The 134,420-nt window shown below is 35.0% G+C and overlaps 1 protein-coding gene and 2 pseudogenes across 2 annotated transcripts; all 3 read right to left on the reverse strand.

The window, feature by feature from the left end:
- Positions 1–34,842: 34,842 nt before the first annotated feature.
- Positions 34,843–44,753, reverse strand: LOC149563855 (meiotic recombination protein SPO11-1 pseudogene; annotated as a pseudogene).
- Positions 44,754–59,774: 15,021 nt separating this feature from the next.
- Positions 59,775–62,658, reverse strand: LOC149563856 (RING/U-box superfamily protein). Of its 2 annotated transcripts, XM_089826987.1 has the most exons (3): positions 62,620–62,658; positions 62,280–62,392; positions 59,775–60,898 (listed from the first exon to the last, which is right to left on the reverse strand). In XM_089826987.1, the coding sequence occupies exon 3, from the start codon at positions 60,820–60,822 to the stop codon at positions 60,130–60,132; it is 693 nt and encodes a 230-aa protein (XP_089683113.1). In that variant the 5' UTR covers positions 60,823–60,898; positions 62,280–62,392; positions 62,620–62,658; the 3' UTR covers positions 59,775–60,129. The 2 variants fall into 2 exon arrangements, with proteins under 2 accessions (XP_089683113.1, XP_089683112.1); XM_089826986.1 differs by lacking the exon at positions 62,280–62,392.
- On the reverse strand, positions 61,684–106,258 carry LOC149563857 (origin of replication complex subunit 6-like; annotated as a pseudogene).
- Between the last annotated feature and the right edge of the window lie 28,162 nt (positions 106,259–134,420).

A 134,420-nucleotide genomic window follows, 5' to 3' on the forward strand; every position in this document is an offset into this window, starting at 1 on the left:
TCCCTGCACTAGGCCTCATGCCACTCCCCTCTATTGTAACACCACGGCTACTCGACCTCATCTCCCTCACACTTTTCCCACTCTGACCTTGGCTTGTCACCTCCCTTTGCCTCTCCATGGACTACCCTCATCATCATCATCCTCTCCCCTACTCGATGGCCTATTAATACCTGGCATCGGCTCGACTGGATCTATGTATCTCGAGAAGGGATGATCTTGAAACCACTATGCATAATCCCCCTCCATCCCAGCATGTGCTACTCCATCTCGTAAGGCCCAAGGCTATGGTGTATCTATCATCTATAAAAAGGCCTCCAGACAAGCCTCATACTCTAGAGTTGGTCCCCACACTACTCTCTTTGATTGAACCCAAGCATAATGTGTAGTCCCCTATCGTATGCCTTGTTGCCGACCAAACTGCCTCACCACTCATGTGAAGCAAAACCACTCTAGTATAGAAGGAATATGACCAAGTAAAAACCTTGGACTAAATAAATACACCATCTCATCATTGTCCTCTGCCCATGGCTTTGTAAACCTGTAAGGTCTCCATATGACCTCATCAATATCATCTAGTATCCAGCAACAATACTTTGTCTTTCCCAAATGGGGCTGCATGATGGGACCCAAATAAGTATACATATATGGCATGCCCTGTGGCCACTGTCGTACACACATTGGATGTGTAATAGGTAGATGCTCCCATGTACATACCTGTAGCAAAATGACCCCTGTTGATAATGACGAGGCCCCCTAATATACAACCTCATGTAAATCATGATACAAACGAGCCAAACTATAGCCACCCCATGCAAATATCTGTGGCTCATCAATCATCTCCTGAATCAATCAACCCCATCCAAATGGACACCCTCGGCCTCGATGATTTGGCAACTGAAATCCACCTATCAGTCTTGCCAATATTGCTAGTAATGCATCATACTGCAACATCTGAAACTAGGACATGCTATCATCACCAATACTATCATCTTTGAAAAAGTCTCAGAATGTAGCCCCACTAGTAGTCTAATCATAGTACACCAAATCCCCTATAGTCGAGATCCAAAAAATCCTATACACATCCTCGGGAGTCATTGTCATCTCCCCCATCAACACTTGGAATGTGTTGTGGTCCAAGTACCACCACTCGACCACAACTATCAATCATCCCCTGTTCACTTGGAATTGGGGCATCTGCAATAAATACATGAAGCCACACCTATCAATCACCTACCTATTTGGATCAAAAAATCGACCCACTGACTCTAAGGGCCACAAATAGAGTTCTCGTACAATGAGCTTTCACCCACACACCTATCATTCATCAAGCAAACACAATGCATTAGTTTTTTTTTCACAAAGTGATCATCCAAAATCAATCTTATAATCACATCTAGCCATCTAGCTATTGGTCCTATCTTGGACCTATTACTCATCTTTCTCTATCCTAAGTTGGACTGGTTTGGTTTCCTTACTCTGTATCCTGAGTCGGGGCATTACCTATCTATTATCATATCAATCCTAAAAACATTACTTTATGAATACCTAACTACTAATGTTTATTTGTTATGCCCATCCCTGATTGACCAACCAAGACTCTAATCTTTGGCATTATCTTACACTTGACCAATCATCTATACCCCGTCAAATGAGTCACATAATTCAATTGCCCTCCTCTACCATGCAAAAGTGCCCTTATATAGATTATATGCACTATCCCATCTCACATGCACTATTACATCATGCAGATGTGCTATTCCATGTAAATGTGCTACACAATTCTCCAAATGTGCTAAAATATTTCTCTAATGCACTATTTCTTTGAATGTGCCACAATAATGCTCAAAAGCATTATTTTATGACAGAGATGTGCTATTATTTTAAATGCACTAGAAAATGTTTCATTTGAACTATTACATTATTTGAATGAGCTATTTTGACCAAATGCATTATTATCTACCAAATGAACTAATCTATTACAAACCTAGGGTTTCCAAATGTGCTAAAATGCTTTGCGCATGCGTTATAACACTATGTATAAGCACTAAAAAAAAAAAAATGTGCCACAAGAAACTTCAAATGTGCTAAATCTTTGAAATTAACACACCTACCCTACAAACCTATGCAAAAATCACAAAATATAGGTAAAAAAGTTAAATCTCAAACAAATTGGATCTTGATGACATACGAGGCATTTTAGTCCGTTGGATGCTCATATTGATGACCCTTCTTGAATCTATGCTTGCATAATGGCCCCACCATCTTTGCTGGATCAGAGCTCCAAATCACCAAATGCAAAAGCCAAAAGTGAAAATGACAAGGGTCAAAGGTCTTTTTGACCTATTTAACCCCCCAAGTGGCATTTATATCAACTTTTCAACTATTTATCCCCTTTGGCCATTTGTTGATCACCACAACCGACTTAGGTGTTGTATCAAACCATTATAAGTATCTTTCTTGCCAATCTCCCACCATGTTAGAAATAAAATTCGAACCTACTCAACTTTCATATTTTCATACTCTCTTTCAATTTTATTTTGGAGGGGGTAGTATATCTACATCAAACCAAGCCGGGGCATTAAATTTTTTTGAAACATCAAAATGATCTACCCCAGCCAAAAGTTCACAAACATCAAAACCAATGGTATCCAAACAAAACCATTGCAATCCCAAATCAACATTGCAATCCAACCATCAAATCATCAACAATCAAAACATCATTAGTGATCGAACATCAAATCATCGATGATCAAACATCAAGCCATCAACAGACAGAGACCATGATAATGATGAAATGACATAATATCATCGAGCAGGCATCCAGTATCAGAATTTGACCTAAAATCAAAAAATCAAGATAGTCTTTGAACTAATATGCTTCACATATTAGCTCAAAGAGGGACATTTGTAGACACCCAAAATTTGGCAAAGATTTAAATCATGCAATCCCGATCAATCAGGACCAAATTAAAGAGAAAACTAGAAGAAACACAACAAAGTTTTAAATCAAAAATCACATCAGGTCATTAATCACCTATCAAATCAACAAGACCTAATTCAACTTTAAAAGAGGAAGAAAATAATTCAAATTCACAAAATAAAATTCAAAAAGGGAGGAAGGAAAAAGACAAAATTTTGAAAATAAATCATTTAGTAAATCAATAAAATCATTTTATCCTCACAAGATGGAAATCTTCCTTTTACCATTTAAAATAATTTAAAAAATCTTCATATTATCCTCAAAACCAAGTCTGTTGGACTCTTCCTCCTAGTCTCTTATGAGATATTTTGAGTTTCACCTTCACCCCCAGTCAAAAGTGAAAATTCTTGGTTCTTACCCGAACCCCTTTCACAATCCTATAAATAGGAGGGAAATCTAAGAGACAAGGGACCCTAGTTTTTATGTATCTACACTATAGGCATATTTAGACTCACTGTTTTAGCATTTTTATTATAGTTTTTTCATAGAATTGTTAGTATCATTTTATGTCATTTAGCATCATTTGGTATCATTTAGCTTCACTTATTGCATATTTAGCTCATGGCATGATCATTTCAAGAGCATTTCTAGGAGTTGCATTTCACATATAATCCATATTATAGTCATAGATCTTGCATTTTTCATCATAGATCTGCATTTTTAGCAACATCCCATTCTAGAACTATCACTAAAAGGCTGGTCTGAGAACTATTTTAGCGGTTGTAGTTAGGGAGACATGAGATGCTTGTAGAGATTACTTGTTTCTGATGATATCTTGGGTCTAGTATAGTTTGTCATTAGTCCATTTTCTTTCTACGTTAAAGATTCATGAATACACGTTCTTACCATGTGCGCATGCATTTCTTTCACACCATGTTTGTGACTTCTCAATGCCACTCTTCTCACTTTGAGATTACACCTAGCTTATCTTTGTGTCTCTCTTTCTATTCACTCTACAATCCAACCTTTTTCCTTGAATAAAAATTATCTTTTATAGTCTTTGCATGATCTTCTTTGAAACCCTAATTTGTGAATTCAAAATTTTGATTCTCAAGCCTATACCGAGCTTGGTCTCTTATTACTATTATGCACTGTTCTTATCAATTGCAGTGTGTTTAAACAAAAGTCACAGATGTTCAGTAACCATGATGGCTTTCTTTGCTGGAAAGAATTCAAATTTGAATTATTTCACCTGTACTCAATGTGATATTACCATCACCATTAAATGAAATGATGAGTGCATTATACCTAATTCATGACATGGTAGTCACAAGTATCTTTCTATTAGCTTCTTCTTGTTGACTCAGCCAAACCATACTGTAGGACTACCAATCGCTCCATCTTCCCTATATACTTGACATAATTATTCATTTTATTTACTCACTTAACATGACTCTATCTAATTGGTTTTCATTTATCATCACCTCTACTGAGTTTATCCTTCTCATTCCCCTGGTCACCTTTGTGAGTTAGAGTCACACACATACACTCAATGTGGCTCACTAATCTTGGTTTCATACTGGTTGATGTTCCTTCTTCACCTTGAAATTAATAGAAACTTAATCATAACTAAGCATACCAATAACTCCATTGGTTAGTTCTTAGGCTTTGGAAAATCATGCCAAAAATCTCCCCTTTTGGCATTGATGATGACACCTTGATCACTTGATCATGGCCTCTATCACTACTTCATGCCTAGAAGGAAACGTCATGACTTTGTCTTCTCTTCACTCAAAATTTCCCCCTAAAGTGATGCATCTATATCCTTTGACCACTTTGAGTCATCTTTTTGGGTTTGCTTAGTTCTATTGGACTTCTCCCTTTTATGCTTCTTCTTTCTCTCTGCTTTCTATTGTTTCTTTTTGGCTTCTTGCTTGTTTGTTGTCTTCTCTCCTTTTGACCATCACTTATCTTCTTCCCTTTACCTTTTTAACTTCTCCCCCTTTGATAACTTCTCCCTCTATGGAGTAGTCACCATTTCTCATCAATCCATACTTGTGATTTGATCATTTCAAGTCATGGATTGGTGCTTTGTTTATCTACTCTAGGATTGAAAGGGGTAATACCCCTAACTTATCTCTTATAAACTTTAAGATATCATTTTAAAGAGGTTTTGTGAATATATCATCCAGTTGCTCTTTGGTTGGTCAGAAAATGACATTTTATTGATATGTGCTTGGTCTTTTAGTGTATAACTAGGTTCTTTGATATGTTGATTGCACTTGTGTTGTCATAGTTGATAACCACTGGTTCCTCCATCTTTTCTTGAATCCCTTCAAGAAGTTGTTTGATCCAAGAAACCTAAAAGAAATTCATTGCAATAGCTATGAACTCTTCTTCTGTTATTGACTACTATATGTAGTTTTTCTTCTTGTGGGCCCATACAACTTGTCTTCCTTCAAGAAAGAATGCACCATTGGTCATGCTCTTTTTGTCATCTATGTTCCCTACCCGATTAGTATTAGTAAAGACATTGAGCCCAAAAATTATTTTACAAGGATACCATAAGCCATATTCTTAAGTACTGAATGTTCACATGTGTGACTTCAAACTTTGTGCACTTACTGGCGTCATCATCAAGATGTCTTCTATCTCTATCTAATTTTTCTCAACCAAATTCTATCATTGTTAGAAGATATAATCTGAACATCATAAACTCCTTCTCAAAAACTCTGTTTGCAAACCATCTTCTGTAAATCTTGAATAAATGCTACCAGTCTTCAACTTTCTATATGTGCTGTTAGCCACATCATTAGGACACTCTGTAGAACATGTCCCCAATTGTACATGACCTCATCTTAAATCCTTGATCTATACTATCTCAAACACTATCTACTACTCTACCAATCTTCGTGGTATGTTGACATCAATGACAAACATGGCCATGAATGCAACACATAGTCATGTTGTCAATATTTCTAGTACTCCAAAAATGCTAGGATACTCCCCCATAGGAATATCATAAGAACTCATCCTAACAATCTCCCCCTTTGGCATTGGTGGGAACATAGATGAAAAATATCTAAGTTTCAAGAATACTAAATACAACTCTGCCACTATTGCTGCTCTCATCTTGTCAAACCCTCTTCATCAATCAAATATGAATCTCTTAGGAATAACTCTTCATTAGTACTGATGCTCACTTTATGATATACTTCCTTTATTGACATATCTCTCCCCCATTCTATATGCTCATCTTTCCCATGCATTCTCTCCTTTATTCCTAGGAGATGTTTTTCATGCAATCTCTCCCTCTCTCCAATTGACATCAAAGTTAAAGGCATCATTATGTCAATTTGCTTCTCAATATCTTCAATCAACTCAAGTGTCCAAAGACATTGTTCAATACAAACTATCAAGAGTCCTTCATGACTCCACTCAAACACATATACTCTTCCATAAAGAAAACATCAACATTCAGTCCAGATAAACAATAGTGCTTTGTACCACTGGGTTGATGCATTCTCTGCATCATCTACTCTAAAGTAAGCATGGATATAACCCCAAGCATACCATGTAAGTACTCAAATGTGTCCTTAGGAAAAGGCTTTGTAAATATATCCAAAATCTTTTCCTTTGTATTAACATATTCCAGTCTAATCTTTTTTTTTTTGAAACTTTCTCTCTCAAAACATGATACTTAATAGATATGTGCTTTGCCTTAGAATGTAATACATAATTCTTAGACATACTTACTATACTTTTTTTATCACAATGTATGATAACAGGTCGTGGGAACTCTATCCCAATATCCTTCAATATTTTTTTCATGCACATGATCTAGTTGCAATTGTTTGGTGTTGCTATATACTTTGCTTCTTTTGTACCTTGTGAAATAAAGTCTTATTTCTTGCTTTGCCAAGAAACTAAACTTCCTCCTAGGAAAAATGCTTCACCACTTGTGCTCTTTCTATCATCCATATTGCCTTCCCAATCTGCATCAATATATGCACATAAAGTAAAGTCATTTGATCTGTCACACCATAACCCAAAATTAGGTGTACCCTTCAAATATCTAAAAATCCTCTTTGCTGTTGCATAATGTACTTCCTTAGGATCAACTTTAAATCTCACAACAATGCCAACTGCATTAGCTATGTCTGGTCTTGTATGAGTCAAATATTGTAAATCTCCAATCATGGATTTGTACTTCTTCTATTTTATGAGTCAATTATTGCAAACCTCCAAATTTGTACTTCTTCTACTCAATAGTAGGTGTTTCGTCTTTGCTAGATAACATGTGACTAGTTACCATAAGTGTGCCAACTTTTGGAATACTTTAGAATAACTGGGGGGGGTGAATTAGTTATCCAAGGTCCAAATGTAAAAATAAACCTTTTCAAAACTTAGTGAACCCATAAAATATTCATACCCATGCATGCATCCATTAGGTAATTACCAAAACTTGTATGTTACTGTCAAATCAACTTGCAAAAATGTAAAGCATGAAACACAACATATTCATCATCATACTCGATACAAGGATTTACATGGAAACCCAATTTAGGAAAAACCACTAGTAACATGCTACTCCTTTTCACTTAAAGGCCAACCCTGTTAAAGGTTACAATACACACTATTAAATGTGACCCTATTAAGGGATTTCAATCACCTTGTTAGAAGTGAGCCTTTGTTAGAGGACTTTAGACCATTCACTTGGAATTCCACCCGATTAAAGGATTTTCAAATGACTGTTAGGTCAACCTTAATCCAAAGGATTTACCCTAGACTGATACAATTGTTAGAGAATGACAATAGAGCTTTGATCTGATACAACATACAACTTCTCTTGCATATTTTAGATCTCTGTTCAGTCTTAATTTCCCTTGGCCTTCATACTTTGCAACTTTTACAGCTTGTTCATCCTTGAAGCATTCATCTCCTTAAGCCTTCTTGCTTAACATGCCATTGTAGATTCTTCTCTTTAGTCACTTGATGAAGCAAAACCCTTAACTTCTTTTCCTCCTTAGGTTCTTGCACATGACAACAACCACTTTTGCTTCATGACCATATATTCCTATAAATAGGAAATTAAGATATTTTCCCACTATTTTTCCATCATCCAAATTGGGGTTTTTGGATGGATTAGGTAGGATATAATGTATCTACCCCATATCTTGTATTTTCTAAAAACTTCTCCTAGAATCCATTTGAATTCACCTAAAAATGGTTTACATCAAATTATGAGCCACTAGCTCATCAACCTTATCTTCCTCCTGGTATACAAGTTTCAAGAAAATAAATTTGTTGACTTAGATTCGAAAAATCTTTAATCTTTAACAGAATGGAATAACTTGACATTATCAATCTTCTGATCCTCGACACATACTACATTGCTTAGCATCAACTATAAAATCACTCAACATCAACTAAAGTTTACTGATGCTCAGCATCAACTAAAATTTACTCAACATCAACTATTTTTCTTGGCATCCACTAGAGTTTTCTTTCACTCAGCTCCAACTAAATTTTTGCTCATCTTACACTGACTTTTCTCGACACCTGTTATCCATTCAGTCAAGCTTGGTAGAAAAACTTTGTTTAAATTGTTCTTCTAAACTTTCTAAGTGTAGCTGGCATTTTGTAACCTTAAGTAGATTACCAATACATCATGTCATCATTGTCTTAACTGATCCTTGTACTTCATTACATAATCATAAGTCAACCTCTCCTTTTGGTTCTATTGTTACCTCTTATTGATCAAATCCTCTTAATCAATCAACTAAGTGATAGTACTTAAATCTTATAAGCAATTGTCTTACTAGCAAATAGTAGGTTTGACATTAGTGACAAAAAAATGATTGAAACAAATGGTCTTCTTCAATAATCTCCCTCTTAACAATGATCTTTTCAATCAAATTTTAACAATCTCCCTCCTTGGCATTGATGGCAAATCAAACTAATTAACCAAGTCAATCAAATGATGAACATCTTGTTCAACCAATTTGACTAGGTTAAAACAGTAGGGTAATACCAAAAAAATAAAATTGTATTGAATTTTCTCCCTCTATCAGCAGCTTCCATCTTCTGATTAGGTCACAAAACTCTTTATTATAACTCCCTCTAAGTTACTTCTTGTATCTCCCTCTTTTTAGGTAGATTAGGATTTCTCCCTCTAATCAACAATATAAACAATTATCTGATCTCTCTCTAAGATTAGTCTTGTTCAATTTCTTTGACAATAATCTCTTGCACTTTCTCCCTTAGCATTTATAAGGAATATCTCCCTCTGTGATTACACTTTCTTTCTTTGATGTACTTTCTCTCTTTCTGATCATAAAATCTCTCCTTTTGATAATGATCAATTTAATGTGCTTTCTCCCTCTTTTTTTGGCGGCTCTTGATAAGTAAATCTCTCCCTCTTTGATAACAATGCTAAAGACAGTACCAAAAACTTGTCATCTTAAAGTATATAGATATAAGTGTTTGCAATTTCTTCAGTTTCTCCCTCTGTCACCTTGCTTGTGACTGATTTGAAGTTTTAGCTCTGTGATTATTTTAGGCAACTCCTAAAGTAAGATCCACTCCATAAATTTGTATGGTATGAACATCATCTTGTTTGATGCAGGGCATTCCTTCTATTTCTTAAATAACCTTTAATAGGGGTATCACCCCTAGTTTACCTCTTAGATACTCATGAGCATCCTTAGGTAATGGTTTTGTGAAGATATCAACAATTTTCTCCTTTTAGTTAACATATTCCATCTTCACTTCTTTGTCTTGAACCAGCTCTCTCAATTAATGGTACTTGATTGCAATGTGCTTTGTCTTTGTGTGCATCACTAGATTCTTTGATATATTGATAGCACTTGTATTATCATAATAAAGTATCACTGGTTTGTGATTTCTTCCTTCATTCCTTTGAGTAGTTGTTTGATCCATACAATGTTTGTGTAGTTTATAGTAGCAACAACATATTTAGCTTCAACAGTGGATTGTGAAGTACAACTCTATTTCTTGCTAGTTCATGTAACTAGGCTCTTTCCTAAGAAAAATGCTCCTCCACTGATGCTCTTTCTATCATCAATGTTTCCATCCCAATCAACATCAATGTAGGCTCTTAATTCAAACTTTTCATTCTTCTTGTAGTATGGACCAAACTCTTATGTTCCTTTTAGATATCTCATTATTCACTTCACAACCTTTAAGTGATTCTCCCTGGGATTAGCAGATAATCTTCCAACTATCTCTATAGATAATGCACTATCAGGTCTGCTATGTACTACCTATTGCAATTTGCCAATCATAGACCTATATAATGTTTGATTCACCTCAGTAGAATCATCATTCTTTGACAACTTGTGTCCTATCACCATAGGTATACTTACAGGTTTAGAATCTTCTAATCCAAAAGTTCTCAATATTTATTTGACATACTTTGACTGAGTGATATATATATACCATATTTCATCTGGTTTACTTGCAATCCCACAAAAAAATTGATTTCTCCAAACATAGACATTTCAAATTCTTGTTCCATCTTATTTGCAAAGTCCTTTCATAGAGCATCTTGTCCTCCAAATATGATATCATCAAAAAATATTTCAGATAGTAAAATACCTTTGTCTTTTTCTATCTTTATGTACAGATTGTTGTTATCATTAGTCCTTTCAAATATAATCTTCACAAGATAAGTATGAAGTCTCTCATACCATGCTCTTGGTGCTTGTTTCAAACCATATAGGGCTTTGTGCAGTCTACATAACATATTCTTATTTTTTTCATAAAAAAAGCTTTTGGCTATTCTATGTAAACTTCTTCTTCTAGTATGTCATTCAGAGATGCAAATTTAACATCCATTTGATAAACTTTGAAACCTTTGTATGGAGCATAAGCAAGTAGAGTGCTTACTCCTTCCATTCTAGCAATAGGAGCAAATGTCTCCCCATAATCAATTCCTTCTTCTTGTGCATATCCCTTGCAAACTAATCTTGCTTTGTTTCTTGTGACTTCACCATTTTCATCTAGCTTGTTTCTGAATACCCACTTGGTGCCAATCACATTCTTGTCTTTTGATCTAGGAACCAGACTCCATATTTTGTTCTTCTCTATCTATTCAATTTCTTCTTCCATGGCTTTGTTCCAGTCTACATCTTCTAATCCATCTTTCATTGTTTTAGGTTCCTTAATGTTTAGCAAACATGATTCACTTATCAATCTTTTCCTTTTCATTGGCCTAGCATTTTTATCTCCAATGATTTGATCAGTAGGATGATGTCTTTTGACATATTTGGACAACCATGGCTTAGCTCTTGTTTCTTCATTTTGTCTTTCAGCTTCAGAATCACTATGTACATCTCTATTAGGTATCTTAGCATCTCTTTCATGTGTACTAATCTCAAAGTCAAAATGTGCTTCTTTGTCATTCTGTAACTCAGAATTTGAATGTAGCTCAATTCCTAAATGCAACTTGACATTCAAAGGATGTGACTCAATAGTTACTAATACTTGCTATTGATTTGTAACTTCATTTGCAACATCTTCTTCAACAGGCATTCCTTCATAAAAGTATACAAATGATTTGTATTCTTCTGGTTCTTTCATACGTTTAGCCTTATGTACCTCTGTAAATTCATCAAAATTCGCATTTGCACTTTCCAAAATTCTGTTAGTGTTAGTATTTAAACACTTATAAGCTTTACTTCTTGTGGAGTATCAAAGGAATATACCTTCTTCACTTTTTGCATCAAGCTTTCCATTCCTAACATCTTTTAGAATGTAACACTTACTTCCAAATACCTTAAAGCATTTTACATTGGGTAGATATCCATACCATAGCACACGGTTTAGGGTATGTAAAGTAGTACTTACAACTTCTCTCCAGTATTTCAAAGCAACATTCTTCTCTATCATAAGTGTTCTGGCATAGTCCATTATAGACCTATTTCTCCTTTCAACAATCCCATTTTGTGGAGGGGTCCTAGGGGTAGATGTCTCTCTTTTGATTCCTTTGTCATTACAGAACATCTCAAACTCATTTGATGTGAATTCTCCTCCTCTATCTGATCTCGAACATTTCAAACTTTTACCTATTTCTTTCTCAACTCTTGCCAAATACCACTTAAATATTTTAAAAGCATTAGATTTCTATTTCAAAAACATAACTATCATCATCCTAGAATAATCATCAACAAATAGCATTATGTATTTATCTCCTTTGTAGCTTTGCACTTCAATTGGTCCACACAAGTCAGCATGAACAATCTCTAGTATTTCTTTAGAGGTATAAGCTTTACTTTTAAAGATTGACTTTGTCATTTTGCCTAGCTAACATTGTTTGCACACTACATTATTAGACTTCTTCAACTTAGGAAAACCTCTAACTTTCTTCATGTTATTGATACTAACCAAGTTACTAAAATTAACACGACATAATCTCTTGTGCCAAACCCATACATCATCAAATTTTGCAACAAAACAAGTAGTATCCTCTATATCAAGATAGAATAGATCACTTCTAGTTTGATCACCTTTTCCAATCAATTTTCCATTTGTGTCATAAATCTTAGCAATCTTGTTTCCAAATTCAACCTTGCATCCCAGATTATTCAATTGTGACACACTTAGCAAGTTATAATTTAGTCCTTCAACATAGTAAGCATTTTCACATGAAATTTTGTCTGTGAGTTTGATAGAACCTTTTCCTTTTATAAGACATGGTGCATCATTACCAAATCTTACACTATTTCCATCATAACAAGTCAAGATAATGAACTTACTTCTATCTCCAGTCATGTGGTGTGAGCATCCACTATCAATGATCCATCTATCATTTTTATTCACACAAGTCACAAGTGCAGTTGCCTCATCTTCATCATATTCATCCTTCTTTGCAACATACACTACTTCATCATCATGTTTATCAGAATCATCCTTGTTTTTCTTGTCATCAATGTAGCATGACTTTTTGCCTTTGTCTTTGTAATCTCTGCTGTCATCTTCTCTTCTATTTTTGTACTTGTTTCCATCTCTGTAGTTCTTCTTCTGTGTACATCTTGCAACAATATGACCAACCTCATTGCAATTGAAACAAATGATGGGTAACTTACCTTTGAACTTGCCTTTACCTCTATGAAATCTTCTTGACAGTAATGCTTCTAATTGTTCAACATCTTCCTCATCCATATCATTGTCATTAGATACATATTTTATCTTTCTCTTCTTCTTCTTTTGCTTCACCTTATTAGAGTCCTTCAATAACAACTTGGCTTTGAATGTAGATTCAAGGCTCTCAAGTTTGTAATTATCAAAGTTAAATAGCTCAAAACAATGAGTCTACCTACCAAACCTTCAAGGGTTAGATCATTTCCTAGGATACATCTCAACTCTTGAATTGTAGAAACTCTAATAACATAAATAGGCATTAATGTTCTCAAGACTTTACTTAAAATAGTATCATCATCTATATGACCACTAGCTCCTCTTATTGCACTAATGACTTCTTTTATCCTAGCAACATATTGAGCAATATTTTCACCTTTTTCCATTCTCATATCATCAAACTTACCTCTGAGGCTTTCAGATTTGACTCTTTGAACATTTTTGTCTCCTCCATAGATGGTGTGCAGAGCATCCCACACTTTGTTTGTAGTGTCACAACCTTTCATATCATCAAATTTGGCATGGCTTAGGGCAGAGGCGATCTCCAACATCACCTAATTGTGTTCTTTCTTCTTCTTCATATCTTTAGCATTTAGGGTTCCAATTGGATCAACACGTTCCACTATAATGGTAGATTGTGTATGATCTCCAAGTCCTCCAAGGTGTAGCTTCATCAAACTTTTCCATGCAAAAAAGTTATCTTGATTGATCTTGGGTACTTCTCTTTTAGACATCTCAATCTTTGTGCTTCTGGTACCTTAAAACTAGTCCTCTTAAGCAGATGGCTTTGATACCAATTGTTGGAATACTTTAGAATAACTGAGAGGGCAAAGGGGTGGATTAGTTATCTAAGGTCTAGATGTAAAAATAAACCTTTTCACAACTTAGTGAACCCATAAAACATTCATACCCATGCATGCATCCATTAGTTAATTACTAAAACTTGTATGTGATTGTCAAATCAACTTGTAGAAATGTAAAGCATGAAACACAACACATTTATCATCACACTTAACACAAGGATTTACATAGAAACCCAATTTGGAAAAAACCACCAGTAACATGCTACTCTTCACTCTTCTAAAGTGATGCCCTGTTAAAAAGGCCAACCTTGTTAAAGGTTACAATACACACTGTTAAATGTGACCTTGTTAAGGGATTTCAATCACCCTATTAGAAGTGAGCCTTGTTAGAGGACTTTAGGCCATTCACTTGGAATGCCATCTGGTTAAAAGTTTTTTAAATGACTTGTAGGTCAACCTTAATCCAAAGGATTTAACCTAGACTGATACAATTGTTAGAGAGTAATAGTAGAGCTTTGATATGATACAACTTATAACTTCTCTTGAAGATTTTATATCTATTCAATCCTTAATTCTGCTTGACCTTCATACTTTACAACTCTGATAGCTTGTTCACCCTTCAAGCATTCATCTCCTTAAGTCTTCTTGCTTAACATTCCATTGCATATTATTCTCTTGGGTCACTTGCTGAAGTAAAACCCTTAACTTATTTTCCTCCTTAGGTTCTCGCACATGACAACAACCACTTTTGCTTCATGACTAGACATTCCTATAAATAGGAAATTAGGATATTTTACCACTCATTTTCCATTGTGCAAATTAGGGTTTTTGGATGGATTAGGTAGGATATAATGTATCTACCCCATATCTTGTATTTTCTAGAAACTTCTCCTAGAATACATTTGAATTTGCTTAAAACTGGTTTACATCAAATTATGTGCCACTAGCTCATCAACCTTGTCTTCCTCCTAGTTCACAAGTTTAAAGAAAACAAACTTGTTAGCTTAGATTCGGTGAATCTTCAATCTTTAACATAATTTAGTAGCTCGACATTATCAATCTTCTGATGCTCAACACATACTACATTTCTCGGTATCAACTAAAGTTTAATGATGCTCGACATCAACTAAACTTTACTCATAATCAACTGTTCTACTCGACATCCACTAGAGTTTACTTTCACTTGGCTCCAACTAACTTTTTGCTCATCTTGCACTGACTTTGCTCGGTACCTACTATCCACATGGTCAATCTTGGTAGAAAAACTTTTTTTAACTTGTTCTTCTAAACTTTTTAAGTGTAGCCAACATTTTGTAACCTTAAGTAGATTACCAATACATCATGTCATCACTGTCTTAACTGATCCTTGTACTTCATTACATAATCATAACTCAACCTTTCCTTTAGGTTCTATTGTTACCTCTTATTGATAAAATCCTCTTCATCAATCAACTAATTGATAGTACTTGAATCTTATAAGCAATTGTCTTACTAGCAAATAGCAGGTTTGACATCAGTGATAAAACAATGATTGAAACACACAGTCGTCTTCAATAGTCTCACTCTAACAATGATCTTTTCAATCAAATTTCAACACCAACATGCTTACAATATTCCAAGCCAAATATCTTCAATACGTCTTTCAAATACTTAGTCTGAGAAATAAAAATACCTTCATTGTTCTACATAATCTGCAAACCCAAAAAGTACTTCATCTCAACAATCATGCTCATCTCAAATTCCTTCTTCATTTCATCGATAGATATGTCACTTGCTTCATCGTCTCCAAAGATTATGTCATCCAAAAATATTGAAATAATCAACAAATCATTCTCAATTTATTTTAGATACAAGTTACTATTTGTAGTACCTTTAACAAATCCCAATTTTTCCAAATACTTGTCCAACCTTGCATACCAAGTTCTAGGTGCTTTCTTTAATCCATACAATGATTTATTCAACTTGCATACCATATTTCCTTTTTTTGTCAAAAGAAATCCTTTAGGTCACTCAATGTACACTTCTTCAAATTCTCCATTCATAAATGCTAACTTCACATCCATCTGATACACTTTGAACTTCTTGTTTGCTGCATAGTCCAAAAACATTCTCACTACTTCAATTTTGGCAATATGTGCAAATGTCTCTTCATAATCTATAACTTGTTCTTGTGAATATCCTTTGCATGCCAATATTTCTTTGTTTCTCACAACCTTTCCTTGTTTATTCATTTTATTTCTGAAAACCCATTTAGTTCCTATAATTTTTTTGTCTTTAGTTCTTATAATTCTTCTCAAGCTGATCTAGTTATTCCTTCATTGCTTTAATCCAATGATCATCCTTGTAATCTTCATCAACACATTTAGGTTTAACTTGAGAAATCAAACATAACTCTTCATGTACTCTATTTCTTGTCATAAATCCTCTATCTTTGCTTCCAATAATCTGATCAATAGGGCGATTCTTTGTCAAATTCTTGTTTGGTGTCACTGTCTCAACTCTTACTTCTTCTCTAGGTACATATCTTGGTTCTTCTCTTTGTTCCACAACTTGGATGTCATTCTATAAATAATTGTTAGTTTCATAAAAAATTCAAATATTTTCTTGGTTAGCCTTAGGATTAACTTCTTCATCAAAATTATAATAAACTATTTTCTCTTGAATTTCAAACTTCTCATCCACTTTCACTTTGTGCTCTCAAGAATAGTCTTAGTCCTCTGATTAAAGCATCTATAAGCTTTTCTTTTCAATGAATAACCAAGAAACATACATTCATCACTTCTTGAATCAAACTTACTAATGTCATCATCTCTCATGATATAACAATTGCTTCCAAAATTTTTAAAATACTTCACTAATGGTGCATGTCCAAACCATAATTCACAAGGAGTCTTGTTTGTACCCTTTTTGATCTACAACCTATTCATTGTATACATAGTTGTATTAACTACTTCTCTCCAAAATTTCTTTGATACATCATTTTCAAAAATCATAACTCTTGTTGCTTCTATTATAGACCTATTTCTTCTCCCAGGTATACCATTCTGCTTAGGCATTTAGGGGCTGAAGGCTGCCTCTTAATACCATTCACTTCAGAAAAGCTGTTAAACTCATTCGAGGTAAAATCTCCACCTCTATCAGATCATAGACATTTAATCCTCAGTCTAGATTCATTCTCAACTCAATTCTTGAACAATATAAACTTCTCAAATGCTTCAAAATTTTCTTTAAGAAATGCTACTCACATCATCTTAGTAAAGTCATAAAAAATCATAGAATACCTTTCCTAGTAGAATCCTTTTTTCCTTGTAGGACCACTCAAATCTATGTGAACAATCTCCAACTTTGTTGTTGTAGTGAACTTGTAATGCCTTGCCAAGGAACCCAAAAGAAATTAACCTAAAATTTCACTAAGTTTGCTTAACACTTTTATTTTTGAAAGATAATAACTTAATAACAATAGATATAATTTACTGGAAGCAATAATAACAAGAGATAAAGTAGGAAGCATTAACTCACATACATAAAAACCATCATAAATAGATTACATCTCCTAAGGGTTCCATGATGTAGAATGACATTTAAGTTTATTAATATTAAATCTAGAACATAATAAAAATCCACCTCATAGAATTATTACAAGTACAAATCTATTTAAATAATATACAATTACAGGATGCCACTTGGCAATAATCAAAATGCACAATCAAACCACTATACAATTCATAGGGTATAAAAGGCTGAAAAAATATACATCATAAAATAAATACAACATCTCATAAGATCTCTTATAATAAAGTACAGTACAATAGAGAATAGCCATCCATCAAAAATATGCAATCGAAAAGAAAGGATCAACTGCTTAGATACATCCATAAATGGCATCCTATGGTCGAATCTCAATGGTATAAGAAAAATGCACTACCACTTGACCTCATGGAACCTAAATGGTCCACTCCAACTGTGCTGAGGAGATAAACTCAAGTCCCAAATAGGATAACAAAACACAAGTCAAAACTGACATCTAGGTCAAGAAAATCCTGATAGAAAACTATCTCAAAGGGTACCAAAACACAAGTATCAACTAATCCTAGAGGCAAAAAAGACACATAGGAAATCTACTATGCAAGTGAGCAAGTGTCATCGCATGAGCCAACTCTAAGGTTACCTTGGTACCCTCATTGGACTCCGGCCCCCTAGTGTCTTTATGCAGCATTAATATCCTTTCATACAGACAAGGCATACCATTGAGTCAACTCTAAGGTTACCTTGGCAGCCTCACAGGACTCCGACCCGCTAGTGACTTTACGTGGTACCGATATCTTGTTAATTAATTTAAAACCCATTTAATGAAATGTTATCTCTTATTAAAATAACCTACAATGGGTTACCCAGGTAGCCTCTTTAGGGCTATGACCTCGATTGCAAGCCCCTTCCCAACATGACATACATATAACCTACCCTAAGCTCGAAAAAAATAGAAGATCTCATATGACCATATACCACACATTAGTTATTAAACAAGTAATTGGAAAGCACTGAAATATCACTGATCAAAATCATAGATTTCACCAATACAATCATCTTAACAAGACTGGTCTGAATTCAAGTACACATATACCAAACTATGACATCACATGACATCACCAAAGAAAAATCACATAATCACCTTAGTGCTATACAAGCAATTGGGAAGCAATCCAAAAGATAACTGATCAAGGACTCAAAGGTTATACCAGAAAAGTCACACCATTCACTTCAATTCTACAAAAGAGAAATTGGAGAGCAACAAAAAACAACGGATCAAGCTCATCATAGAATACACATGACACATCACCATGGTTAGGTATAGAAGATTGTAACCAAAAGAAGTTATAACATCATCATAGAAAAAAACCTCTCAGCCTTTGGTAAACATCCTAACTGGTCAAAGCTAAGTCAACCTCGAAACCCAACATCAGTAAATCACACATCACATATAGTACACACAATGTAACTTTCTCAATACATTAGGTTTTGAAAACACAAAGGTTTAATTTTCATTATGGTTTAAAGCTTTCATTTTTATTTCCAAATATTATAGTTTATAATGTTTTTGATCTCAATCAGGGATTCAGTTTCCATTTCTCTAGTTGCCAGATTCACTAAGGTTTCCAAGTTCACTAGAATCCCAGATGATTCAACAATTCATATAAAGTTGTTTAAACATTGTTTCATAGTTCAATTCATTATCAAAACATAAGAGTTTAGTAAACATACACATTATAGTTTTTGTCTTTTCAAAGTAGGATAACTATTAAGGTTTTCAAAAAATAAAATTTCCCTAGTAATATAAATTGTTTCAATTTATAGCTGACTTGTCTAAGAAAAATTTGAGTTTTATTAAAAGTCATCAATTTTCCAATTGAATTAAAATTATCAACATAACATATAGATAAATGCTAAAAGTAAATCCATATATGCAAATCTTCAATTATACATTTATTAAAATCTAATATTAATTATTAAATTTAACAAATATTATTAATATTAAATAATATATTATTAAATTATTAAAATGATAATTATTTTAAACATTAATAAAATAATATCAAAATTATTTATTAATGATAATAACTATACATTTAATAACATAACAAACATTACTAATAATTACTAATAATACTAACTAATTTATAAAATTAAAAAAAGAAAACATTTAAAAAAATAAATAAATTAAATATTCTAATTTTTTTTATAGCCCAAGGGGCTATTCACACAACACATGACTGCTGCGACAACAACACTCAATGCTGCCAAGGTAGCGTGAGTCACGCTCAACATTGCTAAGGCAGTGTGAGCCACTGCGACAATAAGCCACGTGCCAAACAGAGGAAAGGTAGGGGGGTGGGGGGGTGGTGGCCCCCACTCACCAAACAATTATTTTTTTGTTTTATCTTTAAGAAAAAAAAGAAACTAGAGCCGCTAACATAAACATAAGGAAGGGGGGAGGAGGTAAGGGGGGTGGGGTTGGGGTCTGGTCTCCCCAAAACAATATAATAATAATAATAATAATAATAATAATAATAAACAAAACCAGTTACAACCCCCCATACCATAGAAATATCGTAAATCAATAATTATATATGTATATATATATATATTAATGAATCTTCAATTACATTTGATATAGAAACCCAGGATAAACAACCGAAATAAAAATAACAAATCTGGTTTTTTCTATTCAAACCGCATAAACCAATTTTAATAATCCTTATACAAATCCTCAAATTAACAAACATGATTTTCAAAATTAATCTCATTCTCAAATGCCTTTCAAGAAATGAAGAATAATAAATTCATAAACAAGGGTTTAAGTCGTCAATTTGTTTACATAAGTTTTCAAAAACATAGAATGATAAAGATACAAACAAGGGTATCTAATTTTCAATTTGTATATAGATAATCTCAAAATGGAGACCAAATGAAATTTACGAAAAGGGTTTCAACCAAATTTAAAATTCCAAAAATAGATTCCTCCAGACATGAAGAAGACATAAATTCAAAGAATGGAAAACTACTATGCAAATAAACCCACAAGATTCTACCTGAATCTGATGCTAATACGACAACCACATGGAGCACACAAGTAATCCCCCTTCTTCTGAAACCCTTCTTAAACATTGCTCCTCCAAAAATTCAGTGATCAAGAAATGAACTCTAAATCTCTAATAAAGAGTTTTTCCCCAATTTAGGGCTTTGATTGTGCAATCACACGAAAAACTCTTTTCTTTTATTATTTTATTACATTTTAATTTTCAGGCACAAGCTTTTTTGCAATTAAATTAAAATAAACTTTATTAAATTTATGCATTCTCTCTCTTATTAAGTCATAAGGCATTTTGGTAATATATTTATTAATTTATCTAATAATATTATTTAGAGTTTATTATTAAAAAGAAACTGCTAAATAATAATAATTAAATTAAATAAATATATTTATGTCAAAATTAGAACCTTAAATGTATCTTTAAATTTAATTAATTTCTCAATTAATTAAATATAATTAAATATTGAATTTTCTTTATAATATTTTTATTAAATTAAATATTAAATTATCTTTTAATATGATTTAATTACAAATGAAAATCACACTAGCCACACAAAACCAAATACGACAACTCAACTGAAGACAAAGAACATAATCAAACTCTAGGGTCTAAATCATGAATTCGCGTCACTTGACGAATTTGGGTAAACAACTCAGATACTTGTCCTACTTTCTAGGACAATCGGCTTAGGTTAGGATTTGGACTCAAGAATTATTTCCCCTCTTATACCGTTGAGATACTGCGATAGGGTATGCTCATCCTAGCAATTTAGGGAAGTTGATACCCAATACTTGCAATCTGCATAAAATCCATGCATGTACATAATCATATATTCTAAACTAAATAGGCAATGGCAGGAAGTGCTATGTGTATATCCCGACTAGCAAGTGTCTACGACTACCTTGGTCAACCATATCAGGAACGTCAATCATAAAGTAAAACATACAAGTACACCATACACATGCAAGTATGGGGTAAGTAAACATAGAAACTACATATAAATCATTCCTCTAACTTGTATATGAGCAATGTTAGTATGCTAATAGAAACCAAATTTAAATAAAGCTTCTACAAACTAAACAAAATTCATAAACTTCAAGATAGACTAAGATGAACTCTCAATTGAGAATATGAGCCATTAATGGGCTCTCTCAATGAGAAGCTCTCTTGTTAAGTAGCTTTATCTAAATAGATAGGATGTATGCTCAAGCTTATGCTTCAAAAAGGGCTTCAAATTGAGTTGGAATTTGGGTGTGAGTGTATGGTTTTGATGTAAAATGGCTTCTCAAAATGGCATTATGACTTTACTTCATGGATTGTGTTATTTTGCAAAGGGGAAGGATCCAATTTATAGGCAAGAGGCTTGAGGGATTGAGAGCTAAGATGCAAGGATGGGAAAAAGCTCATGGAGGGCTTAGATTGCATGAGAGGAGAGCACATGGATTGTGCTTCCTTACAACCAATCAAGGAGTGACACATGTCACATGGTGAGAGGATGGAAGAAAGGGGAAGGATGAGTCAACAAAGGAGGCTCAAGGGATAAAATCTTCATAAAGACCCTTCATAAGTGCTTTGTAAGAACATTTATGACTTTGTGGGCTTTATAAAGTTTTGTGGTTGAAGATATTTGTGAGAGATACCATGCAATTCGAATTTGAGGGTTTAGGGAGGTTTTAAGCTTGCTTAGGGTTGTAAAAATGATTAGAGGAAGGGTTAGAGATGGCTTAGGACTAGGCAAGTGGATGGCAAGTGGATTGCAATTAATGAGGGTGGGTGAAGGAGGAGATATTTGTTAACTTTTCCTTGAGTTAGCAAGTCTTAACCCATGTTTAGGGAATGTGACAAGGTTAGGAGGGGATTAGGAATAGGGTTAAAGACATCTTCTAGAAGAGTCTAGGCTTTGGATGAGGATGAAGACTTTCTAGAAGAGTCTAGAACTTCCTAGGATAAGATTTTATGAAATAAATAAAGTTTTATTTATTTCAAGGGTTTGGGTTGAGGAGATATTTATTAAAATATTTTTAATAAACATGAGGATTAATATTTAATCTTGATTAAATATTTTGAGTTGGGATTAGGGGTAGGAAATGATGAGATTAGCCTTTAATCGAAATTAAAGAAGGATTAGAAGATTTTGGAAGAGGTTATTGGTCTTAAAGAAATTGGCCAACTTTTTGGGAAAAAAAAAAAAAAAAAAATTTATTTTGGGATTTTTGGTCAATTTATTAATTAAATAATTAATAAATAAGGAAATAATGTTTAAATAAGATTTAAACATTTTTGGGAGGGATTTCTTAATTAAATATTTTTAATTAAGATAAAGGGATTTAATGGCATAAAAATAAATAAATTAATTAAATAATTAATTAATTAATAAATGATGATGTCATCAGGGCTTTTTCAGAAAATAAAAATACTTTATTTTCTAAAGGATTTTTGGTCAATTTATTAATTAAATAATTAATAAATAAAGAAATAATGTTTAAATAAGATTTAAACATTTTTGGGAGGGATTCTTTAATTAAATATTTTTAATTAAGATAAAGGGATTTAATGGCATAAAAGTTAATTAATTAATTAATAATTAATTAATTAATAAATGATGATGTCATCAGGACTTTTTCAGAAAATAAAAGTACTTTATTTTCTAAAGGATTTTTAGGTGTCTACATAACTAACATCATGAAATAACTAAAAGTCACTAAATGAACATCTGTATCATCATTGAAATAGTCCTGAAATAATTGAAATAACTAAATAACTCGTCACATAAATCAATTGAGTATAAAGTGACATATAATCAAATCTAGTAACCAAGTACTGATAATCATAAAATATAATCATAAAGCTAGCCTAAAAGAATCCAACAATACAGTCAAAAAGTCAACCAAGGGTAGGCATTAAAGAACTTCTTGCTATGAAAGGAGATTTTCTTCTATTTAGCCATAGCACATTCATTCCATACAATGTTAGTAGGCTTTACAATTTTAGGAAAATCCCTTAAAACATATATTGTTTGCTTTCACAATATTATCAAAATTTATATGACAAAACCTTTTATGCCACAACCATCTTTAATAAACTTTAGCCATCAAACATGTCATCTCTGTAGGATTCAATTAAAAAACATTACCTTTGGATCTTGATGCAGGAGCATCTTACATGGAAAAATTATTGGGAAAAAAAAAAAAAAAAATCTGGAGGAGAGAGAAAGTGACGAAAATTAGAGGAGAAATAATTAAAAATAAAAAATAGGAAAAAAGGGAAAAGAGGAATTTCTATTTTCAAGGTGCATGGGTGGCATAAATAGGAAAATAGTTGTCATTCCATTAATCGAGGTGTGTAGGTGGAAATTCTAGAAGGTTTTGGATAAATCATGTATTTAGTATTTGTTGGGTGCTTAGTTGTATTTGGGTGGGAATTTAATATTTATTTAAAGATAGTTGTATTTAACTTTTATCCCACATTGGTTGTGTTTGTAATGTCTTGGGTTAGAAGTGCCTATTTAAGCAAGGCTTATTATCATTTATAATCAAGCTCGAGGAGTAGAAGCTTGAGAAGTAGAAGTTGTGGAAGGAGAAGCTCAAGGAGAAACTTGAGTAGTGGAAGCTGGAAGGTGTGAAGGCTTCAAGGTGTGATCTCTTCTTAGTAGAAGCTTGGAGAGAAGGAGGAAGCAAGGAGTGAGTTTTCCTGAGTTTGTGGATAGAGCACTAAATGTGAGGCAGTTTATAGCAGGATTGTGGTGGAGTTGTGAGTTTGTGAGAAGAGCTAGTAGCTGCAGTTTAGAAAACAAGGAGGTTACTTGGTGGCTTGCGAGCACAAGTTGAGATCTCAGAGGTTTCTACCAGAGTGTGGATCTGGGCTAGCTTGGGTTTGGATTAGATCTTGAGAGATCTTGGAGAAATGTTATTGTAATTGCTATTAGATTTTCAAGTTTAATAAAATTTCTTGGGAAGTATTTTGTTATCTCTTTGTCTTCATATTGTTGCATTCTTGGTTGTGAGTTGGTAGGGTGGTGTGGCCCTTTGTGAATGGTATTAGAGCTTACCTACGTCAATGGTATCAGAGCGTACTTCATCAAGTGGTATTAGAGCGTACCTCTATCAAGTGGTATTAGAGCAGGAGTTCCTGAGTGTACAAGTAGATCGCCGAAGTGTGAGGCAGTTTGTACCAGGACCTTGGTTGGGTGAAGTTTATTAGAGTGGGAGTTCCTGAGCGTGTAAACAGATCGTCGAAGTTGAGGTAGTTTGCACTAGGACCTTGGGAGGACATGCGGTTTGATCGATGGATGCAAAGATGAAAGTGTGATCTAGTTGAGGCATGATCGTATAGAGCTTGTGGATTGCAGATCTGTTGTCCTAGACTTGTGATGTGGTTCCTGATTGTTCGTGCGAGGTGGCAAGTTGTGATCTGACTTGCAAAAAATTCAAGGTTTTCACAAGGAGCGTGGGAAGGATTTGTTGCAGAGGGTTTATGAAGATCTTGGGAGATGGCTTCAAGAGGATTGGACCCTAAGATGATTGCTAAAATCCATGATATAGTGGAGAGGAATTTTTCTAAGATGATTTCTCGGTTGGATGCTAGATTGGCTGATCAAGCTAAGAAGGTCAAGGTGGAAAAGGATGGTTTTGCTGATCAGTTTGTGGAGCCTGATGCAAAACCTATAGAGAAAATAGAGGTTGTTGCTGAGGATATTCCTAACCTTGTTGATGTTGGGACAAATGTTGGTTTTCATGATCAGTTGGTTGAGTTTGACATGGACACTACAGAGCATTTGGTCGTGGATGATCTAGTTGATGTTGGTGATGACTTGTATGTTGCAGAGCACTTGGTCATGGATGATCCAGTTGTTGTTGGAGGTGAGTTATGTATTGCAGAGCATCTTGTTGTGAGCAATGAGGTTGCTGGTGTTGAGAGTTTGGCATGTATTGATGGATATCTACATGTTGGTGCTGATATGGAGTTTGTTGTGGCTGATGCGGAGTTTTTTGCTACTGGTGTGGATTCACTAGTTGCTGATGTGAATGAGGGTTTGTTGATGAAGAATTATGTTCAGTTTTTTCCTAAGAGTGAGCATGCTGATTGGATGGTTGAGATGCTGGTGTGGAGGATTTGCATGGTGGTTTTGTTGTCCCTGTTGAGGTGGAAACCTTTGGTGAAGATGAAGATGGTGGTAGATCTTTTTTTTTTTTTGGTGTCAAAGTGTGGGACACACTTTTCTATCTACCGGGGGAGTCTGATGCAGGAGCATCTTGCATGGAAAAATTATTGGAAAAAAAAAAAATTGAAAAAAAAAAAAAACTGGAGGAGAGAGAAAGTGACGAAAATTAGAGGAGAAATAATTAAAAATAGAAAATAGGAAAAAAGGGAAAAGAGGAATTTCTATTTTCAAGGTGCATGGGTAGCATAAATAGGAAAATAGTTGTCATTCCATTAATCGAGGTGTGTAGGTGGAAATTCTAGAAGGTTTTGGATAAATCATGTATTTAGTATTTGTTGGGTGCTTAGTTGTATTTGGGTGGGAATTTAATATTTATTTAAAGATAGTTGTATTTACCTTTTATCCCACATTGGTTGTGTTTGTAATGTCTTGGGTTAGAAGTGCCTATTTAAGCAAGGCTTTTTATCATTTGTAATCAAGCTCGAGGAGTAGAAGCTTGAGAAGTAGAAGTTGTAGAAGGAGAAGCTCAAGGAGAAACTTGAGTAGTGGAAGCTGGAAGGTGTGAAGGCTTCAAGGTGTGAAAGCTTCAAGGTGTGATCTCTTCTTAGTAGAAGCTTGGAGAGAAGGAGGAAGCAAGGAGTGAGTTTTCTCGAGTTTGTGGACAAAGCACCAAATGTGAGGTAGTTTATAGCAGGATTGTGGTGGAGTTGCGAGTTTGTGAGAAGAGCTAGTAGCTACAGTTTAGAAAATAAGGAGGTTACTTGGTGGCTTGCGAGCACAAGTTGAGATCTCAGAGGTTTCTACCAGAGTGTGGATCTGGGCTAGCTTGGGTTTGGATTGGATCTTGAGAGATCTTGGAGAAATGTTATTGTAATTGCTATTAGATTTTCAAGTTTAATAAAATTTCTTGGGAAGTATTTTGTTATCTCTTTGTCTTCATATTGTTGCATTCTTGGTTGTGAGTTGGTAGGGTGGTGTGGCCCTTTATGAATGGTATCAGAGCGTACCTACGTCAGTGGTATCAGAGCGTACTTCATCAAGTGGTATCAGAGCGTACCTCTATCAGATCTTGTGCCAGTGCCAATCATCTTAGCATTCTTATCCTTGATGATACATGTCTTCTTTGTGAATTGTGATTGATATACCTTGTCAACCAACTATCCAACACTTAAAAGATTATGTTTCAGTCCATCACCAAAATAAACATCATATGTGTTAGTTTTACCATCAAGAGTAATAGATTCTATTCCCTTAATATGACAAGCCACATTGTTACCAACTCTAATAATTCCTCCATCACAACTGTTGAACTCAACTAATTTATTCATATCATCAGTCATATGATGGGAACCACTGGCTATAATCCAATCAACTTTCTTCTCAACTTGTGATACTAGGGATTTTTCTTCTCTAACTTTTTTTTAAAATTTAGATTTTCTTCTTTTAAGAAACAAATTCTAACTCATCATCACTTTTAGTCATAACTCTTTCATCTGATTCATCATCTTTATTTGCATATAAACATTCTCTAGGCTTTCTAGACTTAAGATTCTTTTTGTACTACTTCACTCTTTTAGGATATTTAGAAGCATAATGATCAAAATTCATCACAAGTCCAACATTAAAATATTTTCTTACCATATGGTTCTCTTCTCACAAGAAAGACAAATTCTTCTTCAATCATTTTGTCTTCTTCAAATCTTGATCTACTACTACTAGCATAATCTTTGTTGGTACTCAAATTCCTTGATAGAGTAGGTCAAACACTTAGTGTGCTAAAGCAAGTCTCCACTCTAGGCAAATCTCCAGCTTGTTTCATTCTTATTTTTGTTGCCTCCAATCTTCCAAGAAGAGTATCTCTAGAGAACTTCTCTGTAAAAGGTATTACTTTCTCTATCATCTGTATTGTCTACTTGAATGGTGGTGTCCATTTTTTCAATATTTTCCATATGATATCATCTTATTCTTTAGTTCCTTCACAAGCCATGATTCCTGCAATAATTTTTGATATTTTTCCAATATAACTTCTTACAGATTCATCTTCCATTATTTTAGCTTATTGAAATAGACATATTCAATTTTTTAATCTAACCCTTTTAGCATGTTTATCACCTTCAAAATTAGATTCCAAAGCTTTCCAAATCTCACTAGATAACCCTAAAGATTTTACTTGATTGTACTCATTTTTGGCAGAGGTAACAAAAGTATTTCTCTAAAAAGCATGTTACATGTGAAAAAATCTCTTTTAGCTTTAGTACACTCTTCAACTTTGCTTTCTTCGACTATAGTATTCCCATTCTTTGTGATCAACCAATATCCTAGACCCATGCATAATAGATGTGTCTTCATCTTCTCTTTCCAGCAGTCATAGTTCACTCCATCGAACTTAGGACTTTCATTTTTGAAATGACCCGTCATTGATCTCCTTAAGTTGTTAAGCTTTTCCTTCAAGGACTTGATGGTCTGATACCAATTGTTAGAAAGTAAAGTCCACCAATATAACTGAAATGGGGAGGGGGGATGAATCAGTTATCAGATCAATACAAATTTTATTAACCTTATTAAACCTCAAACATGTGATCAAAATAAACAAAAACCATAAGAAGATACACATACACAATAACACTAGATATGTTAACTAGGGAAACCCTTGATCAGAGAGAAGACCTCGATGGGGATGGTACCCACAAAATGATGTACTAAATTATAAGTTTTTTTAAAGGAGGATAGACTCTGTTAGGAGCCAATAAAATACATTTAGTACATACCAGTCCCTATTAGGAGACTTTGAATCGCTATGAGGAGATTCCAACCTTGTTAGGAGTTGAGCCAACTCTGTTATCAGTTGTAGAAGGCAGAAGGACCCATTGTCCAAATAGCTTTAGGGGCAAGACTACCAAAGTCACTATCCAACTGACTTTTGTATTATTCCTTTTAGAATAATAGAATTTACAACTGATCTTAGTGACTCATACTCTTGATCTATCATCTTACAGTGCCTTTTTCACACCAAATGCTTCTCAGATCTCAATACCAGATCTCCAACCTTGCATCACAATAATCCCTTTGATCACTTACATATACCTCACACTTACAATTCACTTTCTAACTCAAAGGTATCTCTTTTTTCAATCACACTTCATCACAAGAAAAATAACTTTCCTTTATACCAAGTCCTCAAAATATTCATTGAGTTAGTCTTGAGGCTTTCCCAATTATAATTACAATAGGACCTTATTAAGATAACACACTACATTACATCTTTTCATGTTTATAAAACACTGTCAACTCACAATCTTTACAAATCTTCACACTTGCAATTTTAGACTTTGTGCACTTGTTGACATCATCATCAGGATGTCTTCTATCTTTCTCTAACTTCTCTCAACTAGATTCTTTTCTTGTTAGTAGATATAATCCAAACATCATAAACTGCTTCTCAAAAACTTTGTCTATAAACTTTCTTATATAAATCTCGAATAACTATTACTAGTCTTTGACTTTATGCACACACTCTTAGCCACGTCATCATGACACTCTATAGAACATGTCCCCAACTCAGCTTGACCTCATCTTTAATCCTTGATCCATATAGTCTCAAACATTGTCTACTACTCTGCCAATCTTCTCAGTATGTTGACATCAATGAAAAACATAGTCATGGATGCAACACATAGTCATGCTATCAATCTTTCCAGTGTTCCTACAATGCTAGGATACTCCAACATAGGAATATCATTGATGAGGCAAATCTAAGGCCTATTTAGTTCATATTTTCATATGCTTTATATGGTTAATACTTGAGAACTTTATGAGTTTTTGATGAACTTATTCAGACTATTTATAGTTATACTGTTATATGTGTGTACTTTGACATTTCTGAGATTGGATTAATATGCTATATATTATATTGTTACATAAAATGGAATGATGTATATTTCTATCTTGCATTAATTAGGTAGTCCTTCCTGTAGCCATGTGATAATAGAAAAGCTAATATGAGAGAACTTATTATGAATTTTATCTTGGGTATGTATTGCGATTTTTGCATGCTAATATTTTGTAGGAAAATGGTGAGTCAACAATCAAAGAATAAGTCAACATTAGAAGACAAAGTGTTGATAAGGAAATGGTTGATTGTTGTGAGTTCATAATGATCCCATGACCTTTCAATTATTAGTTATTGTTATGGGTTGAGTCAAAGTGGTTGTTAATCATTATGGAATGGATCTAGAAGCCATTAACTCCTAAATTCATGTGCAAATGAAGTGTAACTTATTCCTATATTAAATAATGTCACATGTTGTCAATCTTGTCATATCCTTGACATTGGAGGATCCTAGATCTTAGGAGTTCTATTTTATGTTGATGTTATAAATAAGCTGGAGTTTATATTCTTGAGTTTTATTATTCTATGGGAACTCTTTTGTAACCCAACAGTAGCGATATATACCTATTGTTTTAATATGTACTTATGAGTTTCTCATGAATAAAAGGATACTTACAGTTCTTATTCTCTTAGTTTTTATTTATTCATTCTTTTGTGGGGGCCCACACGGGATGTGAACATAGTTCATAACTAGGAAGGAATCAGTCTTTCATTTCCATAGAATAAAAGCATTTTAGAACTATGTTGCTCCTATAGCCATATAGTAACAAAACTATTGGTTGTATCCTCAAACATAAGTAAATAGCTCAGTTTCATGCTTGTAGCCTCATTTTTGAATACTAGGGTAGTTTGCTATTTCATTTCCTAGTCTAGTGTTTCTTTCAACATTTTTGTTGCAAGGTCTCAATGACATATCAGAAGAATTAAAACATATACTTTGTGGGCATCATTTCAAGTTTACATCCCTAGTCAATAATTTAATGAGTTTAGTGTGTTATTCTATTACATTGCTTAACACTGATAAGATGCATAGTCAATGTAAAGAGGATGTCCAATCCTTAGATACAAAGTCATTATACTGACCAACCAATCATCAACATTCATGCTAACATTTTTCTTTCAACAATAATTTGAGATTGAATAGATTTTTCACATGTTAGAACATTATTACAACTTTATTTTATAAAATACTAACATGTGCATGACACTTTTATTTAAACTATAGTATTCACTATATAAAGAACAAGATGGAAAATTCTCTAAAACAACACATGAGAATATTTGACTTATAAAATTATTTAATGAAGATTATTGTTGTGTAAAGATTGGTAAACTCCACACACCTAAGCTAATGCACATGGCTTGTGAGAAATTGCTTGCATATTAAGAGGATTAGTCTCACCCTAGCTTGCTTAATGAGTAAATCTAAGATAAGATAATTTGGGAGCCAAGCTCGGTTGTAAGAATATATCTAGTGCAACAAAAAAAGAAGAAGAATATTTATGGAATAAAAAATAACATGAGAATTTTAGGGCAATATTGAGTAACAAAATGTCAAAGTTGTGAGCCTCTTATCTGGAAGATCTTAGGTTTGAGTCTACTACAGTTTAACAAATAGTAATATTAAACCCATAAAAAAAAAACATGAAAATTTTGATAGATAAAATTATATATGGTTCAAAAAATATTTTGAAACCAAAATAAAAACTAACGCATCAAAGATGAAATAATAAACATAATAAATTAAAGGCGGCTTTTGTTAAGAAAAAGAAGAAGGAATGGTGAGTATAGTAGGCATGTTGAATTAATGTTAGGTTTATTTAAGGAGAGGTGAACAAAATGGAGTCTTTGGTTAGAGATCTTACAAAATTTTCTTAGCCAAGATTGTTCACTTGCTACTCCTAATAATTTTTATAGGCTATGTACTTTGTCTTTGTTCTATTCATGTTTAATTAATGATTAGGTTTATTTAAGGAGAGGTAAACAAAATGGAGTCAAAATATTTCTAGCCACAATTTTTCACTTGTTGTTTTTGATAATTTTATATTGACTAGGGGAGAGGAGGCAATGCATGAGTGGTGTTTATATAGTAAAATGTTAGATGAACATATTAGATCAACATATGAACAATATATACCTATAGAGTTGTAGTAAAAATATCCCATCAATGCATATCCTTAAAAAGATACCTCTAAATTTCAAAACAAAACCACATTCCACATCAACACATAATTATAGGTCTCAACAATTTTTGGTACCATTTTAAACACTTCACAAAAAACATGGTGATGTGAAAATCATATTTGACCATGTTGACTTGAAAATTTGTTGTCAAGTAGGGTACTTGACCAATTTGTTTCCACATAAGATTTTAAGATTATAAAGTTAGGATGAGCATGTAAGGTAGAAAAATCTAATCCTAATGAAAACCAAATCAAGCTAAATATAATAAAATAAATTGGGATGGGCATTGGACTCCTCCTTCCCATGGAGTTCTAAAAATTAACACTGATGGTTCTTCCTGAGGGAATCCAGGCCCTGCTGGTATTGGGGGAGTGGTCTGCTATAGTTCTGGTGATGTTAAATTATTTTTCTCAGTGCATAAGGGTGACTGCACTAACAATCTCATGGAGCTCAGGGAATTTTGTATGCTGTGGAACAATGCTGTTTGCAAGTATGGCACAAGATTATCTATGAGTCTAACTCCCAAGTGATGGTGAACTTTCCTTGTAGGAGCTTGAGGATGTTAGTTGGCTGTTGGCCATTGTTGTTGATCATACTCTTCTCTTTTGTACCTCTTTTGAGTTCATTAGGTTTACTTACATTCCTCATGAATGGAATAGAGCTGCTAATTGTTTGGCCAAATGGGCCTCTGGTCATGCTCTAGGCTAGAATATTATGGATAGGGGATAACTTCCCTTTGAGATGGTGCAAGAATTTGATGAACTTGTTGCTCAAGATAGAGCTCCTGATTGAGCTCTCCTTGTTGTAATCCTTACTATTCTATTAAGTTTTTAACCCTCTTTTTCCTAAAACAAATCAAAATAATTAAATATGAATTTATAGTTAGTAGCACAAATAAAATGTATATGAATAACTAGGTGAATGCAAAATAGTAACATATGGTTAAGCAATATATTAGTTAGAAGTTAGAAATCCATACAATAAATAAATTTTACATTCCTCACATAACAATTTTTTTAATGCTAGAGGCCAAAATATCTCAATACCCTTTGTTTTATTTCTCCATTTCTAATAAAACTAACTTTTAACCTGAAATGCATTAAAGAATTATAGATAGTATTATATTTGAAGCAATTCTTTTTCTAGATTCAATTGTATGTGTTTATTTAGCATTAAGGTTTGATCACACTCTGTGATCCATCATATCTTTCTATACTTTTCACTCATCCCCATGATGGATCACAGAGTGTGATCTGAAACTCCATCATATCTTTCTATCCTTCTCACCCATCATGATGATGGATCATAGAGTGTGATCCAAAATGTTGATGCTAAATAAACACTTACAGTCAAATCCAAAAAAGGAATTGCTTTAAATTATGAATTGTGGAGATATGATAATATTAATATTCTATTTTCATAGTACTCCTATAAATAAAGCTTGTGTTTGCTTCAAGTTATGGGCCACACAACTAGAAGTTTTTGAGTGTTACTAATCATATAATCACAAACATTTCTGAAAGATAATTTTGTGAAAGCATGTTTCTTTACCAATCATCGTGATGTAAATAATCTAATACTAGCATTTACAACTAAAAGAGGTGTAATAGTTATGCTGATAGAAAGACATTTCTTAATATATCAGGCATGGAATTAAAGAAAACTAAACATATTCTTTTACTCATCTTTTTCCTTTTCTCCTTCACCTCCTCCTCCTCCTTCCACTTCCTTGTTGCGAGCTCATTCTCCTTCTTTTTCTATTGCTTCTTTTACTTCTTCCCCTTCTCTTCCTTCCTTTTCTCTACCTTCCCCTTTTAAAATTTTTCTTCCTTCTTCTTTGCCTCCCTCTTTATAAAATTTTCTTAGATTCCACTTCTTCATTTACTCCTCATTCTTATTCTTTTTTTTCCCTCGTCCTTTTTGATTTCTCTTCTTCTTTTACTTTGTGTTCTCTTCTTTGATCTTCTCCATTTCGTATACCTCTTCTTCTCCATCTCCATCTCCACCTCCTTCCCCTTATGATTCTTATTCTATAAATTCTCTTCTCCTTCCCTTCTTCCTTTTCTTTCTTCTTCTCCTTTTTTCTCTTTTCCATCCTATTGGTAAACATATTTGTCACATGAAAATGGCCCAATGGAGTGTATATGGAAAATTGTTCACAATAGTTGGATAGGCCCTTGATATGCGACCTTCCTCTACATTTAGAGGGGTAGCTCCCTCGTATGATATAATTTTGAAGTTTTTCAAATAAAGATGAAATCAAACTTTAAAAGATAAATAGAAAGTCATTGATGATGAATGCACAATATGACTCCAAAGCTTTCTTAGACTAACTTGAAACCACTAATAACAACAATCAAGATATACACTTGAGAACTATTACTTGCACAATGCTAATCCAAAGATTCATAAAAATCTACACAACACCGTGAGAATGCTCACTGCAAAGAGAATCAACATTTCTAACAATTTAGATTTGGAAGAAGAGAACTCAAATTGTGCATTCCTTTATTTTCTTGCACTAATAACTTGAGAGGAATTTTTGATTACAAAGACAAAAATTTGTACACACTTTCCAAATATTATCTTCTGATCAACATTTAGCATAGTGTTCCCTTTTTCTAAAGTCCAAAAAGTCCCCTTTACAAAGCCAATATGATTCCCTTTATAGGCATCAAGGTTAAGAACTACTCCTCTGTGGTTAACAACTACTTCTCTGTGGTTAATAACTACTTCTAAAATACATGATTTTGGAGAGGTTAATTAATCTCAACAAAATTAACCAAGTATGATATGAAATTTAGACCTCACATCTTTCGAGAGAAAGATTGAATAATCAATTTTTATTGATCACCTTTTGCAAATACCTCAATCAAGTTCTTGTCCATAGTAAGCTTGTTGAGTGTTAATGTTCCAATTTTATCACTGCAAAGCACATCCATCCCAACCATTTCCTCAATAGCAGTCATCCTTTTTGTAATAGCACCTTGCTGAGAAAGGTGATGTGAACAAATGGCCATAGTTACGAAAAGAACAATGGACATTGCAATTGGAATCCCACCAATTAGAAGTACTAATAGATTATCGATTCTAGGTCTATATGGTTGACGCTGTATTGGATATTGAACTATAATTTAAATTATCATGCCCACAGTAGCTATAACCACAACTTTAATTTTGCCTTTCTTGCAAGTTGATCCAGAGTAAAGCCCATCACTGGGATTCTTAGTCACGGGTAATGATTCTCTAGTTAGTGCAGACAGGTCAATCTTTAAAGGGTCTCCTTCAAGCAGTTGAGCATCTATAGGAACAATATCTCCAAGTTTAATGCTAACTATGTCTCTAGGAACCAGACAGGCAACATCTTCTTCACTCCAACAACCATCTCTTAAAACCTTTGCTTTTAGAGCCAACCGACCACTAGTGATGTAGCTGCATTACCAACATTATTCTCTTCAATTAAACTTATAGTGGAGTTGATGATGAGAAATATTATGATACCATGAAATCTTGGCAATCAGGAGACTTCCCTCCTCTATTTGCCAAGGCAATGGCCATAATTGCTGCAACTTCCATAAAATCAAAGATGGGAATTCATCTCGTGCCTTAAGCAATGTCATTCCATTTTTAATCTTTGTTGGAATATATTCCTTTGATAGTAAAGAAAATGATGAGGCTGACATTGCCTCCATCTCAAACTTGACACCTTTGGCGCACATTATGACTAGTTGTGATCTCCATTTTGGTGCATGTTGTTTTAAATAGCATCTTCGAACCATGGTTTCGACTTTCTTCTTATCTGCCATTGTGAATGGTAGTAGGCATCTATTTGGAATCTGGTAGGTGTCATAATCTGATGGGAAATCTCCAAGCCAATGAATTTCTAGTGTTGATAATGCTTAAGCATCATAAGCCATTTGCATTGAACCAAATCAATATGTTGTCAAGATATCAAAACCATATGGATTGAAATCCATCAAGCCAAAAGCTGGGACATTTAACTCATTGATTAGAAGCCACAAAAACCTCCTTGTTGACACATTTGGATAGCCTCTTCCCGAGATAACAATACACTGATTTTGTTTACAAAAACCATCATTTTCCAAACTTTGAAATATTGTTTCTTTCTCTACAACTAAAATGTATTTGGCAAGACTCATAATATTTTGAACTTGTTTGACATGCATGGGAATGAGATAAGCAGTGCATATATTTCTTGTGCAATCAAAATTTCTCCCAAATTCTATGAATCACAACCAACCCATCACCAATCATATTTAAATCATGGTAGCTCCACTGAAAATAAATGCATACATCATTAATTCCACGATCTATCGTTGTCTGATCAATAAAAATTGTAGGATCTGTGTAATAGATACCCCTCTTAGAAGTGTGTTTATTTTCTTGCAACAACTCCTGAATAATTTGGAGTATCTGTAGCATTGCAACCAACCTACGAGTTGCTGCCTTTGTTTCCATGGTTATGACCTCCTTGTGTATTATTGTCGTTTCTGTATAAGAGCTTTGGTGAAATTGAAAAATGTTGGAGAAGAGAAGTCTTTCCTACTCTGCCCATTCCAGTGATGACTATAACACAGACTACAAGATTATCTAACAAGCTTGCCAAGTGCTCGATCTTGGCTTCTACACATCCCACTGGATGTGAATCAATCAACAAAATGCTTGATGTCTTCGAGTCTGCTCATTGGAATGTCATTGTGTTGTTACTTTTTAGTTTATCCATATCCTCATTACTCGTGAGGAATGCTAAGAGGAGGTCCTTCTCAAAATAATCTCTTTTCAATTGCAACAACTTATCACATAGAGGCCGACCAAATTTTATTTTGTTTCATTTTGTTGAAATATTAAAGGCATATAGTTGTTTGCCCCTGGAGCCAAACACTCACCTACCACCTCTAACGACATGCACAATAGATAGAAAATTAAATACGGGTAGGTGAGTTTTCAAAATTGGAAAAGAGGGGGAATTTTTTTTGTGGAAAAAGACAAAAAAAGGAATGTCTCACATTCATTTGATCAGTTAGTGGAAGAGCAGAAGAGTCACAGAGCAGAGCTGTGAAAGAAGTTGATTAACATATCAAGTCAAGTTTAGAAGACAGAAGGAATTGTTGTCGTTTCTATAGTTGCACATGTTTATTCTTGTTATTCTATAAGTTTTTTATTGTTGAATTCATCCTATTGAAGTAGTGATTGCTCCAAGCATTCATGTATGCAGCCATTAGAGCTACAAGTTTAAAGTTTAATGTTTGAAGTTTTAAGGTTATTTTAGGGTTTTCTGGTTGTAGCCAATTGCTCCCAGATTATGTAATGTTGTTAATAAAAGTTGAATAGAAAGCAAGTAGGCATACTTGAATCCATTGCTCTTCCTCTATTTATTGCATTTGAGAAGTTCTTTGTTGAAAGCTCCAAGCTTTGGCTCTCTAGTTATAATGGTGGTAACATTCATGTTATAAGATTGGCCACTCAGCTTGGTCTTTGTCTGAGTTGAAATTTTTGCAGTTTAAGCTGAGCTCACTCAACATCCACATTGTCAAACCAACTTGACATCCATTGGTGCTGAGTTGTCCTTCACTGCCTAGTTCACTCGGCTCCTTCATGTGCCAAGCTCACTCGAACTCCTGTCACTTGACTTCTATTGGTGTCGACCAAAATTTCACTCGGCACCTTCATGAGCCAAGCAAATTTTAAGGGTTGAGGTTTTGATTTATTTTTTATTTCTCTTACATGGTATCAGAGCTTTGAGGCCCCACATCCATAGTGAGTTAGGGAAATTTTTCTAGAATATTCAACATGGTAGGAGATGTAGGAAAGATATGGCAGCAGCTACCACCCTTCAATGAACAAAATTATGATACATGGGCAAAGAAAATGAAGATCATAATGGTTGCAAATGATTTATGAGAGTTTGTGATTAATGAGTTCAATGATGTGACAAACCCAACTTAGTATGCTGCTCTCACAAATGCACAGAAGACTCAGTTGAAAGAGTCAAGGAGAAAGGATGCTAAGGCCTTAAGTTTGATTGAGGCAACAATGACAGAGACAATTTTTTCCAAAATTGCAGTAGAAAATTATGCAAAGGAAGCATGGGATATCTTTGAGGCAAACTTCAAGGGGACTGATAGAGTCCGTACAGTAAAGTTACAAAATATAAGGAGGGAGTTTGAGAACCTTCAAATGAAGCAAAGTGAATCAGTTGCAGATTTCAGTTCAAGGACCTCCAATGTGATTAACCAATTGAAGTCAAATGGAGAAGACTATCAAGAGCAGAGGAAATGGAAAAGATATTGAGGAGTTTACCTCATAAATATGACAATTTGGTCATGACCATAAAAGAGACAAAAGACCTCACTATTTTGATAATGGATGAGTTGATGGGTATTCTTCAAACCCATGAGCATAGGATCAACAGATCTGCATCTTATTCTTCCCAAGAGAAAGCATTCAAGGCTCAGTCAAATCCAAGAGGAAGGGGGAGAGGAAGAAATGGCTTAGGCAGAAACTCTAGAGGCAGAGGCCAAGGTAATGGAGGACAAAAAAATATTGCAGTAAAAAATTCAGGAAGAACAGAGGGAACAAGCACTTCTCAAAACACTTCAAGAGGAGGTAAGAAAAACTACAAATCAAACAGGAGTAATGTAGAATGCTACTATTGTCATAAATATGGGTATTATCTAAGTGAATGCTGGAAGAAGCAAAATGATCAGTCAAGACAAACAAATGTGGTTGATGTGAGCATGGGAAGTGGAAACAATGCCACTACCTTCATCATATGTAATGTTGGTGAAGAAGGAAGCCCTGAAGTTTGGTACCTCGATAGTGGATGTAGCAACCACATGAGTGGTAATGAAACTTTGTTTTCATTTATTGACAAGAGTTTCAAATCTGAGATTAAAATGGGTAACAGTGGAACCCTACTAGTAGTGGGCAAAGGATCTATTATGGTTTGCACCAAGAAAAGTGAGAAGGAAATGCAAAATGTGTATTTTTCCCCTAATATGAAGCACAATTTGATGAGCATTGGTCAGCTTATTCAAAATGGATACAAAGTACTGATGGAGAATGATAGGTGTGTCATTCATGAAAAGGATGGGAGCAAGAACTTATTTGCAGCAGTTCAAATGACAAAGAACATAATGTTTCCCTTGAGGATAGAGACATGTTTCTCATCTCAAGTTAGTGCTACACCTCCCACACAATCAACTCTAAGGAGTGTGATTGAAGACCCTTCACGGCTATGACACCTCAGGTATGGTCATTTTGGCCGTGTTGGTTTAAATTTGTCGTCAAATAAAAGAATAGTAGAAAGTTTGCCACGAATAGGAAATTCATGTGACAAGTGTGAGGCTTGTATTTTGGGTAAGCAACATAGGTTTCCCTTTAATTATGAAAATTCTAGGAGGGCTAAATATCCATTAGAGTTAGTGCATGCTGACCTAGTTGGTCCTATGCAAGTTACTTCCATTGGGGGGAGTACTTATTTCATGACATTTATTGATGATTTCAGTTGTAGGACATGGGTTTATTTTTTGAAATCTAAATCTGAAGCATTTGATAAGTTTCTTGAGTTCAAAGCCCAGGCTAAAAGAGAATGTGGACACTATATCAAGGTCCTAAGATCAAATAGAGGAGGGGAGTATACCTCCAATTCTTTTGTAAATTTTTGCAGGAAACATGGTATAAAGAAAGAGCTCACAACTAGCTATACACCACAGCATAATGGAGTGGCTGAAAGAAAGAACAGGACCATTGTTGAAGTGGCAAGGAGCATGATAAAAGAGAAAGGTCTCCCAATTGAATTTTGGGGAGAGACTGTGGCAACAACAGTTTACCTAATTAATAGGTGTCCTACAAAGGCAGCCCGTGATAGAATTCCAATGGAAGCATGGTCATGAGGAAGATGGACAGTGGAACACCTAAGGGTGTTTGGATGTGTTGCATATGCACATGTGCCTAAAGAGAAAAGACAAAAATTGGATGGCAAAGGTGTGAAGTGCATCTTCACAGGGTACAACTCAGAATCAAAGGCATAAAGATTGTATGACCCATTGAACAACAAGATGATTCTCTCAAGAGATGTGTAATTTCTTGAAAATCAATCATGGTATGGACTGAATGATGAATCATCGAGCATCTCAAGTAAAGTGCCAATTATGAGTGAAGAGGATGCTGATGAATAGCAAGATGTAGTAGATAAAAGAAAAGGCAAGCAGCCTCAGTCATTGCCGTGTTCCTCTAGGCATGACCGAGTGTCAGTGCTAAGTAACAGTGAAGACCGAGGTGGTCGAAAAAACAACAACAGTGAAGATACTGATCCCACACTCTCCTCTCTATTACCAAGAAAGACCAAGAGTCTTAGGGAGATATACGAAGATGAAAGGTACGAAGATTATGATGAGAGTGTTAATTTTGCATTATTTTCTCATAGTGATCCAATATATTTTGAAGAAGCCATTAAGGAAAAGAAATGGTGTAAGGCCATGGATGAAGAGATAGATGCTATAGAAAGGAATGAGACATGGGAGCTAACTGAATTGCCTCCCAAAAAGCAAGTGATTGGAGTGAAATGGGTCTACAAGACCAAATGCAATGCTGAAGGCAAGATTGATAGGCATAAGGAAAGGCTGGTAGTCAAGGGCTACAAACAATAGTATGGTAAAGATTATGATGAGACATATGCCTCGGTTGCAAGAATGGAAACCGTGCATGCTGTCATAGCAATTGCAGCTCAACACAAATGGAAGGTATTTCAAATGGATGTGAAGTCCGCTTTTTTGAATGGTGTATTGAAAGAAGAAGTCTATGTGGAGCAGCCACATTGGTTATGAAGTTGCAAGTGAAGAACACAAAGTATATAGATTGAAGAGAGCTCTTTATGGGCTCAAGCAAGCTCCAAGGGCATGGTACAATAAGATTGACTCATATTTGATGAGCAATGGCTTTAGCAAAAGCAATGGTGAGCCTACTCTCTACATCAAGGCAACAAATGAAAATGTGTTAATTTTTGTTCTATATGTAGATGATTTGATTTTTACTAGTAATGACAAGGCTCTAATTGGTGAGTTCAAAGAGGCCATGAAAAATGAATTTGAGATGACAGAGCTTGGTCTCTTGAAGTATTTTCTAGGCATAGAAGTAAAACAAATGCATGATGACATCTTCATCTCTCAAGAAAAATATGCGGGGCAGATCTTGGAGAGATTCAAAATGCAGAATAGTAAGCCAGCCCCCACACAAACAGTAGTAGGCCTGAAGTTGAGCAAGGAAGATTGCAACAAAAGTGTGAATCCAACACTATACAAGAGTATGGTTGGAAGTTTAATGTATTTGACTACAACTCGACCAGACTTGATGCATGCAGTAAATTTGATTTTCAGATTTATGGAAACACCAAAGGATTCCTATTGTCAAGTGGGAAAGAGGATCCTAAGGTATGTAAAAGGTACCAAGGGATTTGGAATTTTGTATACTGTAGAAAATGAATTCAAGTTGGTAGGTTATACAGATAGTGATTGGGCTGGAAGTATAGATGATATGAAGAGCACTTCTGGATATGTATTTCATATGGGATTGGGTGCAATTTCATGGGCATCCAAGAAGCAACCTATTGTTGCTCAATCTACAGCAAAAGCTGAATACATAGCAGAAAATATAGCAGCATGTCAAGCTATTTGGTTAAGAAGGATCTTGACAGATTTGAATGAAAGGGAAGAGGATGGAACCACAATTTATTGTGACAACATCTCTTCAATTGCATTGTCCAAGAATCGAGTCTTCCATGGTAGAAGTGATTGCTCCAAGCATTCATGTATGCAACCATTACAGCTGCAAGCTTAAAGTTTAAAGTTTGAAGTTTTAGGGTTATTTTAGGGTTTTCTGGTTGTAGCCAAATGCTCCCAAATTTTGTAATGTTGTTAATCAAAGTTGAATAGAAAGCAAGCAGACATACTTGAATCCATTGCTCTTCCTCTATTTATTGCATTTAAGAAGTTCTTTGTTGAAAGCTCCAAGCTTGGCTCTCTAGTTTTAATGGTGGTAACATTCACGTTATAAGACTAGCCACTTGGCTTGGTCTTTGTCTGAGTTGAAATTTTTGTAGTTTAAGCCGAGCTCACTTGGCATCCACATTGTCAAGCGAACTCAGCATCTATTGTTGCCAAGTTGTCCTTCAAGTGCCGAGTTCACTCGGCTCCTTCATGTACCGAGCTCACTCGGCACCTTCTCCTATCACTCGACTTCTATTGGTGCTGAGCAAAATTTCACTCGACACCTTCATGAGCCAAGAAATTTTTTAGGGTTGAGGTTTTAATTTAATTTTTTATTTCTCTCACACATTTAACTTTCCATTGGCCATCAGAGAACCCGAGAAGACAATATTCTGTTCAAAACTTAGTAATTCCATTGGAACTGAAGGCTTTATCCAGTCATGAAGAGCACCCAGTACTAAAGCTATGCTTGACCCCTACTTCTGCACTTTTCTTAGCCTCAGAGAGCGAGGGAATGATGTTCAACATTTGCTCCATATATCCGATCATTTCCTATCCATCCATATGTGCTCAGGCTTTCTTCATGTTTTGGCGCTGTTGAAAAGCATGGTGTGGTTGCAAAGGAGTTGCATTCATAAAGGAATTATGTCAAATAATTGATGTGCTTGTCTTGGGACCTTTCTAATTGCCAAGTTAATTTGGAAAGTCGTGAGTTGAGAGTAGAGATCTTCCTCCAAACTATTCATGTGCTTTGTGATGGCCCGATGGGGGATGAAAAATTCGAATCACATGGCTCTCGTACCTTACCACTCACACACTCAAAGGCTGGGGAACTTTGTCAAATAGTTTGCTTGCTTTGTCCATGGTCACCACCAATGTAAATACGTTGCGAATCATGAAGTGCTTGTTTGGATGGCATCAGATTTTTCCTTTAAGGAATTTGATTCAGAGTTATCACATGCTGAGAATAGAAGTATTCTGCAATACAATCTTCATGCCTGAGGCTCCTTTCATGTCAAACAAATCACATACTTGGTTTGAGATAATCGTTATCACAACATAATGACTCCCTCCGTTGCTATGCAGGCAAAAAAGGAAATCACAGGTGGATATATTCGCATGTGGTATTTCACAAGATTACTATTGCATAAAGAGATCACATCTGCCTTTGATTTCCAATCCCGCTCTTATACAAATAGGTTAGAGATGTTAGTAACTATTTTCACAATCATCCTCATTGTGATTTGGTTCAATACTCTTCCCAACATCTCAAACATTTCTAATCAGACATCAGCTGCTCTCATTTGTATTTCACTTTGCATGTTCATGACTTTGGCATGAAGGATTTGAATGATTCTACAACCAAATCATTGTGCTTCTAAGAAGTGATTTACTCACAGGGTATTATGACAACCAGTTTGTAGTTGATGTTCTCATGTTTGCCATGTAATTTTCCCTCTTAAATTTGCCTATGAGATGATCTTCCTTCTAGTTTTTGACATTTATCATCTAAACAAAGAGGCTAATAACCACCTCTAAAATACGTGTTTTAAACCCCGAATCTTAACCTTTTTGGATGAAAGGTTAAGGTTAATGGTTCGGAATAAATGTTTTAAAAATTTATCTTAACCTCTTTTTGATGGACAGGTTAAGATTCCAAAGTGAAACACGTGTTTTGGACCCCAAACCTTAACCTTTTTAAAGGTTAAGAAGTTAAGGTTAATGGTTTGGAATACATGTTTTGGACCTCGAACCTTAACCTTTATAGGTTAATGGTTAATGATTTGGTGAAAAACACATATTTTGGTGCTCTTCATTAACTTGCCATAATTTGAGACTCGAATGGTAGAATTTGGAAATTCAAAGTGCAGGGCAGAGCTAGTGATTAGATGGAGGATTTGAAATCATGAGCTTACCCAGAATTGGATAAGTCTTCGAACATTTTAAAGATTGAATTTTATTGTCCTCTTACACATTTTGATTGAAACTTTTGAAATTTGGGTATGATAAATACCAGGGCAACACCTCCTCTTCCCTTTTCATTATTCTCCCCTTTCAATGCATTGAATGTTAGTGGGTTTGACTTCTTCTTCTTTCTTCTCCTTTTTGTTCTTTTCCCTCTTCTTCCTTTTTAATTATTCTCCCCCTTCAATGCATTGAATGTTGGTGGATTTGACTTTTTTGAGCTATTAGAACTAAGATATTATTTAATGCAAACAAAAATTATAATGAATATATTGATGTTTAGTAAAAGATAATATTTAAAACTGATTCCATACTTCCAATAATATTTTAAGAATCAAAATCAAACATTTTAAAATTAAAATTAAAATTGTATGGGTATGGCGATAAAATTAAAAATTTTATTCGGTGATCTGCTTTGAGAATCTGCTCTGCGAATCTGTTTTGGTCATGAAAAATTCTCTGTGATCTGCTCTACTGCGATCTGCACTGAGATCTGCAACCTTTGGTTTTGTGATTTTTTGATCTATGTTTTTCAGCGTGTACAGGAAGGAGCTTTTATTCGAACTGTATTTAAGGCATATCTATAGGGTTTGATTGGTGAAGTGGTAATCTGCGATCTATAATTTGCTTGTATTTTTGAGGTTTGAGATCCGTGGCGGCTCTGATCTGTGTTCTCTACATTCGAGTGCATCTGATCCGCGAGCCTCAAGAAAATATGTTCGATCTGCAAGTTAGATCTACTCTTTTTTCACTCTGGTCTTACTCACTGCTGGCAAGGTGGCGAAGGAAAAGTTTGGGGTCGACGGCGGTGGACATCTGGATGTCCCCGCACATTCGACTGTCAATGGTGACTGCTTTTCTTCCAACCCTCCAGGAGATGCTTTTACTTCCATGCAGCTTCCTGTATCTCCTCCTTCAGCTAATGCTTTTGCCAACATTAATGGTATTCCTTTGCCATCTGTTAGCAATTCCTTCAAGCCTAAATCCTTCTCAGAGACGATTTCCAATTTAGCAGGTGGTATCCATGAACAAGCGAAGTTTGTTGTAGCTAACCCTAACAACTCTGAGGTCATCAGGGACGGTAAGTGCTCTCCTCATTTTTATTTAATTCCTAATTCTGAGATGGTTGCCGAAATTACTAAAGAAAAATGTAGGCTTAAAGACACTGCTATTTTTTTTGCTGTCGTTGAAGTTGAAAAATGTCCTCCACGCAAGTTTATGGATGATTGGTTTCATAATTTCTGGAATACCAAACTTGGATTTTATATATCATTTTGTAGACAAATTCAAAAGGGGCTTTTTGTTATCTTTTTTGCTAATCATGAAGCCCAACAAGAGGTTCTGAAAAGACAATATTGGACGGTTGGGACGACGTCCTTCTGAGCATTGGCTTGGACCCCTGAGGCCGTTCATGAGGAAGTTTTGGCCCTCTCGGCACCTAGGTGGATTCTTGTAAAAAACTTACTGCCATTTTTTTGGCATTTTTTGGCACAACTGTTGGAAAATTTGGGCAAAATTATCAGGATGGATGAAACTGTTAGATTAGTCCCACATATGGATGCTAGGGTTCTTATATCACTCTTGCCTGGCAAAGAAATTCCCTTTGAAATTAATATTAATGTGCTTAATGAAGACTTTGTTTGCCTTATTGAAATTTTAGGGGGATTGAATGCTTGTTTTTTATGCAGGAAGGAGGGTCATCATCATAAGGATTGTCCCATCCTTAATAAGCCTTCTGTTAAGTCTTCCAATAGCAATAATCACCCTCCCAAGTCCACTTTGCCAGTTAACCCTCCTGTTTCTTCTAAATCTAATGGTCAACCTGCTATGAAGGCTGCTATGAAGACTCCTATTTCCTCAATTTTTAACCAGGTTGTTTCTACTCTTAACTTGAATTTATCTCCCCCTCCTGAGGCTATGTCGGGGCTTGAATTAGATGATGGATTTACTCCTGTTAGAAACAAGAAAAAGCGGAGAGGGATTACTTTGTTTAACCCTAATTCCAATTTTGTTAATTCTTATTCTCCTCCCATCTTAAATCCTCCGCTTAGTGTTGTCCCGTTTGAGCATCCTGCTTCTTCAATTGAAGTAGTCAAGCCCGCCTTGAATCCATCAAAGGCTCCACCAAAGGTGTTTAAGGAAATTGAGGATGGCTATATTTTTGAAGTCATTCCTGCTTCTGATTATGTTCTCTTTGATCTCAATATGGATAAGGAGCCTTTAGTCCTTGATGAGTCTCCTAAATTAGATACCATTTCCGCTAGTAGGCGTGGAAGGCCACCAAGGTCTAGAAACAACTCTGCTAATAAGAATCCCGGGGATGCTCCTAGTTGTCCCTTCATGACTATTGATGATGCATCTTATACCCCTTCTAATGTGTCTCAATGAATTGCCTATCTTGGAATGTTAGGGGGCTTGAGTCTCCGTATAGAAAATATGTTGTTAAGCATGTCTTAGATTCTTTTAACTCTGTTTATTTGTTTATGATGCAAGAAATTAAAGCTACTGGTTTCATGCTCGATATCAACCTTAATTTTATTTGGAGGGATGCCATTAAGTTTTCCTCTAACCATATCAGGGGTAAAGGTGGAATTGTTGTCCTTGTTAATCCCAAGTGGGGGAAGCTCATAACTAATAATGGTGTTTCCCCCTGTCAAAGGGTTGTCTGGTTTACTATGAATATTAGTAATAATCAAATTGGTTTTTGTACTATTTATGCTCCTAATGATACTATGGATAGAATCTCCCTCTAGAATTGGCTGTCCACTCGCCCTGATATTCCTTGGTTTTTTGGAGGAGACTTCAATATGATTGAGTTGTAATGTCCCCATTTTAGCAGTTGACCAAGTGTGTGTGCGTTAGCCTTGTTCTACATGGTCCCGAGGGCTAACGAAGGGTTTAATGGGATCTTGGAGTGTTTTGGCCTAGTCATTTCCAGTTTGGGCCAAAACGAAGTTGATTTACTCAGTTTCAGGCATACTTACTATTTTTAGTAAGTCGACAGGACACAGTGCAGGTCAATTTTGGTGATTGGATTCGATACTCCTTGGTGAGAGCTTTCCGATGAGCTATCACTCGCATTATTCGGAGTTCGATTGCTAATACATTTTAATGCCTGAAGTTTTATTAAAGTAACGTCTAATTTAATTGTAAAATATTAAAGTGTTACTTTAATATTTATTTTATGGTGATGTGTACCCAAGGGAGACATAAGGGGTATTTTAATATATGTTTTATATTACACATCTTTTATCCCACATTGCCCATATGAGTTGAGCGGACCCGTGGGAATAGAATAAAAGGAAGCATCTGTGGCTTCATTAGGCAGGTTGAATATGAGAAGAAATTGGTATGTGAGTTGCAGCTCAGTTCTTGGCATTTGAGGACGTCTATCCTCTCTTGTAACATTCTAGACGTCATTCCCTTGGGGTTTGGCCTTTGGAATTCTTTGTTTTTGGCTTCATTATCAGGCAGTTTAGTTGCATTTCCGGCTACAGGCAGATTTGGTATTTTGCTCATATCTTCTTCACTACTTGTCCGACACTTATGCCGCTTTGAGGGAATGGTATTACGAAGGTAGTGGACTGATTGAAGGACAAAGTATTGTAGCAGCAAGTTCATAAGCATGGGCTGGAGTATTATGACAATATTGCTGAAGTAATTAGTGAGTTGATAAATCTGCCATGTATTTGGTTTTATGAATTCTAAAAATAACATTTTATTAGCAACAGTTCATTTCCACTTTGCATATTATTGTAGTTCCTTTCTTGTTTATGTTGTATGATACCAATTCCATGCATGAAACACAACAAACAAATAAACGTTTGATTTCCGGAGTTATAAGGGGTTTTAAGAAGTTGAATGCAAACTGTTTGACATAATTCCTTTCAGCAATTTGGTTTAGTTTTTTGGGACATCCAGGGGTGCCCATTACAGTGGTATCAGAGCTATAAGTCCTGCCATCCTGTGGAGGTCTTATAGGGAATTTGGAACAGCCGGATAGAGGGAAAAAGTAAGTAAAAAACATAGGCTAAGCATTTATGTTTGAGCATGCGACAGGGGTCTTATAATTTCTGTGATACCAGAGCAAGACAAAATAGGATTTCAGACTTGCAAAGCAAACAGTCTAGTACATCCGTGCAGGGGGACATTGAATCCAACCATACAAACACAGAGGAGATATTTTGTGATCAGGACAATAATATGGGTGATCGAGATGACAGGAATACAGGATTAGGCGGAGGCAGAAATGCTGGTCCAGATCAAGGGGAGGTACTGTTCCGACAGTTACTAGATACATTAGAGCAAGGGCAACGTATGCAGCAGGAGCAGAATAGGCGAATGGACATGATGTTGCAGCTCATGGCTAGACAGATGGGTGTCAATATTAATCCAGGTGATGCCAACAACAGAAACAATAACAACGAGGGAAACAATAAAAACGGGGGAAACAATAACCATGAAGGCCAAGGCAACAACAATGGTCCTGAGAATAACATTAATGGTAATAATGGACACGGCAACAATGGGAATGAGGCTGATAACTTTAGACACGTTGCACGCCCAGCACGGACTGCGAGCTCAAGACCTCTTCTACCCACTTTCCCACCCAGAGATCCGGTTCAACCAGTAAACGAACCGCAGATTACCGAGTTACAGGATCAGTTTAGGAGGGACTGGGAGGCTAGTGGACCAGAGTTTCAAGCGGATATTTCTCTTAGAGATTATATGGACTTGAGGATGAGACACATGCCTAAAGCAGGAGGGAGGAATCAAAACTTTGAGCTGAGGAAGAAAGTTGGAAAACTTTCTTTACCTTATTATGATGCTTCAGGGAAGATGACTGCACGAGCTTGGGTGCAGAAGGTAGATACATACTTGCAGCTAAATCCTATGCCTGAGGAGGAGGCTATCAAGTATGCGGCTATGCACTTGGATGGCATTGCACATGAATGGTGGCATCATGGCATGGTGACTTTGGGGCATAATCAGATTACATCCTATGAGGAATTCACTGAAACATTGATTGGGAGATTTGACACTAAGGATCCCGAGTTACATTTCAAGGAGCTAGCACAGTTAAAACAGTCAGGTTCTGTGGATGCTTACATTGCCGAGTTTCAGCGCTTGTCTGTACTTGTTACTGATATCTCTCCTAGGAGATTGGTGGTGTTATTTTGTGATGGTCTTGCTGATCCATTACGAGGTTGGGTGAAGGGACATGATCCACTCACGTTAGCTGAAGCAACTAAAAAGGCACGAGATTTAGCCCCTTCGGTATACAAAGGAAAAAACCATTCAACAGATTCTTCCTACCGCAAGGACAAAGACAAAAAATCATTTCAGAAAGAGTATAGCAAACCCAAAGAAGGATCAAAAGGACTAGACAATGAAACCTTGAATGAACTTCGAAAGAAGAAGCTGTGCTTCCATTGTAGAGAGCCTTGGGAATTATCTCATAAATGCTCTCTCAAGGCTAAGGCAAATCAAATGGAGTATTTTTCAGCAGAAGAGTCAGAGTCAGAAGGGGAGGATCAGCACTCCGATTCAGATGAGGGTAACACTATAGAGGAGAGCAACATTCCTAAGGATGATAGATCGTTGGCACGCTTGACAGGGGCCCAAAAGGCAATCACATTTAAGGTCAGGGGTACTATCCAGGGGCAGAAAGTGATATCTCTTATTGACACTGGGGCTACACATAACTTCGTAGATGCACAGTTGGTAGCCAGGAGAGGGTTACAGACAAAGGAGCATGATGGGTTTAGAGTCATGGTGGCTAACGGTGATAAGTTATTATGCACTCGGAAGATATCTAATCTTCGCATCAGGTTTGGAGATGGCTACGAGTTGGAGGATGAGTTCTATGTTGTGGACATGGGAGATTATGATGTCATCCTCGGCATGACATGGATGGCTTCACTAGTTGAGTTCACACTCAATCTAGCGAAATTGGAGATGAGATTCCAGCATGAGGGGAGAACTGTGGTACTTAGAGGGCTTTCAGATGGAGGTTGCAGAATAGTGTCCTTGAGGAGAATGCAGAGACTTTTTCATCATGATGACATAGAGTGGGCGGCAGAGTGCCACATTATGCCAACTTCACCAGAGCCACAAGAAAAGAGTCATCCACTAGATGTCCAGAAGATACTCGATAGACACGCTAAAGTATTTAGCGATATTCCTCATGGGGTTCCTCCTGACAGAGGGATGGAACATGTTATTGAGCTCGAGGAGGGAGCCAAACCAGTTATGATTACTCCCTATCGTCATCCTAAGAAACACAAGGATGAGATAGAGAAGGCGATTAAGGATTTGTTGGAGATGGGGCATATCAGGCCCAGTAAGAGCCCTTTTGCTTCAGCAGTAGTATTGGTAAAGAAGAAGGATGGGACGATGCGCATGTGCATCGATTACAGGGCACTGAATAAGAAAACAATTAAAAACAAGAATCCCATTCCTAGGATTGATGAGCTGATTGATGAGTTGCATGGGGCATGCTTCTTCACCAAAATTGATTTGCGATCCGGATACCATCAGATCAGGATGAGAGCAAAGGACATTGAGAAAACAGCCTTCCGATGTCACTATGGCCACTTTGAGTTCATGGTTATGCCATTTGGTCTAACCAATGCACCTGCTACATTTCAAAGTTGTATGAACCAGGTATTCAGGAAGCAGCTGAGGAGATTTGTCTTGATCTTCTTTGATGACATCTTGGTCTTCAGTAAGACCTGGGAGGAGCACTTACATCATCTAGAGGAGGTGTTATCTATTCTGGAGAGAGATTCATTGTATGCCAAGGAATATAAATGTGAGTTTGGCATGACTGAGCTCCTTTACCTGGGGCATATCATTAGTGCAAATGGCGTTCGGGTTGATCCCGAAAAGATTAGAGCTATTGTAGAATGGCCTACTCCCACAAACCTTACACAGCTTAAGGGATTCTTTGGTTTATGTGGTTTTTATAGGAGGTTTGTTAAGGGATTCTCACAGATTGCTACACCCTTGACAGATCTTACCAGGAAAGGAGCCTTTGTGTGGACAGGGGCAGCACAGAGGTGTTTTGAGCATTTCAAGCAGGTAATGTCTTCATGTCCAGTTCTAGCTCTACCAGATTTCACGAAGCCTTTTGAGCTTCATTGTGATGCATCTGGTGATGGGATTGGAGCAGTATTGATGCAGGAGAAGCATCCCATTGCATTCGAGAGTAGGAAGCTCCGAGGAGTTGAGAAAAGTTATTCTGTCTATGACCGGGAGATGTTGGCCATAATGCATGCATTGGCCAAATTTTGATCATATTTGGTAGGTGGACGTTTTGTGATCAAGACTGATCACAACAGTATTAAATACTTCATGAGCCAGCGTGATCTTAATGACCGGCAACAAAAATGGGTGACTAAATTGCAGGCTTATGACTTTGACATAGAGTTTGTCAAAGGTAAGAAAAATGTGGTGGCTGATGCCTTATCTCGGAGACCTCACTTATGTGCTCTGGCAGAGATTTCAGGAGATTGGAGAGATCGGATTATAGCAGAGTATGTCGGAGATGCTTGGGCTTCTGGATTGATTTCAGGTACCATACATGATGATCGCTATGAGGTGATAGATGGATTGATCAGAGTTCAGGACAGGGTTTATTTGATTCCATCATCACATTTGAGAGAGGCGATACTGAAGGCATTTCATGATGCACCCACAGCTGGACATCCGGGGGTCTTCAAGACCTACAGGCAGATCCGAGAGCAGTTTTCATGGAAAGGGCTCAAGGATGATGTTCAAAGGTATGTCAGGGAGTGTGTGGTTTGTCAACAGAATAAGGGAGAACACACATTTCCTGCAGGTTTATTACAGCCCTTGCCCATTCCTGATAGGAAATGGGAAAGTATTTCGATGGACTTCATCACTGGTTTACCACGAGTACAGGGAAGGGATTGCATCTATGTGGTGGTGGACCGCTTGACGAAGTTTGCTCACTTCATTGCTATTCCGTCCACTTACACAGCAGCACAGGTGGCAGAGCTTTTCTTTAAAGAGATATTCAGGTTACATGGGTTGCCCAGATTCATTGTCAGCGACCGGGATAGTAAGTTTATGAGTGTTTTTTGGCAAGAGTTGTTTAGGTTGTGTGGTACAGATCTTACACCTAGCACTAGTTATCATCCGCAAACAGATGGGCAAACAGAGATTGTGAATAAATGGGCGGAAGGATATTTGAGGAACTATGTAACTACACAACAAAAGGCTTGGATCAGATGGTTGCATATGGGAGAGTATTGTTATAAAACCACTTATCATATGTCCATCAAGATGACTCCTTTCATGGCACTCTATGGTTATGAAGCACCTAGCTTCATGGATTTAGTTTTGGGGGACAGTAGAGTGCCCAAAGCCAAAAACTTATTGCAGGATAGTCAGGACATCCTGAAAGTGCTCAAAGAGAATATACAACAGGCCCAGAATCAACAGAAATTGTATGCTGATCAGCACCGAATAGAGCGCAGCTTCGAGGTAGGGGATATGGTTTACTTGAGGCTACAACCATATAGATAGTCATCACTCAAGAAGAGCGGAGCTGAAAAGTTGAAACCTAGATTTTATGGTCCATACAGGGTGATTCGCAAAGTGGGCAAAGTCGCCTATGAGCTTGAGCTTCCAGAAGGCAATCGAGTGCACAATGTGTTTCATGTGTCTAGGCTTAAGAAAGCCATTGGTCAGAGTGTAGTGCCTTCTGCAGATTTACCCCCTTTGGATGAGGAGGGGAAGCTTGTGTTAGTACCTGAGGCTATTCTGGATACCAGAGAGAGGAAGCTTAGAAGCAGGATAGTGAAGGAGTATTTGGTCAGATGGAAAGACCTGCCGGAGGAAGATTCTACATGGGAGAGTGAGCAGGTTATTCAACAGGCTGGACTGAGATTGCTTGAGGACAAGCAATTTCAAGGGGGGCGGACTGTAATGTCCCCATTTTAGCAGTTGACCAAGTGTGTGTGCGTTAGCCTTGTTCTACATGGTCCCGAGGGCTAACGAAGGGTTTAATGGGATCTTGGAGTGTTTTGGCCTAGTCATTTCCAGTTTGGGCCAAAACGAAGTTGATTTACTCAGTTTCAGGCATACTTACTATTTTTAGTAAGTCAGCAGGACACAGTGCAGGTCAATTTTGGTGATTGGATTCGATACTCCTCGGTGAGAGCTTTCCGATGAGCTATCACTTGCATTATTCAGAGTTCGATTGCTAATACATTTTAATGCCTGAAGTTTTATTAAAGTAACGTCTAATTTAATTGTAAAATATTAAAGTGTTACTTTAATATTTATTTTATGGTGATGTGTACCCAAGGGAGACATAAGGGGTATTTTAATATATGTTTTATATTACACATCTTTTATCCCACATTGCCCATATGAGTTGAGCGGACCCGTGGGAATAGAATAAAAGGAAGCATCTGTGGCTTCATTAGGCAGGTTGAATATGAGAAGAAATTGGTATGTGAGTTGCAGCTCAGTTCTTGGCATTTGAGGACGTCTATCCTCTCTTGTAACATTCTAGACGTCATTCCCTTGGGGTTTGGCCTTTGGAATTCTTTGTTTTTGGCTTCATTATCAGGCAGTTTAGTTGCATTTCCGGCTACAGGCAGATTTGGTATTTTGCTCATATCTTCTTCACTACTTGTCCGACACTTATGCCGCTTTGAGGGAATGGTATTACGAAGGTAGTGGACTGATTGAAGGACAAAGTATTGTAGCAGCAAGTTCGTAAGCATGGGCTAGAGTATTATGACAATATTGCTGAAGTAATTAGTGAGTTGATAAATCTGCCATGTATTTGGTTTTATGAATTCTGAAAATAACATTTTATTAGCAGCAGTTCATTTCCACTTTGCATATTATTGTAGTTCCTTTCTTGTTTATGTTGTATGATACCAATTCCATGCATGAAACACAACAAACAAATAAACGTTTGATTTCCGGAGTTATAAGGGGTTTTAAGAAGTTGAATGCAAACTGTTTGACATAATTCCTTTCAGCAATTTGGTTTAGTTTTTTGGGACATCCAGGGGTGCCCATTACATGAGTCCTAGAAGGATAAAATTGGTGGTAACCCATTCAGATGGAAGGATTATGAGTTTCTGCATTGGTCTAAGTTTATTAACTCAAAAAATTTGTTTGACCCCCTAGCTAAAATTACAGATTCTCATCCTGGAATCTGGCACACTTGGTGCAATTTCCAGCAAGGCCAATCCAGGATCTATTCCAGATTAGACCGCTTTTATGGCAATAAAGACTTTTTTTCCTTTCTTCCTGATAGTAATGGTAACATTGTTTTGGTTTCTACCACCACCCTGTTTGATCATCATCCTATTTTCACTCATATCAACATTAATTCTGATCCTGTTCGTCATAAACCTGCCTCTTCCAAATTCTTGTTGAATACCAAGCTGTTGCACGATGATGATGTTCTATGTGCCTTGCATCTTATCAGGAACATCAACTTCTCTAACATGAAGGACTCTCTCATGATTGACAAGTGGAAGTCAAATCTCTTGGCTTGGAAAGTTTTCTTGCAAACCATTGGCCAAAAGTGTGCCAAGGACTATAGATTCACTAAAAAGTTGCTCTGCTCTAACCTTCAAACTGCTGAGCTTAATGTTTAGGCTGACCCTTCTAATGCGAATCTTTTGAACCATGTTATTGCTGCTAAGGATGCCCTTAGTAAGCATCAACAAACTAAAATTCATGGAGCTAGGCTCCGTTCTAGGATTAATTGGATCTAGCATGGTGATCAAGGATCTAAATTTTTCTTTAATTTTCTTAAGTAGAAACAGATTAAAGAATCTATTGACAAGCTTGTTATTAATAATCAAGAAGTCTCTGATCCTGTTTGTATTTCTTTGGCTTTTGCTGATTACTATAGTAAGCTTTTCTCATCTGAAGATTCCTTGGAGGTTGAGGAAATTAGATCCAAATGCAGACCCCCTTATTCCTTCTAAATTAGATGCGGAAGATATTATGCTTCTTTCGACCCCTATATCTACTGAAGAGATCCAGGGGGCTATTAAAGCTCTCAAGGATGACAAGGCCCTTGGGCCGGATGGGCTTTATTTTGAATTTTATAAGGCTAATCTTAGTTGGATCAGCGAGGACTTGTTTGATCTTTATAATGAGGCCATTAGTGCGGGTTCTCTTAGCCCTGAGATCAATAGAGGTATCATTAAACTCCTTCCCAAGGAAGGGGACAAGTCTCTTCTCAAAAATTGGAGGCCTATTTCGCTCCTTAATGTTTCTTATAAAATTTTAGCCAAAGTTTTAGCCCTTAGATTGGTTCACGTTTTCCCTAAGTTTGTTACTAGTTCCAAAACTGGTTTCATTAAAGGTAGATATATCTTGGAAAATATTATTACTGCTTGGGAAGCTATGGATTGGGCTAAATGGTCTCATCAAAACTCTGCTTTGCTTCTTCTTGACTTTGAGAAAGCTTATGATAGAATAGAATGGAAGTTCATTATCATGATGTTGCAATCTTTTGGTTTTCCTCCGTTCTTCTGTATGGCTGTTCAAACTCTTCTCACTGATGCTTGTGCCCAAATTGAGATTAATGGTTCTATTTCTGACACTTTCCCTCTTAGTCGGTCTATCAGGCAAGGCTGCCCTCTAGCTCCTGCTCTTTTTGTTATTGTTGCTGAAGCTTTATACTATATCCTTAGAGATGATTCTCTGTCCCCGAAGGTTACAGGGCTTCACTTGCCTAATAATGAAGAGCTTATAAATAGTCACTTTGCTGATGACACTGCTATCTTCTTTGAGCTTTCTGACAACAACCTTAATAATCTTCAAATTAAGTTGGACCTATTTTGTGCCATCTCAGATGCTAAAATCTCCCAAGCTAAGTCTATTTGCTTGGGTTGGATTGATCAGCCTCCTGATTGGTTCTTCCAGCACAAGTTTCAACGGGGAGGCCCCAAAAATATAGTTAAGTATCTTGGTATCCCCTATTCTGTTGATCCTTGTCTCAAGGACATGTGGGCTTGGGTTAAGGCCAAGATTGAGAATAGACTTAATAAATGGTTTAACAGATCCGTATCTCTGGCCGGGAGATTTCAAGTTTGTCAAAAGCTTTTATCTTCTTATAGTATTTATTACTCCTCTGCTTGGATGTTCAATAGCTACCAAATTCTTGAGATTCAAAAGGCCATCAAGCAATTTCTCTGGTCCGATGGCAAGGGTAATAGAAAGTATCATGCTGTTAAATGGGATTGGTGTCATACTGATAAGTCCCTGGGGGGACTGGGGTTAAAAGATCTTAGGCTGCAAGGTATAGCCCTTTCTGCCAAATGGATTTTTCAATCTATGGAGGGTGATAGTCTTTGGAAAGTTCTTGTTAGACACAACATTGAGAGAGGTTTTCCCAAGCAGGCTAGATCTTGGAAAACTCTCCCTTTATGTGATCTTATTGTTGGTAAGTTCCCGGTTGTGGTCCAAGGATCACCGATTTTTAGATCCATCTAGTGTGCTTGGGAGCATGTTCGAGAATTTATCACCAATAGGGATTTTTATCATAATTGTCACCTTCACGGAGAGAGATCCATCTGGTGGAATCTGAGCCTGAATAACAAGCCCCTAGCCCTCTACCAGGGGTATTCTGCCAAGTCCTGGGCTAAAGTTGGTATTTCTCAATTCGCTGATATCTTTGAGCATGATTCTCTTATCCCTTGGGAAGATCTCAAGATTAGATTTAATTTACCTCAGTCTCAAAAGAAAACCTATAATTTAATTTCTTTAGCTTCCAAGGATGTTCCTTCTCTTTGCCATGTGGACTCTTATAGATATGTTAAATGCAAGTGGCCTGACGGTGTTGTTTTAGATAAGCTTAAAGCTAAGAATATCTATAAGGTTATTGCTCATAATGTGGATATTCTTGCCCATGTCAATAAACTCTGGTATTGTTCTTTTGATATTAAAGTTTGGAATAAATTGCTGAATTCTATTTGGAAAGGCCCTTGCGAGCCTAAAATTCAATGTTTTAAATGGTTGTTGTTAATTGATAAACTTCCTATTAGAAGAGATAATCAACATTCTAATATTTGTAATATTTGCATATTACCTGAATCAGGTAAACACATATTATTTGATTGCCTTTTTGCTAAAGAAATTTGAAATTTATTTGATATTTACTATCCTATTAATGTGAGCATCATTGAAATTGTTACTGGCCATATTAATGGGATTAGTAAAGATGCTAATTTCTTTTGGAATATGTTGTCCTCTAACATTCTTTGGCAGATTTGGAAATGCAGGAATGAGGAAAAATACCAAAGTAAGCCAAGGGTTCTTACTGAGTTTTTTCGAAAACTCACACATTTAAAAATATTCTTGCAGGTGCAAAACACCATGGTTATTGAAAATGACAAATTAAGCAAATTTCTTAAAGATGGGCAGACTTCTTTCTTTGTTCACAATCTTAAGTATCACTATCAGTGGCGAAGGACTATGGATACTCTGCGGATGTTTGAGCACATGTGTTGGAAGCTGATCCAAGCTATTAAGAGGAACCATAATGCCGGGAAGGAGGATATCTATATGTTGTCCTAGATTCAAGAACAAAAAACTATTGTTTGAATGGAAGGCCCTCTCGGTTGAACCGCTTGGGTTGATCTTTATTGTGATATCTTGTACTAGCCTTCTGTTGTTCAACTTTTGTTGTTCTTCGATGTTCTTTAGTTGATCTTTTGTTACCTTGGCTCTGGTTTGAGGCTTTGCCTCTTTTGTAGTGCTCGAAGTCCTGTGTAACTTTTTTTGATCTCTCTATATCTAATAGAAAAAAATTAAAATTGTATATCTTTTAATTTATTATTTCTTTTTAACTTAAGTAGAAGTTTGTGTCTACATAAACAAAGATAAATACATAGAGTTCAATTACAAAAAAAAATTAATTTTTTATAACTATATGAATAGTCTAAAATATTTATCTAGATAGAAGTTATAATTCATCAAAAGAATAATCACATTTATCTTATTGTAATTTAGTTATATATTTTGCATTTACTGTTCAATGGTAAAATATGAATGTTTAGGAACACATTTTCTTACATTTTTTCCTTCAAACCAATGATCCAATAACTATAGTTGGAATTTTTAAACCAATAATCCAATAACAACAGTTGAAATTTTTAAACCAATGATCCAATAACAACGGTTGGAATTTTTAAACCAATGATCCAATAACAACGGTTGGAATTTTTAAACCAATGATCCAATAACTCCAATTGAACTCACCAAAATCAAATCTAAGTACAATATTTAGCATTTGCCAATTTAAACCTCCATAAGAATAATACAATTGTATTCAATTTTTTATCTAATTAATAAATTAAGGAGATCATTCCCCACTACATTTTAAAAGGGACAGGCTCCATTCAAAATGCACTAAAGACAAAACAAAGTTCAATTTTTTTTTCCTAGAACGTAGTTGATTTTTTTTTTCAAATTTTTTGTTTTCGACTACAAACTATGCAGATCATGAAGATCAAATGCTGAAATTTTCAGAAAAATCCATGATGTTTTCAATCTTTTGAAAATTGATCAACTGTACAGTTTGAATGGAATATAGTGACGTCCCATTTTCAATTCTCAATAAAGATATTTCACATCTCATTCTATATTTGTTTTGAGTATATACTTCCGCGCCTTCTTGACTTGCAATTTTGATGGGGGCCATTGACTACAAGAAGTTGAAGGCAAATTCTTGGATTCTGAAGAAGGATTTATTATAGATATCTGGGTAACAAGCTTTGACGATTGAATAGTTTTTTCATTCTGTTCAAATTTCCAGAAATTTTGCCGTGGATAATCATTTTTTTCGCAAATGCCTCACTGTTGTCATCCAAATCCTTACCCTGTAGCTCCAGGAAAATCAGAGAAGGCTCAGGAAAATCAGAGAAGGTAAAGCCGAAGAAAGTCGTAACAATTCCAGTCAATTTCGTGGATTTTGCGACTGCCAAATCTAGAGTGGCGCCAGCGATGGAAAAATACCTCTATAAATTCAAGCCTTTTATGAGAGTTTTGTGTGACGAAAAGTAGGGCTTTGAACAAGTTGAGGATTATCATGAAGATGAGGGCACAGGCTGCAGAAATTAGGAAGCATGCGAATGAAGAACACGTTGTGGAGCTGATTAGACGAGATGATGAGGAGCAGCTGAAATTACTGAGTGGATAATGTCTTTTTTGCTCTGGACGGCTTAAATATTATACACTAAGGTTTAATTCTTAGACAAAAACTGTTATATAGTCAAAGTTGACTTATTTTTCCAAGCTTAATTTCTCCCTTAATGTGTGATGTTTAAGGAGCCCTCCTCCTCTGGCTCGACAAAACTCAGGGAGCCATTCCTTTTGAGCGTGAGTTAAAAAAATGCTCTCATTCTTCTCCTTTTGAGCGTGAAATAAAAAAAATGCTCTCATTCATCTCCAATTAAAAATTGTAAGAGCAATTTCTTTAGTAACACCTACTGTTACCATCCCAGAAACACCATGGAACATATAATTTCAGTTGTTTTTTTCCAGTAAATAAGCTCTCTATGAACTCTTCCACGTCTCTAAGCATTTTCATGATTGCAGCTACATTGACTTGCTTGCTAGGCCTCCCCTTCTCTAATGTGATTAACTATTGCTGTATATTTAAAGAATTAAGCTCGGTGTGTCCAGTAAGGTTCTTATACTTTCACTGATCTGATCTGCTTTTGTGACCTCACTGGTTCATAACTCCAGACCATACATGCTTCGCTTAGAGCTAGTAGGCAAACACTTTTCTTAAAATTAGAAATTTTTTTGTAAAAATTCTTTGAACTACTCTGAAAAGGCCACCACAACAATTGAAGGACAGACAAAATAAGAATGCAAATGACAGTGTAATCTTATACGGATATTACAAGTTCCATAAATAAGCAAACTTTGTCCAAAAACAAATTATTATTCCAATTTATTATTCTCTAGTTGGTCCTGCTTAAGATTATACTCGATAAGTAACATAGATTTTGCGAATGTACAAACGAGAGTATGAACTGTTAATAGCCAAGATGACAACAATCAGACATACAAAACAATGGTGGAACTAAGCTCAGATGAAATAAATAATAAGAAAACACATGCCACTAGTTATTAGTAACTAGATACTCTGATCAGACTTCATTTCCAGGCTCAGTGCCTTAAAATGAATCTCCAATCATAAATCACAAATGTGATATCAAGCGCATCAGGAAAGTCCAACAGGTATCAGAATGCAGCTAACTGGGTCACAGTAACAGTTAACACAGCTTTTATGAGCTCAAGAATTTGGTTGCATCTAAGCAATATTCACATGTTCCAGAAAGTATGTGACCTCTGTTTCAATTTTACAATCAGAAAACCAAGAATTAATGCGAGCAAAAAGTTCATTCAATGAGATATAGTATTGCGCATCTATGAGAAAAGTAAGAAGAAAACGACAAAAGCTCCGAGGAGTAGGATAAGTTTTGACAGGATGTCTTCTTGCTCTTGTTCTGGAGTCCTCTGATGCTGCTGAAATCCATGGGGGTGACCATGATGGAATACATTGGGAAAACCATACTGAAACCCTGGAGTCGCACCATACCCAGCACCGTCTGGAAAACCGTGCATTTGGAAGCCAAAGAGAGATGGAAATAACCCAAAGCCTGCAGAGAATGTAAAATTCCCAAACCTAGGTGCCGCCATTGGAGCAGGTGCACCCCCCATGAAGCCAAATGACTGATGTTGGTACTGATTAGGGCCTGGAGGCGGAGTTGTTTCGAGGCGGTGACCAGCAGGCCTATTGGGAATATTTACACCAGGCACAGTTTTGGATCTTGGATCGGGAGCGCCTACTTTTCCTCGTCCATACAAGGGAACAATCTTGCTCTCTTCCAGCAAAGCCTTACAAACAGGACATTCTTGGCATTTTGAATGTCCATAGAGCCACTTGTACAGGCAAGGCCAACAGAATAGGTGACCACACATCGTTACAATTGGATCCTGTGCCAAATCAAGACAAATATTGCACTCAAAGCTCCCCGTGTCACCATTGCCGCTACTGCTGCCTGAGGAAAAACTTGAATTGCGTTGTGATGATGATTGAAAAGAGGATCCTTCATCCATCTTTTATATTCAGGTAAATGCACTATAATTCACTACAACAATACAATAATTCACTCAAATAGCCAAATTGTGAAACCTGAAAAAGGAAACAAAAATAATTAAAGATTCGGAGCCATTGAAAACAACCTTTTACTTAAAGGAAATATGTAGCTACAAAAATCCAAACCCAGTTCAAAAAGTCACTATAGCACTAGAATAGTTCTCTTCAAAAGCCTTGATTTAACTCTTGAGCATTTATATTCGGAGAAGGCAACGAGACCAGTTCAATTAAGCAAAACAGAATATGTCAAATTGAAATCAAGCTGGACACAAAAATTGAAGTACCGCACTCTGAAAGCCTAAATTTTAACCATGACAAGTAAACTTGACAGAATAGTTCCACAAAATTCCCTGATGGGAAAGACACGGGGATTGGTTTTGGGGACCAAGGGCCTAAACTTGGGGACTGTGGCAGCAACGATGGAAGGGGCAGCACTGATAAAAATTGAAATGAATAAAAAAGCTCAATGTAAAAATCTGCAATATAACATCTCTGTGAGTTCCCCATGACCGGAAAACTAATTTTCACAAAGTTAAAGGTTGCAATCAGTACGTAATGGTATGTGCCATATACCAAGCAACCTGATGGCATCCCTGACAGAGGTGGTGGTGGTGTGGGAGGGCATTTCCCTCAAGTCCCCGAGCCTCAGAAACTTCTCCATACCAGAGTTGTGGGTTTTCTTTTGGGAGGAGCATCCCCTTGGAACAGGGTTAGCAGACAATCTTCACATTCTCTTTACTGCACGATCTTGATATGATGCAAAACGAAATACAGTTTTTAACGAAACTTTTTTCTTGCTCATTCATACAGCAGTATTAAAATCATTCCCAAATATGTAAATTTCGGACCAAAATGATTAGCCCTGGCAAGACGTGATTCAGAAGCAGCTGGAAAATAACTGAATTACTTAAATCCTGAAAAGAACAAGAATTCCAAACCCACTTTAAAATTTACCACTCCATTACAGCATTTCTACCTCAAAACAGAAACGATCCGCAAAGACACATTCGAGAATCATGAATAAAATACAGCCATTGTATTTCAAAGCCTACATTCAAAACAGAAACTAGGAAAACCGGCAAAGACACGTCCGAGAATCATGAGGGGCTACGCAGTCAAGGCAATCGAATAGAAAACTCCAACAGCTGGTGATATATATAACCCAAAACCAGTTTAGGGCAATGCAATTAAAGACGCAAAACACTGTGACAAATCTAAACAGAGAACGAATTCAATAAGTGGACTTAAGTACATAGAAAATGACGAGAAATGTTCCCGATCTAGAAAATAAAGAATCAAATCCGCTTTGAGCACAGGAAAACCAAAATAATTAAATTTGGACAAATTTTACATGCATCAAAATTACCCAAATTGAAGAAGTCGAAAAGTAATCCGAAAAGAGGAAGAAAAGAAATACCCAGCAGATTAATGCCACGGATGCAATGTAGACAGGTTAATTTAATCAAATCGATAGAAATAACGAATCCAAATTAGAAGACTCTGGAAATTGCTCCATCGAGCCCAATTAGTCTGAAATATCAACATAAGATTTCACCCTCAATAAGATGAGACCCTAATTCCCCGTTGTCAGAAACTAATAATCACTGATGCCCAAATTTATCAAACAAAAAGCAAGAAAACTCGAAAGTATTCGCAGAATTAAAACAAAACCTAACATCTGCGTGTTCTGAATTGAGCCATTCTTATTTTCAAATCACAAACAATTCATTGCAAGGTTTGAATTTTCGTTGGCGTACCTGCAGATGGCTGTGGAGTCGCGTAGTTTGTAACGTTCTAAGAAAAGCTAGACGGAGTAGCTTTTATATTTGTTTAGGAGGAGAGGAACGAAGATTCTGGAGATTAGGCATCTTCCACGCTGTTTCCGGATGGTGCTTAAATGTCAAAATAATAAATGTAAAATTAAATCAATTTAATTTTTTTGGGGATAGATAGCGGGGCAAAGTTTTAGATTAATTATTAATTTTTTTTTTGAAATTAATTATTATATATTAAGTTTTTGTAGATTCAAAAATCAAATTCTTTAACGAGAGGCTGTTGTGTTTTAATTCTTGTCTTAAACCAATTTAATTTAACAAATAATGTTAATAAATGTTTTGAGATTGAAAAAAAAATGTAAATGTAAATTAGTTTAAACAGAAAATTTAATTAGATTTTATAGGTCAAAACAATGCAAAAAATGTGATGAATGACTTTAGTTTTCATAAGAGATATTCTTATTTTCTATTAAGAGAGGTAAGCATAGGTTCAAAACTTATGCCACTATAAAAGGGTGTAGAAGAATTTAACATGCAAAATAAAAGAAAATCAATAATCCATAGACACGTCTTATATCATAACTCAACATAGGATTAACATATCATAATGTGGTGTATAATTGTTTATAAACCATATTATATATCCTTGATACAATCTTTTTACATAAATGTCATTTTTACTTATAGTGTTTTCTTCTTTGTTACTATTTCATCTCCATTATATCTTTTACTTTTTTTTTATGTATATAATTATGTAGTTAAACGTATCTTGTACTCTTGAAATGCCTTTGTAGATGCTACGAGTCACTCAAAAGTGTAGCACTTGACTTGAAATAGCTTTAACTTGCTCTATCTACAAGAGTTTTATTTATTTACGACCAACCTTTGGTACCCATGTGGCTTTTCACCATTGGCCTCCATTAGGCTACACTTTTAAGTGGTGAACCCAAAGAGATAGGTATGACTCCATCTTGTCAATAATAAATAGTCAGTAATGAAGGTTTTTTAGATAGGTCATAAATTCTCATAATCCATTGCATGTTGTTGGCAAGTTGAAAAATGTTCTCTATAATAGATATCTATTCAAAGAAAATACTAGGGGAATGTTTAGAGCCTCTTTCAATATCCCTATCACCAAATCAAGCTACAACTCGGGATATATGTAAGATCAAATGAAAATTGGCTTGTTATGATTGAATTTGGGGAAACAACTATAAGAGTGAGTTCTCTTATAGGTTCAATGTCATATCTTGGTGTTATCATTGAGCGAAACTATGTAAATAAAAAACACTGAGTGAGCAACAATGATCTATGAATTGTCACTTCTTTAACACCAAGGAGACGAATATGAATTTAACCACTAGAAATAAAAAAAGGAATTGGAGGATCCACACCTGAAAGGTCAAATTTGCTCACATCTCAAAGCTATAGAAAAAAATGTTTTTTGGTAAGGTTGCTTATGCCTGTTGTTTAAAGAAAAATTACAACTATTTTAGAGGGGGTTTTGAAGGATGTATCAACCCATGTGAATGTGATCTCTAAGCATTTTAATGAGTATAATTAATCTAGGAAGCTTTTTTGCAAGGTAGGTTTAAGGGAAGTAAATTTTCAAAAAAAATTCCAATATTGAAATTGATGAAAGAAGTAACTAAGGAAGCCAAACATTATGCAAATCATGAATTAATAAGTAGGTCGAATGATTTATAGCCTAGTCTATACATCTTTATGTAAAGCTTAGAAAAATAGTATATTCCTATTGAGGATACACGTGTTTTGAGAAACATTATGTTTCGTAAAGCCATTCTTCCCTAATTTTATTGTTTTGGCAAACAAATGCAATTTTACTATTTTGGGTAAGGTTACCCATTCTTCCTTCATATTTTTGTTTAACTTCTTATTTGTAGAGAATTGGGAACTCCCTAGGTAAGTTTCAATATCTTGTTAATCATGTTTTCAATGCCACTTTATCTTTACTTGTATTCTTGTAGATTTAGATTGATCAAAGGGTATTCTAGCAGATATATGGCTTAAAATGGATAACAATTTTTGGAAGTAACAACTATATTATGAATGGTTGGCTTTTAGATGTTAAAATGTCATTGACTTGAATATTTGTTGGACTTGTGTTTGAAAAAACATAAAAAATATTCTAGTGTAACAATTTGATGGTATAATAGGCAAGAGTCTACAACACAATAGTAAATTGTCAATCTCTCATCAGGAAGGTCTGTAATCGATCGAAGCCTAGATTATTTATTATTCTTGTTAAGATTAAATTATTATTGTGTTAGTCTCGAGTAGATTCGAACCCAAGACCTCCTCGATGAGAGGCTCACAATTTACTAATACATTGTAGGCTCTTTGCCTACATAATAATAATTAATCTTAACAATAATAAAAAATCATTTAGGCTTCGGTCGATTACATATCAATTTTTTTTTGGTGATATAATGTTCAAATTTATTTCATCAACTTGTTGAAAATTAAATAGAAGAAGCTCATTTAAGTAAAGATATAAAGTCCGTTAAGAAGTTCCAATTCATTCTACATAAAAAAAAGAACTAAAATGTTAGTGAATTGCTCTTCTCACACCCTTTATTATTGATATAAGGAACTTCTAAAGTCCTTAAATATATTGTGAGTTTAACACAAATGAAGCAATCATATTTTCAATTGACTTTATGTAAATAATTTTTATGATCTCTGAGTATCTTCCTTTAAGACTTTCTTTCATATATTTCACTAGAGAATTCCCTTGCTATTAAGGGCAATGAAGATTCAGGAATTTAGATTCAAATAATATATTTCCTAGAAAAGGATGAATGATCTCCAATAGTAAATATTTTTAATATAAGAAAGTCTTTCTTAAAATTCATATATTTTATAAGAAAACAAATGAGAAATTATTTGGATAACTTATTTGATTTTATTTTTTAATAGATTTAATTAAGTCTAAATGAGCAAAGAAAAATAAATAATTAGACAACTATATAAGATTAGTTAGATTATTATAAATAATTAATATAAATAAATATATAAATACCATAAATTAAACAATGCAAAAAATAGCTTGTTAGAAAGTAAAATCTATAAATTTAACATTTCTAAAAAAAATGGAAAAACATAAAAGAAAAGACTTATATCTCTTTAATTTTGTTAGAAGTTCTAAATTTATTCTAAAGATATTCCTATAATAGATCTTTTAGAAACACAAAAGAAATCCTTTAATCAAATTTAATTGATTCTTAAATGTAAGATCAAAGTTTCTTATAGAATCCATGCAACATTGTTTGGTTTTTTTTATCATAGTTAAATCTAATGACCCCTTGGAGCTTACCTTGATTTTGAGAGGGTTACTTAGAAAGACATTGTAAGGTGAATTTCTTAGGAACATTTAAAGTTTATCTTATTAGTGGTTTTATATTTGTTCCATAGAATTAATAAGGACATCCACATTATTAAAATATGATATTACTTAAAACATATAGAATCCTGCATACAATTGAACATACATTAAATTCTATTTATTTAAATATAAAAGAATACAAACATGGCATTAGATCTTGACTAAATGTCTAAGTATATAAGCCAAGTGACAGACATAACTTAAGAGAATTTCTTATTGTTAAAAAGACCATACAGTCAAATAACTAGAGTACATAAACCTATAGCTAATGATAATCTTGATAGGAGCTCTTGACATCTATCTTCCTCTAGCAAACCATGGGAGAGAATATTGTTGAGTTTCTTTTTTTCCCAACTACAAAGTACTTATGCTTCTTCAAAATCCTTCTTGACATAAAGGATACTTGACCTTGCACCATCTTAAACTAAAAATAAACCAGAGCTAGATATCAAAACTATAGATGCACAATATGCATGATGTAAAAATAAGAGCCACACTAGACTAAAATAAACTAAATTAGGCTCAACTAAGTGAAACTAAATTGGATGTGCATGTGCAAACATGTGGTCAAATAGCATGAGAATACCATTGGTGTCTTGTAACTAGGTATAGGGAGAGTTTCCACCATTTACCTTGAATTTTGAGCCTAGATTTTAGTCACAAGTTAGCTCGGTGTTTTGGTTTCTATTTCTATACATTTTTACTCCTTATCAATCTATATTAGTTTTTTATTTCTATTTTTTCAGAAACTTGACTAATTTATCATCTACACAACACCATTTAAACATTTCTATTTTTATTCATCACATTTGTAGTGAATGATCATTGTCCCACCTAGTACTTGAGTCTCCTCTAGAGCCTAGTGGGGCATATTCCTTCCAAATTTGTGATTACAAGAAGGAGAGGTGATTTTAATTATTTGTGTTGCTTCCCTTTTTCAACCATGCATTTTTTAAAACTTGATTATAATATTTCCATTTTAGTTTGTGATTTAGAATTTTTTTTATGCATTGCATTGATTTACATTAGATCTTTACATTTGATGCTTAGATTAGATCTTATATTGGCATTATATCTATATCTCTTTTAGTCTATTGTGCATGAGTGCTACTACCTTGGAGTATAGTTAAGGCATTTTGATTAGAAGAAATCGTACACTTATGTATTCATTTGATTTCGAGTCCTTTATCTTTTCTAAGATTCTTGATGAGATCAATATGCCTACTAATGATATTCCTCATATCATTGAGAACCACTCTTCATACTCTTCTCATAATAAAGATGAGACTTTAAGATTCCATCCTATGCAAGTTCAAATATTTGTTATCACTGTGAAAAATTAAGCAATGGTTAGAAAAAGAAAAAAATAATCCTACAATCATCTCCATTATAAAGGGTTTGAGGAGGATAATAAATAATGATGAACATGGTGTGAACATATTACATAATATCTGTCATCTCATTGATAATAATAACAAGCATATTAGAGATTATGCCCAAGTGATAAATTTCATTCTACCTAACATTAGTATTGAGACTTCCATGATATTTCTACCTCTATTCCTAGTGTGTCCACTTCTACTCCATTCATTATCACTAGTTTTATTCAAAATCTCAACATTGCACATGTTAAGATTCCTAATTATATTATTTCCATTATTTTTACCTTCATCAATCCCCTTTTAGAATAGAGTTCATTTTTCATAATCAACTATTACTTCCATTTATTATAATGGTCCAAAATTTTTACACCTATTTCCTACCACTATTTCTATTGATTCTTCTATCAATAGTTTGGCTCAAACCTTTCTTACTTGGAACAAAGAATTGCTTCCATCACTTCATCCAAGTTCAACATTCTTTCTTGTGAAATTGCTAGTCTTTTTTCTTTGGATATTATTTGTGTTGTTATTTCTAAATACATAAAGATTCATCACCTAGATACTTATAATGGTAAAGGTGATCCTTTGATCCATGCCAAACCCTTTCAAACAGTGTGCGGTGATTCCATTCTTTATAACTAAATTTTTCAAGATAATGTCTTACAATAGTATTGTTCTTTGTCTCATTATTTAATTGACTCCTTTCAAAAGCTCTTTTATGATTTCATTCATAATTTTTTAAAATAAAAGTGGTCTTAAGATTTTTTCGATTGATTTAATGTATTATAAACAAGGTATTAAAGAAAAAATATTTAATTTCTGAAGTATTTGAGAAAATATGCAAATTAAATTCATGAAGTCCTCAAATACTTGCATGTAGAAAACCTGTCACAGAGAAGAAAAAGACAAGAAGAGGCAAGGGTTTGCTTTGAAAACATGTAAATGAGATAAAGAAAAGATAAAGAATTACAAAGAGATCAATCCTTATAAAAGGAGATCAAAACTCAACAAGAGTAACCTAATAAGTTACAAAGGGTAACCTAAAAGGTAAAAGCTAAATTAATTATTAAATAGAGAAAGCAAAAGGCGCATAAAGTGAAATCTTAAGAAGGGAGAAAAGGTAATTTCATTAATGAAATTAAATTAACCTTTTTCTTTAACACCCCCCTTAAGATGAGCAATAATGCAGCTACAAACAATGCAGAAAGAGCAAAGAAACTACAATGCAATGTTGAAAGAAAACTTGGGTCTTAGAAAAAAGGCCTAATAAGGTACCCAATCACAACAAAATCTCTATGAAATGAAGAAATAGAGAAAACCTAGTGGAAAAAACTCTACTCCAAAAAGAAATAGCTGAAAACCTAGAGAAGGACTAAAGAAGCCTCCAACTAGAGGAATGTTTTAGAAAAAGGAACAAAGAGTGATCATGAAGAAAACTGCTAAAGCATGTAGAAGTTACAAACTTTGTCAAAAAGAAACTATTGATTTGTAGAACCTCCTCTAAAATATAACCTGACCAGGTAGAAAAGACTGTAATCTGCATCAAATCAGGAGGCAAACAAAGGCAAACAATTGAACTCGAAAATACAGATGGCACGAAACACCAAAGCTTGAAGAGCTAATCAATCAAACCAAGGAAGCATGAGAAACAATAGGAACCCTCCCCTAATGCAGACAAGGGTGAGGTGACAGGAAACTGAAAAAGTGGGCCAAAAAATTGCATGTCAAGGAACCACGATCAAGATACACAAAAGAGTACATATGTGTGTACTAAGGTGATCAATCTTAGACATGTCATGAGGCTAATGTCATAAAAGGGACACTCACTAGACAAAGGAAGATGACAAACAAAGGCAAACATCAACTCCCCATGACACTTTATCAAAGTAGTGCATGTACAATAGGGCACAAGACATAATGAATCCCAAGAATACAATAATCTGTACAAGTGTCTTCAGATGACACTACTCGAATCAGAAGGCAAACAACTAAAACAAAAATATAGATGCAATATAGCACTTTATTTTAGTGCATTTGGAAGAATGCATACAAATTATATCAACAATGATTAGAAAGGGCAAAGAGCTGAAACAATAGATTTTACAACCCAAAAGAAGAGATCCCATGCTACGAAAATGATCCTTAGACCTAAAACATCCAAGATATCCACCATAGAGAAATAAAGAAAAAAGCATGATAGAAAGAGCATGGAGCAAAATCTAGAAGAAAATATAGTATTTTTGAAAAGAGGATTGAACCAACTTTTCAAAAATATAATGTTTTCAAAAAACAGAGATGGAATGCTCAAGATATGCCCTCCAAAGTGAAAAATTGGACATTTGACTTTGACTTCCCAAAAAGCAAACCAAATTACATCAAAACCAAAAAAATCCTACACCACTATCTTTTTCTCGGAATCGGCTTTTTGGAACTTCTTTCAGATCGAAAAAAGACCTCTGTATGCTCAAGTTACGGCCAAAAAAATTAGTAGGTCAAAAAAGGACCTAAAGGGCATGTAGAGTGCTAATGCAGTGTTGACGTCAACATTTCATTGTCTTAAAAATGATGGCTTATCGACTATCACAAATATAAAAGATTGCCACGTGGCAATGGGCCCCCAAAAAAAGGTGACATGGCACTTAACACATGGCAGGTGCTGATGTGGCAGTAGTGCCATGTGGCAGGTGCCAACAGAGCCACGTGGGTGGAGGAGGCATAGTGGTTGTAGGAGCGATGCAAAGGTGGCGATAGTGCAGAGGTTGTAGATAGCAATGTTGGAGCTAAGTATCTGAGTGAGGTGGTGGGCAGAGTGGCAAGTGGGCTGGAGGTGGTAGGTTAGATGGCGGTGGCTAGTTGGTTGTGACACCAAAAAATAGCGATAGTAGCTAGAAAATGCACAAACAACCGAAAAAGAGTTGAGTGGTGCCAGATGTCACTTTTGCACTCATAAAACCCTGTTGGTAACCTGTGTTTGCCAGGAAACAATACCCATATGCCAGAAAATGACCCCATTTAAATTTTTTTATTAAAAAATAATCACCTTGGAGTGTGTGCAGGAGGTCATATGACCTTCTTAGTAATTTTTTTTCCTCCTTGATCAATGTTTTCCAAAATGGACAAACTTTATATGGAAACAGGGGTTTTGATGCCTTCTAGATCCATTTGTGAAGTCTGTTTGGCCTCAAACTACTCCAAAAATTAGTGACCCCCCTATTTTCTTAGGAAATACTCAAAAAACTCTAGATTTGATCCTCCAAATACTAAACAAGCTACAATAGATTTGGCTCTGATACGATGAAGGATTTAAGAAAATATGCAAATCAAATCCATGAAGCCCTCAAATACTTGCATGTAGAAAAGCTGTCATAGAGAAGAAAAAGACAAGAAGAGGTAAGGGTTTTCTCTGAAAACATGCAAATTGTATTCTCAGATAAAGAAAAGATAAAGAATTACGAAGAGATCAATCCTTATAAAAGGAGATTGAAACTCGAAAAAGGTAACCTAATAAGTTACAAAGGGTAACCTGAAAGGTAAAAGCTAATTAATTATTAAATAAAGAAAGGAAAAAGTGCATAAAGCAATATCTTAAGAAGGGAGAAAAGGTAATTTAATTGATTAAATTAAATTAACCTTTTTCTTTAACATTTTCATTAGTAGATTTAAGCATTTATATGGTTGATTTTTTTCCCTGTCTGATGTTTATGTGATTAGAGATAATACTCTTCTTTACTCAATTTGTGTTGTGCATCATAATTATCAGCCTCAAGTGAGCTAGTTTGAAAGAACTACTCTAATAAATCTAGTTGATAACAGTGATTTTACATACTAATCTAATAACAAGTTTTAGAAATGAAATAAATTTATTAAGATTAATAATTTAGAATGTTGATGAACAAGCAACAACAACATACAATGGTGACACATATAATGCCCCACTCAGAGATCCTTGGAACACGGATAAATAAAAGCCATTTTTTGTTGTTAAAGAGCATGGAATTAAGCAACATCAACATAGAACTGATCAAAAGATCACAAAAAAAGACTTAACCAATCATCCAAGCAACCAATGAATCGCCAAGTGACACTAAAACCAAAAGTGACAAAGCTATAGAGGCCACAAAACACATTCAAATCTGAAAGATCTTGAGTTCAAAAATTCAAACACTAGAGTTCAAGAACTCCATAATGGGTGGCCAAGTCACCTCTCAAAAAGTTCTAGTCAAGTAAAAAAGTGCCTGCTAGTCACTTGAGCAGGTTTTCTCACAAATCCATGTGACACTTTATTACAACTAGGTGACACTTTTTACCCACAAGATACTTTTCCCTATAGCCATATGATACTTTTACTATGGCTAGATGACATTTCTTACTATGGCCAGATGACACTTTTCTAGTGTTGTACGACATATCTCACTACTATGGTGCGATACTTTTCTTGTATCACCAATGCTGAACAAATGTCACCTAGGTTCAAAACCAAAAGGCAAGATGACAAGTTTAGAAGGAAAAAAGGTTAAGAAACTCCACACCAAAGAGTTCTAGAACCATAATAGTTGAGGACACGTCACTCGAAGGCAATAAATACAAGACACCAAGAAAAGGAAGAAGAAACCATTTAGTCATCTAAACGATAGTAGCATATGAAGGGACATGCAGAAAGCAACATCGTAGTGTACATACATGGTGCATAAACCAATATCATATGAAGAAACATAAACAACTAACATCATGCTTGATTCCTTGCAACCATAATAGCATCATGAGACCTCAAAGGCCCTAACCATCCTCCGAGCATAACATCCCAAACTGCCAACTAGATGGTCGAAGTTGTCTTATGAGAGCATTACTACTACAATGTTCTAAAAATATAAGAACATGAAGATCTGACATGCTAATCCAACAAAGAATCGATACTCCAACTAAAAGTTGAGCAGTGCTGGATGTCACTTTTGCGCCTAGGAAACCCTACCGGTAACCTGTGCTTGCCAGGAAACAATGCCTGTGTGTCAGAAAATGGCATGTGTTCTTATTTTCTTTTTAAAATTTTTTAAAAAAAAATTCACCTCAGAGTGCATGTAGGAGGCCACACGACCTTCTGGGCAATGTTTTTTCCTCCCAGATCAACGTTGTCCAAAATGGACAAACTTTATATGGAAACAAGGGTTTTGACACCTTCTGGATCCATCCGTGAAGTCTGTTTGGCCTCAAACTGCTCCAAAAATTAGTGACCCCCTATTTTATTAGGAAATAAATGAAAAAATCCAGATCTAATCCATCAAACCCTTTTTCTCCCTTTTTCTCCAAATACTGAATAAGCTACAATAGATCTAGCTCAAGTACCATGAAGGATTTAAACAAATATGAAAATCAAATCCATGAAGTCCTCAAATACCTGCATGTAGAAAACCTATTACAAAGAAGAAAAATACAAGAAGAGGCAAGGGTTTGCTCTAAAAATATGCAAATTGTATTCTTAGATAAAGAAAAGATAAATAATTACAAAGAGACCAATCCTTATTAAAAGAGATCAAAACCCGAAAAGGGTAGCCTAATAAGTTACAAAGGGTAACCTAAAAGGTAAAAGCTATTTAATAATTAGTAAGTAATTATTAAATAGAGAAAGAAAAAAGCACATAAAGTGAAATCTTAAGAAGGGAGAAAAGGTAATTTAATTAATGAAATTAAATTAACCTTTTTCTTTAACAATTTCATTGGTAGATTTAAGCAATTATATGGTTGTTTTTTTTCCCCTATGTCTAATGCTTATGTGATTAGAGATAATACTCTTCTTCACTCAGTTTGTGTTGTGCATCATAATTATCAGCCTTAAGTGAGCTAGTTTCAAAGAACTACTCTAATAGATCTGGTTGTTAAGAGTGATTTTGCATACTAATCCAATAACAAGTTTTAGAAATAAAATAAATTCATTAAGATTGATAATTTAGAATGTTGATGAACAAGCAACAACAACATACAATGGTGACACATATAATGCCCCGCTTAGAGATCCTTGGAACAAGGATATATAAAAACCATTTTTTTTTTGTTAAAGAGCATGGAATTAAACAACATCAACATACAACCAATTGAAATATCACAACAGAAGACTTAACCAACCATCTAAGAAACCAATGTATTGCCAAGCAACACTAAAACCAAAAGCGAAAAAGCTACAAAGACCAAAAAACACATTCAAATATGAAAGATCTCGAGTTTGAAAAGTCAAACACTAGAGTTCAAGAACTCTGTAATGGGTAGCCAAGTCACTTCTCAAAAAGTTTCGGTCAAGTCAAAAAGTGCTCGCTGGTTGTCTAAGTAGGTTTTCTCACAAATCCATGTAACACTTTATTACAACCAGGTGACACTTTTTACTATAGCTATGTGATACTTTTTACCCAAGGGATACTTTTCCCTATAGCCATCCAATACTTTCTACTATGACCAAGCGACATTTCTTATTATGGCTAGGTGACACTTTTCCAGTGTTGTATGACATTTCTCATTGCTATGGTGTAATACTTTTCTTGTATCACCTAATGTTGAACAAATGTCACCTAGGTTCAAAACCAAAAGGCAAGATGGCAAGTTTAGAAGGAAAAAAGGGTAAGAAACTCCACACTAGCTAGTGCTAGAACCATAGTAGTCGAGGACACATCATTCGAAGGAAAGAAATACAAGACACCAAGAAAAAGAAGGGACATGTAGAAAGCAACATCGTAGTGTACATACATGGTGCATAAACCAATATCATATGAAGAAACATAAACAACTAACATTGTGCTTGGTTCCTCCCAACCATAATAGCATCATGAGACCTCAAAGGCCCTAGCCATCCTCTGAGCGTAACATCCCAAACTGCCAACTAGATGGTCAGAGTTGTCTTATTAGGGCGTTACTACTACAACGTAATAACAACATAAGAACATGAAGATCTAACATGCTAATCCAACAAAGCATAAATACTCCAAATAAAAGTGAATTACATCATCTAACCATATGCTAAAACATCATAATAAAGGAATGCATCAATGAAACTAACATAATCTAAACATGTTATCCTAGCATTCCAATTAAAGCATAAATCACAAGGAAACATACTCTGAAAACTCAAATCTATCAAGTGAAACATCAAGCATCAGTCTCAACTGGAAATAGACTGTCTCTGTACATCGGTCCCTGCCGTGGTATAGGTAGCTAGGCCTCCCAACCACATGGAACCCATAGATCCATTCCCTCCATGTTGACGAAGATAATGATCTAACCATAAACACACACAAAATAATTGTCCATGGCTAACACCCATGCTAGACAGTACAAAGGACTGAAACCAAGATCATGAGACAATGCAAATACAATAGGTCCTAGTCAGGCATTCTATGGGTCAACTATGTAGGTAATTAGTGGAGAGTAAGTCACTTGGCATCAAGGAACCCAAGGTAAGTATTGTGTGACATCAACTTCTAGGGAGGCGCACACACTGTGTCCTTGGATCAACTCCAAGGGCTCGCATTTTTAAGTGTCCTTATATCAACTCCAGGTGCTCACTATTTTAATTATCTTAGATTTATTACCCAATAACTTATTTAGTTATCACTTATTTAGAAACTTCTTCACACCAACCTAGGAAATATTCACCAAGGTTGCAAAAGAAGCCCCTCCACAGTGCCACCCTACATACCCATGCTCATCATATGATGAGTGCTCACAGGTAATGCATATTCCCAACTCAACCCCAATGAACATAACTCCATCTATAACAATTGAGAGATTAGGCCTCATAAGCACCTAACAAATGCATATGCACTAGCTTGTGTGTGGGCACACCAACTATACAAAGATCATAAAAACAAGGGTTGGATGAGAACACAAGCAAAATAACACTCAACCAAATACAAGCTTGGGAGTATGGATGTGACACACATCTCAATGTAACATAAAAATGCCATAGTGGTCAGATTGACATCCTATGGATAATCTACATCCACAACCAATATCATGCCAAGAAAACTCGAGAAAATAGGGTGACACAAATTGAGGCAAAAACCTCAAAAACTTAGCGTTGACAAAAATTAACAAAAATAAAATCCATTCAACCCATGGGTGAATGAGCCATAGAAATACAATAAAATTAGATTTGAATACCGTATGCAAAAATGACCAGCATAATGGCCCGAAACCCCAAACCCCCATCCCAAAAATTAGGGAAATGCTCATACCTGACCAACCGGTAGAGCTAGCAATCACAAATGGAAGGGAACACTAGTTCTCAACCTTCTAACATACAACTACTAGAAACAAAAGCATAAATAGAGTTGAGATAGGAAATTAGGAGAGCCCTACCTGACAACCAAAAGGGAAAATATGAGAATCTGAACAATAAAATAAAAATATCGCAGAAGTTGCTGAAAATCATGGCAATCCAAGGTATCCTCGAGATGGATCCAATGAGACCAATCTTGGGACGATCCCATGCCTATAGCTCCTACAACAAACATAAACACAATCCTATAGAAGAGGATTTGGAAATTTTCTCTCAATTTTCTTATTTTAGAAAGTGAGAAGTGAGGAATAAAATTCCTCTTCAGATACTTATTCACTTTTCACGTGAATAATGGATTAGGGTATATAATCAAGTCACCTAGTTAAACCCAAACAAAAATAGGCTATTCCAAGTAATTGGAATTCAACTACGACAAAGTTGTTGAGAATTAAATAAAATAAGATAAAACCCAAAATTCCCTTAAACCAAAATCATGAAATTTCCTTAATAACTTTCACAATAAATGTGAACATCTAAATGCACAGACACACTCATGGGTCTAATCACATAATGCAAATGAGTCCAGATTTATTAAATCACCAGAGGGTTTAATTTAAACAATTAAATAGAATATGTTGACCATACAAGGATGACATTGGTTAAATATGAACAACCGAATCACTAACTCCATGTGCCACTACTAGGGACATAAATCCTGCACACTAAACCACACAATCAAGTGCAATTGCATATAATAACATAGCTAAAGAAATAAATGCATTAAATGACCTAATTAACCATTTATTTAATTATACAAAAATAATCCATTTACATCGCCCACTTTCGCATAAAGTATCATAAAGAAATATGAAGCAAATAACCATAGCATCAAATCCAACATATAAATGTAATCTAAGGATATGTCTAAATACCAGATAACCATATATCATCATAAAACATATTGTCATCTCAAAAAGGCATCAACATGCATATATGATCAATTGAACAATATAGTAATCTAACATCTATGATATTGGAAATCAAAGTATAACATTTGACCATCGGGTCATCTCAAATTAAAAAATAACATGAGTAACAAGTATCTCTTGGATCAAAATATAACAAGATACAAACTAAAAACATAAGAGGCACCACAACACATCTTTCTGAATGCTTTTATAATTTGATGCTTAAGTTGATTAATGCTAAAGTGTTAACTCTTCCTCTTGTTAAACCGATTGAGATATCCAAATCCTCTTATCACAAGTCTTTTTGTTAATATATCCATCAACCTAGTTGAAGGAGTTTTTTTGAAACATGTTATTCAATACCTCATTTATTCTAATATTATATCTATTAAGTGTGTTAATGATCAATGAAATAAATTTGTAGCACCTCACAATAAAAACCTTACAAATTGTAAGGAAACTTGTAAGAAAAATATTACCATTTCCACATTAACCATAAAATCTACATGCAATAGTATTAACAATATACCCACAAAAATGTGACACAAGATATACCCTAGGAAATCCACATTGAGGGAAAAAACCCAGCCTCCAAAAACACCCATCACCATGCATTATTCAACAAAACACCATTGTAATGAAACCACTGAAGCCTCCAAAACCATAGCCACAACCAATCAATCCATGTGAACAAGCATGAATCCACACATCCCATGTAATGCTTTCAACCTCCACAAATGCTACCTTGGCTAACCTATTTCTCATTTTCCTTACTGATCAACAACTACCCTTGTGGTTTCTTTTATAGTAACATGCTCCCACAAAACTACTGAGTGGTATTACATAAACTATCTGCTAAAACCATGTGCTACCAAACCCCCATTTACCCATATTTAATATTTGGGCATTTAGTAAATTTTCTCGAGTATTAAATAATTATATCAAATATCATCACAATATGCTGATACAACTCATCAAGAATAATCCATAGGAATCTCTACATGTTGCACATCCATGTAGGTGCTCCTAGGTGCAATATTGCATAATAAAATAATTAATAAAATATAAACAATATTATGCAATGTGTGCAACACACATAATCTCAACAATCTCCCACTTGTTGTATACATTACATAGGGTTAATATGTAGCCACATAAATGAAAAAGGGAACAATACCACCTTGTGCATCCACCAACATGAATAGAAGTAAACCATGTGCTCCATTTTGGTACCTGCAACAAAATCAAAGTATCTAACATCTCAAACATGAATGATCCCACCTTCTATTATTTCACTACCAGTTGACATACATAAAAGTCATCCAAAGAGAAAGCCACCCAAACTATCACATAAGAATCATAAAATCCTGTACCAAATAAAATGGGAAACATAAATACCTGATCCAAAGGTAACCACATGTATACATAGTTATGAAATAAAACTCACAACAAGTGCTAACCCATCCAACTATCTATAGCTCCAAAGATATACCAAGTGAATCTCACATCATCACCATATCTAGTCTATAACCTACAATCATAAGCATCAAGAGCAATACTTATGACATATACATCAAGAAGCTCCAACTGCAAAAGATAATGTCAAATCTGTAACCAATACACTCATAATATCTCATAGAAGTGAATCCATGTATTATCAAGAAAATGCACAACAATGTACAAAATATGAACCAATAATGTGCAAGAAAAAATCTCATAACAACTATCCAACAATCTTCCAAGTTCTCCACAACCAACAAAGGAAAGAGATAAAGAAAACCCATACTATCTCTTACATGACATACATGAACACAAACCAATGATCAAAATCTCTATCCAATCTCAAATCCAATGTAAGGGAAACCAAACATCTAGGAAGATAACCAAGACCAAAGAGAAACCATGCAAATCATTACATCTAACATGTCCTTCTATACACCTCTAGATGTAAATTGTGCCAAATAAGATCTCCTCCATAAAACCCCAATCAAGAAGCCATACCAATACCCAAACCATACCATATAACTAATCATGGACATAAGACTGTCATAAGAAGATAAAACTTATCAACCATTCCTAAATCAAGGAATATATGTTCCTAATCCAAGGAATATACCCAATATAAAACCATCTCCTAAACTCAACCAACATAGTAACATATGCACAAAGAGATAAAAAATGTTGGACCATCTCTCAAAAGAACTCTCTAGAAATAACTCATTAATCATATCTCAAGATCCATATCCATGAAAGAAAAACATAAACATAATGCACCTAAGAGAAACAATGAGCTATACCTCTCAAGTAGTAAACTATTGAGTAGATCAAGAGTGGAGAATGCAAATGCCCATCAAGATATCCAAGCATCCAACCAAGACTAAGCTAAGAACAATCTCCTCTCAAGTCCATATCAGATAAATTCCCCATCATAATTCCTGCTGAAACCATCAATTTCCCCAACATATACATCTCTAATCCAAGAGAAATCAAAATAACCACTATCTCGAAGTATCCATGAGAACCCATAACTGATTAATCCATGCCAAATCCAAATGCGGCATAACAATTTCAAGAAGTATCTAACAATTGATCAATATACTCAATACCAAGAAACTAAACCAAGATCAATGTTGAATTTCAAATCATGGCCTTAATAACATAAACATGACAACATGATCTAACCATCTCAACCAAAGAGATAAGATGCTTCATATGAATAGATCCTAACATGTCAAAACTTTAAATGTGTATCAAGAGTATATTATGATATAATAATGAAACCTTTCTAATACCAATGATAACATGTCAAATGAACGCATAAACCACACCTCTACCAAGAACCCCACGAGTCCTCAATACAAAACCATATCTACACACCAAGAAGATAACCACCACCAACAAGTGTACCATGCAAATGTCAAAGATGCTTATGCAACAACATGGTCTAAGAAATCCTCAACATCTAAAAACAATCAATAAGTATATCAATGCCAAAAAATCTTATTAAAGTGTGGTACCATGCCACCCATGAAATCATGAAATTGGTTTCCTACATGAAGATCCTCTAGGTCTGCACACACAACCAAAGTGTCAGTACCAAGTGAAACCAAGATCTCTAAACTAAGAAGATACAAATCAAACTAGGAACCATTCTTGCATTGCCACCTCATCACTATCACAAACTTCCAATAAACCATGTAACCAAGCTATTCATAAAATCATGCTGACAAAACCATCCTTTAACCATGAGAATCAACTAAGGCATCAAATTATCAAAGAACTCAAAGTGCAACTCATGAGCTTCTCAAAGAAGTCAAATAACCATGATCCTCAACCAAGAAGATATACTTCTATAAAAAAATTAGGAATCCAAACCAAGGAAAGAAAAAGGTTAAGCATGTTGCTAGTGATAGTGACACAGATGATGAATATCTAGAAGAACTAGAAGCACTGTTGGCTAGGAGATTTCACAGAGGCAAAGGAAAATAGAAAGGTAAGTTACCCATCATATGTTTTCATTGTAATGAAGTTGGTAATATTGCAACATGATGTACTGAGAAGAAAAATAGCACAAATGAAGACAAATTCAAAGGTAGAAAAGATGTGAGTAAAAAAGGCTATAAAGACAAGGAAAAGAAAGCTTGTTACATTGTTGAAGAAAAATCTAATGAAGAATCAAATGATGAAAATGATGAAGTTGTGTATGTTGCTATGAAAGATGATTTAGATGAAGATGTGGCAACTACATTAGTATCTTATGTAACCAAAGGTGAAAGATGGATTGTTGATAATAGATATTCTCATCACATGATTGGTGAAAAAAGTAAGTTCATTACCCTTGAACATTACAATGGAAATAGTGTTAGATTTGGTAATGATGCACCTTGTCTAGTGAAAGGTAAATAATCAATAAGATTGACAAACAAGATCATGTGTCACAATGCTTACTATGTAGAAGGACTTAACTAGAATCTATTGAGTGTGTCACAATTGAATAGTTTAGGATACAACGTTGAATTTGAACACAAGAAATCTAAGATCTATGATGTTAATTGATAACTCATTGGGAGTGAAGATCAAACAAGATGTAATCTATTTTATCTTGACATGAATGAAGCTAATTGTCCATTTGTGCAATTTGATGATGTGTGGCTATGGACCAAAATATTATGTCATGTAAATTTTGACAAATTGGTTAGTATCAGTAAAATAAAAAGAGTTAGAGGTTTCCCAAAACTAAAGAAACGTGATAATGTAATTTACAAACAATGTGAGTTAGGCAAGATGAAAAAGTCTAGTTTTAAGAGTAAGACTCTGTTGGCATTAAGTTATTATTGCCATTAGTGACAACACTTATCTGTATCAGTATAGCTACCGAGCTCATCACTCAGTCTACAATGTATGCCAAGAATTCAGTGGTTACCTTGTACATTCATCACTTTACAGTGTTCACCGAGCTTCACAGTGTTTACCGAGTGATGAAAGTGCAATGTTTACTGAGTAATGAAAGTATAGTGTTTACCAAGTGAAAGCAAGGTAAACGAAGGATTCAATTTTTACAGAGTGATACTATATCCACCGAGTCTCCAATGGTTACCGAGTTCAGAACTACGTCAGGTGATTAGTATGGACCGAGCCTTCACTTCTACCGAGTGCATGATGATGTTGAGTAATGCAGTGGATGCTGAGTATCAGAAGGTCACTGAGTCAGTTCAATGAACCCAAGTTATTTACTGTTTGGCCGACTCAGTAATATTTTGTTCACTTGTGTTTTAGCCGACCTTGCAATTGTAATTATTTGAATGGTATATATGTAATGTATTATATCATTTGCAAGATGTATGAGTATGGATGAGAGTATTAAGAGAGACATGTAATGTTTTGAAAAGTGTAAATGCGAATCAACAAAAGAGCAGAATATTTAGCAAGGTCTACAAGGAGCAGTAATGATTCATCAGTCACAAGAGGTGATCTATACTTCAAGGATCTAATCAAAAAATTGAGTTTGTAAGTAGATCCATTGTTTCATCCTAACAGGTGAATCAATTTTGTAAATCCTTTAACAGGGTAGACTTAACAGTCTTTTGTATAAATCTCCTAACAGAGTGCATACTTCAGTCTATGTTTGTAAATCCTCTAACAAGGTGGACCTAGCAGTCCTTTGTGCTCCTAATAGGGTAGATCACCAAAAGTGGTCAATGTAAGCCTTAACAGGCCAACTTCATACTATAGTAATGAATTTTTGTGGGTATCATCCCCACCCCAGTTTTACTTTCTATTTGGAAGGTTTCTGGGTCACCAAATCGTTGTGTACATGTGTTATGAATGTTTGATCTCTCATTTATGCAGTAGATTAGATGAATGAATGGTGAAAAGTATATATGGTTAAAGTGCTGAAATGTTTTTAAAGTTTTAAGGTTATTGATTCACCCCTCCCCTCTCAGTAACCTATCTTATCTTGAATATTTCCAACAATTGGTATTAGAGCATTTTTGGTTCTAAGGACAAAGCTTGACAGCTTGAGAAAAGATCAAGGACAATGGAGATATTCAGACTTGACAAAGCTATTGAAAATGAAAAGCTAGATCTAGAAATGGCCATGGCTCAACTCAAAGAAGCTAAGGAGCATCTTTCTCAATCCCTGAAGAGAAGGAAGGAACTTGCAAGACAAATGATCATTAGTATGTTGAAGAAAAGATTGAAGACCTTTTACCATCAAGTAGTTCAAATGAAGCTAATGAGGCAATCAAGGAACTCCTAACAAAGAATGGTTCCCTGCAGGAAGAAGTAAGAAAGCTTAAAAGAGAACAAGAAATTCAATCAATCAGGCTATGTGAAGTTTTGGAATAGAGAAAAAAGGCAAATGAAGACTTAGAGACAAGAAATAATCAATTTCTTCAACATGAAGATCTTGTAGATCAATTATCTAATGAAAATAAAGAAATCATGAATCTGAGATCTAAAAATGAAAGCCTAAGGAATGACTTGATCACTGAAAGAAAAATCAATGAAAGCTTAAAGAGTGACTTGAGATCTGAAAGACAAATCAATGAAAGTTTGGAAAATGACTTGATCACTGAAAGGAAAATCAATGAGAGAATGATGAAATCTCAAGCAGACATGACTCAATTGAATCAGCAAAGTGAGCAGAATCTTCATAAACAAAAAGGTAAAGCTGGACTTGGTTATAAGGAAGAAGGTGAAAACTCCAAACAAGGTGCCCAAAGGAATCAAAAACCTACTTGTAATCATTGTGGTAAGCTAGGTCACACATCAAACAAGTGTTGGAGCAATGGAAAAGGTAAATTCAATGGTAAATGCTACAATTGTAGTCAGCATGGTCATAAAGCTAATGAATGCAAGGAGAAACCAAAATTTGAAGGCAATTGTCACAAGTGTAAGAAGCATGGTCACAAGGCATTCCAATGTAGATCCAAATCATTTAATCCAACTGAACAACTTGTTAAAACAATCTTTGGATGGGATTACAATACCTGGTGCAGATGTCATTATTGTGGAGAATATGGACACATTGGCAAAGACTGCTCAAGGCATCACTTGAGGAAAAGAGACACAACAGTAAGATGTTATACATGCACTGAACTCGGTCATATAGCTAAAAATTGCATGAATATAGGAAGAGTTGAAGATGAAAAGAAAGCTAAAGCTAAAAGCATTTGGAAGCAAATGAGGCAACTGTGGATTCCAAAATCTACCGAGCAAGATAGTTCAAGTGATGACAAGTGATGACAATGTCACTCAAGAAGTGGGTGACTCCATCATTTCCAATTCGATTCATAAAGGATCTAGAACTGTATCATCAAGCTATATCCAGAGCAGTTCCAAATGCAAGAAAGCAAAATGATCAAATCAATATTCTAGATACACAAAGATCAAAAAAAGCATATCTTTCACCGAGTTGCATCTATTGAGGAAAGTTGGTTGAAGACCTTACCAAGCCAGGTCGGGAGTAACTAAAAGTTTTGTTCGATCACCGAGTTGCAGGCTTCTACCAAGAAAATGAATGACAACCTGTCAAACACTATGTCATCTCAGCTACCTTCGTACCAAGCATTTATGGAAAATTTTTTGTCAAAAGGGCAGAATTTGGTTTGATTCTTCATCGCAATTTCAGAGCTAAGAAATTTCAAGCAAATTCCAAGCGACTCCAAGTGATTTCAAGCAATTTTTAAAGCATAAATTTTTTTTAGAATTTTCTTACACTTACCGAGCAACAATGGCATCCGGGAGTAGCAGTGGCACCAAGGCAAAAAGAGGTTTAGAAATGCTAGTCAAAGGTGTGGAGTGGAAGGCACCAAATTTCAAGCTAGCTCCAGCAATCGCAGAATCACTCAACTCGAATGGAGCTCAATCAAAAATTCCACCTAAGGTACTTCTTATCAATGATATTTGTACTCATTTCAGATGTTCTGTTCAAGAAACTGGAAACCTAGAGATGGACAATGCCCTAGGAAAAATGAGTGTAGATGGCTCTCTGAAACCCGAATACAAGCATCTTGAAACCAAAGGCTTGACTCATGTCTCGCATATGCCAAGAAACTTCCAAACCAAGTTGATTAGGTATATTTTTAGTCGGGTGCACAATGGGCAACTATGGCTAGAGTAGCCAATGTTAATTACAAAGAAGATGATTTACAAAATCACGGGTCTCCCTATGCTCAGCAAAGCAAAAACCACCAAAACTCTAGGTTGGAAGGAGTTACAGAAGAAAACTCTAGCTGAATGAGACGGTAGAGGTTTGAAGGTCAGCACTGTATCAGATATCAAACTAAGATTTGGCATTCATGTCATTGCCCACAAAATCTATAGCTCTAGTCGACTGAACATTGTACCTTGTGAGGCCGTGGATTTGGCCTTTAAAATTGTAAAGAAAAACCTTGAATTTGATTTTTCAGAATTATTGTTGAGACAATTGAAAAAATATATGTATAGTATAAGGACTTCAAAGAATAATCCTTGCAAATTCGGCTCTCTATTGATCTGTTTATTTTTCTATGTTCAAAAATTCTTTCCATCAAAAGGAATAGTTGTATGGAGAAAAGACATTCCAATTTTGTATCAGATAAATGAGTTTGTAGCAGAAATGGGTGAAAATTTTGATAGCATCATGGATAATTATTTTGAAGATTTCAAGGAAAGAATGAATAACAGGTTTCAAATTCCACCAAAATTAGTTGAAGACTACAGAGATGATGTATGCTTTATGGTTGACTATGATAAGGTATACATTCAGGCAGTTAGACCCCGAGTTGCATGGGTGAAACCTCTTCCTTATGAGGTAAATATTGATGAGGCCAGGGACATTATAGAAGCACTGGTGAATGAGCTAGTAGACCCAAAGCAACCAATTTTTGGAACATATGATGAGGCAAAGGCTAGAATTGAGCTTGAAATCAAGCTACCCTAGGCCATAAGCAAAGGTAAAAGGAAGATAGCCAAATTGAAAACTGCAACCGATCCTCTTATGCTTACCGAGGGAAAAGGTGAGGATGAAGAAGATGACAAAGAAGAAGAAGGAGAAGAAGAAAAATAAGAACATGAATCTGAAGAGGAACATCCAAAGAAGAAAGGTAAGGTAATTATTACCAAACCTAAGAAAAAGCCTACTATAGTATCCTCTAGAAGAACTAGAAAAGGCAAGCACGAACCTATACTGGTCAGGCCTCCACCCACATTTGAGGAAAGGCTTAAACAATTAGAAGAGGGAGCTGGAATCACAAATTTCAAGGCATTGAAATTTGAAACAAGAACTGATGTTGAGAAAATGCAGATTGAGGAACTGGTACTCAATAAGATGGGTAAATGGAAATACTCCTCGGACCAGCTTGCCTCTCAAATCTCCAAAGAACTGTTGGAGAGATTGCAACCGAGATGGGAGTTAGCCACCCAAATGGTCAAAGACATATATGAGCAATCTTTGAAGAATCTTCTACCGAGTCTCACTGAAGTAGAAATAAAGGCAGCAATGAAGAACCATGAAGGTAAAATGATGATTAGATTTCACACATGTTTGATTTTAATTAAAGACATGAGCATGTTGTAAATGATGCAACAAACATGTGGAAGAACATCTATCATCTGCAAAAGCCCAGTGAAGATCCAATTGAGATCAAGGATGATGATAACAATGACAGTGATGATTTTGATAGCACTCTATCCATCATAGTTACTCCAGGAGAGCTGCATGCACTTATGGAAGAAAAAGAGGAAAAAAACAAGGAGGAAGAAGCGCATGAGAAAGAAGAAGATCTAGTTAAAATTGTAGAAGAAGTGATTGCATCCCTTCTTCACTCTCCACCAAAGACCGTTACATCCACTATGGAAACAACTTTTGCAAGTGAGATTGTGAGCACAATTGCCACATCAATTGCTCAATCTTCACCGGCCAACTCCTAGCTCTAGGTATCTGAAATAGATGTGCCAAGCACTTCATCTATCGAGTTGACTATTACTTCTTCAGCTACCGAGCCAGCGTCCTTAGCTCCATCAACAATAAGTGTACCAGTAAGTTCCACAATTTTGATTTCAAAAAGTTCTACAGTTTTTTTAGCATCATCTGCATCTACTTCAAATCCAATCAGTTCAGATACTACTATACTGAGTGTATCATCATTTTTGGGAAGTGGTTTAGTTTTTGATCTGGTTACTACTCCTATTGGCATTCAATCCTCAAGTCCTATCCCAATTTTTACTGCTAGCCCTTCCATCTTCACTATTGTGTCTGTTCCTAAGGTCAAAACAGTCATCATAGAAGTCAAACAAAAGCATCCATTAAAACTTCTAATCACTGGAAAAGAAATTGATGAAGACTTTGACCTAGACACCGAGATAGTGATACCTCAGATTGACTATGACACTGCTACCATTGAAGAGATGAGGTTAGCTAGTCAACTCATAGAGATGAAAGCTACGCAGAAGTAGTTAAGGTCTGAAAGGGATAAGGAATACAGAATAATTGTGAATACCAATAATATAATTATAGATGCTATAGGTGTTGAAGTAGATTCTACTCAACACATTTTGATTCAGTTAGAAGAAGTTATACAGAAATTCAATTAAGATTCTTTCGGACAAGAAAAACTTATTGAGAAAGCTAAAAAGAAATTTGATAATAAGGTGCTAGAGCATATTGTTCAAAAGATAGCAATAAAGCAAGTTGAATTGTCAACATTTTTGGGAAATTATGAAAATTCTTTTAATAATGCAGCATCACTTTTTGCTAAACTTTGTGATGTTTTTGGATTTACCAAAGAAATAAAGGATAAGTTAAATAAGATTGACATTGATATGCAATCAAGTGCCTCCAAGCTAAAGGTGGATTCCTCCTCCACAACCTCCCATCACACCAAGATCAGATATTTGACAGATGTACAAGAAAAACTATTGAGAGAGGAAGCAAAGATCTGGTCTACACTCACAGACATCTAGAACATGATCCTGCCTAACATGGACACAATGTAGAAACATATTATTCACTGCAAAACATTGGTCCAAGATCAGAACTTCTTAGTGGCTGATCACTTGATCCAATTATTAGTAGAAGTTCAAATTGCCCTCTCCACCTGTCAAATTTTGCAGTAGACTTGGGATAGTACTTTTGCAACCATCCTTAAGGTACATTAAGAATTTCTATCTCACTTTGGTGTAGCCATATAAATTGTATATATGTAGCCTTTGGCATTATTGTCAAAAAGGGGGAGAAATTCAGATATTCAACATAATAAATAAGGAGAGGTATCACTATAAGTGATAGGGGGAGTTAGCACACAATAAAGTTTGCATGTGTACATAAGTATATTTGTATATGCAATAGTTCTACAAAGATCAATTTTGAAAAACCTAAATTCATTCAGTCAGGTTGTGTACATATGTTTTGACTTATAAGTGTTTTGTCACTAATGCCAAAGGGGGAGATTGTTGGTATTAAGTTATTATTGCCATTAGTGACAACACTTATCTGTATCAGTATAGCTACCGAGCTCATCACTCAGTCTACAATGTATACCAAGCATTCAGTGGTTACTTTGTACATTCATCACTTTACAATGTTCACCGAGCTTCACAGTGTTTACCGAGTGATGGAAGCGCAATGTTTATCGAGTAATGAAAGTATAGTGTTTACCGAGTGAAAGCAAGGTAAACGAAAGATTCAGTTTTTATCGAGTGATACTATATCCACCAAGTCTCCAATGGTTACCGAGTTCAGAACTATGTCAGGTGATTAGTATGGACCGAGCCTTCACTTCTACCGAGTGCATGATGATGCCAAGTAATGTTGTGGACGCTGAGTATCAGAAGGTCACCGAGTCAGTTCAATGAACTTGAATTATTTACTGTTTGGCCGACTCAGTAATATTTTGTTCACTTGTATTTTAGCCGACCTTGCAATTATAATTATTGGAATGGTATATATGTAATGTATTATATCATTTGCAAGATGTATGAGTATGGATGAGAGTATCAAGAGAGACATGTAATGTTTTGAAAAGTGTAAATGCGAATTAGCAGAAGAGAAAAATATTCAACAAGGTCTACAAGGAGCAGTAATGATTCATCAGTCGCAAGAGGTGATCTATACTTCAAGGATCTAATCAGCAAATCAAGTTTGTAAGTAGATCCACTATTTCATCCTAACAGGTGAATCAATTTTGTAAATCCTTTAACAGGATAGACTTAACAATCTTTTGTATAAATCTCCAAACAGAGTGCATACTTCAATGTATGTTTGTAAATCCTCTAACAAGGTGGACCTAGCAGTCCTTTGTGCTCCTAACAGGGCAAATCACCAGAAGTGGTCAATGTAAGCCTTAACAGGCCAACTTCATACTGTAGTAATGAAGTATTGTGGGTATCATCCCCACCCTAGTTTTACTTTCTATTTGGAAGGTTTTTGGGTCACCAAATCACTGTGTACATGTGTTATGGATGTTTGATCTCTCATTTATGCAGTAGATTAGATGAATGAATGGTGAAAGTATATATGGTTAAAGTGATGAATTTTTTTTAAAATTTTAAGGTTACTGATTCACCCCTCCCCTCTCAGTAACCCACTTATTTTGAATATTTCCAACAGACTCATACTTCAAAAGAGATTTTGAAATTAGTTCATACTAATCTATGTGGACCAATTGATGTGCAAATATACAAAGGTGACAAGTATTTTATTTTAACTGTTGCTAATTACTCAAGAGTAATGGCAGTTATGTTTTGAGAGAGAAATCAGATGCTTTTCAAATGTTTAAGTAGTATTTGGAAAAAGTTAAAAATGGGATAGTTGAATGGAGGAAAAGATCTGTGATGGATTGTGCCAGAACACTGATGATGGAGAATTTTTTTTCTTTAAAATATTGGAGAGAAACTATCAGTACAACTGTCTATACCTTAGACCAAGTACAAGTAAAGAAAGGTACAAATTTCACACCTTATGAATTATGGTATGGATACTCACCCAATGTCAAATATTTTAAGGTATTTGGAAGCAAGTGTTACATTCTTAAAGACAACATAAATGGTAGATTGATGCAAAAAGTGAAGAAGGTATATTCCTAGGTTATTCCACAAGAAGTAAAGCTTATATGTGTTTAAATACTAATACTAACAAAGTTGTAGAAAGTGCAAATGTAAAATTTGATGAATCTATAGAAATACATGAAGATGAACAAAAGAAGGAACCTAAGAATTAAAAATCCTTTATGTACTACTATGAAGACATGTCTACTAATGTTGATGACACTATAGCTGCTAATCAACAAGAATTAGTGATTGTCAAGTCACATACAATGTCGAGTTGCATTTAGGAGTCAAGTTACAATTAGAAGCTAATGTACATTCTAATGCTAAGATCAGTTTACAAGAAAGGAATGTTGAGTTACCTGATAGAGAAGTACACAATAAACTTGAGATTGAACTTCATGAATGACCTATTGTTGAAGAAAGAAGAACATAACCAAGATTACCAAAATATGTCAGAAGACATCGTCCTGCTAAACAAATCATTGGAGAAAAAGAGGTTGGACCAATGACAAGAAATAGACAAAGGAATGAGACATGTTTGTTAAGCATACATGAACCTAAATCAATAAAGGATGCATTAGAGAATAAATACTAGAGTTAATCAATGAAAGAAGAAATTGATCAGATTGAGAAGAACAAAACATGGACACTAGTACCAAGAGTAGAGGACAATAATATTATTGGAACCTATTGAGCTCAGATTGGTTTTGACAAGTGGGTGTCAACACACTTAAGTTATTTACTTAGTTCATGCCAAACTAGTAATGCATGCCGAGCATAACATGTAAATATTTGACCATGTCAAGTCACAGTGAGTGCCGAGCCACTCATGTACTAAGTCACTGAAGTGCCAAGTAGATAGACCATGCCGAGTGATTTAGGAGCTAAGAAAATAGTGGATGTCAAGCAATATAGGTGCTGAGTCACAATAGAAAGATTATTTATGCCAAACATTAGAGACTTTAGATGCCGAGTAAGATAATTTTGACATATTTTTTTGCAATGGCACAAACAACTATGTAAATTGTTTTTGAGCTGACTTAAGGATGAATTACGATATTTTGGAGATAAGGACGAATCTCTAGTTGGATTCACTATAAAATTATATGCAGCCAATTAGAAAATGGGAAGGATTAAGTGACAAAATGGATGAATCTCAGCCATAGATTCATACCTAACCCTAAGCCACCAAAATATTCTTAAGGAGAACAAAACCATAAACTTTCTAAGAGTGTTGAAGGAGAAAAGAGGATAGTTTGCATACACAAAAAGAGCATTTATGGTGACTTAGAAGTTATGAAGTGAAACCACATTGCAGAATCAATTAGAGAAAAATAGAGGATAGAGAAAATGATACAACAAAGAGACATTTGTTCAAGAAAACATTGTTTAGAGGTGATCTGCTATCAAGCAAGCAACTACCAACCATAGGATCTATACTGAGACACTCTAACAAGTGATTTCAGTCAAATCTCTTAACATAGTAGTCCTAACAGGTTGTATGAAATCCTTTAATAGGGTGCTTAATTAGTTGTAAGTTAAAGTCCTCTAACAAGGCACACTTCTAACAAGGTGTTGAAATACTTTAACATGGTAAGACCTAACAGTCTTTCTAAGCCTTTAACAGGGTAGATCATGTTTCATGGTCAAAACATTGTAACCGTTATTGGATACACTTTATTGCTGTAGTAGTGAAGATTTGTGGGTGTCATCCCCACCCCAATTTTTCCTTCTCACTTTGAGGGTTTCTGGGTAATCATATCTAGTGTTATGTGTGTGAATGCTTACATGTTTACATACTTTAGATGTATATGCTTTACATGTTATTTCAGTTTACTCATTGAATGCATGAGATAGATGTGTGGTGAAAGTTTTATGGGTCCAAGTTTAAACTACTGATTCACCATCCCCTCTCAGAAGTTTACATTTCCTATTGTATTTCCAACAATTTGTATCGGAGTCTTGTTCTTTGAAAGAGAAGCTTTGCAACTTTGAAGAAAGATCTTGAAATGGAAGTCTACAAGTTGGGAAAGACCATTAAGAACTAGGAGATTGAAATACATCTCATACTACATCAACTAAAGTAAGAAAGAGAAGACCTAAATAATTTCTTGAAGAGAAGGAAAGAAATTGTCATTGCAGAGAATGACACACAATACAAAGAGATAGACACTACTAAGCTATTTGCAGATGGAGACTTAAATAAATTTGATGTAGCAATTGCAGATCTAATGGAAAAGAATAGAACTCAAGCTGAGGAAATTAGAAGTCTCAAGTTAGAGAAAAAATCACAAGATATACTGCTATGTGAGGTAACTGAACAAAAGAAGAAAGCCATGATTAAAGAAGACAAAAAGGTTCTAGCCAACATACTGGAAGATAAATCATCAGAGCTAATCGAGATTTCCAACATGCAATTGGATACTCTAAGTCAAATTATGAATGCCAACTATGAATTGAATGTTAAGGACATTGAGATAACTACATTGAAGTTGCAGAATGAACAATTGTAGAGTGACCTAAAGAGGGAAAAGGAATTTGCTAAAAGTTTCAACAAACCAAATGAAGCCATCAAATACTTTGAGCAATTATTAAGATCCCCTAGATCCAAGAATGATACATCAGGACTAGGTTACACAAGCACTGAAGAAGGAGAGTCATCCAAAAGTGTAGAAGAAAGGAATAAAAAAGGTAAGAACACCAAACCTACTTGTCATAATTGTGGTAAGAAATGATATAATGCTAATGTGTGAAGGAGCAAGACTACAAATTAGAATATTAAGCCCAAGGATGTGATTTATTGTCATAAGTGCAACGAACAAGGTCATTAGGCACATGAATGTAGAACCAAGACCATGCATACACAAAGATTTGAAGGATATTGCTACAACTATCAGAAGCATGGACATAGAGCTTTTGAATGTAGATCAAGACCTATGTGGTCATCAAACAGGAAAACAAAGGTAAGGAACAATGACAACTCTTATTGTTGGGATTATAATACAAGATATAGCTATTATTATTGTCAAGAATATGGACATATTCCTAATAATTGTATTAGGAAACACTTTAGAGGTAACTACTAAAGGTGGTTGAGCCAAACCATATGTTTCAGTTGTTTGAAGACTGGTCACACTGGTAGGTATTTCCCAACAAAGTTAAATGCATCAAGTTGTGAATTTGATAAAGGAAAAAGCAAGGTAGATGTTGAACACATCAGAGATGAGAGGAACAAGACAAGGAAGAGAAAAGATGATTGTAGCACATCAAATGGAGAAGGGATCACTTCACCCAATGGGTCAGGTGATCATACCTCATCAAACTAGGCAATCAAGAGGTATGTATGACTTATATATAAAGGCTATATCATACATTAGTATCAAATGGAGATAGTACTAAAAAGATTATATTGGCATGAATAAAGATGTAAGATGTTGATAGAAATTCAAGATAAATCTTTAAGTTTTTCATGTTGTTGCCGAGCATGAAATATTTCCAATGTATGCTGAGTGAAATGCTAGAAGATGTTGAACTAGCAATTTGGCTAAGTTGATGTTGAGCTCATAGTTGTTTCCAAGTGATGGAAATGTACATGGATGTTGAGTGAGCCAAAAATTGATTGATGTCAAGCTTACAACTATGTAAGCACTCAACATTAATTGCAAGGTTTTCAAAGGATATTTGATTGATTTCAGCTCATTTTTCCTCATTTCAAATTCAAGAAAGAGTGAGTAGAGAAAAAGGAAATCTGGAAATTCATTCCAAGTAGTTGCAGAAGATTCTAGTAGTAATCTCACATCAATTCGTCAGATTTCACAAGGTATTTATCAAGAGCTGAGCTATGCAGTTTCAAATTTCGTAAACCCTAGTTTCACATAATGGCATCTAGTTTGAAGAATGTTGAAGGGAAGGAAGTTTTGAATGCTCATTTAGTAAGTAATGAAGTTAAGTAGCCAATTTTCAAAGTTATTCCTAACATTGCATATAAGCAAGACCCTTCTGGTGCATTATCGATGATTCTGCCGAATGTAATAATGGTGCAAGATGTGAGAAAATGCTATAAATGTAAGATATGAAGCATTGGGGATATGGAAATCAGGGAAAGCATACAACAAACTTTGTGAAAATGGTGTTTTGAAAGAAGAGTTCAAAATTGTCAAGAGAAAGGGATTAACACAAGCCCTAGATTTTCCAAATGTGTTTAAGATAGAATGGATCATAATAGTGCTTAGCTGAATTCATGATGTTTCATTATGGCTGGACAATGGATCTATTAAAATTACTAAGAGAATAATCCATAGGGTTACTAGTTACCCAATCCTAGATTGGCCTAAGACACTGAGAAGTGATTCAAAGGAAGTAATTGAAAAGAATACTAGAGCTGTCTGGAATAAGAGAGGCATGACAATAGACAAAATCATTGGTCCTCTAACTAACTTTTCTGTAAGGGTTATATCACATAAGTTCTATCAATCCAATAGATTTAATAGTGTACCCTATATAGCTATGGATGTTGGATACAAGATTGTCAAGAACACACATATGATCTAGTAGAGTTACAATTATAACAACTGATGGAGAACCTTGGAGCAATAAAAAAAACTAAGAGTGCACAATGCAAATTTGGTTAAATTTTGATTTGTATATTTTTTAATGTATAAAACACATTCCCCTAATTTGGTACTGTCGGATGGAATACAAATAGATCAATAGTTGTACAAATTGGTGAGTATATTGAGCAATTAGGAGAAAATTTTGAAGCTTTGATGACAAGTTATTTTGAAGACTTCAAGAAGTCAATGAAGGAAAGACTAAGAATACCAGTATCTTTAGTTGAAAAAATTATAATGATGTATGGTTTCTTGTGGATGCTGATTATACATTTGTACAAGTTGCCACACTAAGGGTAAGATGGTTGAGACCCTTAGGCTATGAGATAAATGTGGATGAAGCCTCTGCAATTATAACGACTCTACTAGCAGAAGAGGTAGATAAAAATACATTTGTTTTTGAAAACTATGAGATGGTAAAGTCCAAAATCATCATTGAATTGAAAATTTCTTTAGTTATCAAGAAAAAAGATAGGTTGGTGAAGAAATTGAAAGCTAAATTTGGAGAGGGTGCCAAAGAAGAAGAAGAAGAAGAAAATGAAGAGGAAGAAGAAACCCAAACACAAGAACCTCTAGCATTGACATAGGGTACACTAGTACATTTGGCCTCATTTTTTGACATTTATTGGTCAAAATTTTGACCCTTTTTTGACCAAAATTTGACCAAATTTGACCAACACATTAGTCGAAATTTTTTTGGTCAAAAACTTTTGAAATTGGCAACACATTTTCTGCCAAGCATTGGTTGACATTTTGACCAATGCTTCGTAGAAAATTGTAGGGCATTAGTCAAAATTTTGACCAATGCTTGGTAGAAAACTACTAGCATTGGTCAAAATTTTGACCAATGCTTGGTAGAAAATTGTAGGGCATTGGTCAAAATTTTGACCAATGCTTGGTAGAAAACTACTGGCATTGGTGGAATTTTTGACCAATGCTTGGTCAAATTTTTTTTGAGGCTCATAGTTATTGAGGTCCACTTCAGCAATGGCCCTTCCTGTGAAATTGCCACCTAAAACCTTTCTAATGAGATAATGTGTTATGAGCTCTTCATCAGTGGGATGGAACGTGAATCCAGGAGGCAGTTGTGCATCACCCCTATCATGATAGGGGTGATGCACAACTGCCTCCTGGATTCACGTTCCATCCCACTGATGAAGAGCTCATAACACATTATCTCATTAGAAAGGTTTTAGGCGGAAATTTCACAGGAAGGGCCATTTCTGAAGTGGACCTCAACAACTATGAGCCTCAGGGAGGGTTCAATTCCCTCCTTTATTAAATTTACTATGCATATAATCCCATACACCCATTTGATCTCGAATGATGATATGTACTGAATGTTGAGTGTCTGTGATGAGTGCTCCAAAACCATCCATTTCATGCCTTCATCTATACACAATGTCTTTCTAGTTTCTTTAATTCAATTCCCACATGTCCCACCAAGTCCCCAAGTCTGATTGCCAAGCCAAAAATTCAAGTGCACTCACCAAGTTGACTCTTTAAGTTTGCTCACCAAGCCCATCCCCTAGGTCAACTCTCGAAGTCAGCTCGCCAAGTCACTCCCACCCAGTCACCTCAATGAGTTGACTCTTTCAGTTAGCTCACCAAGTCTACTGTTCAAGTACGCATGCCAGGTTGGATCGATTGCCAAGCCAACCCACCAAGTCATGTCACCAAGTCGACTGTTCGAGTATGCTCACAAAGTTGACTCTTTAAGTTTGCTCATCAAGTCACCCCACCAAAGTGCCTCATCAAGGTCAATCTTTAAGTCCGCTCACCAAGTCGTCGCACCAAGTTGACTCACCATCTCGCCTCACCAAGTGGACTCGCTAAGTTGGCTCGCCAACTTGCCCCACCAAGTCGACTGTTCAAGTATGCTCGCCAAGTTGACTCTTTGAGTTTAGTCATCAAGTCACCCCACAAAAGTGCCTCATCAAGGTCAGTCTTTAGGTCCACTCATCGAGCTTGCTCACCAAGTCATCTCGCCATGTCGCATCTTTAAGTGGCCTCGCTAAGTCAGCTTGCCAACTTGCCCCACCAAGTTGCCACTTTAAGCCCACTCACCATGCTAGATCATCATGCCGGCTCCCCTAGTCAGCTCACCAAGCTAACAATTGAAGTACGCTCACCAAGTCAACTCTCTAAGTTCGCTCACCAAGTCCGCCCCCTAGGCCAACTCTCAAGGTCAACTCACCAAGTCACCCCTACTTGCCCCACCAACTTGCCACTTTAAGTCAACTCGCCATGTCAGCTCGCTAGGCTGACTCCCCTAGTCAGCTCACCAAGCTGACAATTCAAGTATGCTCACCAAGTCGACTCTTTATGTTCACTCACCAAGTCTGCCCCCTAGGTCAGCTCACCAAGCCACCCCCACCCAGTCATCTCAATGAGTCGACTCTTTAAGTCGGCTCACCTAGTGGTTTTACCACCTTGCCTCGGCAAGATGGCTCATTATGTGTGCTTTCCAAGTTGCCCCACTGAGTTGCTTCTCTAAGCCCACTCACCATGTCATCTCACTTGGTCGGCTCACCAAGTTGACTATTCAAGTACGCTTGCCAGTGGGCTCACCAAGTCACCCCACCAAGTCATGTCACCAAGTCGACTGTTCAAGTAGGCTTGCCAAGTTGACTTTGAGTTCACTCATCAAGTCACCCACCAAAGCACATTACCTATAATAGCAAGTTCACGTTATGATACCAACATTCCAAGAAGATATGCTCTTAGTATCCTAGTGGTTATTGAAAACTGTAGAGGAGTCAAGTAACAATGAATACAAATAAGAAGATTTTGCAGACTGTTACAAATATGAGACAGTAAATTTATTGTTTTGAAATGAAATAGAGTATCCCTCTGTGTTTTAGTCATTCCTCTTTAAGTAGTGGGCAGGGGTTGGTGGCCTGATTGTAGTTAGTAAGACTCTTGTATTGCTAGTGAGGCTTGTTGTTAGTGAGACTTATATTATGTAACAATTTATTGTTAATTTGTTTGGTTTTTTAGCTTTATATGTATTTTGTTTACAACAAAGTTGCTTTCTTTTAATGTTTTATTTGTTTAACACATAGACAGCTTGTTCCTGTATCAGGATATTGTGATATGGCCCAAATGAGAGCTCATTTTCAGGCAAGTAGATAGCTCTGCTAATTCATATACGAACCCATATCTGATATGCTTGTTTATGTATTTGGTGTGTTGGGGGGTGGGGAGGAAGTGGTTATATTTGAATTAATCAAATGGTCTACACTCGTCTATTTTTTGGCATATGTTGTATGTTAGTTGTATTGTATCTGGGGTTTTATAAAAGATTTTTCTATCTATGTTCAATGCCTTTCTTATATCGATGCCCATGTGACATAGATAACAGGCCATTGAATAAAATGGCCATATAGTATAAATATTCCTTTTTAGCATGGTGCTCAACAATTGCAAAATTAAGAGTGCAATAAAGGAATATATATCCTTTCCACGACAATTCATGTCAAATGGGATCAATTAAATTGCATGTTAAGCTTTGAGTTGACTATAAAATAATGCAGCACTCGAATATGAAAGAAGAATCTCAGTATTGGACCAGCCTACATCACAACCCCACAAATTCACTGCCACTGTTCCTTGAACGATACAATTATACAGACATGATTCCATGAAAGTTGTGAAACTTAATTGAATAGTATCATAAGTGGATAGCCACAAGCCACAACTAAGCCAAGTAGGCAAATATTTTTTTGTAAGGCCTTATTTTTTTTCTATACTAATCATATCAGCATATAGCGTATAGGCTACTGAAAGTAGGAATCAATTATGATTGTAAGAAGATTGAATGATAATTATATCCTAGGGTATTTTGGAAGCAAGCTAGATCATGATAAGAGCAAATATTTTCTCAAACAAAGATCCAGTTATAGGTTTGTCCAGTCCAAGACAAGCATCTACGAATTAACTAGAGGCATAGTAGAAATGTAGTTATATATGCTTGTTACATAATTATGACTATTAATATATATGTTATTTTCAAGGTCCTATGGCAGCTGATAACTCTTTAAAGCACTACTTGAATTAGACTAAAGTAAAAAAATGTTACTTTACCTTGAGATAGTTATATCAGTACTTTGGCGTGTGATATCAATAAGTCCATCATCATAATCACTAAGGCTACAATGATCTATCCATATATGCCATGAATTTGGCTTTATTTGAATTCCATCAACATCAGGCCCTCGGCCACCTTCAAATTCTAAATTGTTTATAATGATATATTCACACTCTTTTAACTGTAAGCCCTTGCCCACCAGCTTTATTCGATGCCCACGTCCATCAATTGTCTTCTATGGGGAAACTCTCAAATAAGACAAAAGATTAATCATTCCTGACACTTCAAAAATAATCCACAGAGGTTCCTTCTATTTATAGCCTTCGCGAAGGGTTCCAAGGCCACTATTTGTCCAACTAACAAGCATTTTGTCAAACATATATTATAGCCTCAATATTTTACTTCTATATGCAATAAAATTTTGATATTGTAATGTTCAAAAGACTTCACTTACAATCACTGGGAGCATGTAAAATCGTGCTGGTTGACTAAAATTGGTGAAAACATTTTGAGGCTATATTTACACTTTCCCCAAAGAAATCTTTGCGAATCTATGAATTTATCATTTACAAACCAATGAATCCTAAAATAGAAATTCACAATATTTTGTTTTTCTAGCACATTGGACCATCAAATTATTGGACTTTCAACAAATGACAAAATCTTTAATGTGCAGATGCTAAAAAATTCATGTTTTATCTATTTAATAATGAGTGAAATAAGATGAACAGAAACATGTGGAGATGTTGGAACCTAAGAATTAGCAATTTAGAAAATTTAAGACATGCATTACTTATACTAGTTTACACTGAAACATCTAAGCCTAAGAGGGTTCCCTAAATTTTGAAAACATTTTTTTCATGTTGTTGCACAAAAGCACGCATAACACTAAGAAGTTCTATATTGTCAAAATTTGACTCCTAAATTGCCTTGATGTTGCACAAAACATCAAGCTTGCATGGCTTCAAAAACTTCACCAGAGGTTGTACCATCATCTTCAACCGATTATGTTTGGCTTTGACTTGAGCCCTTTAGCAACATAAGGATCAACAACTTGCATTGAGAGTTGTGAAACCTTGTGGAAGGAGAATGCTTTAAGTTGAGCAAATATACAATCAAGCTTTGAGTTCATTGCCACATAATATGGATATCCAAAGCCCTCTAATATGGTATCTACCATCAATTTACATATTATTGAAGTCTTTGAGATCCTATGAAATATAAAGCTCTGTGCAAACTTGGCAATAAGAACAAGTTAATTAAAATTTATCCACTTCGACCTACACCACATAACCAAAAGAGGTGGCATTGTAGGTAGGAATGGCCTATATACTAGTGGCTGGTGTAAAAATTCAAGTCAAAATTGGCATTTCATGCTTACAGATCAGAGACCAGAAAATCCTTTGTCCAAGCAATACAAAATTTGTGGACATAATAAGGGCCATAACTAAGAACATCTATGATTGACTATTATAAAGTGATTAAGCTAAAGCTTTTAATAAGTTCTAAAAAACACATTTCAACTAAAATCCCATGAGAGAACCACACAATATAGATCCAAATATTGAACATTTCCAAGTGATGTCCTCCTAACAAAGAACCCAATGAACATAAGCTATATCAATCATTTGCAGGCAAGGCCAAGAAATCCAGCTTTCAGGCATCAATATACATTTATATTCACATTAAATATGGATAATCAAGCTTTACAATGCTTGCAAACTCAAGAACAACTACATGCTCCCCATATTAAATGGTCTAGTTATTTGTGGACTTTCACATTTATAATCAAGTACAAGGCAGGGAAGATAAATGTGGTTACCAGTGCTCTGGTTCTCAAAGGATTTCATGTACAACTATGACTAATGAGGTGGCAGGTTTGAAGCATCTCAAGTATGTATTACACTAAAATCCAACCCTTCGAGCCACTAATAATCCTTGTAAAGAATAAAATATAGGAATTATGAGTTCCCATTTGGACTTCATGATGCATTTTCAATTTTATTCTAGAGAAAAGAAATTGTGTTGTCCTCGAGCTACCATGAGGAAGACCATATTATGTGAAGCACATGCTAGTTAGCTATCAGAATAATATGGGAGAAATAAAATCCTGCAACAACTAGAAGAGTGTAAATATTTGTCTTCTAAGACTTGAGATATTGCGATCTAAGTGAATAGATGTTACATTTGAAAAGAGAAAGTGTTTGATAGAAAATTTCTGAGGCAAACTGGGAAAATTCAAAAAATAGACAAGGGTTATTACAGCTTCAAGGCCACATCTTTTTAAGAGTTTGGAGCTTAGTTAAAGATAATTAATTATGAAAAATGGAATTGCCAGGAAGAACTGTGGTCTTAAAGACCTTAATTTGGCTTGGTTGTGGAGGCACCTAGACCCCACATGAACTTGCTAGGGGCTGCCATTTCGAACCCCAGCTTGGCTGTGCTAGGTAGAAAATGTAATGTTCCCTTCTAATGCTACCTTGAAATATTAATATTTAATAAAGTCATGAAAGTCAATAGTTCATTTAGTTAAATATTATCTATCAAAAGTAAATCATAAGGATAATATCATTTGATTAATTTAGTGAAATATTGTAAGTGACTTCCACGTGAGTTAAATGTAAAGTTAATTAAGTCACTTTATTATTATTTCCCTGCATCTAGAGGAGAAATTAAAAGACACAAGAAAGGAAATTGAAGAGACCACGAGAGGGAAGACCAAGAGTCTTTGCAGTTGGTTATAAAAGAAGAATGAGAGACTCGTTCTGATTGCTTAGTTTGGTAATTTTTTTTCTCTTGGAAAAGTTTGAGAGCATCTTGCTTTCAATTCTAAAACCTGAGGATAGAAACCCTTCAGGATTTCTATGAGGATTGGATGGAGATCCATTTTATCATCAGAGTGGATTCATTCAAAATTCACCAACGTGCTTCACTGTCTACTTCAGAATATAATTGCATTAATATACACCCATGTTGGGCAAGTGATTTCCGATACCTTCTGAAGGGAAATATTTTATATTTGCCATGGTAAATGTCATTGGATTTAATGGTTGTAGTGGAAAGTAATTATATTTGCAAAGTGTGAAAATTAAAAAATATATTATCGGATGATTGCAATATATTATTGGCTCTGTTGTTGGAATGGCATGTATTTCCAACTGAGACTTATATCGGGTTTCCTGTTTGTACTTGAAATGCATCCCATATTCACAATTACCGTGTGGGAGAAGCAATGACATCATGAATGATTTGTAGAGTTCAGATGACTTATGTTGAGAGAAGAGTTTTCTTATGTGTAATCACCTGGTAAAGAGTAATAATACCTTTCTGTGATATATTATAAGTTGTTGGAGACTTCCAACATTTTTTGAAGATATCAGATGCAGGTTCTCGAGTTGTTCATGGCTGAGAAATCTGTTTTCATTCATATTAGAAGTGCTAATTACTTTAAGTAGCCAAATGCTATATGTTTCAATTTGTGGAATTACTATTGTGAGCTGGGTGCAGCTCCTTTCAATAGTGGGTGTCTTGATTCAGCCCTGATCTTTTCTTTCTGAGAGAATCCTGTTCACGAGTTTTTCCTTTGGCATGGAAGATCAATGTTGAAACTCAGAAGATGGGCACACCATTGATGTTGCTAATCAAAGGTTTCTAAGTGAGAAGGCAAATATTTGGGGCAGCAAAGGCAAAAAAAGTCATGGAAATATCATTCGTAGAAGTGTGCCTAGATAATTCGGTGAAGCCATCACATTAAGCTTAATCAGCAAGCATTATTTCGAATTATGTGAGACTTTGCAGGTGCAATATACTTTCTTGGAGCAGTTACAACATGAGAATGAAGTGAACCTGAGTGGCAGGATATTGTTAGAGAATGATTGTTTAAAAATAATAGCAGACCTGTGTCTAGAGCCCTATTACTGTTCAGAAGATCAATTTCTGCTACTTGCTGTGTGAGGGCTTTCTAAAATTCATGTATATGATCAAAAATAGAGAGAACCATTTAACTTTTCATGATTAATATTATGATAGAAGACACATACCTTGAAAGAATCTCTCACGGGAAAAACTTGTTCCCAAAACCAAACACATATAGATCTATCCACCTATTGCCCCATCCATTGCTTTTCCAGCATCACTTCCCTGAAAAGGTGTATCATTTAAGAATAGCTATACCATTTGATCAACATGAGGACAAAGGTAGAAACTAGGGTAAAAAGAGTTCATAATTGCTTGATTGAAAATCTCTAAATAAAAGAGAAAAAAACATATTTTCCTATAAGGTAATAGTATTTAGAAACAAAAAATGTAATGTTGTCAAGATAATTGGTTAATGAAAAACATATTGTAGTTTCTACTCTTATACAACAAACCTACATTGGAGGAAAACTTCACAGAAAAATGTGACTTTGACACAGGACAAAGCTACCAACTCAAAGATTGTTCGTTTACTAAGTTACCGGGTTCGAACCTTGGAGCTCAGGTCCAGATCTGGATTCATCCAAGTCTAGATTCGAGCCCGGGTTCACGACGGGTCTGAGCAGGGTCCAGGAGGACCCATGGCTTGTGGGGCCATAAAGTGATAAAAAATTATAAAAAAAATTGAGTTTTTTAATAATTTCTTTCTTCTAACCCTAAAGGAAGGCATATTAGATACCTTTCATTCATCTAATCTCTCATTTGATCCCTCATATTTTGACGAAGCCATTGATCCCTCATATTTTGATGACCCATTTGACCCTTGAAGGGCATTTTCATGTTTGAGACTATGAGTCTATGATCATCGATAAGTTTTGAGAGCTAGATTCTACCCCATCATAGCCAATCCAGCCAATCCTATTCTTGACAATTCAACCATCTCTTTTTCTTGTATTCACATAATCAAAATCAAGAGTAAGGTTAGCATCCAAGGGAGGCTTAGAACTTTTAGCTTACAAAGGACATTTGAAACAAACTTCCTTGGATTTTTGCGGCAATGTCATTGTATAGAGCTCTAAGTTTAACTGTTTCAGCATCAACTATTGAACCAGACTATTTTGGTGTCATCTTCGAAAAGGCTAAACCGTCCAAGAGCAAGGTTTTCACAATAAAGGCAACATATGAAAATCTCGTAGTGATCCAGATTGTAATTTAAACTAGGAAACTAGGCAAGGGATACAAACATTGCAGTCAGATCAGCTCTCTCAAGCTCTCAGAACATAATGTAGCTTTTTTATAAGAGCTAGTGTTTTATTTAGTTAACCCCCAAGTTTTTGCCTTGTGTTTTAATTGGATGTGAATATTTGAATTCCACTTACACTTTTCCTACACCATTTCACTACCATGCAAATGGAATGTTACTACAGTTACAATAAAATATTATTATGTTTAACTACAACATCCTTCAACCATGCAAAAATATAAGCTTGTGCTTCCAATCATCAATAAAAGAAACACTCAAGTACCAATGCTTAACTAAGAAACACATTCTTTCACATAAAATAATGCAGCTAAGTTGATTTTACATCCTTAGTTATTAATTATTATATGAGAAATGCATTGCATGTCTATCCACATTGGAATAACATCAAATATATAAAAATAACTTCATAAACTTTTAGGTATAATATATGAACCGAGTTACCTCAAGTTCATATTCATCATCAATTGATTCACCACTATTGTTAGATTCTACCTCGTCTTCACATATTCTCTTGCTTGGCAATGCATCCAAAAGTTCTGTCAATACACACCCAATACACTTAGTTGCCTACAACAATCATAACAACCAGAATTTAGACCAAGCTTTTGTTCCAATTTTCCATACTAAATCAATGTGAACCTAAGAAACAGTTAAAGATGGTGTGAAAATAAATTCAACCATGTAAAGAATAGAAAAATGATTATGCAGCTGGTCTGTCAAACCAATTTAAGACATAAGTGTACAATGCACTTTGAAATCTTCAACAATAAGGATTTGAGATATGCTAGCCCATATGAATTTTATATAGGAGAAATTTGTAAAGGCCACAATCACTACAATGTAAACAAGCCTGAAATAATCTTTCAAACTTTTCAGCACCAAGCAAGCACAAAAATATAAGAATGTATCTATTAAGTAATAAGAATGAACCTAGTCTAAACTTGACCATAATTAATGAAAAGAACTTGCCATATAAAAAATATGCAAAGGTTAAAAAATCAATGTCATCACATAAACAAAATAATCGCTAAAGAAAACACACCTCTATAGTTTTTCATAGATTTTGGATCCTTCTTTTCTTTGGCAATTCCTACAACATCAAAACATAGATCATTCATCGGTGTTGCAACCTAGCCCAAACAATTAGAAATATATATATATATATATATATATATATATATATATATATATATATATATATATATATATATATATATATATATATATATGTAGTTAAGAACAAACATAAATCATCGAGAGGGTTTCCTTGTTTGGTTTAGTTAGCATCTACAAATTGATAATGTCAATAATATTACAAAACCTTCAAGATTTCTATGCACCCAAAAAGAACACTCACATTTGAAAACTTAAAGTCTGATGTACCACATATCTTGATTAGTTTCATCCTATCAAATTTTAACTGCATCTAGATAAATAAGTTAGGTTTTTGCACAACAAGTTCCATAACTTAGGGTGGGTATATGGATAAACAAGAAACCAAAGTTTAGAGAAGACTAACTTGAGGCCATTACTGTAGCATTGTCATATGTGTGATGATAAAAAGAAACACAAGAGTAAGGGTTTGAATTTTGTTTAAGTTGTTCATCCAAAAGAAAAAGGAAAAAGAGAAAAAAACTGCTCCTAGGTTATATCCTTCATTCATATTTACTACAGAATCAAAGGAATATTATTGGCCTAATAAGAAGCTTGAAATGTGCAAGTACAAACAAACCTTATTTCTTCTTGCACATAGGTAAAAAGCTATTGCAGTGAACATTGGATGACCAAAATTAGCACTTGATCTCTGGGACTCTAGTAGAGCAGCTATAAATATTTCTTTGTATCTATATAAGGTTAATATTAGAATTGCATATTTGATCATGATTTTGGGCTGACAAGACTCGGGGATCATATGCTAACCCCACACTTATCAGAGAGCTCAAGGTCAAAGTATAAGAGCATAGGATTTCATTTGGTATGCACTTAGGCCTTACTCCAATGAAATCATTATACCCACCCTAATAATTTCCCCAAGCACAGAGCATACTATAAGCCTTTGAGCCATAAATTTCAAAAGATTGGAAATCCAAGAAAACAAATCATTTGGGTCCTAAAATTTGAACTAAGGAAACCTGGTTTCTCAAGTTCCATAGAGCACTATATAAATATTTGACCAATAAGTTGCAAAAGGTTCGAAGAATAAGTAAACAGACCATTTGAGTGCTGAAAACTGAGTCAAGGAAAATGGAACTTACAAAGACAAGACTCTTTGGGCAGATCCAATCAATCTAAGACATCCAAACTAGATTCCAAGTTCTCAGATGTCCAACTTTGGCCTGCAAGGCAAATTAAAAGTGTAGACTTGTCATCATTTTTGAATATAATCCATTAATGTCAAAAGAGCAAAGAGACAAAGAATTGCAATCGATTCAATTTAGATAATTAACCTACCTGACTCCAAGTGCATTTTGCATTGCATTCAAGGATCTGGTATATGCCTTCTCAGACATGCCACTTAGCCTAATGGCCTTCAGTCAGTCAAAGGGAACTTGTAATATGTACAAACAATGCATTCAATCATTGAAAATTAAATGTCATTGTTGTAATTTTTCTAATAAAATCATAAAGAATGAGAACTGGAAATCCATGAAGGGTAAGCAATGGGAATCATCTAATGTTCAAGGAATAATTTCTCCTCTTGTTAAATTATTTCTTCCTAGGCAACATAGATCCAGTCCTAAGGAATGCAGTGTAATGGCAAGGATAGATGAAATTAATAAGATTCAACCCAGTGTTATATTATCTCACTGCTTGCATGTGGCATGATCTTTGTTGTAAGGATTATGCTATAAATTTGAGAAATGACCCGATCCTTTTCAATGTAAAATCAGATGAACCCATCTGAATAAGGTTCAAGAAAAATTACTTTGTAGCAGTGAGTTCAAAGCAGAGAACCGATTTGCAAACTTTTCCCTGTGGATGAAAAGGGGTTAAAAAAGGACTCAATGATGAATATTCCCAATAAATTGCATTCCAGATGATAAAAATTGCACTAAATTTGATGCATTTCTTAGATAAACATACCACACCAAAAGTGGAAGAATTAAAATGCACATTACGTCTCAGCTCCTCGACTTTCCTGATAACCTTGTTGTCTTCTGCAAGGCCCAATTTTCTTCCTAGCCCATCCATGTCTATGTTTCTCTGCACCGTATGGTTGGGAAATGAATGTTACCCTCCTTCGGCCACTCCAACCAAAGGACTTCTCACCCTTTGCAACCCATAAGCCTGTCCTCTACATTCTACCAGACAATGCAACCCCCATCAAATCCATTTGTTGTTCACTAATTTGACCATGATTTTTTTTTAAATTCTATCCCCAATTCTCACACTCTCAATTAAAATTTCTAGATAAAGCAGCTACAAGAGGCACCAAATCTTTGGTAGAACACATAAAAGTGGCCACTTTATTGAGTACATCATTAGAATAGTCAGCTATGAAGGCAATGCCTGAGAGTACGTAGTGTTTGGGCACAAGATTAAGGAATGGTCCAAAAATCATAAACTTCAGAAGTAAATAGATGGGAAAAATCACAATCCTAACATATCAATGTGTTATTTAATAATGTGCCTACAATATCGATAGTGATGACTTCGACAATTGAGAATGTTGAATATCATCAGCAACTTGTCTTCCATACACACCAACATAGGCATTTAAAATCCACTTCATCTCCACAGAAAGTTTTTAAACTATGCTTAGAACCATTTATTCAGTAACTTACAACCGGATATTTTTTGATAATGTTTAGTTTCTTATGAACTTCCACAGTAAATTTAAAAACCTACCATTTTGGTGTACTGACTTCATGTATCTTACACAAGCTGATTTGTGTTCTAAATAGTATTAAACATTAAAAAAACTACAAAGTGTGCAAACATTCGAGGTCTGCAAAATCTGTTAGCTGAACATTATCCATAGTTGGTTTTTCCCTCCACGACAGAGCATATTTCCCATTTGCAAAAGAATTGATGCAATTTCTATTATATGTGACAAAGCTAACAACCATTGAATACTTCAATTACATCACTCCGAATTTCTATTCTAATAAAAATCAGCTCATTTTAAAATTTTAATAAAACAATGCCTACCTTGCTTGAAGAGAAACTAGACAAAGAAAGCATGGCAGTGGGTATACTTACATAGCTCCTGTGTACCTCATAGTCAATACTTATATTAATGAATTTAATAACTGGGATGTAGCTGCATTTTATAATGAGATTTGCCCATAGTAGAATTCTAAAGTTTATAGTGCAATTACTGATAATAAATATGTTTTTCAGTCCAAAATATAAAATTTATTCCCACCAACATGTGCAACATAATTTTATTATAATTCTTACTTGATTTTAAAATTGATTTCAAATAGGATGTACGAAATACCAAGAATCCATCTTCATGTGTTGTGCATTAAAGAAGAAGATTGTAGCAGGTATCAAAGTAATGTCAAAATACTTGATATAAACTTGGATTTCCTCAGCATCCACATCCACTAAAGCTATTGATGCAAACTTTGACACTTCACATGCACACTTTGCAAGCTATAGACACAGTGAGCTTGTATAGAAAATAATAAAATTAATGTCAACAAGTCCATAATCCATCAAAAACTTCTTATAATTAAAAAATAGGGTAGGCATTAGAGAGGAAACATTACAATTTCATCAAGCTGCATGCAGACAATATCTGTGGCCCTTCCAAAATGAAGAACCAGAACTTTGTCCAATGTATCCCTAATGTGCTTGTCAACTTCCTGTTTCCTCGTGAGAGTTTGTAGTAAGTAGCTCATCTCTTTAGAAAAAGGAATTCAACTTCACCCTTTTTCTACAAACAAACACTGGCTATTACCACAATGCAAGCAATAAGGGACACCTCAAGCTGCTATATAACATGCAAAGTAGAGAATGAATTTAATAATAAACATCTATCCTAAAGAGATTTAGAATAAGGTCATAGGAGGAATGTAAAGCAGGTCATTATGCCAGATCGAGCCCAACATTTAGTAGCATAACTTTTGAAAGATATAGATGTCACTTTTTTGGGAATCAACTGCACGTTTATTGAATGAAATCAATCTATATGATGCATCTTTTCACATGGAATGATTCACAAGAGACCATCTCTTGTGAGGTTGAATGTTCTACTTGTCATTGACTGCATCAGGATATGATCATATCAGTGATGTAGTGGAATTAAAATGGCAAAAGATAAACACCACATAGTATCAATCAGCACCATAAGGTAAACCAAGTCTTCTCGAGAGTCCAACCATCCAAAAAGTATTTTTGCTAGAGCATGCTAAACAATGGAACTCCCTCATGATCATTCCTACTAATCTTGGTACCCAATTTGTTTATAGATATGAATGCTCACCACAATATGACAATGACAATGCTATTTGGTGGGTAGTTCATCCACGACCATTAATACCTTCTTATAACCATTTATTAAACCCCAACATTCTAAGACTCACAAAATCTGCTCTAAACTTTGTTAGTGTAGAGTCAGGTCAGCTCTACTAGGACCCAAACTCAGCCAAGTCAGCCAAGCTTGACAAACTTGTAGAGTTGGAACTGAGAAGCTTCACATTTAGATTGTGTGTTCAAACTTGTATGTGATGAACCCATAAAGTTCAATCCACTTGGCCTTGATGGCAGTGCTGGCAAGCACCTGGCCTAGATGGCAGTGTTGGTTGCCAACTATGAAGTTTCATCTCCTTCTAGAAAAAGTAGGAAAAGATTAGATTGCTGCTAGCCATGTGGTCTTATCTGGTGTAGGAAGTAAAGAAACAAATTTTAGTTTTGAATCTTCTAGTACGAACCACTGACTTCTTGAAGAAGCCCAATTTTGTCTTGTAGTGACAGATGTTTCCGAGAAGGAAACAATAGATTGCTGCCAACTGTGCAATTTTGTCTTCTTGAAAAAAGTTATAATTATTCTTTATTTTTTTATTTTTTATTTTTTATTATCTATGCACAATTTGGATCTTGGGACGAAACTCCCAGGAGATCATCTTTTCTATTGTATGTTGTTGTTTGAGCTCTACATGGTCTTGGGATGAAACCCTTGAGAGTTCTCATCTATTGTGCATTACTATTCAAACTCTCTCTATTGAGTTTTGTGTAATTTGAAAGCTTAAATTAGCATTGTAAAGAAATTCTATATCAATTTCAAGAGTAAATATATTCTTAAATTTATAGATGTTGGCTAAAAATGGGATGCTTTGAGACTGCATAAGCCTAATTGACTGTTTCTTTTCTTGAATCGATGTTATGTATAGTTATTTGTTTTGAGGTTTAAATAGTTTAGAAAAACAAAGTTCAGATCATACAGACCTTAAGGTCTTTGCAGTGGTACCAAAGACAAAATATTGCCAGTCTAGGATGTTAAAGATGATTACAGAAATGGAAGAAAAGGATAATGAAATAGCAACCTCTAAAATTTTTGGATGGTATAACAAATATCAAAAGATGAAAAATCTTTTAACTTTTGCCAAATATTTATGTTTGTCAGGTAATATTTATATTTATGAGGTCATTGCAGTCTTTGATGAGTACACAAATGAACCAGAGAAGGTCAAGGCTACTGAATCTTTTGATAGGTACCACTGCACTACATAAGAAAAAGGAGAAAGGAAATGGATCTTGAATCAGGCACTCAATCAGAGTCAAAAGACTCATTCTTGAAAGAGAAAGAACCCAAGATAATGGGACTTGAAGCATTGAAGAGTACATTAGAGTCTAAAATTAAAATGTTAAAACCAAAGACAAATGAAAAGAGAAGTTACAAATATGAAGCTATTCAAATCTTTGAAGAGTACCAAAAAGCAAGCAAGAGGGGTTTAAGAAACAAATTCCCTTTGACAAATTCTTAAGTGTGGTCATAATCTTGAGGCATTGTAAATGAACTTGATGCAGTACATCAAAAGAATAACGAAAGAAGAATTAGAAGTTAGCCTTGAAGAAGGGTTAATGAAAGAAGAAAAAAGAACAAATACTAAGATGAATCATTTTACAAGTTTAGCAAATGACAGAAAGTGGAGTAAAGAGCTCTCTACTGTAGGAGATAAACATGGTGACATGGCTTTGTCAAAAGATGTTTTACTTACATCGGTGGTGGATCTAGTGAACTATTTGCATATAGTGGATCAACCACCTTCCATAGTGATTCAAACAGCAATGGTTCCAATAGTGACCTTCTTGGGTGAGCATAGGTTGCTAAATCACAAAGATAAGAAGGTGGGACTTGCATTTACTCACTGCATGAGTGAGTTTATAAGAACTACAACTCCATGGGTTCCTGAGAAGGATGATAAAATAAGGGAGATCTTTCAATTGATTGTTGAAAGTTTTTATTTTTTAGGTGACATCAGATGTTTCATAATTTCCTCATTGCTATTAGGAGGATCATGACAAATACATTCATGATTACATGAGGATCATTCTGGCTTCAATTACTGCTGAAAGGGATGTTATTTCCTAGCCTATCATATCTTTTTTATTGGCTATTCAAAACTAAATATAGATTATTCCTACAACTACTTATAACTTGGTATACAATGTTTTCAAGCAATGTGAAGGGAACTTGAAATCTTACTTGTTTGATGAAGAGTTAATGGAAGAGGAGTTCAAAACAGAAAATCAGTCATTTATTGTAGTCATATCCAAGGAGCAACCCTCACTTGGAAATGCAATTTTTAGACATGGGAAAGATGGTATTTCAGTTAAGAATTACTTCAAAATTGGACTACTCTGATTACAAATTATTAGTATTAAGAAGAGTCGAGAAGTAAAACAATACTCAAGCCCATGCCTAAGAGTAAAATATATTTCAGATTTATGCGTTTGGGCCTTTCTAGAATTTGCACAAGAAAAAAGATCAGACAAATCCCTTATCCGTAAGTAGAGTCAAAATGAAATAACTCCCCATGACAATATCAAAAACACATAACCAGTGGTCTTGAAATCATCAATGCATTTCATAGATGAGAACTCTATAAACCATGCTGGCAACATTCTTCATTAACCCTGAAATGCAATACAATGATCTTCAACATTCAAATGAAATCTATAATTAACATATTCCTTGAATATGATAATTAGCCAAGCATTTGCTACAGTTTCTAAACCTAAGTCAGATGCCAAATCACAGGGGTAAAATCTCCTCATTTCCTCAATATGGTGGGAGAAGGAGTGAAATTGCACCCATTTCCAATTGTGGGGGGGATTAAAACTGCATTTTCTCTTCCCACTGATACATGTGTAGGGGCAGAATCTTGGTACCTTCCTTTAAATATAGTTGCAGGAGTAGCTCTCCCTTTTCCATCTGGATTGGAAGTAGGGGTAAAATCTTCTCCTTTCCTCAATATGGTAGGTGCAGAAGTGCTATCACACCCATTTCCAATTATGGGAGGGGTAAAAACTGCATCTTCTCTTCCCACTGATACATGTGTAGGAACAAAATCTTGGTACCTTCCTTTATATCTAGTTGTAGGAGTCGCAGAATGATAATTATTGACTTTCTCAAGCAATTTTTGAGAAGGGATTGCATAACAACTATTCAAATGTACCTTTTGTATAGGAGAGATGTCAACTCTCTGGAGAGCAGCACTTGATGTGGGCCTAGGCGATCCAACCATTGGTAGACAAAGTCCAATTTCTTGAGATCTTCCACGTAGGCCATCATGGCCTTCCTTGTGATCGTTAAGAGGCCTTCATCCTCTACCATTACCCGCTGTTGAAAGGGGAGTTGCAACTCGCCCTCACCATTGCATTGCAGAGATAGGAAGCCCCTCCGTGCTCCCACCATTGATCCTGTTGCCCTCATTATCTTTGTTCCCTGCAAGCATGGGGGACTTGCTACGTGTCATGGGAGGAATTTTAGCCCTCATTTCTAAACCAAAGAGAATGCTTGTGCAGCTCTCGCGCGCACAAAACATAACAATGAAATGGGAAACCTTTTTCATTTTGACATGTTAAGCTCATGTTGGTCAAAATTTTGACCAACACGGGCATGGAATTTTAAAAAACATATTTTTCCTTCCATATTCCGACCAATCTAAAACATTCTAATAGATGGTCGAAAATTTTGGCCAAAAAATGGGGTCAAATGTACTAGTGGTATGGGAGAAGATCAAGAAGAGGAGGAGACTAAAGGTGCTAAGGGAGAAGAAGTTGAGGAAGCACATACTCCTACTAAGCTAAAGAAGAGGAAGGCCAAGGCATAGCCTATGGCAAGGACTAAGAAAATTATCGAGTGTTAGTCCTCCACAAGGCACAACTGAGACTGCCGAAATAGTGATTGTCAAGGATGTTTCTAATATATCAGCTCAAAACATCAATCCCCTTACTAAAGAAGATTTGAAGAAGATATTAGATTAGTCTATACTACAGGCCAAACTTTGTGATAATCCAGTTTTGGTAAGTGTAGATGAACTGCAAAAGTCAGTGACTAATGTTGCAAGGGAAAAGGTGAATCCACAAGAACCACCTTCTATCATCCCTTTAGTCACTAATGTACAACCTTTGGTCCAAATTCTAGAAGCTACATCTACCAAGGTTGATACAATTGTCAAGATTGATATTGTTGAGAAGAAAACAATAGAAGAACAAGCCACCATTGCAGGACATTAGGAGATAGGTTAGATAGACCTATCTGCACCTATAACACAAGGACAAAGTGAAGACAAGTCACTATGGGAGAACATGGTAAGCATGAAGAGAGTGAAATGACACTGCAACTGAAGGAGCAAACTGCCATCCAAGCTCTAGTAACCCTACTGGTATCTGACACTCCATCTAGTCATACTATTCAGAAGCTAAACGCAGAAACTATTCCATTGCAAATCTCAATGCCAAGACAAATTTTATCAAAGGCTGAAAAGGTAATTCAATATGGAGATGTAAGCCTTGATGAAAAAATTGTTATACCAAAATATGATTATGATACCATGACATTGGAACAAATAGGCATATTACAATAGGCTTTAGAAAGGAAAACACATCAAGAAATGCTTAGGGGAGAACATAGGCAGAAGTAGGCACTATAAGACATTAAGGACATCTTTCTAGATGCATTTAGTCAGCCAACTCATGAAAAGACCAAGCCACTAATGGAACATCTGATAGATATAGTGGAAAAGGTTAGTAATGAAGACCTTGATACTAATGCCAAATTATTAGAATGGTCAAAAAAGAAGTACCAAAACAAAGTGAATGAGAAAATATCTGGTGACATAGCACTCACACAAGTTGCATTGGAAACTAATGTTGAGGATGTGAAGAAGGTACTTGGGAACATATTCTCATTATACACTAAATTGTGTAACCCATCACTCTTCACCCAAGAGACCAGAAGTAATATTTTGAGTCTGGAGAGCCAAATTTTTGCATCAGGTGCAAGACTACCAACAAATCTAGCTCAGAGTGAGAAGCACTTTAGGATGTTGCTTCAAACATAGAGTTACTTAACTGTATTGATAGTAGATGAGGCTAACATAAGAGCCAAACTAACTAGCATCCAAACAACCCTCACCCCACATGGTGTAGTGCCTACCCCTAGTTTACATTATGTTATCATTGTCGAACTCTTTTAGGCCAATTTTATTCTTGATATTTAGTAGCATTATCTTTCAGATTATCAGATATTGTTTCATATTCAATTGATTTTATGATAAGATTACTTGGTACTATTTACTTCATATATGCATGATGATGATTATTGCAGTGATTTTAGTTATTGATGATGATTAGTTAGATGGATTATAATATGTGTTTTCTTATAGATACTTACCCCATACTACATGTGTACGGTGTGCATGTATATTTTCTTTATGTATGATGTTTTTGATGTGGTTAAGGAAGGGATTCGTAGTCACCTACTAGTTAGGATCTACACGATGCACCACTTCCTACCATTTCCTATTTAGCTTAGTATATATGTGTTTGTACATGCATGGATTTTATGCAGATTGCAAGTACCAGGTATCGACTTCCTTGAATTGCCAAGATGAGCGTACCCTATTGCATTATCTCAATGGTAAGAGAGGGGAGATAAATTCGTAAGTCCAAATCCTAACCTTTAAACCCATTTGTCCTAAAAAATTAGGACAAGTATCTGAGTTGATTACCTTCTGAATATGTTGTATGACATAAATTCATGATTATAACCTTTTAGTTTGATCTTGTATGTGGCTTTCTATGATGAGTTTTTGTATTTCATCCTATAGGTCTTTGGTGATTTTTCTATTAATTAAGTCCAATTAAAAGATTAGATTAATGATTTAATTTAATGGAAAATTATTATGATATTTTAATAGTTAATTATATATAATTAATTAAGAAATTAAATTTAAAGATAAAATTATAAGTTTATTTTTAGAGCATAATAATATTTAGTTAATTTAATAATAATATTTTTAGGAGATCATTTTAAAATAAATGTTAAATATTATTATTACTTAAGTTAATAAATATTTAATCAATTAACGCTTTGAAAATAAATTAAAGAGTGTCAAAGATATTAATTTATTAAAGAGTTTTAAGATTGCATTGAGTATGCATGAGATTAAAATTTAATAAATTAATTAAAAAGATAAGTCAAGTGAATTTAATTAAGATATTTTATATTGCAGTAAGTGTGCATGAAACATAAAAGAAAAGTTAGTAAAGAGTTAAAGAGTTGTGAGCAAGGAGTATTCTCAGGTGATCACACAATTAGTACCCTGAATTTAGGAGAGAACTCCTTATCAGCATTTGAGGGTTCATTTTTCAAGGATCGAAGTTTTGGGGAAGGGACCATGAATTTTGGAGAAGGAATTTTCAGAGAGAAGGTTTTGAGAGAAGAAATTTCTCTCACAAATCTTTTGGGTGATTGCAATTTTAGCATTAGAACTAGGTAGATTCTTGTTCACCCAATTAAATTATGTTATTTAGATAATCCTGTCTTCTTCGTGATTGTTGATATCTGTCTTCCAAAATTCATTTGTAATGAATCTTCCATCTGAATGTATTGGTATTCATATCATTTCTTTGTTTATGTGAGGATTAAAATTATTAGGAAATCCTCGTTTCAGAATGAAGAGAAATTAGTTTTAAACCAGGAAGGGTTTTGAATAGAAAAGAAAAATTTAAATTGAAAGTTTGAATGGTTGATCATATTTTTCCTATTAGACTGTATTTGCAATGTTTATAAAAATATATATATTAAAAAAATTACATTGGAGGGGTTGTTTGTTTATTATTAAAAAATTTATTTAAAAAAATATTATAATAAATAAAATTTAGAGGGAGGCGGGGCCGCCAAATCCCCACCTCCCTTTCCCCTCAAAGCGGCATCCTTTTTTAGGGAGCTGCACGACAGGCCCTACTGCTATGCCAGGAGGGGTACTACCATGGCAGACCTTTCTGTCATGACAATAGAGCTGCCATGGCAATGTACCCACCTGTGACTGAATAAAAGTCGCAGGTGCAGTTAAAATGATTATTATTTATTTATTTTAATTTAATTTAATTTAATTTATTAAAATTTTAAGTATTAAATTGTTAATAATTTTATTAATATTTATTAAATAAATAATATCTAAATTAATATTAATGTAGATAATTTTAATTACAGAATTTATTAATAATGTTTTTTTAATTACAAAAAATTAATAATTAATAAAGACATTAATATAGTTATTTATTAATTTAATTAATAAATGAAAGATAATTAATGGAGTTTTAGGATCATTTTTTTGATCGGTAAATGACCAAGGCCTTGATTATATTGATTAATAATAAAATTAAATACAACAGAGTACCTCCGTTCAAACAGGCACTGGTAGGAAAGAACAGAGAAGAAAACCTCCAGTCTTGCCCGGGACCATGGTCCCTTATTATTACATCATAAAAGGGGCATACCCCAATTGAATTACTACAAATTTCTTATTGTTACAATGTAGTGTACTGGAGTCCAACAGATTCGAGTGTTTTGATGACTCTTATACCAAACAAAATCCTATTGCTGGAAGGAACATACCAGCCAATGCTTTAGATTTTTTGTATGTGCCCATCCATTGTTGAAAGCTAGAATCACACATGCCTTACTATCTTGACAACTAGTCATGCAAATTTAAGCAGAAGCCATCTGAATAGTTAGTAATAGCATGCAAATTAATTTCTTGATCAGATATTGAAGAAATAAGATAACTTGGGGAGGACCTAAGAACACTATACCTGTTCTACTTATGCTTATTAGTTACTTTGTCTTGTCGCATCTTAATCAAAGCCATACTCCTCATTAAGTATTAAATAACTTACCATTCTCCATTTAATGAGTCAATAGTGATCTTCACCAAATTATTAGTAAGTAGTGCCTTCCAATATAGAAAAACTATTACTCTTGTTTAACCAATCCTACACTTTAAAAACTTTTAATGAATTCATTTCTTGTTTAAATAACCTTTACATAGTTCTCTTAGATGTTCCTAAATTATCCTACTAACACACTTAGAATTCATTGTTGTCCAAAGAAAGAAAGAGAAATCCCAACTTTACTATGATGAGCACAATATACTAATCTCTTCCTACAAAGCTACCAGACAAACATAAATTAAACCTCAAGCTGAAGTTTGATATAATTTTAGTTGATTAAAGAAGGCCAAATAGAGCATGTTTTAATAAGTACTAATCCGAGTGAGAAGCCATAAGCTGTATACTTACTTGACAAATTCCTTAAATTAATCACCCAGAATACTTTTTGATGAAACTTTATAGACTTATTATTCTAAGCTCAAGGTGGAAAGTTACCATGAAGATGAATTGAAATGATGAAAGAAAACATCATAAAAAACAATCATGTTAAGGATCTTTAATGTCAGAATACTCTTCTAAGTGCAAAAACTTAACCTTGCTGCAATTAATAGTGATTGTTTAAAATTTGAGAAACAAATAATCCAATTAATCTTCTCATCTAAGAATCCGAATGCTACTACTTCATTTTTCATTACAACTCTAGTCAATCAAAAGATAGGAACCTTCAATACCATGCTCACAAGGAAACAAAATCCTTTTCGTGACCATAATAAACGTATCTTAAAAGATTTGATAAAACCATAGGTCATAGCAGATAAGCTGAGAGCATAAAATTTTTTATATTAATATCAACAATATATATATATATATATTGAGTGCAATTAATTACATATATGCTAAGGAAACTTTAGAGGAGAAAACAACTAATCTGACCAACCTTTGGATACATTACCATATAAGGGCTACATAACATTTACATCTGATACAAAATCCATATTAAAGGCTCATATAATAGCAAACTAAAACTATTGAGACTTATGAACATGACTTAAACTAGCCAAAACTCCCAACCAAGGAAAGAGACATTACAAACACATACCCAACCAATATATTAGGATAGAGTAGACAAGGGTACTGGCCAAAAACCAGAGAGGTCAAATAATAAACTTGGCGCACCCTACCTCTACAATGTCATTAGGGTTCTCCATCTGAAAATGGGGGGGGGGGGGGGGGGGGGAATTCAAAGGAGAAATTTTCCCTACTAGACTTCTCGATATTAGATGTGCAGAAGTCTAGAGCATCCAAATTACCCAATCCTACCCTCAGATGGATATAAGCATTGAACAAGTTGAGGTAGCTTCTGAGCCATTTCTTACCATCATTCACCATAATCTCGCTCCATCTAAGGAGGAATTGAATACTTGATTCTATTTTTGGCCATACCTTATTGAAGGCTACAAGATCCTGTATTACCAAGGTAGGCCGCCTAGGTACAATTGCCAAGTCAAAGCTCCTTGGTGGATGATCCATATACATTTCAAGGAGGGGGACTCTAAAAATCTCATCTAAGCTCATGATAGCTTCTATCAAGCCTTGACACCAAATGGGATAAAAAATGTTCAAACAGAGTCTCACCATGTCCCATTTGTCTATCCTAGCTCTAGCCATGCACCCAATAAAGGTACCTATGATGTTGATGTTCATCCTTTAGGTGAAATCATATTTGAAGAAGCCCTTGACTATAGCCCTACTAACTATGATTTGAGTCATCCCATCAATTGGCCTAAGCACCCAATTCTACCTTTCTGGCTTTATGTTGCCATGAAAGGCCATTGTACAAACCTTTGAGGCATGAAAAAGGAAAATGAACGTATCTATTACTAGAAAATTACATGTAGAATGACAAAGATGGGTCGATGCACGAACAAATAGGTAAAAATATACTCTGCAAAGGCTCTAGAAACACCTAGACTTTGCCTACATTATCTTAGATCATAAACTTGACCTAACCTTGAAGCAACAATGATGCGGACAAGGATCCCAGAATAGGAACAGGCATACATCCTACTAAAAGGAATGATGAAAAAAAAACACTAACTATACTTCGGGTGATGGGAGGGACATACCTTAAAAGATCACCATCATATCTTTCACTTTTGATACCAACATTGAATTAAAGGGTCCTAAAAATTTATGTTAAATGAAGATGTATCTCAGAAGAATCATGACCTAAAAATATGCCCGTTGGCCTAACTGTTATACAATCAATGGAAGCTTATAATAAAAAGATATATTATATGTGACTCATTCTACCTTATTACAACATACCTTAGAGAGGAACTACACAATCTACATATCCCAGATTATAGCTACAACATACTTAAAAGAAACCACACCTAATAGAGTTGATACTACAAGCTTAAAATTAAATAAAAACTAAGATTAGGAATATTCATAACACATCTTTGTATACCAAGGAGTTTTCATCATTAGCTCCCTTATTTGCCAATTGGTTTGCCTTCTAGTTACCTTCTCAAAAGATGTGACAAATCTAAATTTCTACAAACTGATGCAGTGACCTAAGGACTTCTTCTAGCTTTGAATTAAGGACCGAGTTGGATGTGGCTCTTTTCCTTATAGTGTTTAAAACAATTTGAGAGCCACCTTCAATGATGATATTTGATAATCCTAAATTTTGACAGAGCTGAAGTCCTTCTTCCAATGCTTTGAGCTCTGCCAAATTATTATAAGTAGGATTTATAGACTTGGCTTTTTATCAATCCATTTACTTGTATCATCATTAATGATGCAACTAATACCTATTGTCCTTGGGTTTCCTCTAGCAGCCCCATCAAAGTTAAGCTTTGCCCAACCTTTCGGGGGAGGAGTACATTTATAACTTTCCCTTGCCTCCTTGCTCTTCTTGAAATAGATAAATGGAGAATTAATCAAGTTTTACCATTTCTTTTTAATTTGTCCATCCCAGCTAGAAAATGATCCTTCTTCTTTCTTAGAATTCCTAAGATGGGAATTTACTATTTTGACTATGTTTTAGGGTCATTTTATTAATAATGATATTGACTTTAATAAAATTGGAATTATTTAATTGGAATATCAATAATTATTATTTTAATAAATTAAATAAATAATCACCCTCAAATTATTTTGGATAATTGACTTATAATCAAATGGGGGTAACTGTGCATTTTATTCAAATAAAAGAATGGGGTAAATTATAAATCTTAGGTACTTGCAAACTTACATTGAAACAAATATTTAAACTGTACTATTAATCCAACTATGTGCTTTCAAAATCAAACCAAACTATGAAACTGCTATGCTATCTGTATGTTGTTTATGTTTTAGGTTTGGGTTAACTAGAGTGTTGAGTAGTTTTAGGACATCTACCAGAGGTTTGGGGAGTTCCGTGATTGTGTTATGATGATGATTTGGTCTCGATCTTTTTAAACTCAACCATGGTAATGTGTTGGTATGCTCTATGATGGTTTTGATTATATTGGTGGTATTGTTGTTAGTGTTATTATGGGGTAACAAGATGGATGTTATGACATATTTGACCTAACCTTTTTGAGTCTTCGATCAGTATTTTTGGGATGCTTTTCAGTTGCTCGTAGAGAACTGATGTGTTATTGTGAATTATCTTTTGATGTTTTCCAGTCACTTGTATAGGATTGAGGTGATATACTATGATTCTTTGATTTGTACTTTTATGAGCCTAGAGTAGGTAACCTATATGTTAAGTTGGGAAGTGTCTTGCAATGGAGGCCAAAGCCCAAAGTGGATGCCAGGGTCACCCATTGTAAGTAGTTTAATAAGTGATAACATTTCATTATATGGGTTTAAAATGAATTAATAAGATATTGGTACCACAGAAAGTCAATAAGGGGCCAGAGGATTAAAAGACTAGCCAGATAACCTTAGAGTTGACTCATTAGTATGCCTTGTCAGTATGATAGGATATTAGTGCCGCATAGAGTCACTAGGGGGCCAGAGGATTAAAAGACTAGCTGGGTAACCCTAGAGTTGGATCATGTGATGACACTTGCCCACTTGCATAGTAGATTTTCTACATGTCTATGTTTGCCTATGGGTCTAGATGTCAAATATCTTGGAACCTTTGAGTTAGATTACTTTTAGGGTTTCTTAGACTTAGAGATTACTTTTGATATTTGGATTGATATCTTGTTTGGGACTTGAGACTGTCTCCTTAGCGTGGTGGGAGTGGGCCTTTTTGGGTTACCATGTGGTCAGTTGGTAGTGCTTTTTACTTTTACCATTGAGATCTGTTCGTTGATGCTATGGCTGGAGTTCTTCGTCTGCTTTTCCTTTCATTCTATCTTTGTGTATTATGATGGATGGTTATATTTTTATGATGGATGATTTCACTTATTGTATTGTACTTTGTTTCATGGATTCGAAAAGGATGATGTAATCTAGTTTTAAAAATGCATATTCTTTTAACCTTTCATACCTTGTGACATGTACAGTGGATGATTGAGCATTCTAAATTTGATTGCCAAGTGGAATTCAAAATAAATGTATATTATTTAAATGGACTTGGACTTATAGTTATTCTTTCATGTGGATGTGGTATTTATTAGACTTAGTATTGATTAAATTAAAATGTGACTCAATGTCTTGGGATCTTTGAGGAAAGTAATCTGTTATGTTTGCTTTTGTATGATTATATGTTATTGCTTTCACTACTTTATGTTTAATGTGTATGTTATTCTTTCTCTAAAACAAAAAAATGTTTGGCAAACTTAATAAAACTTAGTGTTAATTCTTTTGGATCCCTTGGCAAGGCATTACATATGGAAATTTTGCACAAGGAGCTAGGCTATGCTGAAACTCTATTGAAGAAAGACCCATATCTTTCTACTTTAGATGGTTTAGTCCACCTTACTACTGAGCTTGCCATCCAAATCAAGTCATTGGGTGTTGCATGTTATAACTAGGATGCAACCCTCAAGATAATATTGGATGTCCATAAATCTTTTCTAGACAAACACACAATCAGTGTATATCTCATTAACATAAGTGTCAAAAAGGGAGAGATATATCATTGGGGGAGATATATATATTTTTGGGGGATAAATAGAGCAAAGGGGGAGAACGAAATAAGAGAACTGGGGAGATATATTTTTGGAGAGCACCAAAATAAAATGAAGTATTAGATGAATGAGTACAAGCATGAAGTCAAAGTGTATTAGTAGAGACACATTTACTTAGAAGGAGCACACAATTTTTGATACTGAACAAACATATCAACTCAGGGGGAGTTATCAAATCTCAAGGTATACAAGTTATTAAATTTTTTTGATGTTTTGTAAATAAGTCGAGTTGAGATATGTTATGATCGAGAGATCAAGGATATTAGTGTATACTCAAGTGTTTTTGACACTCATGTCAAAGGGGGTGATTTTTGATCTTAGATTGGTTTTGACAAGTGAGTGTCAACACACTTAAGTTATTTACTTAGTTCATGTTGAACTAGTAATGCATGCCAAGAACAAAATGTAAATATTAGACCATGCCGAGTCATAGTGAGTGTTGAGCCACTCATGTGCCGAGTCACTCAAGTGTCGAGTAGATAGACCATGCTGAGTGACTCAGGAGCTGAGTAAACAAGGGATGTTGATCAATACAGGTGCCAAGTCATAACATAAAGATTAGTGTATGTCGAGCATCAAAGAGTTCAGATGCCAAGTAAAATAGTTTTGACATATTTATTTGTAATGACACAAACAACTATGCAAACCATTTTTGAGCTGACTTAAGGATAAATTACAATATTTTAGAGATAAGGACGAATCTCTAGTTGGATTCCATATGCAATTACATGCAACCAATTAGAAAATGGCAAGGATTAAGTGGAAAAATGGATTAATCTTAGCCATAGATTCATACTTAACCCTAAGTCACCAAAGTCTTCTTAAGGAGGATGAAACCTTAAACTTTCTAAGAGTGTTGAAGGAGCGAAGAGGATAGTTTGCATGCACAAAGAGAGCATTTATGGTGACTTAGAAGTTATGAAGTGAAACCAAATTGCAAAATTAGTTAGAGCAGAACAAAGGATAGAGAAAAGGACACAACAAAGAGACATCTGATCAAGAAGGATAAAGAAAACATTGTTTAGAGGTGATCTGTTATTAGGCAAGCAAGTGCCAACCATAGGATCTATGTTAAGACACTCTAACAGGTGATTTTAGTCGAATCTCTTAACAGAGTAGTCCTAATAGGCTGTATGAAATCCTTTAACAGGGTGCTTAGTTGTAAGTTAAAGTCCTCTAACAAGGCACACTTCTAATAGGGTGTTAAAATCCTCTAACAAGGTAAGACCTAATAGTCTTTGTAAGCCTTTAACAAGGCATACCTTTCATAGGGTAGATCATGTTTCATCTTCAAAACATTGTAACCTTTATTGGATACACTTTATTGTTGCAGTAGTGAAGATTTGTGGGTGTCATCCCCACCCCAGTTTTACCTTCTCACTTGGAGGGTTTTTGGGTAATCATATCTAGTGTTATGTGTGTGAATGCTTACATGTTTACATGATTTTGATGTATATGTTTTACATGTTATTTTAGTTTACTCATTAAATGGATGAGATATATGTGTGGTGAAAGTTTTATGGGTCCAAGTTTAAACCACTAATTCACCCCCTCGTCTCGCCCTCTCCTAGAAGTTTACATTTCCTATTGTATTTCCAATAGAACCAAGTGGGCATACATAAAAAAATTGGATGAGAATGGTGAAGTAACAAGGAATAAGGCAAGGTTAGCCTTCAAAGGTTACACACAAGAAGAGGGAATTGACTATGGTAGAGACATTTTGCCTAGTTGTAAGATTGGAAAGAGTAAGAACCCTTCTTGCTTATTTTGCTTATAAAGGATTCAAAGTTTATCAAATGGATGTTAAGTCAACATTTCTAAATGGTATACTAGAAGAGGAGGTTTAGCAAGCTCCTAGAGCATGGTACGAAAGGCTACACAACTATCTTGTGAAGATTGGTTTTGAGAAGACTAATGACAACAATAATATGTACTTTAAGACATAAGAAGGTAAAGGAGTTCTACTAGCTGAAATATTTGTTGATGATATCATACTTGGAGGAAAAAAATGCATTATGTAAGACATTTGAAAATGAAATGATGAAAGTATTTGAGATGTCAATGTTTGGAGAAATAAAGTTCTTTTTTGGATACAAGTGTATTAGAGGAAATATGGTATTTACATTACTTAGTCCAAGTATGTAAAGGAAATCTTGAAAACTTTTGGTATGGAGGATTCAAGACTAGTTAATACTCCTATGTGATAGGCATAACCTATCCAAAGTTGATGATTCTGCTGAAGTAAATCAAATATTATATAGGTCTATGATTGGCAAATTACAATATGTAGTTCATAGCAAACCTAACACTCTGCAAATCCTAAGGAGAATCACTTAATGGTTGTTAAAAGGATTATGAGATACTCGAAAGGTACAAAAGACTATGGTCTATACTACAAGAAAATGAAAAGTTTGAATTGAGAGCCTATACATATGCTGATTGGGATGGAAACATTGATGATGAAAAAAGTACAAGTCAAGGAGCATTTTTCTTAGGCAAAAGATTGGCTACCTAGACTAGCAAGAAACAAAATTGCATTTCACAATCTATTGCTGAAATTGAATATGTGGCTATCGAAGTGAATTGCACAAATGTGATGTGGATCAAACAGTTACTCAAAGGAATGAAGGAAGAAATCACTAAACTTGTGGTGATTTACTATGACAATATAAGTGCTATAAACATATCTAAGAACCCAGTGATGCATACAAAGAAAAGTCACATTGCAATAAAATATCATTACTTAAGAGAGTTCATTCAAGACAAAGAAGTGAGAATGGAATATGTGAATACAAAGGAACATATAGCTAATATATTCACAAAGGCTTTACCTAAGGATGCGCATGGATATATTAGAGGTAAAGTAGGGGTGATACCCCTATCCAAAGCTAATTGAGAAGCAAGAGTAGTGCCCTACATCAACTAAGTTGAAGGACATATTTTACAACTTTATGCAGTGGATATTACTTTAGGAACTGCCTAAAGTAAGGAAGAAGCTAAAACAAAAGATTTACATTCACATGCAAGGTGACAAAGGGAGAACTTGAATCATTGATATCTACATGAGAAGATGAAAAGTCTTTGACATTGTTGTCCAAGAGGGAGAATCTATTGAGGGAGAATATACATGGAGAAATCAGGGAGAATGTGAAAGAGAAAGAGGAAGAGTTACACTAAATATCTGAAGAAGAAGAGAGATTGTAGCCTATATAGAAGAAGGACATATATTGATAGAGGGAGAGGTTTCAATACAAGGTATGAAGTTTCTTTTTGGTATTGGTTTGACATCAATACCAAAGAGGGATTGTTGAAGTATAGAAATGAGGAAGATTGATGAAACCTATCATGGAACAATCATTATTTTGTCATTGATGTCAAACTTGCTACTTGCTGGTGAGACAATTGCTAATTTGGTTTGAATGCTATCATTTAGTTGATTGATGAAGAGGATTTGAAAAAAAGGATAACAAGAGTACCTAGAGAAAGGTTGAGTTATATGGTGTATAAAAGAAGCACTAAGACCAAGTAAGACTTTGATGATATAGTGTATTTTTTATCTACTTAAGGCCATAATGAAAGGATACCTAAGAAAAGATGAGAAGAAGGCTAAGCAAATAAATGTGTCTGCCAAGCCTGACCGAGCAAATAGTGGAAGTTGAGCAAGTTAGTGTAGGCCGAGCAAAAAGTTAGTTGAAGCTGAGTGAAGGAAATTTAGTATGTGTCGAGCAAAAAGAAATCTAGTAGGTGTCGAGCGAAGGAATTTTAGTGTGTGCTAAGCACCAGTAAGACTTAGTCTATGCTAAGCAAGCTAGTGTTGACCGAGCATTAGAAGAAAATTATTGTCAAGCAAAAATGTTATTGCCGAGTGCTAGTAAAATGAGTTTGACCAAAGATTTGACAAATCTAAGCTAACAAAGTTGATTTCTTGAATTATGTGAAGCATGTGGAAGATAAGTATGATGAGCTAGTGGCACAGAATTCAATATAAACCATTTTGAGACAAAATTGAAGAGGATTGTAAGGGAAGTTTCTAGAAGGGAACAAAATGGAAAAGAGGGTAGATTCGATGAATTTGACCTAACCCTAAGATGGACGATTGTGGTTAAGTGGAAAAAGATCTAAATTATCTATATAAGGAGATAATAGGCTAAAAGAAAAGTGTCATTGTGAGAACAAGAGAGAGACAAAGAGTTCTGAAGTGTTGCTTCATTTGGTGGCCGAAGGGATGAACCTATAGTTAGCATACTAAGAAAGAAGGCTTGAAGCATGAACAAGTTGTTAGAGATGAAGGAGACTGAATGCCAAGTAGAATGGAGGACTAAATAAGAGATCTATAATTTGTAAGTTAGTTGTTTTTTTATTAGATCAAATCTCACTGTTACTTTCTAACAATTATATCATTATTGATAAATCCTTTGGATTAAGGTTGACCTAACAGTCATGAGTAAATCCTTTAATAGGGTGACATTCTAATGGAATGTTCTAAAGTCCTCTAACAAGGATCACTCCTAATAGGGTGATTGAAATCCTTTAATCAAGGTCCCATTTAACAGTGTGCATTGTAACCTTTAATAGGGTTGGCTCCTCATAGAGCTCACTTAAGAAGAGTGAAAATTTGGTAGCATGTTATTGATGGTTTTTCTCAAATTGGGTTTCCATGTAAAATCCTTGTGTCAAATTGTGTGAATGATTATGTGGTATTTCATGTTTACATTTCTGCAAAGTTCATTTGACCTAGGACAATAATATACTATGGTTTGAGATATTGGATGATCAATGCATGCACATGTATTTGTTAAGAACTAAAAAGTCTTATCTATACATTTGGACCTTGGATAATTGATTCACCCCTCCTCTTAGTTATTCTAAAGCATCTCCATTATTATTATTTTATCATTTATTGATTTATCCATTATCAAATTGATTATATCTTGATTGTCCATGGATGTGGAAACACCCAATGGGGGTCTAACTTTTGTAGGTTTCTAAAATAAGCAATTGAACATGTTTTTAGCAGAAAGTAAAGTCCACCAATATAACTAAGAGGGGGGTGGGTGAATCAATTATCCAACTATTAAAACACTTATCAATCTTATTAACCTTTAAGCATGAGATCAATATAATAAACAACCATAAAAAGATACTCATTCACAATAACACCAGATATGATAACTAGGGAAACCCTTCATCAGAGGAAAAACCTGGTGGGGATGGTATCCACAAAATGATGTACTAATGTAAATGCTCCTTCCCAAAGGGTGGACCCTATTAGGAGTCAATGAAATACATTTAGTACATATTAGTTCATGTTAGGAGACTTTGAATCCCTATTAGGAGTTGTGCCAACCCTATTAGAAGTTGTAGAAGGTAGATGGACCCATTGTCCAAACAACTTTAGGGGCAAGACCATTGAACTCACTATCCAAATGATCTCTGTATTATTCCTTGCAGAATAATAGAGTAAACTATACTTGTACTTCCTCTTCCTCTATCCTGTCAACCAAACTTCTCTTCTTTTGATCTCGATACAAGATCACCAACTTCACATCCAATAATCCCTTGGATTGCTTACTTGCATTTACAAAATACTTCACATCTTACTTCTCAAAATCACCATTCAGGAAAAGGAAAATAACCTTCCTTTATACCATATCCTTAAAATAATTCCTTGAATTTGCCTTGATGCTTTCCCAATTAATTATAATAAGACCACATTAAGAAATTATAATTACTTGACATCTTTTCGCAATTACAAACCATTGTCGAGTCATAGTCTTTACAAATTCTCACATGCACAACTTCAAACCTTGCGCACTTTTTGATGTCATCATTAGGCTATCTACTGTCACTATCTAACTACAAGTATCACGATTCTATATTTGCTAGGAGATACAATCGAAAAATTAGAAATTGCTTCTCAGGTACTCTATCTGTAAAATTTCTTTTGTAAATCAAACACATCATTTGCACAACTTTGCCTTACTTCATATGCACTCAACCACTTCATCAGGATACAGTGTATAACATGACCTTAACCGCACTTGACCTGATCATCAATACTCAACCTATACAATCTTGTTCTCTATCTGCTACTCTACCAATCTTCACAAAAACACTAATATGTTGACATCAATGAAAAACATAGTCATGAATGCAATATGTCAATCATGCTAACAATCTCCTCAATGCTTAGGATACTCTCCCAAAGGAATACCATCAAAATTCATGCTAATAATTTTCTCATCATTTTGTGTGCAAGTCCAAAGAAGAAAATGGCTTAAGATATTGGGATTTTCGTACCTCTATTTGTAAGGTGTCCTATTTATTTAAAGTAGTTATTTTGTTCTATCATTTCTTATCTACATTTAAAATGCTTTTTGATTTTGTTAGCTTACTCATGCTTGTACCTCTTAGGTTGTAATCTCCAAAACCTTGTTTGTACAAGGCACACATGCACTACACTAGTTTTCTAGGTTGACACTAGCATATGAAATAATGACTTAGCAGATTTCACTAGGTGGTCATGATTAGTAGCTCTTTAACTTTCAATCGTATTTATTTATTTATTATCAATTCATAGTATAAAGGTATGGTTAGTGAGCACATTTGTCCTTCAAAGACAAATATGTAAATTGACTCCAAATGCCTAAAATGAAGTACAAACCACACTAATAGTTGGATAGATTATCATGGGATTGATAATCTTCCTTTGAATTATTTTGGTACAACTCCCCATGTAAGATTTCCAACAAATCCATTACACTACAAATAAAGATTCTTTTAGCCAGAAAGCAAGAAAGGTGATTTTTCATCTGCTCATAACTATGACACATGCTGAAAATGGATTTGCAAAATAGAGAGAAAAGAAGCAAGAAGAATAGAAAAAGATTGCACAAAGTCAATCCTTTGGATTCTTCTATTACTAGAAAATAAGAATGAGAGTGAAAGCTTCATTTTCAAGAACACAGTTACATAAGACTCAAAGATTTTATAGAAATTGCAACTACAAACAAAACAACATTTAAAGACAATTAAAAAGACTCAAAGATCTGTTTTGATTAGAGAAAAATAATTTAAATTCAAAGATTTAATTAACATTCTTCTCCTCTCTTCAAATACTTAACCAAAGCTTCAAAGAACAAAGATTAGTGAGCACAAATTCCTTGAAAAATAAAACTTTGTAACTTATCCCTATTCCCTTTTACAAATAGGAGTTTTGAAAAACATTTGTCCCTTCTCTCTATTACTTACAATCAGGAAATTAAAATTCCTCTCCTTTTCCTGTAGCACAAAGTCCCCAAATCAAAGGCCCCACCCTTTCTCTATCCACAGGTTTCTAATATGTGATGCCTCTAGATGGCTATTATCAACTTTAATAATTGATTCTTTAAATTCTTGTAAAGTTACTCCCTTTATCACTTTGACGAGTTTAATATTTTACAAGATCATCTTTTCTAAGATAATAATGATAATAATATCCTTTGAGTCAAGAATGTATGCATCTCGGACAAGTGAAACATATTCTAAAACCTTTTAAACATTCATTTGATTTATTATCAACATCTTCCCAATACCATTTATCCTTGTAGCATAATCTTCTATTGGAAAAGTATTATTTGATCAAAGGTCCCTGTGAATAATAACTATAGCCTTTTCTTCACGAGTTTTACCTTCTTGGAGTATCAAGGAAAAATAATGTGAATACAAATAGCACTTTCATGGGTTATTATTTATCCTTTAATTAAAATCCTTCCATCATTTTATCAATGTTGTGACCATTATTGGCAGATATGATAAGGTTGCAAACAACTCTCTGTATCTCATGAACTAGGAAACATTTTGAAGATCGCTTTGGTGAGGATTTACATGGTTAGGTTTCCTCAAACATATCCAAAATTGAGCATTATCCAATAGTGGAATAAATAGATATGATCCCTGCACCAAGACCCTTTTTTTGCTCTCTAAAAATCTATAGTTGCAAGTTTTTATAAATAATGTATATGTCAATAGCTTTGTGTGGATCATCACTTTGATTTGTATATATGGTATAAGAAGTCATGGCATAAGATTTTGTTAAACTACCATTATTTCGATGACCTTTACGTCACTCTTTTGTTCTCCGACTCTTTCCATGGGAAAAGGGATGCTAAATAGAATACATTCACCATTCTACATTTGTCTGCTCATCCCCACAATCTTTGCAAACTAATCTAGTGCACATATCCAGCACTCATGGAATTATGTCAAATGCATCTCATATTTAGATCATCAAATACCAATTCAAACACATAAGTTCTCATAGCTTGTATATTTTCAGAAAATTTCATTGAGTTCCATATGTGAAAATGGTTTTCCTTATTCACTTGTGGATTCTACAACCATATAATTTGTTTATGCTCTTTCCATCACATGGCAAGTAAACTTTAACTTTGAGAAGAATGGCTAAGTATCAACAAAATATATAGAGCCCCACAAAGTTGTCCACACTCAGACATTATGAATATTTTATCAAAATATTTTCACATATGAACTGACAAACTATGCTTTGAATTTGAACATGTGCTCTTGGACTCAATGGGCCCTATGAACCATACTCAACTAGTTTGAACCATGTTGTACCTTGTTGAACCTGACTGTACCATTTTTGAACTCTTCGAAGCTTGTTCAACCTGAACTGTGATCCTTTCAATCTCTGCACTAAAATGGGTTGTATTTGAACTTGATGAACTTGTAAACATTTTGAATCATTCTAAACCTTGTAGTATCTTCATGAAATTGACTGAACCAATTTGAACCATGGAATTATTCCTCTAAACTTGGTGAGTCAAGCTTTCGAACCTGAACTTTGAACTTCTGAATCTCTCAAACTAGTTCAAAGGGGTTCAAGGCTTGTTCTTGGACTTACCAATATTCAACATGAAAATTAGAGACGGAATGACTGATTTTGAAAGTTAAAAATGGGTGTCTAAATGGTTACTAACATTGGCTCTACATGGGGACTATTTTTTTGTTCAAAAACAAAGAACTCCAACATGCTCTAGTCAAGGAACAATGGCAAGGAACCATTGGGCAAATAAAGTCACAAAGAGAGGGGAGCAGGGAAACTAGCCAACTAAAACACCTAAACTACCAGCAAGCCAAGAGCTAGCAATCTAAAACTAGGCACACACAAAACTTGCAAAGCCAAAAATGTATTCACAAATATGTATAGATTGGAAACCCTACCTTATGAAATGAGATAGAAAGTGACTCACATAAAACCATTCAGTGGTTGGGAGAAATATGTGCCACTATGAGAAAGATGTGTTCCTTTATGAAGCATTTGTGCACTTAGGCTTAGTAGGAGGGCCCACCAAAAGCTCACTACATGCAAGAATCTTTGGAAAATACAGTCTTTATCCAGAATTTCCTTTCTACCAAATGATCTTTGGTTATGGTTTATTGCATCTCCACATTTGATTTCACATAAATCTAAGCCATTCATTTGAAAATAATCTACTAATGTAACTCGATCTAAATCAACTTCATTTCAACCTAGATTTGAAATGTTGTACGTTGTATTAACTTTGTCAAATATGAGATCACCCTTAAATAAAAGAGGTAGTAACTCTTCATCTTTAATCATCCCAGCCTGTGAAACTTGGTCTGACTTATCTTTACCTTGATAAAGATCAGAAGAATTACAACTTGTTTTAGAATTACCAATCATAAAATCAATATTAACTGGAGAAGGAGGTGTCTCACTATTAGAAATCACTTCAGCTTGTTGATCAATTTCATATATAACTTTAGCATCTTCCTTTTCACTACATAGGAGATGGTCAACCCCATCTTTCTCGTGAGAAACAACACTTGTATCTTCAAGAAGACAACGAATAGAAAGAGGAGGAACATAATCATTTTCTATGGATTTACAACATACATCCTCGGTACCATCATTATCTGCAAAACCAACCTTAAAGTGACATTTTCCCACTACAAGCACTCCATCCTCAATTAATTGAAAATCACATAATTCAAAAAGAGGATTATTCCTTACCTTTGAGTCCTCATCATATTCAACTGGTAGGAATAATGCACTGTGATGTCTCAAGTCTTCTTCAAAATGTTTCCCCTGAATAGTTCTCGGCTGCTCAACAACTATTTCTTGAGTTGCATTATCTATAGCTTTCTCTTTAACAAGTCTTACTGGGATCTTAGATGGCATGCACAACTCTTCATCTTCTTCATCACTTGAATAATCTTAAGCGCATAACTCATTCTCCAATTGTATATTACGAGTCAAAGGTTCTTTGTTGCACCATGCTTCTCCTTCTATGTTATAGTAGTTGTTCATTGATGAATCAAAACTATCAAATAAGGACTCTTATCATTTAACTTCAAATATTTATATGCAAATTTTGAAGATTTATTTTGCTGGAACAATCCTGACAATATTAAATTATCTTCAATCTGATTAAGCAACTTCTAAGTCACGCACCTTGTTCAGTTTGAGATAAAACATGACTTCCGCCTGCAATGATGCAATGAAAATCAACAAGAAGTCGGATTGATTGGGTTGATTTCCCTGTGGGATCTTCGCCAGTGTTCAATTGAATATATCCGCAAATTTTCTCATCTCTTCATTCTCTCATTTCTTGATTAAAAAAAATTGACATAAGAGAGCACCCACGTTGGCTATGGTTTTGAATCTATCATGAAACTTACCCTCTGTCACATTCCAACTGGTAATACACCCATCTTCTAAATAATGAAACCAAGTAGAAGCATCACCGACAAGGGACCTAACAAACAAACGAACATAAATATCTTCTTCCAAAATCCCAAGAATCCCACAAGCTATGTTAAATGCTTAGATGTGACTGTTACAACTTCTTTCGGCAAACTTTGGAAAGTAGCTTTTAGAACCTACAAGCATGGTTGTGTAATGAGGTAGACCAAAAGGACTATGATGTGGCTTCTATGGACAAGTTGCAATAGAAGCCATGTTCATATCAAGGTGGTTCTACCAGATGAAGTTAGAGTCACCAACTTCTATCTTTGGGGGGCACCTTCAAATTTTTGAGAAAGAAAAGTATTGGAACTTCTTTTTGGCTCCCTAGTAGAGTCGCCAAATTTTTTTTAGTGAGTAAATTTGTCCTTCAAATATAAATATGTAAATTGACTCCAAATGCCCACAATGAATTACAAACCACACTAATAGTTGGATAGATTATCATGAGATTGAAAATCTTCCTCTAAATTATTTGAGTACAACTCCTCGTGTAAGATCTCCAATGACTCATTTACACTACAAACAAAGATGCTTTTAACCAGAAAGCAAGAAAAGTGATTTGACATCTTCTCATAAATATGATACATATGTTGAAAATGTACTTGCAAAATAAAGAGGAAAGAAGCGAGAAGAATAGAAAAATATTGCACAAATTCAATCCTTTAGATTCTCCTATTATTAGAAAATAACGATGAGACTGAAAGCTTCATTTTCAAGAACACAGTTACATAAGACTAAAAGATTTTATAGAAATTGCAACTGCAAACAAAATAACATTTAAGACAATTAAAAAGACTCAAAGATCTGCTTTAATTAGAGAAAAATATTTAAATTCAAAGATTTAATTGACATTCTTCTCCTCTCTTCAAATACTTAACCAAAGCTTCAAAGAACAACAATTATTGAGCATAGATTCCTTGAAAAATAAAACTTTCTAACTTATCCCTATCCCCTTTTACAAATAGGAATTCCGAAAAGCATGTGTCCCTTCTCTCTCTCACTTAAAATCATGAAATTAAAATTCCTCTCATTTTCTTGTAGCACAAAGTCACCATATCAAAGACCCCACTCTTTCTCTATCTATAGGTTTCTAATATGTGATGCCTCTAGATGGTTGTTATAAGTTTTAATAACCAATTCTTTAAATTCTTGTAGAGTTACTCCTTTTATCACTTTGACGGGTTTATTATTTTATAAGATAATCTTTGCTAAGATAATAATGATAAAAATATCCTTTGAGTCAAGAATGTATGCATCTCAGACAAGTGGCACATATTCTAAAACCTTTTAAGCATTCATTTGATTTATTATTAGCATCTTCCCAATACCATTTATCCTTGTAGCATAATCTTATGTTGGAAAAGTATAATCTGATCAAATGTCCCCGTGAATAATAACTATAGCCTTTTCTTCATGATTTTTACCTTCTTGGACTATCAAGGACAAATAATGTGAATACAAATACCACTTTCATGGATTATTATTTACCCTTTAATTAAAATTCTTCCATCATTTTATCACTGATGTGATCATTATTCGCAAATATGTTAGTGTTGCAAACAAACCTCTATATATCGTGAACTAGGAAACATTTTGAAATTCTCTTCAGTGAGGATTTAGACGGCTAGGTTTCCTCAAACATATCCAAAATTGAGCACGATCCAATAATGGAACAAATAGATATGATCCCCACACCAAGACCCTTTTTTTGCTCTCTGACAATTTGTAGTTGCAAGTTTCTATAATTGATGTATATGTCAATAGCTTTGCATGGATCATCATTTTGAGTTGTATATATTGTATAAGAAGTCATGGCATGAGATTTTGTTAGACTTCCATTATTTGTATGACCTTTACACCACTCTTTTGTTCTTTGACTCATTCCATGGGAAAAGAGATACTAAAGAGAATATACTCACCATTCTACATTTGTCTGATCATCTCCACAATCTTTGCAAACTAATCTAGTGCACATATCCAGTACTCATGGAATCATGTCAGATGCACCTCATATTTAGATCATCAAATACCAATTCAAACACATCAATTCTCATAGCTTGTATATCCTCAGAAAATGTCATTGAGTTCA

This window comes from Cupressus sempervirens, chromosome 4, assembly GCF_028749045.1.
Source record: "Cupressus sempervirens isolate cs-2001-9-10 chromosome 4, ASM2874904v1, whole genome shotgun sequence".
NCBI classification, from domain to species: Eukaryota; Viridiplantae; Streptophyta; class Pinopsida; order Cupressales; family Cupressaceae; genus Cupressus; species Cupressus sempervirens.

Bases quoted from the DNA above. Each gene is read 5' to 3' on its own strand.
- LOC149563856 (XM_089826986.1), bottom strand. From the start codon at position 60,822: ATGGATGAAGGATCCTCTTTTCAATCATCATCACAACGCAATTCAAGT.